The sequence below is a fragment of the Pseudopodoces humilis genome, chromosome 3 (assembly GCF_049639895.1).
Source record: "Pseudopodoces humilis isolate 2021_Gansu_Grassland_sample_001 chromosome 3, ASM4963989v1, whole genome shotgun sequence".
Taxonomy (NCBI): domain Eukaryota; kingdom Metazoa; phylum Chordata; class Aves; order Passeriformes; family Paridae; genus Pseudopodoces; species Pseudopodoces humilis.
In genome coordinates this window covers 57816231-57940271 of record NC_142202.1, presented here as the reverse complement: position 1 = coordinate 57940271, position 124041 = coordinate 57816231, and the positions used below count along the sequence as shown (strand labels likewise).

The following is a 124041-nucleotide window of genomic DNA, read 5'->3' as shown; positions in this document are numbered from 1 at the left end:
TCATCCATCCCTCCTGTGCTTTTTGGGCTCTCAGCCTGGCACTGGGGGCCAGGGAGAGCCCCAAGGCAGGTTCCCAGTGGTTTCCACAGGCAGGACCCGGGGCCAGGCGTGGGTGCCGGAGCAGGGGAAGGCTGTGGGAGCCTCTGCCTGTGCCAGAGAAAACCTTGTGCAAGATGTGAGGGCCCTGGGGGACTCAGTGGTGTACAGCATGGGAAGAGGGAAAGGCCTGCCTTGAGGCATGCCACACGGTTTAGGCAATGTGTTACAGCTCTTACAGAAAAAAAAGGAAAAAGAAACGCCAAGCTTACCACAGGACTTCAAGGCAAAACTCCTGCCTTGTACAGCTCCAGTGGTAACTTCACAGATCCTGGCTGAGTTTAAACAGACTATTATCCCAGAGCTGGGAGCCATGGAAGCTCAGCCTGCAGGTGCCCAGAAAAAGGAGTGGGCTTTTTTTTTCCCTTACACCCTCTGTTGCTTTAAAATCCATTTTAAACTCACATAACTATTACAATAATTGTCTTCTTGATGGGTGCGCTTACATCTAATACAGAGGAAAATGGTTATTGTCCCTGTTTCTCATTTCACTGAAAATGCAAAACACTCAGCAGATTCAGGCCAGTTTGTGTATGTTTCTGCATGCATGTTGTGCCCAGCATGGGTGAAGGAAGAGGCTTTCTTTGGATGCTAGAGCCAGGAAACTGATTATTTTCCCTCCACCAATAGTGGCTACACTTCCATCGCAGAAAAGTTCCACCTCCTGCACATCTTTCTCACACAAATACCCCGTGTGAACCCTGCTCTTCTCACTGTCTGAAATACACATCTTCCAGAGGCCCAAGAAGAGTCCCACATCTCTGGCAAATTCCATCTTGAGCCAATCAGGCAAGAGCTGTCCTGAGACGGGTCCGTGTGAATGGTTTGGTGACTGCTACCCGACCCAGCAGTGGCCCTTTGCACAGATGTGTGGCCATCCTGGGCCTGTTTAAACCTAGAGTAACCTACCAAAATGAAGGGAAAGCAGGTTCAGTCAAGTTCTCATTTAATGGAGAGTAGATATTTGGCTCAAATTCCTATTAACCTTTTTATCCTCTGTAATTACAACTTAATAAAGTTGTCAGCGGGAATTCTTTTGATTTCTGTGAAGAATTTAAATTATCGTTTCAGCATGTGCCACTAATTAAAAATGAAGAGGCAAAGGAGCCAGGGCAAAAAATAATGAAAAGTATCAGAATGTGAGGTGTTTCCCAGATAATTCCCTGTCATTCTTCAGCCTTCTATGCAGGCTGGGGGGTCAACTCTCACAGGTCTGACCCATGTGACAGCTAGAAGCCTAAACTGAAAAATGGCCAGAGTTTGAATTGGTTTGGGAGAAAATATTAGAGCTTGAATGAAAGAGGGCTTTGTAGTTAGGAGCCAAAATAAATCTGCTGAGGGTAAAGCAGAGAGCAAGCACATCATTGAATATTCCGTAGCATAGAGTGATTCTTCAAAAAAGCCAGAAGGTTTTTTTCCTCTGTATTTATCATCTTGATCCTTACCCGTGCCAGATAAATCAATGGCAATCAGCTCTCCCTCAAGCCCACACAGGCAGGCACATAGGCGAAGGATATTTCTGTAACATTGTGACAGGAGTATCATAATCATAACCTCCTCTTACTCCTGCCACATTTAATTGTATCTCTGCCTCATTCCTGATCTGAGACAGGTGTGATGGCAAAGCACAGAACAAAAGGCTTGTTCCTAGAAATCTATTTAAAATGTGTTGGGTTTTGTTTTTGTTTTGGATTTTTTGTTGGCTGTTGATTTGTTTTGTGTTGAAGGAGCGTGTTAAAAATATTTCTGTTCAGGAAAGAACGGTTCTGAGGCACTGGCCTGCATTTTGCCTGTGTCCTTGTTTCCTAGCATGGATGGAGTCTGTCATGAGAGCAGATGTTACTCAGGAGCAATAGTGGAGTTCTGCCTGGGTGGCCAAGGAAAGACACTGGTCACATCTTTCAATCTCCAGTCTAATGTCTTAATTTAAAAGGAAGTCATGTTTCCTGACCAAATGCACTTGTTCCCTTTGTTTGCCTCTTTGCTTTGAACTTGACTTTGATGTCTCAGCAGTTTTCACTGAAGACCCTGCTACCAGCATAAACTTGTTTGTGACTCTTTCGCTCTCAGTGACTGATGGAGGTGAGATAATGAAGATAGACCAGAGAGGTCCAAATTCTGCCTTCAGCTGTGTTTGCAAGTTGGCAGTGGTTAAACAGCTCATTGTTAAGGGCTGCAAAATGTATTCACTCTGCTATTATTTTTCCATAAATCACTGGTGATCAGGTTGTTGAGTTTGTTTTTGTTTTTTACAATCCCTCTTGATACATGACATTTCCAGAAGGCATTTTTCCAATCCATTTGAGTATCAGAATAGTTGCTGACTTTTTAATTGTTTTCTAAAACAGCCTGTACTTCTCAGACTGTGCAGATCCGCTTTTACAGCCTGGCTCCACTTACAGGCAAGGAAATTTCATTTTGGGGGAAGACAACTTTTACCCCTTGATTCAATCACTACTCATCACCACAGCTCCAGGACGCGCTCCGTGCACACACATCTGTCAGAGAAGCGAAGAAGACGAAGAAGAAAGTTTCAGGAAGCTCTTCCCAGACAGGTTTCTACACTAACCATAGAGACCATCTCTGCATCTCCAGGTTCCTGCCAGCCCAGCTGCAAGCCTGCCGTGGCCCTCCTGACACAGTGAGCCCCCAGAGAGCCTTCAAAGGGTGCCTGCAGGTGTGCCTTCCTGCCCGCTGCCTCTCATGTTTCATTAGCTCTCATCAGTGTACATCGGCACAGAAGTTATCTGAAGGTGCAGGCAGGCTATCACTATTTCAGTGATGGGGTTTTGATATCTGTGTTCCTACCAGCTCAAGGCAGAGACCTCTCAGGTGCTGGCTCAGCCTTCCTGTACAGATAAAAGTGCTGCTAGCCTGTGCTGCTGCTGGGAAATGGAAATCTGCAAGAGGTTAGAGCTCCTACCTGCTCAGCCAAGCCTTCTTGCACCAAAAAAATAAACTAAGAAACAGCTGGGGTTTGCTGTAGTCAAAGGCCTAAAATACAGTGAAATAATAAGGAAAAGAGAAGATACTTTGTTTTTGTTTTCTGCTCTGCTCATATTGGCCATCCCCTCTGCACCCCTACCCTCTTCATCTCTGTTTCACCAAGGCGCACACCCCTGATGGGGCTCAGGCCCAAACACTGCAGGTGAAGGATTGATAAGTCTCTGGTCTCCATAACAACAGTGAACCCAAGCCCATACTTGGCCAGGACTAAAAGACATGGAACATTTTCCTGTCCATGGCTCATGTCCTCCTGCCACTCCCACTCAGCAGAGGCCCCACACACTCACAGTGGTTCCCTTGGTATCCCCAGGCTCAGGATCATCTTCACTGAGCAGCGAGCTCTGATTGTATCTCGAGTAACATCCTCCAGTCAGGGAGGGACACAAGAGCCTTTCGCTGGAGGTGATATGCTCCTGGCTGGAAGGTCCACCGGGAGTAGGCAAGACAGCCCATGTTACACCCAGCTTTGGCACCTCTCAGCAGCTTCCCACCTGCCCAGGAAGGAGATGGGTTCTCCTGCTGCCCCATGAAGGTCCCACAGTGGCAGTCCAGGAGCAGCAACTCACAGGCTCCCCTCTGAGCTATCACCAGCACAGAAACACCCTGAACTTTCTTTAATCAAAGAGGTTAGAGTAATCCTTTTCTTGCCAACCTCTGATTTGTGGCCACATCCTTTAACAGAAAACCCATAACAAATACAAATGCAGCTTGCATGGTGATAAGCTACAGAACTGATGTCATCGAGTCACTCCTTCACCACTGCTCTGAAACCCAGGGCTTTCTAGTACAAACCCTCATTGCAGCCTGCTGGAGTAGCTACTCTTCGGGTCTCAGAGCCAGACCCAGCGTGATCAGGGAGGACTGAACCCAACACACACCTGCACCACAATTTTGCCACGCAAAAGCATGATGATTAAAATAAGATGCTGGATTAATTCAGCAGTCCCCCCTCATTTTTGTTACTACCAAGTTTTGCTGTGCTGTCTGTCTGACATCCAAAAAATACTTATTACCATCCTCTCTGGAAGTTGATCAATGGAGCAACTTGGTTTTTATGTGACAGATTGAACAGAGCGAGTGTGGAAATTTATTTGATTCCTTCATTTGCCTTGCTGTCAGTGATACAAGCTGTCCTTCTTTCCTCTTTAACATCCATAACTAACTTTTTCCAGATTACCAGTAACAGAAATCCACTTTTGTCTAGAGCACAGGAACTTTTCCAGAAGGCTCAATGTCCCAAAGGCAGCCCTGTACTCTCTTGAAGACCATGCTGAGGGTGCTACAGCTTCAGCCTTGCTCCACCAAAGCAGGTTTCCACACCCTAATCCAACCTTTCCAGTAAAACCAGGCTCTGTGAAAGAAGGAGAGCCCAGCTGCTACATGTGTAGGTTTGGACTGACCAGATTTCTCTTGACTGAAACACTCAGGCTGGCCAAGGACACCCTAGTTCTGGAGCAATGTTCAAGTGTTGCAGTGATGAGGATGTTTTGAGAAGTTGCATGTAGAATAGCACAACCAAGCAACAGAGTCTGCTGCCCTTGCAGTTTCCAAGTCCTTGAATCTGCTGAGGAAGTTTGTGTTTGTAAGACAGCTGCTGCAAGTCAGCAAAGGGCTTCCCTGAAAGGTGATGATTTTCCCTTACCTTTACTCATGTTAAGTAAGTGCATGCAAATCTCTCTCTCTCTGTTATATCTATTATATATATTTAGTGCATTTTGTTAGAAAAAAAGGTAGGATATTTTACTGAGCAGGCCCAAATCCCAACCAGCAGTCTGAATCTATTATAGGCTAGGTGTATCACATGCTTGCTTTATGGAGTCTCTTGTCCACCAGAACAAAAACTCACCGAGGACAGAACTCAGACAAACATCAGGCTCCGCACCCAGAAAAAGAGAAAACCATCCAAACAAGAGATTGCTGTGAGAACATCTTCTGTGATGAGAACTGAAACTGCAAGTCACTGGTTTTCATTGAAAGCAATGCAACCAAGAGTCTGAAATCAGTCATGTCCCCCAACTGATGAGTCGTCTGAAATCCGCCACCTTCCAGATCACACAGATCCTGAGATTTCTCAGCTTCCTCATTTGTGATCTTTTTTACCTGTAAAAGGGTATTTCATGATTAAAATCAAATTAATAATAATAAGCATAAAGTCACCATGGAAAAAAAACATACACAGAAGTTGTCTGACATATTTGGGGTTTTTTCCCCCGGAGGCATAATGTGTTAATTTTTCAATTCATGCTGCAAATGATTTAACACAAAACCTTTTATCTTAGAAGTAAGGTTGTCAGAGGTTGATTTCAGATACATCATGGTTTAGAGAGGACTGGACTTAATTTCACAACCATATTTTAACCTAATTCTTCCATGCCTGCTGCAAGAGTTTCCAGCCAAGTCAATGGGAGTAATCATGTGAATAACACACGCAGGTTTTGGCCTGAAAATCTCTACCACCCTCATTTGTGGGTCAAGGTTGGTCTGCTTGGGGGAAAGCACAATGCAGTGCCAACAGTGAATGGCCTTTACATGGTCCATTTCCAAGAGATACAATGATACCACCAAACCACCAGGACTGTATGCACATAATGAAAAGTGACAATGCACTCATTTGTGAAGGATATAAGACAGCCACGGTAGTTAGGGAAACATTTGCATAATCACATTAACTTTAAGGACCTACTTTAAAATTGACCTAACAATGGCTGTCATTGTTTAAAGCCACAGCTGTCCGTGCTGATCAGACAACATGCTTGGTCAACTTGTGTTGCAGCCATCTTCTTCAGGGGGACTTAGAAAGTTTGACTGAAAAAAATCAGAGGTTCCAGGACATCCTGTGAATGTCTGGCCTCCCACCGTGGTTCGAGTTTCAGAGAATCCACAGCTTTCAGGGCTGCACAACTGCTGCATTCTCATTGGGACTGGTGTAATCTGTGACACAGCTTTATTTTTCAGAATTGTTCATCTAGGTTGTGCGAAAAAAGACACACTGATTACTTATTGGCTGCTAAAAATATTGCAAAACATGAATAGTCTGAGCCCTGATTATTTTAGGCTTGTGCAAACCACTGCTTAAGATTTAAAAAAAAAATCATAACTTGGGCTGCAGACATGGCACTTCAGTCAGATGCTTCTCTTACACACAGGGAAGACTGAACCATCTGCATCTTCATACACCTTGCACAATCATCCCCCACCACAAAATTTCTGATATTCAGCCAAAAATGTACCTGGTGAATGTTCTTCAGTAGAAAAATATTTACATACACTATCACCATGTTTCAGGGTAGTTAGCCATGTACATGGCTCTGATGAAAATCCAAACTCTTCTTAGCTAAGATTTTTTTCTCTGATTTTAGTAATGCAGCCTTGTCCACTTTGAAAAACATGTTTATTTTTAACTATTTTCAGGATTCTCAGACAATCTAGGTGGTACAGGGCTAGCTGGAGGGAACTCAGAGTTTCAGTTACAGTGTGTCTTCTTTGAATAACACTAACCACAGGTAGGAGAATGACTAGAGCACACACTCTAGAATGGAAAACAAACAAAGAGAAATGTCGAAGGAAAAAAAAAAAAAAGTTATAGCAAAAACAGTTCAGCCCTTTCTGAGAATGAGGTTGAGGAAAACTCGTTTTTCCTTGCCCTGGTAGGCCTAGTTAGCATAGCATGAGTCTGTGAACTTTAACTGACTTTTTGTTTTGCATTGCATATACTGTGATTAAAAACCCATTTAGGCTCCCCACTGTCATTTGGTCCCAAACCACAATAACCAGATTAAATATTCATATATTGGCTTCAATTAAGAAACTCTCCTGGCTTTACGCTGTGGACTGGGGACTCCAAATTTTAGGCAGGAGTGTGATTTGTGACTCTTATTCCTATGAGGATTCATATAAACTTGACCAAGTCATGTCCTCTGCGCATTTCATTTGGCACAGGAGCACCAGGAGCTCTTCTCCTCTGTTTGTCAGATCCTCTCCTGGGCAGGAGACACCGCCCCTCTGAGGGGAAGGGGCTGCATCCACCACCCTGCTCTGGGCTGTCGGGCCGATGCCATGTCACACCGGTGCCTTGGTCCCTCCTGCTGCTCCACACCAAGCCTGCTGCAGGGCAAGGACGAGGTTACCCAACACCAATGCGGAGGGACGCGGGGCAAGGGGGGTGTAAAGGCAAGCTGGAAGCAAAGGGAATTCCTGGCTAGGAGCCAGGTGTAAATATGTGCATGAGTGTGTGCACACACATAAATGTGACTGTGTAATTAAGATTAGTATTGTAATGAATATACAGAAAAGTGGGGAGTGAGGGGAGGGAGAATTAATTGCATGTCAAACCTCAGTTCTGACTCCCTCAACTTTGAAGTACTGCACTCCCAAGCCTTAATGATCTTTTAATTTATACTTTAAATGATAACTTTTACCTTTTGATTATTCAAAAGATGGGCAACATTTGACACCAATAGTTTACATTTAAGAAAAGTAATTGAAAAGATGCAAATGCCTTTACTGAACAGATATGCAGAATGCCCTTCTGCATTAAGCACAGGTAAAGTGAGCAAGCATATTAATATAGGCAAAGCTTCACTAACCACACTTATTTATATTTCAGGCACTTAGTTCATCATGAAGATCAGCATTTATTCCTCGTATTCATATCTGATCATATTAAGGCAACTGCAACAGTTCAGTAGCATTAAAAGGGAGCTGCAACTAGAGCAAAGATAGGGATGAGGTCTCTGAAACCTCTTCAGAAACACCTCTGCTGTTTCAGCACTTCTGTACTGTTTCAGTGCTTCAGAAACCTCTGTACTTTGGGACTGAAAGATAATACAGCTTCTTATCACTTAGATATAACATATATCTAATATATCATGTCATATCATATCATTAATACTTTTCCCACGTGGAAGGAAGCCTCAGAGGTGAATACTGTTAAAGAAAATAAGTAATGGTTGTGCACTGCTGTCTTCTGATGGTCAAAACAAACCTTTGGCAGGGAAAGTGATTTGACACCTTCATTTGTTCTTATTTTAGGATTCAAAGAGCTATGGTAGCCCCTTTATGTTAAGTCATTATGTAATTTCTAATATTGCAAATCAGCATTGTGGCATTTGTACATTCCTATGGATTTGGTTATTACTGCTGAACACAGTTTCGTTGCAGTACGGTAACGAGGTATTTCATTACACAAAAAGTCTTGTGTAAGTTTCTGCAGGGATCCAAGACTGAACGATCAGGTTTCATTTTCAGTGTGTCAAGGATGACATTAGTAGCTCCAGGATTTCTGCCTAGAAAAAAACCTTAATATTTCATAGGAGAGACGAAAATGTGTAAAGCACAAAGGGCTAAACTAGGGAATCCATTAGTGTGCTCAGTAGGTGGAGTATCAAACCCCTCCTCATCATCGGACATGGCCAGTACCACTTGCATGCCAGGAACATTTCTGCATTCACACTACAAAACACACTTTTGATGCTATTCCCAGCCCATCCCCACATCCAAACCCAGTAAATGTGGATTAAACCCAAAGTTTTGCCAAGGGAAAAGCTAACAGCAAAACAACAGAGCCTCCAGCTTAGGCCTTCTCCACGAACTGGACCCATCCAGAGTTTGGCATCTAAAAAGCAAGAAAGAAGTTCTCCTCAGGAAATCACACTTGCCTTTCAGGCTCAGTCCATTTGAGGTAAAATCTTGCTCATTTGTTCAAGCAATGAGCATTCACTCTCCTGTTACCACTATTTGCTGACAGATTAGAGTATTTCAGGTTTCAGCTCCACCATTTTACACAGACTACAGCACTTATACTGAACACATGTCTGCCTTGGAGAACAACTTGAAATAACTTGAAAGTTATGTCAAGTATGAGCCCACAACAGTGTAAAATCGCCTATTTACAAATAGCACCTCTGGTTAAAAATGCAGACACTAAACATAACCTTAAATTCATCCTTTTTAAGACAAAATTAACTATTACTAATGCATCTGGATGGAAAACAAGGAGTATGAATAGGATACCAAGTGCTTTATGACCAAAGAGAAACAGTGAGCCATTTATCTTAATGATGCCAATATTCTTCCAAACACAAGATAAAACTTCACGGTGTGGATAGAAAGTTCAGAAACCCATTCAAGCACCAAGCAAATTGTCATCAGCTATCAGGAAAAGTAACTCATTTACTACAGAGTCAGACAAGGTTTACGAGGAGAGCAATATTTTTATTAGACTGCCTGATACAGCCTCTTAGATCAATGGTTTTGCTAATGCAAAGATATTACAGACTTTGATTCTCTCTGCAGCAGAAAGCATCACCTCACGTGCACCCTTGGGCAGTCCCAGGTAGGACTGCAGGATACACGTGAGACAAAGTGCTGTCCTGTGACTGCCTGTGGAAGTGGTGGTGCAAAGCGAGCACTGGCAAGACCTCCTGCAAAAAGGTGAGGGTGGCATTGGCTCTGCACGTCACAAAGGCCAAACAGCAGAGGCACAGGAGCACACTGTGTATGTACTACAGCAGGTAAGATCCTCCATCCAGCTCTTGTCCTATTTTGCCTCGCACACACACACCACAGGTAGTGGTACCTGCTGCTCTAGGGACAGGCAAGAACTACCTGCAAACCAGGTTAGTATTTTCTGCAGTGGTGGAGAAGAGACAAAAACCTTCTTTTGGGTACTGCATGCCCTGACACGTGAGATGTAGTTAATCTTTCTTAATACCAAGTGTTATTTTGTAGCCAGCTACCCATGTTACACACATAAATATGCACTGTTTAAAGGCAGATTAGCATTAGAAGGTCATAGGCAGCTCAAAATAAAATTACAGAAACCCAACCCAACTACCTCCTCCAAAGTCCCCACACACTTCATTGCAATATGCATGTGGGTTAATTTCAGCTGCTGTAACTCACTGATCTCCATTTAGCAACTTCTGGTTGGTTTTTTCTTTCTTTTTTTTTTTTTTTTTTTGAATGGCACTTTGAAGGCGTGGGCTTGTAGAGATGTGATGTACAAAAACAACCCAAGAAAACAACCTAAATTAAGCATCTGTTCATATCAGTGGAAAGAGAGGGGAAAAATCAGATGTCTTTTCCTTCTGATACCATTTTCAAAACCCACACAAAGAGTGCATTAACTCTCCCAGTGGATATTTTGGGGTTTTCTCCCTGCTGAAAGCCCTTTAGGGAGACTATTATTCTGGAAGTCTTATGTTTCACTCACATTTAAATATCTCAGATCTTACTACTGCTCTTTACCTGTTCATTTCTATCACAGCACCACTCAAAAATGTCAAAGAGAGACTGACTGTAAGGCACAGCATAACACAACCCCCAGAATTTCCTATTGTGACAAGCAAAATTTGCTGCTAGGAGAATTATTTAATAACAAAATATTGATGTAAGAATAGATCTGGCACCTTCAAAGAGTCCATGTGTTTTCTGCTGCTTGCAACAGGCAGTGAAAAAACCTTCATAGGTAGGTGGGACTACTCATTTTCATCATGCAAGAGCATATTTTGATATAAAGCTACACAGTTTCTGGGAGAACTTCTTTCATAGGCACACATCAAGACATACAGCCAGAGCTCCCAAGCAATCTTTTGCCTTTCTTTTGCTTATTGGAGGAGCTGCAATAGCTCCTCTACCGAGGATCTGCAGTAGTGATACTGCAGGGTGTGTACTATACAGTGATGCCTTGTTCCTTCAGTTATGGTCAACCAGTTTGGGATTCCTTCCATGCTTTCTCTGTCTCTTCTGGGGAAAAAAAAAATTAAAAAAATAAAAAATAAAAAGAGGGTGAGAAAGAAAGGAGGGAGGCAAAAAAGGAAAAATTTCTCAGCCTATTTCTTTCACATGGAGACCATGTGCAGCCTGCTTCCTGCTTTGCTGTGTTCTGTGGCAATCACTTTGATCCCTGGGGAGGTGAGATGGAAGTTGGTCTTCACCATTTAATTTTTTTATAGATAGCAAAGTCCATCCTTCCACCTGCATCCAAAGCACTGAGGCAGCTGGCAGAACAAAGCAGGAGAGAAAAATAGTTGACCAGAATCTATCTGGAATTGCCAGCATACAGGTGCAGTCTTGTTTTTCATCTCAGTTGCAGGAGCCTCCAGTGACTGTCAATGTTTTACTGAGGCTAATTAACCCTTTTTTTGCCTAAAAAGGAGCAGAGAAAAGAAAACAACCAATCAAAAAAAAAAAAACCAAACCAAAAAAAAAAACCCAAAAAAAAGCTAAACCAAAAGTTATGCAAACTAGGATAAAATTATATGAGTAGAGAAATGCAAGAATCCTATCTAGTTCAGAACTGTGCTGCAAGTAAAAAGTTTGTTATGCAAGTAAAAAAAACCAGCAAATCTGCGGGGAGAAATTTGCATCTTTGGATTGCTGAGACACCTCCAAGGTTAGCATGTTACTTCTAACACCTGAACAAGGTGGTAAAGATAAACAGAGAAATCACTCAAGAAGCACCGTCAAGAGTAAAGGAGCAATTGTTAAGCAAGGAATAGTAAAACTGAACAATAAACTTGGATAAGCGCTGTAGACGGGAAGTCAGCAAATCTAAATAACTGAAATAAAAGATAAGACTTTCAGGATAGATAAGAATTCCCAAAGCTGCAGTTTGGCTGAGCTGTCCACATTAAATATTCCTTCAGATCCTCAAGGAGAAGTGGTGGCAAAGGAGCCTTATGAGGAAATTCAAGTGCAAAAGACAGGACTGTTCCCTGCAACGTGGTGCCTCGTGCTCCTTCTCTGTCTGGTTCTTCAAGTCCTAAACTACACGCTTTCACTACTACCCTGGGGAGATGATCCCATAATCCCAATGTTATGATTTTTCCATTTACATGTAGCCCAAGTTTTGCTTCTCATTTTCATCTCATTCCCGCTATTTATACCTTCTTGCATTAAAAAGAAAATGTCCATTGTCACCATCTGAGTATTATATACATATTTGCTTCCTTTTCACTCTCTAGCTAAGCAGCTGCCATTAAAAAGGATGTATTTAGCTCTCTGACACCCTCTGTGGAATCCACCCATCAGTGAAGGGTCCCTCCAGCCTTTCAGGACCAGGCTCACCCCAGTGGCTGCAGAGAGGGAAAGGTCCCTGTTTCTTGCTTCCATCACCTGATGCCTCAAAATGCCCCTCTCAAAACGCACTTGGCTTTTTTTTCCTTTCTTCCATCACGTGCTGAGTGCATGTCTAACCTCACTAGCACTGCAGTTTCTTGCCCTGCAGAAAGTTTATTTGGTCCAGGTTACTTTTTCCCCCAACATCAGTTTTTCCATAGCAACTTGAATTAGAGCTAATTGCCCCTCTGATTTGTCACAAATTCTGACAGCTGCCTACCCACCACTGAAAGCTGAGTGATGGCTCACTCAGAAGAAGTCAAACACTCAGGCAACATCTGGGCTTGTTTTTACCTTCACCCTTTGGTGCCTCAGCTCTCGGGGTGGGGAGTTTGTAAGGATACTCTGCAGCTGCTCTTCAGCTGTGACAAAACCCAGACTTAGCTCTGCCCAAGCCTCTGTAAATAAGGCAGTTTTGAAAACCCAGACTTAGCTCTGCCCAAGCCTCTGTAAATAAGGCAGTTTTGATAAACAGAGAATAATGCATCGGCCTGGGAGGAAAAGGGGGAAAACAGGGGACAAATGCTCAGTTGTGCTGGTACAGCAGGAGTCCAGCACCGGTGCCAGAGCTACTGAGCCCTTCCTGATTCACCTCAAACAAGCCAGTTCAAAACACCTCACCAGCGCGGAGTTGGGGATCCTTGAGCTGCAGTCACATTCCTGGCCCTCAGCGAAACCGCCCACTCTGACCCTGAGGAGCAGCGCCAGGAAAGCGGTGCCTCCAGATCCAAGAGCTACAAGCCTGCCACGGGGCTGGAAGTGCTGGAAAGCCTGGCTGTGATGCAATCCTTTGGCAATCATCGGCTCCGCTGCAGCAACACTTGCCTGGCTGTGCCAGTTGTGCCTTCTATATCCTCGCTTTGAAGAATGCCATGTGCAGACTCAATGAAAGGGAAAACATTTTGCTTGCCAGGAGACTGCAACAGCAAGTCTTGGATATTCTGTTGGCTGCAAAAATAGAAAACACTGCTTGGTGGTGGAGATGCCCAGTTCCTTCAGACCTCTCAGTTCCTCACATAATGTTTTCTCAAAGTCTTACCTGAATCTTCCTCGTTGCAGTTCAAGCCTATTCCTTCTTTTTCAATCAGCAAAATCATGGAGATAGCTTGATGTTTTCCTCTTTGCAGTAATGTTAATATTATTAACAGATAATTACTCTCTAATGAAATGGAATGGCATTTAGAAATATCAGCCATTAGGAGACTTCAGCTGAAAGGGAGCTGAAGTATGACAAAACCTGCTCTCTTAAGTGTAATATTTCAGGATTCAACTGGATTCACACTGTTAAATGGAAATTCCACAGCAAATGGAATTCTAGGCTTGCAAAACAACTTCCTCCCATTTATAAATCGTATCACTTTGCATATATTTGAATGGTCAAACATCTATTTAGTCCCTGGAATTATTTGTTCTTTCATTAATGGAGACTAGATGAAAGCTGCAGATAACAGCTAATAGTGATTGAACATAAAGTAAAACCTCTTTTATTGTACAGGCTCTGCAGCCTGAGCACCATGGCAATAATCTAATGATGCCAAAACTTGGATGCCCTTCAAATGCTCCAGAACAATAGGTGCTGTCAGCATGACCTACACGAGGCACCAGTGGCTGAGGAGCCAGACTCCAAAGTTGTGCTTTGACTCTGCAGCCCTGGCAGCGCAAGGGCAGCGCCCCAGGGGCACCCTGCAAGGGCTGTGCCTGCACAGAGCTGGGCAAGGGGCCAGCGCTGCTCAGACCCAGCCTCTTGGGGCTCCTTCTGGTTTCGACCCTCCAAAGTCTCACCTCCCAGCTGCCAGAACCCAGGCAGAGGTAAAGTGGAGTCCTCGTTCAGGGTATTCCAGAGCAGGGGAGCCCAGCAGCTCACATGGACTCCAGCAAGGCTTGCCCAGCAGTGAAGCTCCAAAACAACTCTGCAGAACTTCTACATTTTGAAGTTGACAGGGGCTTGGTCTGGGTAAGGGGTGTGAGATGAAAGTTGCCCCTAAAACTACTCCAGCACTTTGTAGCCTTCTCAGGGACAAGCATGCAGCACGCTGTGGACAATTAAATGCACTGATTGTGTGCACTCAGCTGTGCATCAGCAACTCCTTTAGAAAAAATGTCCAGCTTCCGACATTTGACACCAAAACCAAATTATTTGAATGGTTGGTGGGATTATTCATTGTATGTGCCATAAAATCCACATGTACTCTATGCAGCATGAAACTAAAACACTGATGGAGAAAATACATTTTACTAGCAAGCAAAAAGTGATTTCTCAGACTAACACCCTGGAGTAGATTTGGTGCTTTCAGAGAGTTTGTGGGAACGGGAGAGGGTAGGGAAAATAACAAAACCAAAATATGGTAACATGGTGTAATTTCCTGGCTATTGTTTCCCTCCTGTTCACCAAATGGTTGTGTTCATGGACTACCTAATCTCCTGAAGAGAAACCTTCTTAATTCTGAATTGTGGAGAAAGAGTCCCCCACGAAGAAAAAATGTGAGCACCTAACAAACAATTCACCAACTGGAATCACAAAAGAAGAGAAATGGACAGGGAAAAGGCCAAGTTCTTCAATAGTGAGACATTTCCCTGTGGTAATAATGTACCACAGTATTATTTTCATTAAAACATATGGCTCAGTGAATTAATGAAATGAAGGTGCAGAGGTTAGGACCCACCAGAAATACCATCCTCTACCTGCTGTCATCATATAAGTCTGCATATTTTTCAGAAGTCTGTGTGGTCACAGCTTTTATTGGTCCTGTTTCGAAGTAAAGATACTTCCACTCCTTAATCAGAGAGTGCTTACAATTGAGATAAATACTGGATTTGCAGCATGACCCCCCTAGCTATGGATAGGACATTATTATCTCACATTCTGTAAAATAATCAGGGTCTCCTCAATGACTTCTTAACACATTTCTGTTCTGTTATCAAATTGAGACACCATCATATGCACTGAGCAGGTATTCCTGTTTGTAGAGGACAGAAACTTGGGTCCTTTTCTTGCCAGCTTATTCAGCATTTATCTTTTCTCTCTGTTTAGATGGTAATTATCACTTTTGGATGCAAGAAACCTTAGGGGATAAGTAACCTCTCTTTCCTTGCCATGGAACATACTTCAAGGCTTTCAGTTTTTCTGGCCAGACTCCCATTCCAAATTTTTTGAGCTCCAGTGGAGCTTGCTCTACTATTATAGCTGCCAGGAGAGTGAACTGTAATAAGTTATAGTGTCCAACTACAGCTGAGTAATCCACCTTTACAAACAAAGGCCTTTTCCAGAGCTTTTTCCTCTCATGCCTGGTAGTGCCAGCCCCAAAAATAAAATAATCAAAATTGCCTTTCCAAGCCATAAGACTGAAAAAAATGATTTTACAGAAATACTTTAAAAATCCCCAAACCCTCAAAACTTAGTCCCACCATAAATACAGACTACCTTTCAACTACTGAGTCATAGGTATGTGACAGCTAAACTTTTAAGATTCTGCTTGAGGACTGGACATTGTCAAGACAGTCTTACACAGATTAACTCTCAGGCTGTCCACAGGAGAAATATTGGTATCTTCAGCTAAAGACAGGGAAATTGAGGTGGAGGTTCAATTTACCCAAGGTCATGCCATAAATCACTGGAGAAGCACTACAAAAACTGAATAGCCATGGGCTCATGAGTTCTGGAGAAAGATTCAGGGTCAGGATTTTTGCTCCAGCTAGAGATTTATGACAGAGGAGATAATGAATAAAACATTTTCACTGCAATTTTCCTCTCAAAGAATGGTTGTTATGAACCAACACTGATCTACGTGAGTCTTACAAATGCTATTTTAGAGGAAGAAAAAGGCTTCTAATAATAGTACACGTAACAAAGAGAATGAAAGGAAATATATGATCATATAATTTAAATGAACCCAGAAATACATTTTTTTTGCTCCATGACACTGTTGTAAGATAAAACTGAACTTTTCCATGAGAGAGAAAAAATAATAGATAAGCTTTGTAATGAAATAACATGGGCATAGATTTTACTGAACAGAGCTGCCTTACTTCCTGCTTTTTGTAAAAACCTTAAGCATCCCCATTGTGTCTCCCAATCCTTTCCTCTTCTACACTAACAGTTCCAATCCCTTGCACATTTTTTGTAGGTTTCTGAATCTCTTGTCATGCCCACTGCTGTTCCCTGAACCATATTCAGCTTGTTTGCCAGCTCCAGTATGCAGTGCCCAAAATTAATGCAAAGTATTCCTGCTGAAGCTTCATCAGCATAACTTGGGAAGAAGTAATAATCTTCTGATCCTACACACTTCACCTCTGCTAATATCACTCAGGTGACCTTTTTTTCCAAACAGATATAGTGTGCTGATGATTCACTCAGTTTTCCTTTGAACCTGTCACCTTTCACATTTTTCTGCAATGAAACTGAAAAGTCACTTTACATTTTTGTCTTTGGTTCCTTCTTCCTCTAGCACAAATCTTACTGGCTCCTGTTTTATTGATTTGCACAATTACTTCCATTTTCCAACATAATTTTTAATTCTGTTCATGTCCTACAAACAGCCTGCAAACTCCTGGTGTCACGCACACATTTTATAAATACAACTACATCATCCAGCTCATTAATGGAAATAGTGAATAGAAGTGACAGAGAACTGACCTCAGGGACCTCACTTGCAATATCTCCCTGGTATGATAACTAAACTTGGATAACTCTTTTTTGAATACAGCTTTTCTTTCTTAATTAGTTATGCATCAACTCCTTGTGATAGTTGACCATATTTCTCCTCCTTTGGTAATAAAAAACATCATATAAGACTATGAAAAATCTTACTGAAATCAAAAGTCATGTCACTTATTTTGCACTCTTATTCACTTAGACCAGTTTTACTGCCAAATAAGTGAGTTCATTTGAATATCCAACATCAGTATTTGTTATAGGAAGATTTTTCCCCAAAATGGTCTTTAAATAAGCACAGAATTTCTTTGTGAAAAACTGTCAAAAATGTTTTCAGTATCTCCTATGACAATGTAATCCTATTCTTTTTAAAATTCATAAAATCACTGCTGGTATTTTTTAGTAAATACTGATAAAATATAGCTAATGAATTAGGTCATTGAGTATTTAGACACAAGTTTCAGATTAAAGTTAACTAATCTGATTTCAGTTGAAACTCACAAAACCAGCTGTAAATTAAACTCAGCAAAGTGGAAACAAATAATCATTTCGACATCTTTTGACAGAGCGTTTTCTTGGTTTTCAGACAGCACTAAGAACCTAGGCCACAACTTTAAATTTAACTTTCCAAAGCATTTCCAAATGTTTTTCTTCCTAGAGCAGATACTTGAGCACCTTAAGACAGAAGAAGCAAAAATTAATTCTACTCACACCTGTCTAGTCAAAAAAAGTTGTAATGATAGAGGCAAATCAGCAGCCAACCTGCCTACACAAAAAAAAGGCCAACCTTCAAAAGGGCTGAAAAACAAGGCAGTGATATCAATATTTGCACAGATTTTTCCAGGAGTGAGTTCTTTTAGCTACAGGAGGCACGAGCGCCTGAAGAAGCGAGTCACCCCGGGGATGGAGGGCAGGGCGCCCGTCAGAGAGATAAGCGGTGCTTGATGCCCGGGCAGCTGGCATGCTGCCACCCATCCCATCTCTCCATTTCAGCTGGAGTTTTACACAGGAGGCAGGAGGCCAGCAGGGAACTGAGGGCAGCTGGGAGGGAGAATGGGAGCAGCACCACAAATTGCATGTCCTTCCAGGAGTCCTTAATCCCGTGTGACATGTGCCACTGCTTACAAATCTGCATAGAGCCAGGCCTGTTTTCCACACTGCTGCACTGTGCAGAGAGACTGCCAGTGCCCTGCTCAAGCACTTCTCTGCTGGTACTGCACAGGTTCAAATGGCAGCAAATTCTCTTTTCCTCTCTCTGGCTGAGTTCTTAGTCAATTTACAGGATTCAGTCTGACCCTGTGAGACGTATTCATGACAAGAAACTCCACACCTGAACTCTGCAAATGAGGTTAACCAGCCTCCAGCTACTGTTGCAGGCACAAACACGTGCATCTTCAATTTGGAAGCTGTGCTGGTCCATTGCTGGGTCCTAAGAAAGCAAGTATCTAAATTTAGCTAATTCTAGCTCTAGGATAATATGGCAATGCTCTGGAAAAACATACCAACAGTTCAAATGAATGAGGAATAGATTTCATCAACTATACAAATTTCCAATGTTTTACCACACATCTAAAACAAAAAAAGAGGAACAAAACCACTAAAAAAAAAAGAAAAAAGAAAAAAACTAAACATTCACAGATGTTACAGCACTGATCTTAGTGTGGGAAACTGGTGGAGTTCAAATGACTCAATGAAGCAACCTCAGCCTACAAAAAGACCAAGGCTTGACAGTGTTTGACCAATATCAGCCCCAATGTGCTGAACTAGTCATTCTTTCCTCTCCTTGCAAAATGTGTCCTTAGAACAAGCAACCTGAGCTAAATATTAGGTTTATCACCTTTGGTGGCAGGCCTTGTATGTACATTTAGGCTGGAAGATATTTGAGTAGTACGGCTTTCTTCTCCTAGTCATCAAGGCTCAGGAGAAATCTTTGTTGATAGTGATGTTGGTAATGGCTGTCAACATTACTTGTTCTATATCGTCTTCTGTTTCACTGGCATGAAAAAACAAACAGAGCTAAGCATTGTTAAAAATATTCACTCTCCTGATGAAGCAAACTGAATCAAGCTGTTGCTAGATGATAGCCCAAAACCATCAGGAAATTGCATCTTAGACCACGTCTACACAGGTCTCTTTCTCCAACACAGAACTTGACTAACAATCAGAACCTCAGAATTATCAGACAATTTTCTTCCTTGTAAATTCAGGCTACTCAGGGATCTAATTGGAGGCAGCCAAGTCTCTAATTCTTGTCCCACAAACCTGATGTCAAAAACACTGCCTCAAGTAAGTCTCAGCAGAAGCCAGGTGCCCAGGTTCCCAAACATGACTTGAAAACCCATACTATTGTGTTGACAAAGAAAGGGCAAAATGCCAGACACTGAGGCTTTTCTCTGCTTTCAGAGAAAAATCTAACCCTGACTGAAAGAATAGCAAGAAAAAACAACTATAGCTGCCACTTCAACCGAGTGTGAGGCAAAAGCGCCGTCTAGAGCTTCACCCTCCTTCCCAGTGCTGGCTCTGTGACTGGCACTCATCCCTGGGGAGCAGGAAGCCTGAGCCATGGCCCTGCTCAGTGCCAGCCCCTGGGGTGGGTGCCCTGGGTGCCCTTGATGACCCTAAGGGCAGCCCATCCTTCTCATCCAAACCTTTGGATACAGGCAACAAATTAGGAGTTTTGGGGTCTAAACTGGGAGTCCTGACTCTGAGAAGTTTCTCATGGAAAACATCCTCCCAAGGAGAGAACAGGGCCTGCAAGGTCCAGTGACGCTGTACCCTTGGGAAGAAAGCCAGCGAAGGGTCATGTGTTGCTCCACACCTTCCGTGTGCCTGCGCACATCCACGGTGCCTGACTAAGGAAAGCCACCCCGGGATGTTCATGGCTCTGTAGCTCAGTCTCAGGTAAGAGAGGAGACATTTTCAGTCACCCTCCATTGCAACCTGGACCTGCTCACTCCTATTCACAGCTCTGCTCATGCCGTTGCTGAAGGAGGAGGGATGTCAGGAGCCCTTGGCCACACTGCAGAGCACATTTACTGCCCCTTCTGCCCTTCCCCTGATGTCACTTTTTTATTATGACATTATACCAAACCACAATGGGGATTAACCACCCCCGTATAAGCTTATTATAGGCTTATGCAGGCTGCTAGAGCTTGGCTTTGGATGGCATTTATTTTAATGAGCCTCAGGCTGATGTCACTATTACACCCATGATTGTATATCCCCATCAAGCGCTAAAATGAATGCGGAACATGACATGAAGTTGCTTTATACAGTGTCTATACAAAGGTGTCAAAATCCTGATGACATAAACTGAAAAAAAAAGTGGGTTGATGATGCAATGGCAAAATAAAAATGTTGGGGTGAAACTACAGGGAATAATTACGTGCCATAAAAAAACATCACCGCCAAGTGAATAGCACTTGGTGACGTTAACTACTTGCGTGTACTCTGCACTGCTCACTGCAGCAATGGATATGCAAAAGTTTAACTTGTGCAGATTATAACACACAGTGCAAGCAAGGGAGCAAACCAGTCTATTCTACTTATCAAAAATTTGGAAGGGGAGAAAGAGGATTTTCTTCAAATTATACAGTTGCACTGTGCTGAATTTGCTATGTTTAGCTGTGGATTAATGGCAGGATGTTCAACACTGAAGATAATCCCAAGAAAAAGATGAAATTCAGTATTTATTTTACTTGAGAATTGAGACAATGAACTTAGGATAAGCAGCTGAATGGAAGGACAACCTGTTCTAGTCACCTCCGTAAGAACTAGAGACATTAAAAAACTGCCTTATGAGAAATCTGCACTAATTCTCTTTGCCATCCACAGACAATTTCATTGGAACTGTTTCACTATCATTTAACGAAACCAAGAGTCTTAAACACGGGCAGAAAAACAAATATGGACTGACCAAGAAGAAAGTTAAACCAGCACTGAGTGTCTCGGCTCCACTTATTAACTTCATCACCAAAAGACATGGCTAGGCCTGCGCTGACTCAGAAAATGTACAAAAAGAGGCTCCTCAGTCAAACATGCCCACAGAACTTCATTAACTCTCCTTCTGATCCCAGAACAGTAGGATCTAAGCCAATATATTCTGCAACCATTTCCTTCCCAGCTAGTGCAGGCAGAGGTACTGACTTTGCCACATGCACTCCAGGATGCTGGTGAAAATCAGTCTGGTGAAAAATTTCTATATAACAGAGAAATGATGGTAATACTGCGCTACCTTTTTTCTTTTTCATTTAATACCTGCATTTTATGTGACTACAGAGTTTTCAAACAGCTATATCATAACAGTCTGTTGCAAGCGTATTGGGTGTTTCAGTTTGCCAGACCTGTCATAATAAATTAATTACAGGATGTTGCAGAAGTGGCTGAGTTCCAGCAGCATCTTGCACAGTTTAATATAGACCTATTTCCCCATTTCGATGTATTTGTGGTTAGATAAATCCTCAGAAAATTTACAGCTGCTACACACTAGTTTATTATATTCCCTGCCTTTGCAGGCAATATAAATGCAACAAAAATTTGAAGTCTGCTCAGAGCATAGATTTTACTGATATTGCTTTACTGGTGTGGAAACATTTTTTCCCCTAAAAGTGGCATCTGCAGTTTCTGCTGATTGTTTGCATTTGAGCATTACACAGGACCTGTAAACTTCCTTGACAGCCAAACACAGTGAAAATTCATTTGGCTTGACAAAGTCCTCACAATCAGGTGGACCAAGTTTTATGTGAAGTGCGGAGCTGACACCTTCATCTACAACTGCGAGAGAGAAAATGTTTTCCCAGCCTTTAAAGTCAGCATACACTTAATTGCAGCCATGATGTTGTGGCTCAAAGCCTGTTCCTTGCTGATTTTGCTGGAGCTTTGAGTATAGGGCTCCCTCTACTCCAAGCAGCTTGCAGGATGGGACTCTACATAAACATCCCAGTGCTGGTAAGCAAAACCTTCTGAAGGGGAGGGCAGCAAGCAACCTGCATACAACAGATGAACAAAAGACAAAACTCTTGTCAAAACCACTGTGAGCAGAACACAATTACACATAAGAAAGTGATCATATGACATTAAATGTTAGAAAGAGCAGCTTGATTCTTGAAGTTCCAATCTCTGCTGCAGCTGTTTTGCACCAGATGAAGTGGCTGGAGAGGACTGATTCAAGGCAGAGGTGCCTATAACAACAGACAACAACTCCAAAGTTGCCTCCTGCAAACCTGCACCAGAAATCAGGGAATGAAAGCTTCATCTCTCCTAACAGCTCTGCAAGTCATAGACTACACAGAACTTTGTTGGCTGTATCTCAGAGTTAGAACACCAGAGAGCTAAGAGTTACTGGAGAGACATAGAATGTTCATGGGTTCTGAGAGTTCATCCAGAAAGTTTCTGTAAATGGCACAAAACAAATGTTTTAAAAAGTGAAGTGGTTAAATATCTGAATTTCTAAAGTCTAAAAAACATGACTGAAGCAACCAAAGCTCTGCTATAACACACCTACACGCTATCTTCTGTTCCTTCTTCTTAAGTTCCAATTTCTAATTGCCACATTTTTGCAAGTGTCCCCCAAGCAGCAGCTTTCTTCTCAAGTTGCTTATTTCCCTCTCTCAGACCTCCTCTTGTTTCTATTCCCTACACGCAGTTTTGTTCCTAAAGCATGTCTGCTAAACTCCAAGCAATAAACCCCCTCGCACTAACAGAGTATATTTTCACAAGCCCAGGTGTACAGCTATAAGTTAATTTGTTTGAAATATGCTGTATGGACATTGGACAGAATGCTAAGGGAAAAACCCTGGAGTACCAACCTTTACATGAATCTTCCTGGCCCCCCTCCACTAGTCAGCAAATACTTCTATCCCCTCCCAATTTCCACATCCATAAAATAGGTTGCACTGCATACATACTAATTTCATACGTGCTGGAAAAGGATCATTAAAAAAACCCATCACTCTTTGTGTTTACCAAACAAGTGTTTTTGCTCTAGCCTGTTCCCGCCTTAAACGAAGTATTTCCTATTCACCTGAGTAATTAGAGCAGAAGGATGTAGTGAATGAAGTGCCTCATTATCAAGTTTGCATCCACGGTCCCCGCAGAATGACTACCATGCCGGCTATTTTTCATAGCTGTCTGCTTTTGCTTGCAATGGGCCATTGTTAACCCTAAATGATCCTGACATTCAATTCTCTGTCAGACAATTGCGTCCAGCCGGCAGATTTAGTTCACTAGTCAACAGAGACTTTCGGTTGTCATGTTCCTCTGTGTTCTCATTAGCCCTTGTTTGACTGTGATCCATCTCCTACTGCCTTCTGAATTAAGTGATGCTACAAATACACTTATTATGTTTTATGATGTCTGTTCCTCAAATTATTTTAAGGAAAAAACTAAATGCAATTTGATGGCTATTGGGAAGCACAGGAAAAACATGGCCACACATTTTCTTCTGCGTTGCTGATTTACACACAGTTCTTGATATCTCTGCCCTATCATAAAAACATAATAGCAACTCTATGGTGTAACCACACACACAAAACCTTACAAACACCAGAACAATGAAAGACCCACAATGCTGCTATCGCCAGGCAGCTATAAATATCTAATATTCCCACTTTTTAAAACATTTTGTCTGGTTTGTTCCAGCAATGAACTCGTGTATCCCTCTAAGGAAGTCTCACAGAGACTTTCATAACTCTTGCATTTTAATTCACACATCGTAGCTCAGGGAGCAATTTTGCCGGACAATCACAATGCTTCATTTAATAAAGAGGAAAAATTTTCAATAGGCAATCTGGATCCTTCTGGAATTCTTTTCTTCCACTGAAATTTAAGTCTTCTAAGTACTTAGAAAATATTCAGCAAAATGTACACGATATTCATCAGGATATTCACTGTAAAGTGATTTTAGAAAATATGTAGATTGCATCAACATAGAAACAAGATGCAATATATAAAGTTTTTAAATTAAAACCTTTTTAAACCATTACACTAATCTAAAGTGTTTAAAAGTTTTATCCTTTTTTGTAAATTTAAAACCCCAACAGCAATGCCTGAAGAATAGACTCTACTAATACCGAAATGCAGTTCTTCTAAAAATGAATGTATTAGCCGTATTTCTGAATAAAAGGTAAAAACCGTCTTTGACATTGTGCCACACTCATAATTTGTTAAAGAGATTCTAGGGTGAAGGCTCTAATTTTAATACTGAAGGATGATGGACTTTTTTAAATTTCAGATATTTTTGTTCCTTTTCTGTTCAGAAAACTAGCACCACAGTGACACTGTGCATAAAGGAAAAGAAGTCTCTAACCAACCTTGTGGTAGGGAAAAAAATTACAGAAGCAAAACAAAAGCTACTGCAATTACAAGAAAACATAATGAAAAGTTTATTTTCAACTCCTGCATTTTCATGTTTGGCTCTTATCTGATTCCTTCTGCTTAATTGTTATTTGGAACTGTGCCTTGGAAGACACTACTGCTGCCTCTCCTCTCAATTTGGAAAGTGTGGCAAAGCAGCTCTATTCAGCTTCAGAGCAGTGAACATAATTGGAGCCCTAGTTCGCAAGCATGAAAGGAGGTGCTGTGCCTTTGATTAGAACTTCCATCTCTCTGTGGTGTTTATCTGAAGTGTTATTTCTGTCTTCAGTGTCGACAATGGCAAATTAACATTTTACAATGCTTTCCAATGAGCTCCCAGATCTTGGCTACTGCTCAGCTCTCCCTGACGTGGAGCCTGATGTCACACTCTGCCCTTGTTTTAAATGTGACCCAGGACATTTTAAGAAATGTTAAGATGTTGAGATTTTTCCCCTTTATAAAATTTCTAAATGCCACATGTCACAGAGGATGATGAGCTGAAACACACTGCAGGGACATTAGAGGTGGGGAGTATTGACAGAATCAGGCAGCCCCAGGACTGAGATAATTTTACACCACCTCTGACTGGGGAAAGAGACATTACTAAATTTCCAGTACACATATGCAAGCCCCATTTAGGGCAGGGCTCCATGCACACACTCCAGGCAGAGCAAAGTTAGGACTGCTGGCGAATAACAGCTACCAGTGGGGTGAAAAGAGATGATTTGCTGCTGTGCTTTACTTGAAAGAAAAAAGTTTACAGATTTTTCTGGCTTCAAAACATGTGAAAGGAAGATATTACAATATACAGCAACTAGTCTTCTGCATCTGGGTGCATTTCACACATCAGTGCCCACCATTGTTATTTTCACTTCTTTTTTTAATGGAATCAAGTGTCCTGTCTACTAAATAAGGGCTTTCTAATTTTATGTTATTTATTGCTTCAGAGGGGGAGGAGAAAGAATTTCCTAGCAGAGTAAAAATAAACTGGACATCATCAGCCAAAAAAAGTACCAATACTAACTGATAGAAAGTGTTTTGTTTAATATAAAATATAAATTATTTAACACCATAGATAATTAGTGAAGTCATTAGTAAAAGTTCACAGAATAATACTCCAGTAAAAAACTAGATTAATGACGCTTACAAGTGAATAAGGACTACAAGTAAAACAAACAGCACGGCTGGACATGAAATATTTCATTCAGACAAAAGAAAGTATATTTGGCAAGACTGCTGCCAAAGCAGCCAGGAACTCTGACAAAACTGCAATGAATCTTTACTATGTGCAATACACCTCATTTGAAAAATACAACTGCCTGGAATTTGCAACACTAATTTATTTTGATAAGAACAAGTAGTCCTACTGAAGACATAGTTGCATAGGTAGTTACTCCACAGTTCCCTTCAGAGCTGCAAAATGCAGTCCAAACAGATATTTGATGTCAGGAAAATATTTTTTGAAAGCTTGTGTTTTCAGGTAGACCTTAATGTCAGCACTCCTTTGGTATTTCATCATTCTGAATACTCTTCTATTTTACTTACAGCACACTTTAAAATGCAAATTTAATAACTTACATAGTTGTTTGGCTTGTTTTGCTCTAGATCACACTTTTTCACTTGATTCTTTGCTCCCAATGGATTGATCTACAGCCTGCATAAATGCCTAAGAGACGGTTTAGTCAGATACCAAATTAGGAAACATTGTATTTGACAGTTTCAGGTTTTTTTCCAGTCCAGTGAGGAGCTGAACCTCCACCTTCTGTTGATTTCAAGGAACCCAGGGCAAAAGTCATCCAAAACAGGTTTGCACCATTGATAAGTCACAACTGGTACCATTTTGCATATTAAAGTATTTTAATTTCTTTGTTTGTTGTTAATCCTAGAAGAGAGATCATAATTGCAGCCTTCAATGCATGTAATGAATATTGCCCCAGTATTCAGAAATAAATTATGCCTCTGCGTCATGGCACTCGGGCTCAAAGGCAATATTTGTCCTTCCATTTGTGCTTAAGTTTGAGCCTCTCACTGCCTTTTTCTTCTTCTTCCTCAATTCCACCCCACGGGATGTAGGTTCGTTTTCAACACCATTAGTTGTAACTGATGACAGAGGAGTATCGACACTCATTAAGTTGTGCTGATTTTCTCTCTCATTCCTTTGTATTCTTTTCTTCTTTTTCTTTGTACCTCTAGAGGAAGGTGGATATAAAAAGAGTAAAAGAAACACAAAGTTAGCCCAAATTTAGAGCTTTTTCCACCTACAGCTGATGTGTTAGAGCAATTGTCTGCCTGTCCTCTTGAGCACAATGCTGAAACAACTACAAAAACTACTGTTCCACAGCAGAACAAAGACAGAAAAACCATGAAGACAAAATATGAGACCACTCCACTAGTCTACTTTTTATCATAGCATTGCTTTGAAAAGAACAGCTCATGATCTTAAAAATCAGTTTGTCTTGATCAATAGACAACAGATGTAATTAAAAATTACAAATTTCCAGTCTCCTCCTCTCATAAAAGCAATTGCACTTGTTTTTTTTTTTCACTTTCCTAAGCTCAGACACCAAAATGCTTACAATTAAGGAGAGATTCCTGGTTTATTTATGCAACAAGAATGAGACAGGCAGTCAAAGTACATAAGATTAGTTTTTCCATTTTAATTTACCTGAATGAGGACAGAGTCAGAAATCACTTTAATGTCTATTTATGCTTACAGTGCCAAAAGGACTAGCCAAGCTCCTTTATCCCAGCTGATGCTTCTAACTGGTCTTGCACATAATGGCAGAGATTTTGCAGATGTTACACCACGTCTACCATGAATTCCCACTCTTGGCAGAAAATGTAACTTTATTTAATTATAAATACGTAACAATACTTCAACTCTAACCTTTCAAAGGAAGGTATTGCCTTGGCTCAAAATTTGCTTTGTGCCTAGCACAAAAGGGTCTTGGCTTATGACCTGAACTGTTTAATGCTGCTGAAACACATAAGCAAATGGATGAATCAAGACTGAAGAATGTAATGTGTGTCTTTTCCACAAAAATGGTGTTACAAGTTACACTGCTGATGACACTGTCCTAATTTAATCAGATTTTATAGATGAAAATGCTTACACATTAGCCTTGCTAATGAACTGATGAATATCTGCCTGTAGCTGGAACTGTTTTTTAAGTTAAACTGTATACTTATGAATATGGGGATTGCTGCAGCTCTAGTACTGGAACATCCTAAGGAAAAGGTTTGGGAGTCTAAGACTCTCTGTGTTAGGATTCCTAGAACAATTTGAGGAGTATTGCTGCATGAGGAAATTAGGGTACAAAGTCATAATTATTCAGTGTTATAAGTACCAATGTACCAAACCCAGTGTTCAGCTGGGTCTTGTAAAAATTTATGCAGAGCACTACCTAGTGCAGCTCAAGGAAACCATAAAATGGGAACATACCTAAGGACATATTGGCTGTGCTGACAAGTAGCAGCTGATCGTTAATATTCGAAGGGTAAGATTACTACACAATTTCCAACATAAAGCTACTCTAATTTTGAGTTTTCATCTTTTTATTATTTGAACATCAGATGTGATGATGTATCAAAACTTAGATTAAAATCAGTCAACATAATTTCTCTGTTTCTTCTAGAATCTGAAGAAGACACGTCAACTGCTTGGCTAAGATAAAAGTCTACTACCATCTTGTATAAAATTTGTTTTCCTATTGCAAAACTGTATTTTCCACCCAGAAGTTCTCAAAAAACAGACATTTCATAAGGAACTTGCCATTCATGTTCTTTTACAGCAGGTATTGTGGCTGTAGCTCTAATTAGTAAACCGGCAATCATTCATTTGGCTTAGTGAGTTGTGCAGGTGTTAAAGTTTCACTTCTCCATACTGGAAGTGTGTACTTGGCAAACTCTTAATTCTTAGGAATAATGCAGTAAATAAATTTCATGTCATATACATCAATGTGACATGAACATTCAGTGCATTTTCATAGAAAACAGGAAAGTAACAGCATGTTTTAGGTCGAGCAACTGTAAGTACAGATTGGACTGGATCTCAAGTCATGTTGATATTGCTGTTAGATACTGAAATACAAACCTTTTCAGTTAAGACGGCAACACTTGCATGTATGTAAATTTTTAAGGATATTTCAAGACACATTGACTGCAGTGAGCAAGAAAACCAGAGTTCTGGCAAGTCATGTTTTCGGTAAAGTAAAGTGAGAGTTTTCAGGAAAAAAAGGCAGCCCTGTTTCTCAGCTGTTTTATTATCTGATGTGTGCTGTATAAATACCTATAAACAGAAATACTGACAGTTTTTCAAACTAGTGGCATCAGCAGTGTCAGAGGATTCTTTCCTAGCTCTCAAAATAAGGCAACAGCTTGTAGTCTTTTCTGAAAAAACACCTGGTACATTTGGTCACTGCTGAAGAACTATGACACGAAGCATGAATGAATGCAGGCTGGAACGTCCATGATGCTCCTGCTCCCTACACCTCAGGATGAGGGAGCACATTCCAGTGACTGCATGTAGATGTCTTCTCTTACCTTTTTAAAATGTAACTGAAGTGATTTTTGGGCTCTGTTCCTCCAGTGTGACATTTTCTCAGGATAGCCCTAATTTCCATTAAAATGAACATGTGTATTTGGTATGAATCAAAATTCTTGAATTTTCTTAAATTATTTGTGATTTCACATTTTAAATCTGTGGTCCCACATTTTTCAGTGGATGCCCCGGAAAGATCACTCAAAAGAATTGTTTCCTGAAGTCCTACCAATGGGAGTTGAGTCATCCCAAATTTTTGATACTGACTTCTAACAGACTGTGTCAACCGTCACAGCAACTGTGCTTTCAAGGCATTTCCTTCCTTAATCTGTACATATATAATATGCATATATATATATGCATATATATACATATACACATATATAATATGTACAGCTAGAATAGTTGGGTCCAAAATTCAACACTGAATTTTGACAATGCGTAGTTGTACAGCTCACTCCTCATCATACTTGAGGGTTAAACTTTCCACTCACAATTTATTTTCAAATCTAGATACAGCTGGAGACACAAAATTTCAGATTTAAAGGCAGGTTAAAATGAGGTAATCTGCATCTACAGCGTAATGTACAAACTATTTATATGAGGAGGGAACCAGTCTGGAAAATGATCAGTGAAATAACTTTGGTTAGGTGACAGATACAATGGCAAACATGGGAAGTATTTTCAGATATCAATTTTTGAAGCAAAAATGGTTGCAAAAGTTAAAGATATTGTGGGAGCTCCTGTTCAAAATGCTGATATCTTGTCTGATTACAACTTTCATGCATCAGAGCGCTATGATTTTTAAGAAATGCAAGTACCACTACCAAAGGTGCTGCTGGCATCTTCTTAGAATGTGAAAACCTTTTGGAATTTACATTTATTAACTTTCAGAAGGTGCAAAAACAGTTTTTAGTCAGCAGCAATAAATCCTAATACATAACTAAGGAATGCCACTGAGCAACCACATACCCCTGAGTTTTGACTGTCATGTACATTGTAGTCCTTGCTCTTCTGGGGATGTGCATATGTATATGAACAGTTACTTTCACATTTTGGGTGTGAAGCAGTCTCTCACTGAACACCCTAAAGCTAACTTCTTGTTTTACTTGAAAAAAAAATAACCCTTCCAACATTTCTCACAGTTTTCAAACAGCAGTTGCAGGAGTAACACTGCAAATTGTTTCAAGCATTGCTTGCTTACTGTGTTGCAGGTGAGTCACTATCTGTGTCATGTTTGGAAATAAATTTCAGGTCCCCTGACTTACTGGTGACTGGTGACATCTGTAAAAGAAACAAAAAAAGCAGGAAGGTAAAAAGATGACAGACAACAGGGCCAACACATGTGCATAGAAAACCCACCAGCTTCCTGAATAAGGAGAGAATATACCTCGTTTGAAAAAGAATGTCTATCAGCCATAAAATGTTAACTCCTATGTGGTTACAAACAAGGAAACAGTGCCCTGCTTTTAAAAAAAAAAAAAAGCTACTTGCAAATAAAAGACAGTTTTCAGGTATGTGTAGAAACAAGAGGTTACGAATCTGCTTGAAGACAGCTTAAAACATACATTATTTTTAAAGAATTGCTATTTGTGCTACTACAACTGAAAAAGCAGAACGCTATAAATGCCTTCTTATTGCATAGTTTTCACAAGAAAAACCTGTCTTTTTTAAGCCTGCAAGTGTCATTCAAGAGCAGTTCAAAACACTCCAGGTTACTTTGTAAATCAGAGCTAAAAGGATTTCCCAAATCTGGAAAAGTAAATTCTCTCATTTCCATAGTAATTAGAGGGTCTCTGTACAACTTGCTCCCTCTACAAACAAACCTAATTCTAACAGGTCTCAAACTTGATGAAAGAATTCCCATAAGGAAATGTGAATGTCCTTCCTGACTCTTCAGGGACAGGTTATTTTATTAGTTTAACATTATTTTTCTGCTGACTTAGAATAAACAAGATCAAGCTCCCACTGACTTACAGAATTCATACATTTACACTGCCCACAACAACTATGTTCAAATATTAGTCATTAGAATTAGTCTGCTGTAAAAACACAAGATTGCTGGATTAGTTTAGACAAAAGTCAGCCTATTAGAATACAATAATGTAGCACTGGCAGGGCTAGGAAGAAAAATCATCTACTTCGCACAGAAAATCCTTGTTAATATAGTAATAAACTTGAGACTAAGTCAATGGTAAAAGTAAACACAAAAAAAGGAAATACAATACCACTGATATGAAAATACAAGGGAGTGTTGTAAAGGGAATGCCTCCAAGTAATTAATACTTCCTTCAGCACTTATAACCTTGTGGTTCCTTGCCATACACAATCATGAATTCACTCTGCTTGCAGTCAAAACAAAATCTTTTTCAGAAAATCCTGTGTGAATGATGTTGAACCATTTTTACCCACCTTTTTGAGTAAATATTACAGAATCTTCTCACTGTAATAATACTATAATCAAATATGAATCATCTCAAAGAATGGTAGAGTAGAATTCACTAAAGTGCTACTACAGAAGACCGACCTCATAAAAAATAGACAAGATTTTTTACACTTTCAGACACCTAAACACAGAAAATTATCCTTGTTTTACAGATAAAAGATTAAAGTATCCACTAAATTAAGCTGCTTAACTGAAAGTTCTTACGATATTTTAAAAAGAATTCATCACATAGCCTTTCATATATTAAAGCACAGCTTTTTAGTATGAGTACCAAGGAAAGCAGAACACATAATCGGTGACATTTGAATAGCTGTTCATCTCACATGGCAACTCATGAGAATTTCTAGGTCTGTGGAGACAGACTCCCAACACTCACAATATTGTTTATAACAGCTTTCTTACTTCATTCCTACAAACTTTCAAGCACTTTACAAAGAAGGACCTAGATACTAGATCTTTTTGAAGCAGACTAGGTAGGAACTGCCACCACCTCCTTTTGTCTGTCCTACACACTTTTCTATCCCTCAGTCTATTCCTTTACCTTTTCCCAACCCAGTGATGTAAGAAGTAGCAGTACTGAAGAAACGAGGGACCAGTGGCAAATGCAAGTAGGCAGTGCAGGAGCTGGTGAAGCAAGGGGATGAAGCATCAGGAGGAAGAAGTGGAGGCTGGCAAAACATGCAGGAGATATTTGGCAAAGGAGGTGTGGTAATACATATTGGGAACTCACTAAGGACACATCAATGTAAGGAGCAAGCCAGGGAAGGCTGCAGTATGGGGGAACTGAGGAGGCTGTTGATCTCATCTTTGTTCATTCCTAAACTTCTCGACCACTTGTTATGCATGGGCAGATCTCCCAGGAAGCTCCGAACAGCTCTGCACTATCATCACTGCCTGTGTACTAAGATGCAGTAAAGCTGGTGCTGGAACAGGCATGGTGTGAGCCATGACACTCCTCCAGATTGCAGAGCCCAAATATTCATATAGCATTATTAGGGCAGTGTTTGCTTTAAAGAAAAACACTCTAACATTTCAGATACTTATGTATATTTTTCTGTTCACAAGAACAAATACTGAATACAGTACAAAAAATTAGCTCATTTGTACAGCGCCACTAATGGGTGCTCAATTTTGTTGCCATGTTCTAATTTTCTCCCAGTTTGTGAAATATTGCCCACCAGAATAAGAGAACATTAGTCCATGTCAACTGTAGAAGCTTGGATTTTTCTCAAGGTTTTCTAAAGGTTTTTGCTTTATGATCATATAAATGAAAGCTGTAATAAAGTACATATTCTCCTTTTCTAAATGGCTTGCTTGCTTTACAGCTCTTTTGTTTTATATTTAACATTCTCTTTTGCTGCCACGTAATAAGCAACCAAGGCAATATAAATAAAGGCAAAATACACAAAAGCATATCAAGTTCCTGATTCCTGCTGTAGAATCCACAGCAGTAAATCAAGCACTAAACCCTTCCTGTGCAACTAGTGGGTGCAATCAGGTATTTCAAAACACACTTTCTAAAAGAACCTGGAGGAGAGGGCATCTAAAGGAAATACTGAGGACATTGTCTCATCCCAAATCTATGTTTTTGGTAGTACTTTCCTCTAGGCTGTGCAGAGTTGTCCTTAACACTGATGGTCTGCAGAGGTTCTCTGGTACACTAGTAGGTAGATGGACAGAATGGAGTGCTGCAGGAAATCTATTCAGATGATTCAAGCCATGACAGTAAATGAGTTTGCTCTATAACCTACAGAGGAACTCTCATAGAAGCTGTTTCTACAGAACTTCATCTAATTAAAAACTCATTGGATCACGGATGGCAAGAATGAACATGTCTCTGTGCCTTTTCAGACTCGTCTTTAGGACACTACACTCAGTACTAAGTCTGTATTTTGTTTTCTATTACGCAGTCCATGGATAAAAGATTCACAGCCATGTATTTAACTACCCAAAACTATGCCAATGCCTGCTGTCAAAACTGTTCTAACAAGTCAAGTTTGGGAGAAATGCAACACCACACCTCACTCATCATTTTCTTCCCTGCTATTCTGCACCCATCCACACATTTCCCCATTAAATGAACAACTGGCAGAGACCTTCACTAGCAGAATTGCATTTATTTATTTTGCCATGATATTCCTATTTAAAATGCAATTAACTTACAATTGTTTTTTCTGCTCTTTAGGGTTTTTAAAGAACAAGCCTATCTAAATCAGACTGACCATATTCTGGCTCTTATATCTAGCAATATTAGATTAGTTGTGAGAATCTAGCAGAACCGTGGCTCTGTATACAAGACAGACATTGGCATGAATTTCTCTCTTTTGCATAAAAGGGTAAAAACTGTAGTCATGGCTGAACACCAGCAAATACTGCATCTCAGAAATCAAATCCACTATGTGCGTTTTTAAGGCTTAACAAAAGGAGGAGGAGTGGAGACAAGATACTTTAGATTGAAGCAGTATGGCTTAGAACACCTGTTTTCAGTCTTGACAATTTGGCCTCTGGGAATTTATATGGGATCACAGCTTTGCATTAACATTTGCATAAAAAAAGTTCAATTCTCTTCAGAAAGAGGCTATGAGGACCCAAGGAGAAAAATGGGGAAGGGAGAAGTTAGCTGGCTCCTGAGATAATATGTGTTAGTCAACAGCATTTTTGGCTCTGCTTGACCAACTCAGTGGCTCAGCCTGATTATTCCTATGTTTAAACAGACTGGTCACCTACAGTAAATGTCTATGCATGAAATTTCAATAAAACAGGTATCAATTTGCTTATAAACCAGATATCTTCTCTTTCAATGACTCAAGTAATACTATAGACATGGGTGTAAATATTTTTTGAGACAGAACATGTAGGTACCAGCTTACAAATAAAGTAGCACCACAAATGCTTGAGAGAGAGTAATTCAACTTGCACGTGCAGCTGACACACTGGAGGGAAGGGATGCCAGAGGGACCTCGAGAAGCTTGAGAGCTGGGTCTATGCGAACCTCATGAAGTTCAATGAAGTAAAGTACAAAGCCCTATACCTGGGTTGTGGCAATCCCAGACACACCTACGGGCTGGGCAGAGAAGTGATTGAGCGAAGCCTTGTGGAGAAGGATTTGGGGGTAATGGCTGATGACAAACTCAACATGAGCCAGCCATGTGTGCTCACAGCCCAGAAGGCCAAACAAATCCTAGGCTGTATCCAAAGGAGTGTGGCCAGCAGGTCATAGGAGGTGATTCAGCCCCTCTACTCTGCTCCTGTGAGACCCCACCTGCAGTGCTGTGCCCAGTTCTGGACATGGAACTGTTAGAGCAAGTCCAGAGGAGGGTCGTGAAGTTGATTAGAGGACTGGAGCACCATCCCTACAAAGACAGGCTAAGAAAGTTTGGGCTGTTCAGCCTGGAGAAGAGAAGGTTGTATGGAGACCTCACAACCTTTCAGTATCTGACGGGGGCCTACAGAGAAGCTGGAAAGGGACTCTTTTTCAGTGTCCTGATTTCAGCCCAGGCAGGGTTAAATTTTGTCCAATAGCTGGGAGGGGCACAGCCAGGATCCAGATGTGATACATCACATCATTGCCAGGGGTGGGGGAAAAAGGATTCTCTTGGAGAAGGATTTCTTCCAGTCAGAAACTTGATGGGGGGAAGCCATCAAGTTATTAATTTATTGCAGCAGGTTCCACAGAGAGCATCTTTGGAGTGATTCACATCGCTGATGTTACTGTTAATTTCCTTATCTCATTGATGTTTACAGTAAATTTTTCTTATCACAGCCCAGGATCTTCACCTTTTGTGCCTCCAATTCTCAACCTCATCCTAGCTCAGTGGAAAGAAGGTAGGAAGCAGGAGCAAGTGAATGATGTGTGGATTGGGAGAGCCTCGGTGGGGGCATTGAATTGGTGAGTACCATTCCTACAACAGCCTGTAATGACAGGACAAGGAACAATGGTACAAACAGAGAGAGGGGAAATTTAGGTTACGTATTAAGAGGAAATTTTTTACTGTGAAGGAGGAGAAACACTGAAACAGGTTGCCCAAGGAAGCTGTGGATGCCCCAACCCTGCCAGTGTTCAAAGCCAGGTCAGATAAAGCCTTGAGCAACCTGGTCAAGTGGGAGGTATCTCTGCCCATGACAGAGGGAGTTGGGACTAGATGAACTTTAAGGTCCATTCCAACCCCTTCACATGCTATGATTTTATCTTGAGCAGTACAAACTGCATTTTAAAGGAAAAACAGAGTACCAAGAAATAGGAAACTAAAGAACTCAAAAGCTAAAATACATTAATGTTGGGTAAAGATTAAGAAAAATGGCCCATTCCTCATAAATGGTGCCATAGTAACACTTCCTTTAGATGAATGATTTCTTAAAGAATAATCAAAGTCATTACTACTTCAAAAGTAGAATTTTTAAAGATATATCTATTTTATAATGCTATTTAACAATTTATGTGGAAGACTACACAGTAGCTTTGCAGATTGACTCTAGAAAAGCATTGTTTCTTTCAGCCCAGATGTCAATACCTTCAGAAAGAGAGACCTGTAATCATATTAGCTAGGAATGAAGCCCAGAATTATGAACTAAACTATAATACATTCTACTTCAATTGAAAAACACTTTTTTCGTATGTGCTATCTCTCTGAACCTTGAAAATGAACACACTTCATGATGTGTCAAAAATCTTCAGCTCTATTCACTGCAAGGGTTTTATTGTACTAATTCTTAGTGTTTCCCTCATCAGCATAATAACATCTTCCTATTTCCCCCTCCTCCTCCTAAAAGATAATCAGTCTCTGAAGTGTCCCCCAGTAACCCGACGAAAGGTTGGAGAATGGAAAAAATAGAAACAGTACAAACAATAAAATAAAAGCTTTTGATGAAACTAATAGAAAAATTTCTAGCTTATTTTTGAAATATGGAACAAGCTATCCATGCTTTCTAAATTTTTAGATTCAATAAATAAGTTTTAAGCCCACAAAATCACCCACATGTAAATAGCTCAAGCCCAGGGAAAAAGCATCAATTGCTTGGCAGGTTAGTTTCAGACACACTGGGCTAAGTATTCACGAAGTCTGACAACAACCTCCTCTAGGGGAAGAAGAGTGAGACCATGAATTATTTATGTGAACAGTGATAATCCCTAACTTTGTTTAAATATACATGGAATCAAGTTTTGATGACCTTTGGGTAGATTATTCAAATTGTGCAATAATAATGTGGTTCTTGCCAGTAAGCCTTTTCTTTTTTTCTATTTTACATCTTGGCATCATTTTCCAAAGATAAATATACCAGAAAGAATACCTTCCTACACTTTTAATGGAAGTTTTAAATGTATTGTTTTGTCTATTACTACTTCCTAGTATTCTCATGTAACATGGCATTGCATATTTAATATTCAGAATCCAGTTACATGTATTTCATATGGTGAGTGGCAGGCCACTGAATTATAAAAAATGTCCACCAGATCCTATAGCCAGTAGAAAATTTCTGGAAAAAAGAAAAAAAGACACTCTATTGACTTTGAAACATTTCTGATTGGCCAAAATTTTGCAAAACCCACATTCTGGTTTCTAGTAGAACCCTATCTGAATTCCCGTCCCTTCCACCTTCATCTTATGGAACCTGAAAACGACACATCAACTGCAGTAGCCAGATGATAAATCCATCTCTATTTCTTGGAATTCTTCACCAGTGCAGTGAGAACTTCACTCCATGAAATTTCTATTGGCAGTTTACATGCATGTTGTAATTTAAGATGATTATGACCTAATTTTGTGGCTCAGGAGTTAAGTAACTCATAAGGCAGGAAAACAAGGTTTGCATAAAATTACTATGTTATGAATGCAAAACTGATGGCAGAAAGTATTTTGAAAGAAAGTTCTTTGAACTAAAGCTTTTCAAAAAATTATTTGCAAAGATTAATATTGGATCTTAAGTATTACATCCTCTTCTAATGTTAATAATTCCATTTTATTCACTCATAAAGCTCTGACAATTAGCTAGATATGCATGTGTAATATCTGCAGTTGGAAAGCAATTCTTAATTAGACTATCTGGTATTCTCAGTAATTAAGACCATAGTCAGCATTTAAAGTGCCTTTTTTAGTCTTGAACAGTAGCAAAATCTCACAAGTAATTACTAGGATGACTTTCACAGCAACAGTTTTGAAGTCTCAACAATGCTAAACATTTGACTAATCCTCAAAAAACCCCAGAAAGAATAACAGATATAGCAGACCTAGGTATAACTAAATATTTGGGAAAATATGCTTGCATCCAAAAAACAAACAACTAAAATATTCATTTATATTTTCCTGCTCATGTCAACTAAAGTAACAACTTATTTATTTACTCAATAAATATTTTTGGATTAAAAAATAAAAGCTTTTCTTCCAAAGCAAAAAAAAAACCAAACAACCAAAAAACCCAAAAAAACACAGGGTTTTACAAAGTAATAGTTTTACTTATTTCCCATATAAAGGAAATTGGCATTTCCCTTCATCAGGTTTTGTACTGAAAAAAAATGAAAGGGATAGGAAGAAAAAGTTGCTGTGTCACTGCTGCAAGACAGGAACTGCCATAACCGATGAGCCCCTTCAGTGGTCATCTTAGCAGTTTTGTCTCCGAAGTCTCTAGTATTGCCTAAAGCCAAAACCCTGTACAGCTTTCATTCATTCTAGTAAACAGCTGAATGACAAATTGTTTCTTCTACATAGAACTCTGCAGCTTTTGTAAACCTATTATACTTCTATGCATCCTAAGTCTTACAGAGATTTGATTCATCATTTGGTTCAACTCGCTCTCTTCTTGATGGTTTATACGGTGCTGATGTGACTTGAAATTAAAAATAATCCTCCACATTGTGTTTCCCAGTCATTCTGATGCTTTTGAAATCTCAGCCATTGCCTCAGCCTAGAACGTGTTATTAAAGCAATTAATCCCTAAGTACACACATTGAAGAGTGTCTTGTAGTAGCTGAGTTCACCAAGGTAACTAAGCATGGCATAAACAAAAAATTGCCTTCTACTGATAGTAGGTGTGTTCCATTCCAGCTTAATGCTCACGGATCTTGTTTAACAGCAGAAGGAAAGAAAAGTAAAAGAAAGAAGAGTGCATTGACTTCACACCAGGTACTACTTTGTATGCTCTCTCCAGTGCTCATTCTTTGCTCATTTAATCTCATATATCTCCTTATACAATTTTTTTCCAGGACCTGTTTCATAACTTTCCTCTAGACTCTGTACAATTTTGTACTGCCCTTGGCTGCTGTGCAAGATGATAAGCAATGTATTTGCTTGGTTTTGGACTGTTACTGTACATTTGATTCATTATGTCTTTCTTATGTCTGTAGGTACTACAGTAGTACTACTACTGTAGACTGCTACAAAACTCCAACTAGTTATTAAATATGTAGTTAATTTAACTCAAGGTACAAGCAGAATTCAAGTAAAGAACATTTTAATTACATATTATTAAAACTGAGTGTTACTAAAACAAGTACTACTAGTAATACAAAAACTAGTGTTAGAAAAATATGTCAACCATAGACACTTGAGAAATTCTAAGCAATCAAAATGAATCAAATGTTGCTTCTCACAAAGCTCAATAAAACATATGGGTTGCAAAGGTTAGTAACAATAGTTGGTGAACATGAAAGCATTGTGATATAGTAAATTGACTAGATTCCTACCAGATTAAAACACTAAAAAATATATGGGTAACAATAACCAAGTCTAATAACAATAGGTATTCTCAGTGCTTCTCTCTCTTCTAATCCCAGGTATGAGTGAAACTGGGTGATTACAACAACATCCTCCTTGCCCCTAGCCATGTAGACAATAAATTAAACCAATCTTCAGTAATGTAATTTTTCCTATATTTATTCTAGTCTGTCTTTACAGAAGTATCTGGAAGTAGTGCACCCTTGTCTTTCCTGGACAATGGTTTGGCTAGGATATTCTCAGCTACAAAGAGGTAAAGGATACTTCAGATTAACTACTACTACTCAGTGTAGTGATTAATTCCATTTTTTAAGTATAGTTAGGAACAAAACACTTAGTAATTCCATTTATAGCAGTTGGCTTCAAGAAGACAGCTGGCTTCAACAAGATTACCAAATGAGTAATCTGTACTCAGTAATTTATTAAATGCTACCTCTCTATATTCACCTACTAAAAACAGAAGCAGCACAAAAAATGTCAATAGAAATAGTCTTGAATGTTTTTACCTTGAACACTGCAATGTCTTTTCCAGCCTAAATAATTCTATGATGGTATACACTATGGAGCAAAGATTAGATGAATCACCTGAGAAGAATCCCCGAAAAGTTGTAACTAAGCAACACAGGGTTACTATGCTTAGAGTCTTCCAAATCAGACACAAAATGTTAGATTCAATTTTAGAAAAGTACATGGAAAAGTCAAATAATCTGAAAGAAATTTGAACAACATTTTTAAAGTAGTTGTCTTAGTACAATTTCAGTAAATGAACAGTTGTGGAAAGTACATTTATTAAGGATACAAACATTCTGAAATAAAAATTTCTTAAATTCTAACAGTTGTTGAACTAATTTTTATTACTTTTTTTTTTTTTTCTAGAAGAGATCCCATATTTTAAGACAATCATCAATCTTACTTCACAGAAGGGGAACACAAACATGTAAAGTTTCTAGTCCCCTGGAGAAGTGAGAATCAATTGGCCTGCTTTGCATATAGCGGAATCTCTAAAATTCAGGGGAAAAAAACCCCAGTCCATAAAAATCAAATGTCTGTTTTTTCTTTGACTAAAAACAGAGCCTTGTTTCTTTGTTCTTCTCTACATACTGTATATTCTGACTAACAAAAATCACAGAAACAGGAATGCTTACACACACATAACTTGTGTAAACTTGGAGTCAATGGGGGATTTGCCACTCATTACAATGGTGGAAGTAAGCAGGATATTTAATTGCCACATCATGGAGCAACCAATTCTGCAAAAGATAAATATTAAACTTCTGTTGAAAATACACCTGCTTGCCTGGAATGAGATCTACACATAAGAATTTTTTACATAAAAATCAAAAATTAACACAGTCCATGTGGCACACAAAAGACAACCTACCACTACTTACAGAATCCTTCCTTCTCAAATTATTACCTTAGCTAGTGTCAGAGAACCTTCCTCTGTTTCTGTTGGTCCTTCTGGTAGGAGAGGAGCAGAATCTGGTACTAATCCTGAAGATTGTTCTTCATATTCTTCTGAAAAGAGGAACCATAATTCGCCATTATTAGACTACGAAAGAATTTGTGAACCACCATGATATTACAATCTAGTCAAAAACAGGATATGAACAAAAACAGGTGAAAAACGTTTGAAGGCAAATGTTGTTTGAGAATTTATGAAAATTTCTCATTTAACCTTTATTTATACTAGCAAGTTTAGATTTAAATGTGATTTATATATTGGTTATTGTACAAAAGCATTCAAACATTTACCTAAGAACAAAGTCCATACATTAGGAAGCAGCTGATACTTAACAAATCTTACACATTGTTTTTGATTCAATAAAATTATCATCAACTGCAATAGTAAATTATTTAACAGAGATTTTTTTTTCACAGTTGGTCAACTGCCTCAGAAAGTTTATTTAGGTTTTTTTTGTTGTTGTTTTTCAGAACATTTCTTTAAGGATCTCACTGAAGACTCCTCCTTCAGACTTCTCTCGGGGTTAGCTTGCAAGGAGGAAAGGCAGGGCAAAATGCACAGGATGTACAAGGAGAGGACAATAGGGAAGGGCATAGTAAATCTAACTTTAATTAACCTCATCAAGTGAGCACACTGTTATGTGGAAGTGTTTTTTAGGAAAGAGGCTTAAATACTAGATTTCCCTTCAAAGAAATAGGGAGGAACTAAAAAATGGGAGAAACCATCTTGAGAAATGTTGGGTTAAAATATTTCTAAATACCAGTATAACTTATAGTTTGATAGTTTAGGAAGGCAAATGAATTTCTTGTAGTGTGCAGCCACATGCTGTGTCCACAAGCTTGAGTATTTACAACTGCCAGGACACCGAGCATCTTTACAGCAGTGGATTAAATAGGATGATTCCTATATTATTTATTCAAATTCATCTAGGCTTGTCTGTATCAGTTTAATCAAAACTGTTTTAATGAAAAGGACCTGGTATCAAGTTCAATGCTTGCTTGCAGATTTAACCATTACTGTTCTTTTAAAACTTCATACTGAAATCCAGATATTTGGGAACTGAACATTCTTCATTAGAGCAGGCGAAAAATTAAGAGTTTATACAGAAGCTAGATTTAATGGAAATTGCCTAAGAAAAACCCCAAGATGTTTGCAAAATGCTCTGATGTGTCCTAAAACACTGCCAAGCTGGGACCTGAATTAGGTGGCTTTGCGTTAGAAGAGACAAGGGACCAACCCAGCTGACAGATAATCAAGTCAGTAATAAGCTGACTTATTCCATAAGCTGAAATGCTTAACCAAGTGCAATGGTTAGCTAACTTTATACAGTTTTTGCACCACAATAAGTCATCATTATGCCACGTGTGTACTACATAAATTCCTATCTTCAGAACAATAAGCAGAACAGCATGGTAAAATCTTGGTGCATCAGTTAAACCCACACCGGTATACCAGGAAGACAGCAGTAAACTTACTTTCACCAGCCACATAATTAGCTGGAAAATAGCCTTGCTGTCCATTTGCTAGGCTGCCAAACCACCAGTTATCATTATCTTTGTATAACACTTGGATAATGTCACTGCGATGGATGGTTAGCTCATCTGATCGATGCGCTGTGTAGTCATAAAGAGCCACTACCTAAAAGAGAGATAAGAACACCACAGCTTTATCACAACCATGCCACAGAGAAAAAAGCGCAACATTCACTTCCTCTTGCAGAAAAGCAGCTGAAACCAAAGCTGCACTTTGGTAAAAGCTGAGGCTGCCTCAAGTTTTGCTAATGGGATCAGGGGTGGTGGGAAAGCAGCAGGAGAGGCAAGATAAAGGACTGTGGGATTGCAGAAATGGTTAAGAACATTCAATTCACTAAGATTAGCTTCAAAACAGCAGCTGTTAGTTTTATAAGCAATTTGCTTGTGAAGCAAAAGGGAAAAAAAACTTCATACAGTCACTTTCTCAGAATTGTTATACCACCTTCAGATCCCATTCTCTGTGTGCTCATGAAGCATATGTGTTTGAATAAATACTTCAACAGTATGACAGCTTTATCCAAGAAAAAATTTAATACAAAAAGACATTGCAAAGTTTTGCTTTGATCTCTCTGTTTTTTCTTTTTTTCTTTTCTTTTTTTTCATTTATTTTGTTTTTTTTAGCAATAAGCATTTGGATATAAAATCTTATGAATATCTGCAAAAATACTTTTATATTCCATTTCACATAATAAATCTATTTTGACGGTGAAATTCAGTGCAGCTATAGTTTTATGAAAAAGAGTACTAACAGTCATCAGGAGCATGTATACTACATATAATAAACTACCAGAAGCCTGCTTTCTATCCTGAATACAAAAATAACAATTTCTTATTTATTTTCTATGCTCTATGAACAAAAATCTGTCCTAGGGAACTCTGAGCAGAAACACATGAAAGGAAAACAAATGAACTGAAAGAATAAGGGAATTACTCACTTCCCTCATCATAAGTGAAGAGCAAAATTATGACCTATTTTACACACAGAATGCTGCTTCCCTACCTACAATTTTCACCTCATATTCCTCTACAAAATTGTAAGTAGAGGTCAGAAACAGGGACCATTAGGAGCAATAGGATGGTTAACGGGATTGAAGGAGACAACAAAGTTATCATGATACAGATAGGAAAAAAAAACCTTGTTTTTTATTACTCATGCATGCATTTAAATTTTAAGACTGCTGAATTCTACAGTGTTTTTTATATTTGCATTTCTGCTCTGAGCAAGATCACCTGCGAGTTTTGTCTATAAAAATATAGCAAATGACACTTGTATTTTCATAGTTCCATGTCACCAATTAAACAGATTAAATCTGCTATGAATGGGAAAAAATGGAAGTGATTCTACCACTGTAAATTTTATGTGGCAATTTGTGAGCTGGTCAGCACCAAAGAATTAGTATCAGCATAGTTTTCAGTAGACAGGAAATTTACCTAAATATGCATAAAGTAGTGCTGAATTTACATAGAGAATTTAAACCATGAAATGTGTTTTATCATAACTCTCCTCCCTGCATTAGGAAAACTAACAGTAATTACAGGTGATGTTGAGAGTACAGAAATATGAACTGTAGAACAGAACAAAATTAAACCACACTATTGGGAACCATGAACATGTCCACTAAGATGTGTTCTAACAGTGCCCATTTCAGTTAAGTGACAATCTCATGAAAACTGTGAGGTCACTTAAGGTAAAAAAAGTCCAAAACCCAAAAAGGAATATAGGAATGCAACACTAATTACTTGGCAGAATGAAAAACAATGAAAGGCAGAGTAACAACTACTTGGTTTTGCAGTGTCTTTTGCAAGATACTTCTGGTGCAAATGTGTTTTTTTGAAAAAAATTACAAAAATTCAGTCACATGGAAACTGCCACAAACAGTTCAAACCAATCAAGCAAGTCCCACCATCTGTCTCTCAGAAAAAAGAAATTAATATACCAATGCATTCTGTAATACAACTGGTTTAGTAAGCATGACAATTTAAATAAAATGTGGAAATTGCCATTATATTCTCTGCAAACATATGATCAGGAAAATGACCAAAACAGGATATAAGAAATGCACCTCAGAACCAAAGAAGAATGTAAACCACTCACAATTACACCTAAAGCAATGGACTTCTTTTCTGGTTTGAAATTCAGAGATTTGTCAAGTTCAATTTGGCTTAAAGTTCAAGCAAAAAATAAAAAACCTATATTCAAGAAAATGTTGCGAAATTGTTTTTCAATACTGATATAAATCCAGAAGTGTAGTTTTACAGTTATGAACCTCTTTGTAAGAACTACAAAATCTACAGTTGAAAAAAAAATTTCCTTGGGATTGTGCTAAAAAAAAGGGCATGCTTTCAAAAGCAGATACAGTATAACAGGTACAGAAGATATTGCAAAAAAAATTACATAACACTTACTGTCTCTTGCCTGGATGGACAACTGTTTCCTCCTCCCACTCCCAATGCAGTCAGGCTGTCCTCATTCTAGAAGAGTAAGTTGTTTCAAGTTTTAATATGAAGCATTTTGCTAAACTATGATTGTATTTTCATTTCTCCTGTAAGACAATATGAATTATCTGCAACAAAATGCTTTTTTCAAAAAAGAAAAAGCAGAAGTGATGTTAAGCAACACTGAGTAATATTGGCTATTGGCTGGTAGATGTTTAGAAAAAGATACTAAATTTTTCAAGTATGTACACCACACTAAAGACACAACTGGACTGATGAGTATGCAGTCCAAGCTTGTTTGCATTGCAAACACTACAGCAGATATTTAAGAAGTTGTTGGAGTGAACTTTACTTCTGAACCACTACACAAAAGATGTCACTTCCATATAATAGAGAATTTTAGGTTGGTCTTAATCACCAGTACTTTAATTCTGAATGTTCTGTCCTTACCACTTGCTCTACAGACTTTCAATGAATTCAAAAGAATAGTAGGTATATCTTGTAATAATCAGGATAAGCCTGTACCTTAAAAAATTGTATTTCTGTAAAATAATCAAATGCTTAAGCTGAAAGAAGATTTAGAATAGAAAAATTATTAAAAAATAGCAGAGGAACAACAAACTAGGGAAAAGAAAGGAAGAGCTGGAAGGCCTTTCTTGGTATTACTTTATTTTTTTTTCAATGGTCTATCTTCACAAAAGGGAAACCAATTTCCCCTTGATTTTGTGTGCATCAAAGGATACACAGGATACACACTACCATACAGAATAGAAATATTACACAATTACACACAGCAATCATAATATTTTAGAAGCATCAAATGTGTGCTTTGTGAAGTAAACATTTCCACCTCTAACAGATATACTGCATTATAACCATTCAAATCTGAAAATTTTAATCCAACATATTTAATCTCTCTCATATTTTACAGCCACTCCTTTATATATCTTTTACACTAACTTTTTCCTCTTCTGCTTTTAAAAAATATATCTAAAGTGTATTGTTCTTTTTATTTTCGATGTTTTAGGATTCTTTTACTTTTTATTATGGTGGTCCAAGGAACATCATTACAAATTACAGAGAAAATCCTTACAAATCCTCAGAAGAATAAATGCCATTCTTGAGAACAGGGATTCTTGCCCTCAGTGTTCTTTTCATAATTTAGCTGCGCTTATCCCATGTGGGAAAGAAATCACTGACTATCTGGACTCTATCCAGTCTCCAGATTGTTTTGGTACTGCCACAGTAGTTACAGACACACACAGCAGTTAGAGACGAACTCAGTGTAAAAGCGAACACTTGCACTCAGTTCTTATCATCTACCAGAACATCTAAGCCTACCACCTAAAGAGTTCTGAATAATTATGTACATGCACAAAAGGAAAAAAAAAAAAAAAGTGTAACTGCCTGATTTGACAAACAAATTTTGAACAAAGACTGGTGGAGCTGCAGTTCAGAGTACGCTGCTTGTTCAGTGGTCTACTGGTAGTCAGTACTGCTGTTCAGGTTTCAGCTAATTGTCATTTTCCATTCTCAAGGTTAAGAGAACTGTGCAGGCAATGTGCTTAGCCTGTGGGATGGGAGTGCCTCCTGTTGCTCAAAAATGATTCATCAGAATTATTAGCAGTATTATTTAGGTATCTAGTTCAGGTACTCATATTGCCCCATTATTGTGTCTCAATCTGTCTGTCTCTCTTTTTTTAATAAGGTATTTATGTGGCTCTCAAACACTCAAGAACAGCTCAAAGAGAGCAAGCTGTGTGGAAATAACAAGCTAACATCTATGAGTCACCCTGAGACTATGCTGAATTTTCTCAGACTCTGCCTTAAACTTTTACAGCAACAACAATCCAAAGAGGTGCCTCTTAAAGAGGTACTCTGAGTACGTCATCAGCTGCACACACCTCCACCCCCAGCTGTCCAGGGCAATTGCCATGGCTGCCTACCACACACACAGCAACTCCAGGCTGCCTCCGGTGTGCTGTGCCATCCCTCAGGTAGTGCTGAGCCATTCCTCAAATAGTTCCAAGTACCAGTTACACCACAAGAAACACCCAACGAAAACTAGCTTAGGAAGGCCGTTCATCAGTTTTTTAAATGCCATGTCACAAGATTAAGGCATGTTTTCAGGATTTAAAAAAAGCATCAGGCATGCTGAATGGTATGAATACATCATTCTTAATACAATATTAATGTCTCATTTTTTTCATGCAGGATGGAAACTAGCTAATCCTTTTCTTGCACTGGAACAGATGTGAAGCTATAGCTATATTCTGAGGAGTTGGTCTTTTTGGGAGGCAGACCATCTGTGAGGAACAGAAACAAAATGCTTGCTGAAAAAGCTTGCCATGTCACACTGATTGTGGTTGAACAAAGCTGTTAGGAGCTTTCAGCTTTAAGGACCATCCTCAAAGAAAGATAAATAAATCCATCAGCTGATGCAGCCTTCTAGACCATGGTTTATCACACTGGTTATCCATGACTAACCCACTTAGATACCCTTGACATTTCAAACTCAAAGCCAAACAAAAATGTTTCAAGATGCTGATACAAAAGAGAACATTGCACCTGAGAGTAACTCGATACATTGTTATATCAAGTTTTATGGATTCCTGATAGTAGCCCTAATTAAAATGTTCATGTCTTCTTTTCAGCAGGTCAATTTCAGTGACTGCTCAAATGGAGGTTTTGTTTTTTTGATGCAGACATAGTGGCCAACAGGGTTTGGGCATTATATAGCGCTCATTCCCTTAGGAGAAGAAGTGCTGAGAAAGAACAAGTGGTATCTTATTGCTGCCTTTTCTGTAAAAATCTCAGGAATTTAACTCCTACTATTGAACCAATACACTTCAGTTACCACAATATCAAAATTTAAAGAAAAAAAAAAGTCTAAGATTCATATAGTTTCATATACTTCTTCCTTATATGTAAACATATTCATTGTAACAGAATAAACATACAGATTAAGTCCCACTTCTAATTAGCCATTAACTCTTAATAATAACTCTTGGAAAATAAGCTTTTCTAACATTCATTTTAGGCAAACCCTACACATACCAGGGTGAACCCCATTGTGTATGCACACGGGGCCAAAGTCCCCCTCCCTCCTTTTCCCTTCAGTGACAGACTCAGGGACATGAAGAAGAATATCTATTTCCTGGATGTTTCACAGTAGCACTGCTTCCCTCCACTCCACCCTGCTATACCTGCTATTTGATGCAGTGTAAGAGAAACTGGGAGTATTGCCTATGCAAACACCCCAGAAAAGACACAAGGAACGTGTGTTACAGATTCTCTTGTCTGTCCAGTAAATCTGTGCCTAAGTGTGTAATAGCCAATATTCTGAGGCTGCTTTCATAGACTTCTTTTGTTGCTGCTTTTGGGTTTCTTGATTAGTTTTTTTTAAAGAAGAAAGAATAAGAAATTAACTTAAAGAGCCTGACTGAAAACCCTTGGTTGGCTTAAAAGATACGCAAAACATTTAAAAATTCTACAGAATAAATCTGAGATTTTACTGTTGCTCCATTGTCTTTCCTCTTCCTTAAGAGCCTAAAGGTTAGAGATTTACTTACTTGTCTCTTCCCTAAGAAGAAGTTTTAAATTAAATGCTATGTAAGATGAGACTTAGAAGTAAACAGCTGGATACTGTTAGCACGTTTTTATCGTTCTCTGATCCTAGCTCAGAACAACTAACTACAAATTTAGTATATGGGAGAAAGAACTACAAATACTAGTATTAATAGCTAAATTAAAATTATGCTAAAAGTATCAATTGGCAAGAATGATAAACTCTCCTTCAGTCAATTAATCTGTCTGTAGACACTGTAAAGTTACTTCCTTAGGCTTCAGATGACTACAATCCTGATTTGATTAAAGCCCTTCAATATTTAATAAGCACAGGAATCTATAATTTGCCTAGAGGAAGAAAGGACCAAAACTGTACCAGGCTGCACTTTATTGAAACCTGCAATGTACAAACAGAAATCAGAAATGCAAACACAGCTGCTCCAGTAAAACCTACAAGGATTTAAAAAAAAAAAAAGAGAAAAGAAAAAAAGGAAAAGGATCAATTCAAAAGCATGTGAAATACTCCAACTCCTTCAATGATTCAAAACCTCTTCAACCATTTTGCCATTTCTAAAAATGCTGGTTTTTGATATTAATTACTCGGTTAACCTGCACTTATATATATTAATATGCTTATAACAGAAGTAAAAATTATATTCAAAAACTTAATTCAGCCCTCTCAGAAAAAACTATTTTAAATTAGCTGTTACCTAGCAGAGGTACTACTTCTAAGAGATTCTATTTTGCAAAATAGTTGGTCCTGCAAATGTTTATCAGGCTTGCTGTGGTGGAGAACACAACAGTACTGGTTGAACAATATGTATTTTTCCCTAAAAAATTACGTATTGATGGCTAAAAATTTGAAAACATGAAAACAGGAATCATCTAGCAACTAACACAAAATCAACATAAAATCACGCTTCAAAATTTCTTAGTAAATCCTGTTTATCTTACAAGACTTCCACAACTAACAGATTCTGTTAAAAAATGTAGGTCAAAAAAATCCTAAAGCAATCCAAACAAAACCCCAAACTGAAACTGTAAAACAGATATAAATGACTCATGTTAATTTATGTCCATTTATAACATTTCTGTCAATAATCAAAATTAGTGCAATTACAACAGAATATTCAACCATGGCATTCTGTCCATGGGAGCAGGAGGATTAACATCTCCAGTACAACAGGCCCAGCTTGGAGACACAAACACGTTCAGTATTCAGAAGCACCACTTGCTCTTCACTAGTTTCTCCACACATTTTGTGAATACAGGTTCATCAAATGTATAGTTGCAATTAATGGCATTTACAGATTTTGTTGGATTTTTATTAAGGTGATCAGGAAACCAGAAATCAAGAAAAGGATGAATATAATTAGGAGAAGCTTACAATCAATATTTAATAGATAAGCAAATAAGTAAACAGAGGATAGCTGTGATTTAACTTGTTACAAAAAGATGAAGTATGAGTAAACAATGAAAACATGGTGCTGCAATGAGAGTTTCATTCCAAGTTACTGTCTTAGCTTTTCTCTCAGCTACTCATCAATGCCTGTTTTCTTAGTAAAAACAAAAAAACATGTGAGTGTGATTTTATTTTATTTCTAAACAACAAAAATTAAAGCATGAAAAAATATAAAGCTTTTGATTTGCAGATAACTGATCTCACTACCAGCTGGTCACAGCATAAGCTAATTTGGCCCTGTAGACAATTGGTTTGAAGATACCTCTTTTTTGAATAAAGACAGGATAAAAAAAACACCTCTCTACAATGAGAACTTGTGAATAATGACATTTTATAGTTAAACATCAATTTAAAAAAAATGCAAAGAGAGAATCCCTTACCTTCTGTAGTCTACCCAATAGTGTTTGACTAAGAGGATTTCCTACTGGGCTGAAGCACCCTGTGAAAAGAAAAGGCTGTGAATTTTTTGCTTGTTATCCTTTTCCATCGAATAAACCATTTTATTTTAAAATCATTATGTTAGCAGGGTATGTTTGACAAAATTCTAATGAAAAGCAGCAGCATCTTTCGGTCTCAACTATGCATCCTTCAGTCAGGAACAGTTGGAGGGTTTATTTAACTAACAGACCTGACACAAGGTTAACTAATCCAATATTTCCATTCAAATGATTTGGAGAAGTAGCTCAAGCTATGTCCACATGCCACCTCGTGCTCAAAGCTGACACTATTATCTAGGCTGTATTGCTTTTCTCTTCATTGAATTTCCAAGTAATGCATACAAAGTTTTCCAACAGAAATGATCACAAAAACTCACAAAGGAATTACTTCCTTATTTTATCTGAAAGAATAACTATTCCTATTCAGTAGTCCCCTTTGATCATCTGAGTTCCTATCACAACACATCTTGCTGTTTATTTTATTCACTCTCTACACAGCACACTTGAACAAGTACTTGTAAATTCTTTTCTTTTCAGACTATTATGTTAACTACTAAGCTCAGGAAAATCCTTTTATCATCTATGGATTTATCTTTTTGTTATTGGTCTCCTCAGCTGTATACTTAAGAAAACATCTTAAAAAGAAAAGATAGAAAAAATTGGAAAATCGTTGAACATGACAGTGAAAAATACTACCGCTTCACTGGAGAACAGTTTCTCAAGTACAGAAATGCCAGGCAACACAGAGTTAAGCTCACTGGATTTTCTCTGTGAGACACTAGCTTTGAAACAAGTTTTGTTTTTAAAGAAAAATGAGTTCAGAAAACTCATTTTCATTTGCTACACAAAAAACCTGCTTTTGAGGAGTCCAGTATCTGAATAAAGAGGACTTTTCAGATTCAGATTCCCGTGTACTGGCAGAGCTCCATAAGGAAACTTGCACAACTCCACCTACAGTATACTTTCTAAAGCCTAGTAGTTTAGACTTTCACAGATTTACTCATAAATGTTCAATCATGAAGATATTTTGGTATTTCTAACTAGAATAAAAGTTTCAAGCTAAAAAAACTGTAGTTAAACCATGCTCCTGAAAATTTGTATGTAACTAATCTCTTGCTTGTGAGAAATCCTAAAAACATGCAATAATGGATCATTCTGCTTCATGTATGAATTTAAAGATTTTGATCTTAACAGTTTCAAAAAATCTTGTATAAATTCTGAAAGACTTTATTTTGAAAGGCTTACTTTGCTTTTATTAATTTTTTTCCACCTCTTTTAAGAAGAAGGAAGAGATGAGAATGTAAACCATTTTCTGAATTCAACCCATACTTAAAGACAGTAGTCCTGAAGGCAATCTTTTTTCAAATAAGCTATTTGCTAAGACACTGTTCAGCACTAACCAAAAGCCAGTGGGGATGTTACTTCTATCAATATTGTTATCTACACACTTATAAAGTCAGAAAACCAGATGCTACAGAGATGATACTACATATAGATATACTGTCACATACACATGTTGTATCAAGTCTTTGAATATAAAATGAACAAACTGAAAACCAATAAAATGTCTGCATGATTTTTTTTTTTTTTTAGACAGCCAATTTGGGCATGGGAGTATTGTGCCAACTCACACAAACCCATACTAAGATAAAAGATATATAAAATATTTGAGAAATACAATTGTTTGTCTGGAAAAATATTCAAGTTTTAATTAAAAACAACATTGATCTGCATTTTTATCAGTAACATCATTGACCTTCATATTTTTTTAATGAAAACACGCATTACTTCCAAGTGCTCCTGGACTGAACATTTATGCACATCAGTATTCCTGTGCAGCCTCTATATTCAGCTGCTTATCAGGTGAAAACTGTATGGTTGGACCAATATTCCCAATTAAGCCCCAATAAAAGACACTGCAGACCTGCTATGCTGCAAGCACAGGACAGACAGATGTGTAACTCAAAGATATAAGGAGTGCTGTATGGAATTCTTGAAGCTGTCACTGGTTCAGACTCAGGGTTTTCCATGAGTAGAGACAAAACAAACAGAAAATTGCTATTACTCTGCTTGAGGTGTAAACAGACCACAGCATACCTGGGCACAAATACTCTGTGATCATGCCTATTTGTTACCATAGACTTCAGCATCATCAGTTACTTGTTTATAGTTATCAAGCATTCCTTTAGTAGCCCCTACATTCAAATTGATCATATTAAAAAATGCCAAGCTTACAAAACAAAAAAACTTGTTCAAATCTTCCTCATTCATAAAACAAGCTCCATTCAGCAAGCAAGTGAATATCCATCCGTTCTTCCCCAAACGAAGCAGTGGAATTTTAAAGCAATGTTCCACAGCTATGGGCTTGATATGGTTCCATGCTTGATGAAGCATGTAAATGACATCAAGCAGGTGTGACTAACAGCCTCAGCAGTGCTTGCTTTGGTTCTCTCTCATCCAGGCTGTACACGCTTTTCAACTACTATATTGAAACTGAGGTCTGGATTCCAGAAGGACATTTCCAGTTGATCTAAAAATCACGTCTACATGACACCGTGACCTGCTGTGACTCTCGCTTAGTCTGAGCTTATAGAAAGGTCATTAAATCCCTTGTAAGGTCAAGCCCGAAACACCCCCAACACCCAGGGTAATCTAGACTGTCCTATCTTAACGTTGCTTCAGAACCTCTAATGGAGAAGCATTTTTACTGATGCAGATGTTTTATTTGTGCTCTCTAAAAATCTTCTTTCTTATCTGCTGCCTTCACCTTCAAAATCATATACATCTCGAGAAGCTAATCTTCCCTATGAAAGTACCAACATTTGAATTACTACATTTCCTATTACTCTGCATTGATTCTTCAGTAGTTTGCTTTACATGGAATTTTACATGAAAACATACTACTTCTAGGAGAAATTACTGCTAAAGTCTAGCTGCAAATCAGTCATCTCAAAACAACAGATGCTAATCCTTTACCTCAAATTACCAGAATTTTCACATCAACACAATTTAACAGCAGGACAGCTCTTCTTTAGGGTCCATGTAATCCTACTGTTACAATTATGCCCCGAGTTTATCAAAGAACTGGTCTGAAAAACAGTATATCTGCCTGCCTTGAGAGAGTCTGAAACTGTGGTAGTTTCCTGTACAATCCCAACAGCGAACTGAAAGGGCACCCTCAGTTCCCCTTGGTCACTTCTGGCAATTTATTCTTTGCCAGTATAACTGTAACCTAAGAGGAAAGAAGCCAGAAGCCAAGCAGTTGCCCTGTCCAAAATGTGGCTGTAATACCAAGTCCCCACTTTTATTGCGTGCTTTCACTGAAAAGCTACCCTCTGCTCTAGACATACAGATCAGTGTGAGGTGATCAAATTCTAAGTAGTCGGACTGAAATGCACTAAGTAGATGAGTTAACTATCAAATAGACTTGACTTATATAGAAATTTATATGACAGCAGCAACAGTGCCCCAGAATAGTACTTGTAATAATTAAGAACAGTTAATTTTAAATAATAGCATCTTTAGTGATTTTGTTTTAAATTAATAGCATAAGAGGCAGAATTGGGAAAGACGTCTTTCTAGGGAGTCACATAATTCCACTCTTATCCTACTGGACTGTCTATAACCACCCTATGTGAAATGTTTCTGTGAAAAAATGCTCTTTTAAAAAAGGGCAAGAGAACATTCATTACAGAAAGAACTCCTGTTTTAAAGAACTTTTCAGAAGAAGGCTTTTTCTCGCTTTCTGAAAAGATCTTGATAAATTAATTTTTTAACTACTAAAAGTATTTAAGCATAATGAATCTTTAAAGATTCCAGTCACATAGAATCTACAGCTAATGAAAGCATTCAAAGTTTATCCTGGAAAATTCTCAGAAAATCACAGCGCAAAGGACAAATATATACCTATGAAAACTGGAATATTTTAATATTCACACATTTCTGTGGCAAACACCTCTAAAGCATGCAGAGAGAAAAAATCTTACCTACTGTAGCTACACATTATTCTATTTTTAACTGAGTTTTACTTTAGGTTTACATAAATTGCTAATGTCCCAAAACCCACAAAAAATCCTGGAAGACATGAAAATAAACAATGCCTCTAGGAAATGGTGTTTCTTACTGCAGACATTCTTATGAATTATATCATGGTCTCTTACAACACAGTGTAGTTAAAATACACCCAATTAAATAAACACTGGAAAAAAAGTCAAGTCAGATATGAGATGAATGTGTACATGTGTACATCAGCTCATTCCTCTTCCTTCTCATCTTCTCATAAAACTGTTTCCAGTAAAGAGAACCATGTTTTCAGCACAGTCACCTAGCGTAGTATGCCTAAAAGTATAACCTTTGTGACCAAAGGATGTTTTAGAATGCCATATAATCTCTACTTGAGGTTACAAAGGTTTCAAAGGAAAGTTTTGAGGTTTTTAAAGCAAAAGCTTTTAGCTATTTCTGCAATTTCATTTTTCAAACTATATATAATATAAGGGAATGAAGATAATTTTGTAATTATCTAAATATATATTAATCTTCCCTCAAAGGCTTTATCCTCAAACCAATTATGCTCTAATAGATCAAACAGAATTCATTACATAAAAAGACTGTTTATATATTGGGTAAGAACCTGTTTTCCTTTATTTAAAACACAGGATCACAAATACATTTAAAACCCACCACAAACATTTTCAGATGCAGTTAACACAAAATGAAAGGAGTAGATGCACCTACCTAACACAAGCGTACCTTTTTGTTTCACCAGCAAAGCAGATGTTTCGCTAATATCCATTGCTTTAGGTGAAAATCCACTTCCAACTCTGTTCTACATAACTTAGTCTAGCACCTATGATTTTGAAGATACTCCAGACTGAATGGGAGAATTGATAGGACCAAAGTGTACTGAAAACTTTTAGTGAATTTAATTTGTCATAGTTAATCATAGTGACAGGACAAGAAGAAACAGTCTCTAACTGCATTAGGGGAGATTCCAGCTGGACATCAGGAAGAACATCATGGAAGAGGCTGTTAAGCGTTGAAATGGGCTGCCCAGGGAAGCGGTAGTCATCATCCCTGGAAGCGTTCAACGAACGACTGGATCTGACATTTATTGCCATGGTCTAGTTGGCAAGGTTATTCTGGTAAAGCTTGAGATCAGTGATCTTGTAGGCGTTTTCCAACCTAAACAATGCTGTGATTTTGTAATCTTGCAAACCACTTAAAATGTATGTGCTTAAAACAGGCAGTTCTCACATGCTGTATATACAAAGGCGCTGTGATGGCAACATTACTGAATGCAAAGGTCTTCTACAAACACCCATTAGATTCTTGCAGTGTATTCTGCACTGACAGAAGTCTACTCAGTGTCATGCCATTCCTAGCACTCTCCTTGTCTCTTCCCCACCTTTTTCTTCTATCAAAGCATCCGGAAAAGGCTGAACTATCTCCTCAATGTCATTCTCATTTTCTAAGTGAGGCTGCAATTTATTAACCTAAATCTATCCACTTAAAACCAAACTCAAAATCTACAGGACAAACAGAATCCCTCTTTGTTTACTGTCTCACTTTTTATAAGTTATATAGAGAAATATCTGCTAATTTATTTTGCCCATTTAGTATGAGAGCTGTTTACATGCTATATATCCTTCAGTAAAGTAAGAGACAAAAAGCTCTGGCAGCTCTACTGCTGCCAAACATCACTCCTCCAGTTAGTGGAGACTGAGCTAGACAGCAGGCATAAAAAACCCCAAATCCACCCCTCCTTAGCCTCTCCAAGTTCAGCTGAAACAGCTATGCCGATAGGTGGAAAAGCATAACTTATTTTTGTTTTCCTTTCCCATCCCTATAACTACAATGAAAACTCGTAAACTAACAAAATCATCTTAGGAAATTATGTCAATAGATCAAGCTTTGTTTGCCATTGAAAATACTACACTATATAGAAACGTCTGTACAGAAGTATAAGCTTTCAATGAAAGAGTAAATAATGTTTACCTTATCAAACAACTGTTTATGGAACACTGGTATGAAAAAGAGTTATCTAGGAAAAACCTCTAGGGAGTTACACAATTCAGGACCATGCAGTTCCATACATCGCACTGCAGCTTCTTTAACACAGCATGTGGTTTCCCAGTGGATGTCCCAACTGCAGCTACAATGAGAACCCTGGGTTCCCAAACCATGAGCAAGTCACAGTTTTCCTGAAGTGAGAGACACATCTGCTCCAGTGTGCTTTAACACAGTAACTTCCTTACCCAAGGACTGATGCAGTTACCTCTAGCTAATGCATCTGGCTGTCTGATTCCACAGCTCAAGTGACCAGGTAGTTTGTCCTTGCAGCAGAGTTAAATGAACACTGGAGAAGTGGAACAGAGCAAAGCTTAAATTCACACCTGTAGATCCACAGAGAGATACCTTTGCTGTAACATCAACCAATTCCAATCCTCATATAAGAGACCTCAGAATCAGACAGCACCAACATGAAAACTGCTGCTGGCAGTGCCAGATCCCACAACATAATTATATCTCCCATCAGCCAAAAGAATGCATAGAGATATTCATTCAAGGTTAGCCATAATTTTCATTCCTGGTTCAAGGTATACAAGGGCACATACATGTGTTTGCTCTGAGAATAATCCTCCATGAGGAGAACTATAGAAATAGTCTGTTTGTCACTGGCTTTGGGTTTAATTTGAAAACATTTATTCTGTATTTAGGCACAATGAAGAGGCAGAATTTGGCCCCTATTTACAAAAAGCATAATGAAGTAAAAACTATTGCATCACAAAAACAATTAAAAAATCCAACTTTTTAATTAGAGATTAAAATCAAATACATTTAGCAGCCTACACACCCACCTAATTATTTCTGAGTAATCTTATCAAACCATCATCTTACATTTTTCTTGCAAATGTTAAGTTTCTACAGTACCATATATAAACAATGCAAGTAGTAGCACATGTCCCAAGCATTCTTTTGAAGTAAAGAACATTTATTGAATTCATGCTAATCAGGAACGTGCTAATTTACAACAACTTCTAACATTACATCACAATGGCTGTAGATATCACTGAAAATGAGCAGAGGTTATAGTACCCAGTTGTTTCTTTCTACAGCTTGGAGAACAGAAAGTGATTCTACAGCAAACATCAATAAGCCTGCACAGATAGCATCAGCTTTCTGCAATCAGATTGGCAGCATTATTTACAATTTTAAACAGCAGATAAAAAAAGATGTAAGGAAAACACAGACTGTGACGCATTCTATGTACTAATAAGTTATTTTTCTTCTAGTGCTCCAGATATCCTGAGAAAGCCATTATTAGTTTTGCTAAGCTCACCTGGACTATTTAAAAGCAAACAAACTAAAATAAAACATAAAATAAACTTATTTTGTATTTTATTACATGTAGTTTGTGGTGCTCCCTATTAAAAAATACTTCATGAAATATAAAAACTGCAGTCCCATGGAGCTGTAGATGCCCAGCACTGAAGTAGCAACCTTCACTTTTGGATTTAGTAATACTTTTGCTTCTACATTAACTTACCCTCCCTGAATCAGAGGAAACGGAGCTCTTAAGCAGGATTTATGATTATCTGTTTTCTAAAAATATGTATAACAGTTACATTTTATTTATTAATATAGGTAATTCCTATGTAATATGATCAAACAGAATTTAACTCTATCCACAACTCTCAAAGTTAAGTATCTTATGACCTCATGAGAGACTCATGTCTTTAAGAAAACACACTTAACTACAGATAAAAGACAAAGAATGAGAATTATGCAAGAAAGGAAAACAAATTTTTTGCATGGTTCTTTCCACAATGGGAATTCAGCAATGCCTAGTTACTCACAGTTACTTAAATCAAATTAGCTTGCCATTCTGCAAGTGGAAAGCTGTAAGAAAATATGCTTAGAATACCACAAATATCTTTTAAAATCAGCCATTAACACATTTTTGAAATGCAAAGTCTTGTCAGCTAAATAAAAACAACTAGTTACTACATAAACTACTGAATTTCTAGTTACCCAGTAAGCCTCACAATGCCAAATCATATCCTGACTGGAAAAAAAAGTCTAAAAAAATACTCAAATCTTGTAACTATTTGAAGAATTTAAGTATAATTTTCCAAACATTTACATTCAAGGGAAAATAGTATCGCCAACATCATATGCGACATGCCGGAAAAAATGAGTCAGCTTGATATTTCAGGTCTTTATAATGACCAAAATAGCCACTACTTTCTCTATGCCATTAGGACTTTCAGCCAGTGCTGAATATTAATTTTGACAAAGTATTACCAGAAAATTCCACAAAATAGCCAGATGATTCATACATTATCAAACCTGAAAAATGCAGGACCATTGGCAGATACTGTATCAGGAAACCATTATATAAGATTTTTAAATCGGTCTCAAATCAAGAGAGTAAGAAAAAAGTTCAGGGCAAACATACTTCTATATTCAGAAATTGAAGATTTAAAATACACCCCCCAAGTTTACTTTCCATTTTGTAGTTCAGAAATTAAGACTGATCGGATATTTCATGGAAATATGTGTGTGGTGACACACCAAACTATTCCGTGAGAGTTTTCCCACATGCACACTTTTTGAGTTTTCAGAAAATTTATGAACATACTTTTAGAAAGAGTTTTTCTACATATCAGTGATTGGAACATGTATGAATAAGTAAGCCCTTTCTAATTAGTATCCAATTATATAGGAAAATAAAATAATGGCTGCAACCACTTTGGAAACAGAAATCTAAATATACTTCCTTGTAAATAACATATGAAAAATCACTTGAGACTAATACTGGTATCATCTATTACAGAGGAAAATATACTGAAATGTTATGTCCAACATTAAAGCAACACACTGGAGATCCAGCTGGGCACAGATTTCAATGATGTTGATTTTTCAGTTTCCTATACCTACAAGGTCTGCAAAATTTTTTTTAGAATGCAACAGCAATCGGTTCCTGCTTTACAGCAGTGGATTTTTGGGTCTTAGGTGAGGGATGTGCAAAAAAAATAAATATGGAAAATGTTTGCAATGAACATAATTAGGAGGCTATACTCCTTTAATTCACAACAGCGGTACCTGATCTAAGGAGAGGTAAAAGAAGGCAAATCAAGACAGACAGATTCATAAAGAGTGACCATGCCCAGCTTTAGGCTAAGACCACATTTCTAAAACTCTGGATTATCCTGGAGGGAACAGAATTCTCTCCAAGGCTGAATCAGGAACACAAAATGCTACACCTGGGATTAGAAGACAGTAACACTTTTCCCTATCTCAGTGGCAAGGCAGAAAGTAGAACAATCCTATCCAGTGAAGTAGTATCTTGTTTACATAGGAATTCTGCAAGCAAAACTATTTGCACAGCAAATCTAAAGATGTAAACAAAAATAATAATGAAAATTAAGTTCTGAATGAAGAAATACCTTTTGACTAAGTATTTTTTATAGTAACATGAAATACAATTTAAGTACTTTATAGAATACCATACATAACTTTTTTCACATCATCAAACATCAAAAAATTTGGTAGTGCCAAACTGTTAAAAACTACAGTACTTTAACATGTAAGCCTGCATATGACCCATCCTCTCTGGTTTTAATACCAGTTGCAGCTAAAATCACTACTGACTATGCTCATAAGGCATCTCCAATAAGCCAAAACCTAGACAAAAGCAGCAAGTGCTAAGTTTTCATAATCTTAAAAGGAAGGTGATTAAGGTCTGAATATTCAAGGACATGAAATTCCTCTCCATAGCCTTTTCTAAAAGGAACCACCCACTTTATGCATTATGAATTATATTTGTGTTTCTTCAAAATTGATTTCATTACCAACTGCTAAGAACATTTGCTTCTTCAAAAGGACCAAACAACTGAAAAATCACAGAAAATTATCTAGTAACACTCTTGAGTCTGGAAGTCTCAAAGCATATGTTTAAATAGCCTTATTCAGTAAACCTTCCTAGATGGTTTTTGCACATCTGCACTTACATGCCAATTATTAATTCAAGAACTGGTGATACAGACAATCCTGGACACACCTTGTTCTCTTTGAGTGATTCCTGGAACTTACTTCGAAAACTGTTTTGGTAAGAAAAGCTGATTTGCAGGAAGAGTCTTAGTTGAAACCACAGTTTTAACTGCTGAAGATCCTTTATGTGTCTGAGTAGCAAACAAAGATGGAAGTTTCCTTTATGTTCAGTACCAGAAGTAAAACAAATTTCCAATGAAGTACTGTTATCAAGGTACACATAATATGGTATATTATAGATGTGCATTAGGTGGGCATTACACTCCAAATCTTGTAAATAACAGTAGAATAATTATATTTCTTCTCGTCTTGTTGCTGTTTTTTATGCAGAAGTAGCCAAATCTGAAGCAAATATAATTTGGCAGAACACGCATTATATTAGATTGAACTGCTGGACACAAAAGGTGAAAAGTTGTCACTAATTAATCAACATATATATATTCCAGAACTTGTGTATAAATTATTTTGAAAAGGAAAAATTCCAAGAACATGCTTGGAGTCTTTATAGGAAAGAAACACCACCTTGGTTTTAGCTAGGACCTGGCTCACAACAGAAGTTCTTTGATTAGCAACACGCATAACTCTGTTACAACATTCTCCCGAACAAGTGGAAGAGGTGAGATACCTCATGGGTACCACCTCTGTATTGAGACAGTCACAAAAAAAAAAAAACAAACACTTTAAGGACAGGATCACCCCTTTTTACTACAGAGGTGAACTCTGCTTAAATATGACTATCCATTAATGAAAACCCAAAGATGGAAGGAATAGGAAAATTAACATATTCAAGGTCTTCATCTGAAAATACAACACCTCAAAAAGTGAATCTTATTATGCTCTGCATGAGCATAGTGATAACCAGAAGTTTGGCAAATGAATTCTCATGACATTTCATATTGCTACTAGGAAATTTGTCACACCAAAAGATGCTCAACCCATATTTTGAAAGAAGCTCCAATTTTCTGTATTTTATTATTTGGTATACCAGGTGCAGCGGTCTGCTTCCTTTGACCAGTCAGGCCTGAAAGGATTCCAGAAAGACTTGTATCAACATATGTCACGGCAACACCCTTCAGCTAATCTGCAAAAAAACCCAATCAATGAGGCACCAGAAGCTCTAGCATAGATAGCTGTAGTAGAGACAAAAAAAATAGGAAAGGGGGATGTGCTATCTAGAATCATATGGTGATGCAGTCTGCTGGAATCAATCTTTAGATGAGATGCAGAGTATCGTATATTTTCTGTTACACAGCGGCGTAAGAGCCTTCTGCAAAGTGACTGTCCAGCAAGCCAAAACAAAGCCCAGGGTCAAGTGAGAAGGGAAGACACTAACAAGAGCTTTTTTGAATTTGCCTGTTTGTCACTTCAATTTTTATTCTTTGCCTGAGGAAGAAACTGGAGAAACTGAGCCTTAATTGTGAGAAGAAAACATGAGAAAGGAACCTCCACAATCTCTTCCTTCACTGCATGCCATAAGGTTGCAGAAAGCACCCAAATACAAGTTTGCAGAAGCAGAGTTTTAAGAGATTCTAGTGCTTCATATGAGGCCAACAAACAATGAGTCACTGCTCCTTACAACCTCCAGTGAACAAGAAAGCAAGCTAGCGATGAGCACACAGACTCCAGTGAAACTCTCATTTCATCTGGATCAAGGCAGCACATTGAGGCCAGATCTGTATATAATGACAAACTACTGTGTGACAACAGCAATGTCTGAGTTATAACCCCAAAGAAGCCCTCACTTCTCTGTATCTGCCTTCTGCTTTCGTAATGCTCTTCCAAGCCACCATCTTCTATCATTAGTTTTTACAGGACCAACATGATCCATATCAAACTACAATGACCAAACTGCATCAGTACCACAACCTACTACAGAGCATAGTACAGACCACATACACCCAAGTTAACTTTAAAGGTGTTATATTAATAGAATTAATCATGTCAGGAAAGTTTGCTCTCACCAAAATTGGTGCTTCAGGAACGAGAGTAACAAGGTGCATATGAATCCATGGAAGTTTAATTTCTTCACACATAAAAATCCATCAGCAAAATTAGCAAAGACTTTTTAAGCAGCTGAAAAAGTATGCATGGTATCAGAATGGGATGGATAATGTATGTTTAAAACATAGATCCTTTTTATTTTTTGATGCACTTAGGTTTTGCTAACTTGTCAAAATCAGTGATGAAGTCAAAGTACTTTGGTCTCCTCTGGGAGATGTCTCCCTCCTGTGCACCGTGGCTGCTACCAGGAACAGAAGGATTGGAGCAACACAAGCAGGGATCAATTTCCTCATTTTATTCACTCATGTTTATTGCTGTACAGACAGCATCTTTGCTGATGTGGGTCTTCTGTTGGATGAGAGAAGTGATACTTTATGGCACAGTCCTTAGCAGAAGGACTGTTTCCCCCTCTGTGACCAGCTGAAATTCCAATCAAGCATGTTGTCTCATGACTCAGTAGCTCAAATTTACAGACAAGCTCAGAGTGAAAACAGTTAACAGGACCTCTCTACTTAGGAATTAATTAGATTTAGTTGTTTTAGGATCCACATAACTGAGAAAGTAAGGGCACACTTAGGCCAAATCACTTTTGGCAGAGACTTTCCACAGTACTACGTCACACCCTGATTTTGCAATCTATATCCACTGCTGCCAAACAGAGAGTAATGCTTCATTTAATCCACACCCTTGTATAATTTGGCTGAGAGTACTTCCTTTAGCCTGAAGGCTCAGCAGTAATTACCCTAACATACACCAATTTCAAGTAAATATAAATGGTGTTCTTTAGATAAAGTTTTTGGAATCTTCAAAGATTGCTGTTATTGTGCTCTGTATTTAGTGTAATTTTTAGAGAAATATTTTAATTAACTTACCTAGAAGAAACATGAAAAAGAACGTATAATAAAGGAACACGTGTATCTTTGATCTCAGTATAAACAATTCTAGCAAGTTTAACTAAAAATACAAACTCTTCTGACATTTATAACATCTTATCAATCAGATAGAAGAAACTGGATAAGCAACCTTTTACAATAGAAGAACTAGATTGTCATTAATGTTAATGGTTATGTCTCTGTGTCTTTACTATTCTGTTGGAACACATTTGTGGTTAGATGAATCTATTTAAACAACTTATGTTTTCAAATTAAAAATAATTTTTACTATTCATTTGTAAATGTAAACAACCAGGTTGTCTCCCTTAAAACAAGGTCCTGTATTTGTGCCTTGAGCCAGAATTCTGACATTGTCCAGTGATGGGGCAGTACAGCAGGGTTACAGAGCTCTGAGAAGTTCCTTCCCCTGCAGAATGGTCTGAGCTTCCTGTAAGTCATGATGAAGGCACAAAGATCAGGTGTGTCCCGATACTCTTAATTTTTATTTACTGCCTAAGTCAGCTGTAAGCTGGAACATCATGAGCCCTTGTAATCTATTTGCACTGAAGAAACCGAGTCACAGCTACTTCAAAATGTAAATGGTATAGCCAAATAGGTTATAAAAGGAGGTATAAAAAATAACAAAAAACATCTTATGATAGATGTTCCTATTGTTTTAAAAGAAAACTAACTTTGAGAAAAATATCTGTAAGCTGTATTTTTCAGTTCTTCAGTTGTGTTATAAGCAAATAATAATAACAAAAAAAAAGTTTTCTTTCTTTCTTTCTTTCTCCTTCCCTTCTCTTACACATTTCCCTTAAGTCAAAGTGAGAGAAATGAATATCTTAAAATGAATGATCATTTTCCCCAGGGGAGTTCCCATTCAAATTAACAGACATAAATATAAAGTACTTTAGACTTAATGCTATTTTGCTTATGGTAAAAATACTTACAGAAAACATAAGTGTAATTACGTCAGTTGACACTTGCTGAGAGCTGATCTGTGGTGTGGAGCTGGTGATTTCTTTCTACTAAGTTCTCCTACCAACTTTTGAAAAATAAAGTGAAAATCTGCTAACTGGATATAAACCTTAATTAATTATAATAAATTCTCAGTGGCTATGCAGTAATCCTTAGTTAAAACAAAGGCTTGTAATGACTGTAAAGGTATCTTTAACTTTGGTTAATAGGAGGAAAAAAAATCCCACAATAAAATAATATACTCAAAAACCAAGAGAATAAATTAATTCAAATTTACTCATTTAAAAAGTGCTAGTGTTCTGCATTATTGTTACCCAGACCAAGTGGTGTTGAGGATGTTTAAGTAATTCAATTTCCAAAAGAAAGAAAACATATATATTTGATCCAGCCACAGAGTTAAAATCAATTACATCCTAAAAATTGCAGAAAACGTGAGAACTCTGCAAATTTGCAATAAGTTATTTTGTGTAATAACAGAAAGAAACTCATGCTTCTACATTTAGGAATGTAGAAGAAAATACTAAGCAAAATTTTTAATTTTTTGCCATCAGTGTCCCACTAGAATAATGAAATGAAAAGGATAACATTTAAAAAAAACCAAAAAATATCCCCATAAAGATATTAGAACAATTCTCTTGAAAGTTTTTTAAAGTTTCAATTGCTGAAAAGTATGTCAGGCAGAATTAGTTCTTCAGATATGTGACAGAGCAGGAAGAGAGCAAACTGCATAAGAACATAGAAAAATAACTGAAAAGTGACAAAGAAGTACTAGGCACTTAATTCTTTCATCTAGATGCACATTCCCCCTTTTCAAGCACATGACATAATCTACTAGCAGCAGATTGTAGCTTGCAGGAAGCTAACCACTCTGCAAGCATTTATTCTCATGTATCACTTCCTGTCTTGGCAGCACCTCTACAGGACAAACTAAGTGTTCTGCATTTTTGTCCAGTTCCAGACTTAATGGGTTACAGACTGCTAATCAAAACATATTTCGGCCACTGGACTGCCTCTTCACATTGAGGCCATTGAGGACTTGCATTTCTCCCTCTGAGAAGGAGGGAGTAGGAGCAGTAAGAATAAATAGAAAAGATAAACAGAGCAGGCAACCAATACAAAGACTACAAAACCATTTTGCACAGGCCTCATAACATCACTTCATTATATTCTCAATCAGTAACACAAAAAAAAGGCCAGCAGACTCACCAATGCTAATGAAATTGAGAAACTTTGTGAAATTATTATACATTACCTACTTCCCTTTTTTAAGTTTTGTCATAAATAAAATGAAGTAAAATTAGTTTCCTATCATTAGCTATTCCTCCTAGCAGATTATACTACACTCAAACCACTTGCAACTAATAGTGTGGGTTCTGAACCACTTTTAGGTGTGTATTTGGTTCTCTTCACCATAGTATGCTCCTGGCCCAATTTTAAGAAGATGTGGGGATAAAAAGAAAAATGTCAATGGGACTTAGGCATTATGGCAAATTGCTACACCATTTCCATAGCTCTGATCTGTGCAGCCCTGGAGGCTTAATTGCTTTCATCATCACAGCAAATCTAAATGAAGCTGCTGGGTGAGCTAATGAGGTAGCATACATTACAATTCAATAGGGAACAGATATACCAAGATTCTTTCAAAACAAAATTGAGTTATTTTCTTATGTTTATATTCTCGGCAAGAAGTCTTTTACACACACTCAAGATATTTCTCTTAAAAAGTAAATAGCAAGATATTTCACTCCCATGTTAAAATTTGATGTGTTAAAATACAGTATTAACACAAATATGCTAGGATTAAAAAAAAAAGTATGTGTTCGGTGATCTATGTGACATTCCATTTGTTGGCATGGATTGGATCCCTGTAACAGATTTCACCAATGGGCACTCCCACTGACACTCCCTTTGAATAAAAATGTTCACCCCCAAGGTCAAAACTACACATTTTCAACACAGTAGCACAGGGAAGATGACAATGCTGCCACCTGTCCCATGTGCCTTCTTTTAATCATCTTATGTCATTCAATCATTTCTTTCAAGAGTTACTACAAATACGGTATTTCATCTTATACTTGGACTGTGTAGTACACATACACTCACCCTTCAATTAATATATATTCTGTTGTGTTTTTTAGTATCTCTTTGGAATATCTTGTTGATGATTATTCTCAAATTAGAAAAAGATAAGCTGTTAGAATTATGAAATTGAATTCAATTGTTCATTTGATACATTTTCATTTACAGTTTGTCTAAGTTTTCTATCCCCTAAAAAGAGACAAAAAGAATGAGGCCACACTGAACAAGCTTTCTGCAGATATTCTTCCTTGAGTGGCACAAATTATGTGAAAGGCATAAATATACCCGCCAAAAAACATAAACAAGCCCATCCAATTCCTCCAGGGCTGTTGCAGTACCGAAGGATGGATGCTACAGAGTTCGGGAGAAAGTATGAAATACTGGGGGGGGTGGGGGGCTGGAAATCAATGATTTAACAAACATATGAGACTGCAACTTTTGCCATGTGTTTCTGCAGCATCTCTGCACAATGTGAATTTTGCTACTTGGTGTACCTCCTTTTTCTGATTCTAAAAAAAAATCCCAAGAATAAAAATGGTATTTTAAGAACATTTAACTGATATCTTTGATGTAGAAATCTATTTCACCATCTGCTTGAGACCTAAAGAAGAAGTTTTAAATAGCAGACTAAATGTAACAGAGGACTTAAATATGAAGTCAGTTTTGTTAATCTTTAGACAGCAATAAAGAGTGCTTTGAAGCTTTCCCTTTATATAGGTGGAAAACACCTTTGACTGTCAGTTGTGTTAATGGAGAGAAAATTTCCAATTATTCTCAACCCTGCCAAAATGTTGTGTTTTCTGTTTCTGAGATTTTCTTTAAAGATACAAGAACCATCACGTTTCTAGCACATATGTAATTAATTTTTAAGAGCAAGTTTAATTAACTGGTTTTATTGAAGTCCAACTTTCAGTGAACAGATCTGTGTAGTATTTATAGCCGAGCTTCAATCTCCCACATAATTAACAATTAGGGTCACTGTTAATTACGATGACTTGAAACCTAAAACTTATTTTAGAAAGCACGTCCTGAACATAGTGGTAGTTACTGAACAATCACTGTTGAATAAAGCCCAAAGATGCCGGATATTTCTTTCATGGCATGCCACAGACTGGCAAAACAGTGTCTCATAGGAAGGTGATTTCACTGTCCAAAGATGCTCACAGTCTTAAGGAGGAAAGGCAAACAAAACCAGAGGCGATTTTAATGTCTGTCAGATAGAATGAGAAATTGAAAATCTGGAGCTTTTGCTATTTCCCTATTTGTTTAAAAAATAACAACTAGGAAATGGGTCATCCTGGAAGAAGTTATGAAAGAGGAGTGTATGAGAAGAAAGAGACAGGAATGTTTAAAACAAAGTCCTGGATAATGCTACAGTGCAGTGCTGCAGAACAGCACTATGGGCCAGGTATGATAAAACCATCACTAAGCAGGAGCATAGCCAGAGCTATACAGCACAGGCAAGGTAAAACCTCAGTTCTCACTATCAAAGACACATCTTAATCAAACTGTATTACCAAGAAAAAAAAATTGGATACGAAGAGGAAAAGAAGTTCAGCAACCTTAAATGTAACAAACCTTGAGGAACAGATTCCTTTCAGTACTGAACACCCATAAGAATTCATGAATCTAAATTACAGCTTTAAAACTCAAAGAGGATGACTTTCTCTAAAGACAAACATCTAGCAAACTTTTCAAATTATTGAAACAGCTAGGAGCGCAGCTACAACTATATTGAAGCAGACACAAAAATTATCCCGATGTGGTAAAATGAGTCAGACTCTTGATGAAAAATTTCAGCTAATAGGCTATCATGACAGACAGCAAGAAAACCTAAGTTCCATGCCTTTCCCTCAAATTTAAAACAATCTTTGTGAGAGGATTGGAAGGCACACAACACACATCTTCATTAATTAATTATGCTAAATCTGAAAATCTGATTAAATGTCTCTGCTGAAGTGCTTTATACACAGTACATAAAAATAAGTGTATCCATGTTTTCTACCTGCTTTGTGGCACTTCTTTTGCTAATTACTGTTTGAAAAAAAAGTCATGTTTTTCTGTCTTGCTCTTGACAGAACTATCTCTTGAAGAGCATTGCATAGAATCAAAGGGAAAGCAGTAGATGTTGTTAACCTTGAATTTGGCAAGATTTCTACACTGTCCCCCATAACATTCTCACAAAAAAACAGCTCAGGTGTGCACTATGTAAAACAGACAGTGCAGCAGACTGGAAGTTGGCTGAGCTGGAGAGTTTAGAGTTTTGTAACTACTCACAAGAAATCTAACTGGAGACTTTAGACCAGTGGTGCACTCCACAGGTTGATATTGGAGTCCACACTTGAACTTCTCCATTAATGATCTGGATGATAGGACTGAGTACGCCCTCAAACAATTTGAAGATGATAAAAATCTGGGAGGAGAGGCTGATAAAGCAGAGGGACATGCTGCCATTCAGAGGTGCCTTGACAAGCCATGCAAATGGGCCAAAAAGAACCTCTTGAAGTTCAACAAGGGGAAATACCAAGTCCTGAACTAAGGGAGAAATAATCCCACACACCAATGCAGACTGAAATACACACAATACAATTTAAAGGTAATTAAAAATCCTTTCCTGTGAGAATAGTCAAATATTGTAATAGGTTGTCCAGAGATGTTTTGGAATCTCCATCCTTAGAGATACTCAAAACCCAAATGGACACAGTCCTGAGCTCTATACCAATCCACTTTAAGGAGGAAGGTTAGGCTCCATGGTCAATAATATCATGATCTTGTCTTTACTCATCTCACAAAAAGAATTTTCTGTCATTGAGGAAGATACTGAAGCTATCCGATGATTAAACAATTAATTACTTAATTTAGAGCAAACCGGTTGGAAACAAAGGCAGTCTTGCCTCAGCATCCATATGCTAACTGATCTTGAGGGAAGTGGGGAAACAGCAGAATAAACAGCAGAATAAATAGCAGAATAAGACTGGGGCTTCATTAAAGCCTACAAACCTGTGAAATTATGCACTTGAAGAAAAGCCAAAACACACGATATGTCAGGGTAAGAACCCATTTGTCAAAATGAACACATATTTAAAAGCCATAGCAGTGAAAATTACTTTTATTTGAAGTATTATATTACAAAGTCACATACAGCTAATTCTGCAAATGTATCTGGATATGAAAAGAATTACTGCTACTGCCCATATAGCACATAGATGGAAACACTGTTTTCCTACTGTTTCCTACTTCAGGCAAGACCGAGACAATTAAACTGTCTTTTAAAAAGAAAGGGCTGCATATATTCAGGCTACTACACTGCACATACTACAAGATATCAGCTCCCAACTTACCAAACTACTAGAGCATTCACATACACCAGTTATATGTTTAAATATATTGCTAACAGAGGTTTACGCCTCTAAATGGGAATTCTGTATTTTGCCCCAAGAAGCACTGAATACACAGCAAAAGGTGACAGAACTGAACTGCCAACATAACCTTCAGGAATATGCAACCACCTGTTGGATCTCTAGTACAGACAATTATTAAAAATTCAACATCCCAATTAACTTAAGTACAAAATGAAAATATATTTTGTATATAAAACCAACACAGAAAATAAAGGTTCTGTCCTTCCAGAACAATCAATAAATCAAGAGATGTGCTTAAGTACAGACTTTCTATTATTCAAAAGCAAAATATAACTGGCAGTTCGGCACTATGAACACGAGCACTTATCTTCACAGTTTATAACCAATGGGGAATGATGAAACAGATGAGTAAATGTTTTTCATGTTTCACTAAACACAAATCTACCACAGTAGAACAACTTGAAGGCCCAAAAAATGACAGAGAAGTAATTCACAATTTTAAAAGACTTTCTTACAGTAAAATTGATTTCAATTGTAGCCCACTAGTATTTTTATGGTTGTCTTCCCTTAAATATCTTCCTGTTCTCATGGCTTCTTCTTTACTGTATTTCCTTTTATACTATGCTTCCCTTGTATAAATGCTATGCTGTACCTGTGAATCATCTTGGAAGTACAGGCCAGTTTTGGAAACAAAACCACTGAGAGTGTTCATCAACAACTGTAACCTACACCTATGTTCGTTTGCTCATGCTATTTAGGAAGTCTCCATCAACACTTCTATCTGTGCTTCCACATAAAGTAAAATTCAAGAAAATAAAATTCCTTGGTTTGAGCAATACTAGCAATAGCTATGTAGAACAACTTAAAAGTATTTGTTAATGCTCTTTAAGGGGTTAGTCCACTTATTTTAAGTAGTCACACTATGTAAGCATATGTGTTCTGCCTCTGTAAGATTTACACACTGTGGAAATAACATGCATCTGTTGAGCAACAGAGGAATATTATTATGGCTCCAAGCTGTTTTGTTTAGGTAGAAAATAAAAATACTTAAGTTAATTGGTGTATGGCCATTTGCATTGTGAATTAGTGACTAAGAGTGATTCTGAGACCAGTGGTCAATGTTTTAGACCATGCTAAGGACTATTTCCCCAGCTGCTCAGAAAAAGTAATCATAACTTCATTTGCGAAAAAAATTGTCTGCCTTTAGGAGATAATTCTATATAATTATAGAGATTATTCCTATCTTTACTATCTACATTTTAAATCTCTATTACCTGTTTTTATATCATTATATATTCCACCCTCCCTCTGGAATTCTTTTTACTCTTCTCAAGGATACAAAATAAAAACACTTTGAAATTAAGGTGCCAATATTCTGTCTTATTTTACAGGTGCCCAGAAAAAAAGAAAATGGCATGAAATTATACATTTTATTATTAAATACTGTGATTAGAAATGAAACTTATATTATTAGCAAAGTAAGCATCACAAATGTACATGATTGCGTTGCTTAACTTTTTCTCAAAATCTTTCAATAAAAAATATCTTTAGAAAAAAAAAATCTAAAAATAGATTAAAAACAACTGCAAACAAACTATCAAGCACTATGGTTCTATAGTAGTATATATGCTTCTAAATTTATTCTTTTTGAGTGACCATGTTTAAGATACTTTAGTAAGCATTAAAATATTATCCAAATATTAAATTAAGAAAAGCTGGCAATGTCATCCTCTTACAGAACTAATAAATAGGTGTACAGCTTAAAGAAAAAAAAAAAAAGTATTACAAAGAAATATGCATCAGCATTGGACTGTATCACACTGCTCTTAATAAACAATATCACTTATAACAAAAGTGCGTTAGTCTCTGAAAGAGCTTCATAGTAAAATTTTAAAAGGCAGAAAACAAAATAATCCTCATAGAAGTTATCACCCTTTCCCTACAAAGAGTGAAGAAGTAAAGAAACTTACCACTTTCAGCAGTGAAAGAATACAGAGGATTCAGTGGAACACTCAGAGCACCTGGCAGTCTTAGCTTGGAGTGTGGTGACAGAGATGATGCTGGAAGCAAGAGATTTGAGTTTGCCTGTAATAGGAAGACAAATCAGAAAGTAAAGTGTAATTTCCTGGGTAACTTACTGATGCAATAGTTAGTACAGAAGTATTTGCTTACTGTAAATAACTATTAAATTCCAGGAAAAAAATAAAACTCAAGTTGATGATGACTAACAACTTCAATATTTATTTTTTCTTAATATTTGGAGATACAGACTTGGAAAAATTACTAGCACAGCTATAAACTGAATTGTGTGTTCATATGTGGACACTAACTCTCAAGCAGTGCAAACAGAATGAAACAGAATTGCTTGAACCATTCTGTTTATACATCTTCGTGTATAAAAGTAAGAAGACGTACATATGCTCATAAACTTATAAATGTAAAAGAATTTCTCATTTTTGAGTACTCAAACTACACTACATCCATGAAGAGATACTCATCATTATAGAAAAAAAAAACTCAAACCAATTCTAGTACAGAACTGATTCCTGCAAAGCAATAAACACCAAAATCCCAGGCACTTCCTACATGTAAATGATACATAATATAATTCCAGTCCTAATTTCCATAGCAACAAAGATAAAGTAGATAAAATCAGTTTTCCTATGGACTTTCTTGAGATACATATGACTATAACAAAGCAAAAGCCCTTCCCAAATTCTACTCTTGTCATATTATCCAGTACAGTCTATGAAAAAAGATTTAATGATCTTAAGTTTTTGGTTGATTCAATTGAGAATTTTACTCTTTGTTAAATATATTTTCACTGCCTTAATACACCAAAGCCAAAGCAGAAGAAAAATAGGACTTAAATAAAATATTTGTAGCTTTCTTCAAGCAAGATATTCATATGATAAAATTCTTGAGAGTTATTTACATAAGACAACATAATCCTTGATCCTTTCAAAAGTCAAGCCTATTTCATCATATAGAATAAAAGCATATGGTCACTTAATCCAACTAAAAGCTCCCAATCAGTGGAGCACTACCTTTGGCCTCAGTAAACTCAGATCAGAACCTTAAACTTCAGTTGTGGGCCAGAGATATTTTGTAAATTTTCCAACTACTGGCTTGTAACTTCTATTTGAAGAAAAGAGATAATCACTGATTTACTTCGGTTTAACTACATAAAAATTATATATTTTACATAACTATTATTTCTGTAATTAAATAAATATGATTCAATTCAATAATGAATATCTGGGCATTGGCAGGTCTACTGGACTGCAGGTAATACAGAACTAAAAATGCATGTTGAATACTTGACTGGGCCAGAGGGTATCTGCCACCATCTGCTCTTCACCACTACACCTGACCTTCATCTTAATGTGTCTGTTTTTCGTGCAGGAATATGGATTTAATTCTAATGAGGAAAGTTTATAGTAAAAACTATCTTTGACTAACAAGGAATCTTGCAGAAAAAGTGCAAAATTGTAATGACTATACTGCAAAGCTGGCAGAAAAAAAAGACAGAAAATCAGATTAGTCATTGAACATGATTTTTAAAAAGCATTAAATCTGCTAGATTTTACTGCAGTGTACAAATTTAAATGAATGCTAGTAAACACTAGCTGGGAATTGTTATCAGAATGGAGGCCTGTTTTTCTGAACAAGTGCAACAACAAAATCCATTTGTTTTTCCTACATTTACATATGCAATCAAGTAAGCTTCATTAATATAAAGTTTTCTCTGATATAAAAAAATGGTGGAAAGCCATGAGCTTACAAATTTACTCAAACACAGAAAAAAAATAATCTGTTCTGCAAATGTTTTGAGCTTAGCTTCCCAGCTTCTCCTGTAAACTCTAGGGAAAGCCTTTCTCCCCAGATAAACGAGATCTCCCCTTTGCATGAATTTCTTGTTAAGTGCACACTACACCATAAGACAAATGGAAGTCTCTTTCAAATCTGCTATCAAAAATTAGGTTTCAGATAATACCAGGAAATGAAGACAAGTTGAATATACTGGCCTTTGGAAATCAAACTAAAAACAGGATAGCAAAAACTATTGAAAACTAATACTTAATAAACGCCTCCCAAGTTTATCCTGGAAGGAAGAATTAGGAAGCTAAGCTTGTCTTGATTCTAGTCCTTGAACAAATTATGTAAGAGATATGGAACTCTATGTAAATTATTCCTGTACAACAATTCATTTCTCTTTATTTTCCTGCTGTATTATGCAAACACTCTTACTATACATGCCAAATAGCACGCTTTGAAATCAAATGCAAGACACACACACACGAGAAGACTGAATGTGCAGTCCTGAGGATTTAAGAAAATCACTCATTCTAAAATGCAGCCTAAGTTCTCTTAGAATACTTCCTTCCTGTCCAAGGCCTTAAAAAGAAGATAAAAACTTTTAATAAAAGAGATATTAAAAATTAAGTTTTAAGTCTAAGCAGTCTTACAGGAAGTGATTAATTCCTCCCATTGATGGCAGTGAACCTGAATTCAGGTGAGCTATAAAAGACTGCCCATCCAAAGTAGAGACAAAACCAGAGCCTTAATGACCTTTGTGCCACTGGCTCTTAAGCATTATTTAAATCTCTAAGAGGCCCAAGGAGGAAACAACAGCACAACATTGTAACAGAAATGGGAAGCACTCAGCTAGTAAGTGAGGAATAGTGTTTCAAGCACAACTGCTACCAGGTGAAGATCACTGTTCTACCAAAAACAATCAATTCTCCTACAACAGGCAGACATAAGACTACTCACAGAACAAAATGAAGCAATCCTTTTTTTTTTTTTTTTTTTTAATGCATGCTGTAGGAAATCATTGCTAAATATATTTACAACAATGATCGAAGTTGGCTAAGATAGCCAACCATGAATTTACTTATTTTTCACAACAGGCTCTGCTTTCTTCATGCATAAACCACAGCTTTATCAAAGACACAGTTTACTACTATTGCGAATTGAACAAAACTAAGAGTTAAAACATTATTGTTTCTGTCACAATAAAGATACCTATGTAATTTTTGCCAGGCTTAAACAAAGATGATTTGCATTTTCTTTTTCGTGTTAGGGCAGCACTATGCAAATTATGCAAATACACATTTTTAGTGAAACTAGTTTTCACATTAAAAGTGAATTCCATGACACAAAACATAGAATGCTTTAAGACTTGACAAGGTGGCAAAAGCAGTTTATTTTTTTCCTAAGAACACAATTCTATGACCTTTGCAATCAATACAGCCAACATTTCCAAATATACTTGCAAACCAAATCAAGTTGGTCAGCTCTATATTACTTCTGAATCTTTTAGTTTTAGGTTTCTCTTCTGAAAGCTTATGACTCTAGGCCACTGCTTTTAAAGACAGTTTAAAAGCATTATTAAGACATTATTCTTTAGATTTAAAAGCTGAATCTGAAACAAAAACCGCTCACAATACAATCTGATATTTTTCTCAATGTAAGAAGAAAATACTGCTTAAAGTAGGAATACAAAACTACAGCTTTTAAATTTGAAATGTGAGTTTGAATCAAATTTACATCTATGTAAAAGTACAATAATTTCTTTGACAGTAGCACTAGAAGGACTCAAACGAAAGCTGGCATTCTATTGTGGGTTCTGCAATCTTAGACTTAATCTATTCTGCTTTTACATAGCTCTATACTAAGGAGAAAAGCCAAGCACAGCTAAAATGAGGTATTATCCACACACACAGGCAAAACTGAAACAGATTTACTTTGCTTGTCTGAACCAAGTATGTTCCTCTAACACTTCCTACATTCCTCTTACCTGTCTACCTGGCAATATGGTTTCCTTGTAACTTGAGTGCTTAACTGTTTTTTCCTATAGAGGCCCAGAAGTGACCAGGATATACAAATGAAAATTGACACTAACAGGGGCTTGATCCTACAGATCAGTCACTGTCTACAGATGCTGCCTCACTACAAAGTAATTATGTATATTCAGTTTCTTAGTTCTGCCAGGGTCCTGGAATTTCAATTATACATTACTTCAAATGATTTCTTCCTTTTTTGTTTTTTTTTGGTCTTTAAAAAATGTTGAGGAGAAACACTTGCAATAGTAAGCTTATTTCATTTAGCTACAAGGAACACTAAGTTCTTTGCACAAGACACAAAACAGTTAAATAAAGGCTCAGTTTTACACAGGACTTAGTCATTACACACAAAGAGAACAACCTTTCCTGGATTGGATGAAACTGGCATTTCAGCTTAGGAACATGCCTAGATATACACATCCTAGCAGAAATGGGCAATGCCACTACCAATAACAGTAAAAAGTAGATCTGTCTTATTTAGTATGAGCCAAGTAGATTACTATATATAAATTGTGACCTCATGTTACAATTAGTGCTATCAAAAAACATATGACCAGGGGGAAAAAAATCCATTACTTCAGTAGTTAATTTTAAAATGTCTTTTTTTTTTGTGCAAATGAAAGATGGATGTAACCCCAATAAAAAAAAACACCCAAAGATACTTTTTCTTTTATTTCTCTGTTACAAAAAATAAGACACCAGAAAATCTTCTATCTCACATTTTGTCAAATACATATAGAAACCTATTCCTTTCTACCTGCTGGTAAAGGACATTAAAAACAGTATAGAGCTTCAGGTAATCATGTAACCACTCATATGTTTTTAACCCCACCCCACCTGCCACACACTGCTCCCAATCCCCTTGTATTTGGTTATACTCTATGCTTAATCTTCTTTATCATTCTTTAACTCTCATCTATAGTCTCTTGGTATTTGAGCCATGATCCTTTTCCTTTCTGCACCCAACACAGAATCATTGAGTTGGCAAGGACCTCCCAGATTATCAAGTCCTACCTTTGAACAAACACCAACTTGTCAGTTAAACTACAGCACTAAGTGCCAAATCCAGACATTTCTTGAACATTTCAAGGAATGGTGACTCCACCACCTCCCTGGACAGGCGGTTCTAATGCTTAACCACCCTTTCAGTGGAAGAAATCCTTTCTGATGTCCAACCTGAACCTCCTCAGATCCATCTTGTGGCCACTTCCTCTTGTCCTGTCACTCCTTGCCAGGGAGAAAAGGCCAACCCCCACCTTGCCACAACCTCCTTTCAGGCAGGAAGAATGTTCATGTTGCAAGAAACTCTATCACAGCCCCAATAACTATTAACAAAGCTGTCAACAATGTCATTAATTGACTCAGTGCCCATTTACGCTCTTATTAAAAGTTTCTAATAAAAGCTGCTTTCTCAACGTCTTGGTTGTTGAGACCCAAGCCAGCTGGCAGAAAGAAAAGAAATTTGCTGGGTTTTAACATGAATGAATCCAGCTTTCTCTGCTTTAAAATACTATTTGAATAAACACAGCAGTACTCAGAAAGCCCTGTTTAACTTTATTGAGCAGGGACAAAATAAACATTGAGTTATTAAAATTTAGAACTTTACCAACATTTATGACAAGACAGGTAATAGGGTAAGACTGGAAACAAAATTAAAGGATCAATCAGTAAAACCCATACACAGTAAAAATGCTTTACTAGTGAGTAACTTCTTAACTGTATAAACTTTCATGGCAAGAAAGCTAATATGGTAAAACCAAAAACAAAATTCAAGAACCAACCCAACCAGTAAAATCCTCACACAGTGAAAATTCTTAACACCATCTTATTTTGCCCTCTGATATAATTATTATAGTGGTATATTTTTGTGCTTAAAATAAATGCAATTCATTTTCTGGCTGGCATACCATTTATATAAATCATAAACCACTGGGAGACATACTGTGCTGAAAGAGGTCATGTTTTGACCCTAAGCCAGGCAAAACCAGAACACACATCTATTTTAACTGTGTTGTGTCACCTGGTGGTTGCTAAAAATGAGGAATGTATTAAAAAAGAATCAAAAGAAAAATTTAACAGATTTTAAGAACCTGACCTGATTTGTAAGCTTTTCAGAGGGCAGGAGAGAGGGAATCAAGCAACAACAACAACAAAAAAACAGAGAAAAATCAGCTATTTGCTCACCTTTTTCTAACACAGGGAACATTATTAAACCTAGAAAATTTAATGAATTGACAAGAAAAATCCATCACAATTTTTAAAACCTTACTGTATAATAAAATATTTCTGAAAGACATACAAAATAAAATTCAGGCAAAACTTTTATATGCTATTAATTATTTTACCTGTATAAAGCTTCCAGTACTGATTCAACCACTTCATATCAACAATCAGTTTACAAAATCACAATGATTCAACAGTATCCTCTTGGCAAATAGAAAAGAGCTTTATAAAAATTATTTTTACATAGTAAATGAAATATGTTTACAGAGGATCAGATGTGTCATGGCATATAAAATACATGCTTAGAAGTCTGCAGCTGGGAGTAGATTTGTGCAAAGTAATAATTGCAATAAAATTTCTTAGAGCATTTCCTAGCATTCTAAAGAGGAATACAGGAACAGGAGAAAGCCTAAGTCACTATTAAAAAACCCACCTATTTAATTTAAAAGCTCTCATCCAGTGAGATGCACTGTCCAGGTCATACAGAAAATGACTGCCTGTCTTACAGGATCATTACAGGAGCTCTACCAGTATGATAAAAAAGTAAAAAAAGACGTTTTAAAAAATCTTCCCATTTCTTATACATATGATAAGATTATAGAATACCAGGACCTTCCCTGACAGTTTGTAGATAAAAATTTGTATTGCAGGCATGATCAAGTGAAACAATTGTTTCAGCCTGCAGAGGCACTGCAGCATTATCTTGTACTAGGCCAAGAACATTCACAGAATAGACAATGTTTTTGAAGAGTCCTCAGTACTTCATGTATTATGATGTCTGGTTTTCCATCTCCAGATAGAAGTTGTAGTAAGTTACTTTAGAACTTTGACCTTCCAGATCTGCACTAAACCCCAGAGGTCAAGCATGGTATTTCAGAATTTACCAAAACTAAGATGAACCAGAGGAAAGATTCTTCCGAGACTGAAAATGGTAGCATAAAAACATACACACCACTTGGGCATCCAGCTCTGCCTCTAGGTCTTTGTTGCAGACAAAAGCACAAGTTTGTCTTCTTCCACTTGATAGCTCAGTATCATGTTTATGTGTTCCCCAAAAGGTTTGCACATTTTTTTCTTAAAAGTGGTGGCTTTAAATTCCATCCTGTTTTAACATCAAAAGATGTATTTTGCATGTCCACTAAATTCTAAAAGGAATCTGAAAGGACTAAACAGTATAGTATTTAATGTATACTACACCAAAGTATCATTTATGAATGTATTTTATAAACATACAACTCAATGATAGAAGTTAAGTACATCTCATGAAATCCAAGATATAGGCTTCTGGATTCTCCTCACAGTACATACTTCTTTATGAATTATGCCACAATAATAAATACACTCAAAGACCAAAAACCAAATAGGTGTAAATGTTCCTGTACACAGGAAAGAGTATTTTACATTCTACTTGTCTAACACCATATTTGATATGCTCAGAGTATCAGAATTTTGGTAACCACTTTGATAATCTTTTAACAACACTTTTCAGAAATAGATCATGAAGTAATGGCTGGAAAAGCTAATCATACTTTAACTTAGAAGCATTCATATGTTGAGAGATAAAGCAGCCAACATGTAATTGATTCTAAGACTAGTACTACACAGTATATATAGATGGTATTCGTAAGTGCTACAAAGGGATCAGACAACTAAAAGCCCAATTTCAGAGCTAGAATACTACATCTTCAAAGAAAGCCCCTCTCTCCATACCTACAAAATGTATATCATTCCCTTGTTATGGATAGTTATGAACAGGTTTTTTCACTGCTAAATGGAAGTGAAATTTAAAAGCCATAAATAGTAACATTGAATGAAAACATTTATTAGCACTTCCAAGAGCCAGAGATGAGTTAAATGCTTTCCTATCAAAAACTTCCATGAATCACACATTAGTATTAGTTCCTTGAGGTAGAGATAAATAAAAACTGCTGCTAAGATTCACTAGTCTGTAATTTCTCTGTGTGGTGCAGAAACTAAGTCTGCATTCTGGTTTCATACAGAAATTAATTTTTATCTTTTGTATCAAAAGGTCTTAGCTTTTGTGAATTGCTAAAGCTTTAGCACAATAGTCAACTCTTGGTCCTAATTTCTGGGCTAATAAGAATGGCAATAGTGCAGAAGAGAAGAAAAGAAACTTTGTCTATCTATCATTCATTAAAGTTCATGTTTAGGTAAAAAGAAGAAAAACAGAAAAATAAAAAAAATATTGGTTCTAATGGGACCTGGAAAGGGGGCATGGGTTATAAGACAAAGAATTTATACAGCATCAGAGTATTCTCTCTATCTAGCTTAACCCAAACTTTATGTATTGACATCACATTTTTCAGTCCTGTCTCTAAATCACAGAACTCCAAACTCCACACTTTAAAATTAGTTTTAAATCCAGCAGCTATGCTGTTGACACACATTAAAAGCAGAGACCCTCGTGTTGGCAGATTGCTGTTTGTATGCTCCAGCACCTTTGTCTCATAAAACATGACTCCAGGTGTGACCTTAGGCCGGGTCTCCAAGGTATGCTGCCACCATGCTTGTCCCAACATGGTATTGACTACATGTCTGTGACAAGGGCATGCAAACATGACCCAAAGACCAGGACTACTCTGCCCTGGGGCAGACTCACCTCGAGTGCTGTGTGCAGTTTCAGGTGCCACAATGTAAGACGTTAAACTATTAGAGAGTGTCCAAATGACAGAAACAAAGATGGTGAAGGGCCTGGAAGGGAAGCTGTACAAGGAGTGGCTGAGGTCACTTGGTCTGTTCAGCCTGAGGGGAGACCTCATTGCAGTTACAACTTCCTCATGCATGAGGGGAAGAGGGGCAGGCACTGATCTCTTCTCTGTAGTGACCAGTGACAGGGCCCAAAGGAATGGCCTGAAGTTGTGTCAGGGGAGGTTTAGGTTGAATATCAAGGAAAGTTTTCTCACCCAGAGGGTGTTTGGGAACTTGAACAGGCTCCCCAGGACAGTGGTCACAGCACCAAGCCTGAACCAAGAGTTCAAAAAGCGTTTGGACAGTGCTCTTGAGCACATGGTGTGACTCTTGGGGATGGTGCTGTGCAGGGCCAGGAGCTCTACTTGATCTTTAGGGGTTCCTTCCAATTCAACATATTCTATGATTCTGTGAAGTACATACAAGCTAACATCTGTGTTCTCATCTGGATTTTTAATGTTCCAACTTGACCACAGGGCAGCAAACCACCCTATGCGTGGTTTCCTAAAGCCATCTTTCTCCATTTTCACTTGTCTGTTCCAAGAAATATTAGCAAATTCTCACACATGTGGCTGAGTGGCAACTTTTAAGAGTTCTACTTTGACAAACACTTTAGCAAACCATTCATGTGAGTGTGCATTCTAATAAGCCTTCCAGTAAAGCCTGCACTTACATACATACATAATTTTTCATATGAGAAAGAGAATTGCACACACATTAAAAACTAATTCCCAGTTACAAATTAGTAGAAATTTTGAGTTTTAATGTACATTTTACTCTGGGGCTGTCCAAAACATTGTAAATCAGGCAGGCAATACTGCAGCCACATGCAAAAAATGATCCTATGCCTGCTTGTAAAGTATCTACCACTGTCCCCTGGTCTCATGTTGGATCACTAAAAAGATTAGCATCAAGACTCCTTTTGAAGAAATCTCCTCTCCAATATCTCAGTGGTTCATAAAGCTGTGCAAGGAAGCACTCTCGGTATTTACAATCACTACTGCTATGTGACAGATATCAAACTGGATGTGGATTCTTTCAACCACCATCCTGTACTGTTTGGAAACTCACACAGTGAGAAGACTCAGATGAACTTTTTGACATCTCCCACATGGGTAGAGGGCTTGGAGGATGCTGTCAAAAAGACTGATCATTACTCTGCTCACAGTGGACCTCCTCATCCCAAACTAGTCATTAGAAATCTAGGGTTACAAAACTCCAGTGGCTGAAAGTTATTCTCTCAAACACAGTTGTAGGCTTATCTATTTCATCTACTCACACAGTAACACAAAACTTCTACACGCTTTTGCTAAACCAGATTTGTCTTCCACAGTCCAGAACCACTGGTTAATCTGCGAGTAAACAGTTGCAGTGATGAAGACTCAAATTCTCTAACCCTGTCTTTTTCTTCATATGACCAGATATCCAGAACAGTAAAAATTTATCTTGGAGTACCTTTCTGGAGTACTTGTCCCAGACACAAGGCTACATGTTCCATTCTGTCCATGTTGTGCCATTCTCTGATAAACAACTTGAGGGTACCAGTGCTCCCTTTGTAGGTGAGCAAGAACAAAATGAGCAGAAAGCAGAAACAAGGTTTGCTTCCTTGTGTCAGGCCACATGTAATTGAAAGGTAGAAGGAGCATGTTACTGCTATCCATGAGAGCTAACATGTGGTGTTTCATGAAGGGGTTCACTCGGAGTTCACAGTTCAGAAATCTGTGGTCTGTGTGAAGGTCTGTGGGATAGCTTTCTTCCAGACAGTTTCAAAGTTCAGGCCTAATGGGGATGCCAAAGCCAAGGAACCAGACTAAATCTAATCCAAAGTAAAACCCCTAAAGCATGATGACAGTAGTTACAGCAACCTCAGCAACAACTTCTTTCATCTACTCATCTGTTTCTTTTGTGATTCACTACTCATTAATGTAGACAAAACCTAAAACCTTAATTTAATACCTTAAAAAAAAATCTACACGTACTAAAGTACTTCAAAATGAAAAACAGTAAATGCAAACCCAAATGCGGTTCATGTCATTGTGAAAAATAATTATAACTTCTCAGTACTAGTCAGAAACATTCTGCATCCTTGTTGCATGCAAAATTGTCTCAAGTTGGGGAATTTAACTTAATTAAATTTATTGCCAATTACAAAAGTTTTAATTAGTGATTTGGGTAGTGAGAAACGAGACAAATAATAAAACATCCAACCAAAGAAAATACTTTTCATCCCTCTTTGTCTGTCTCCACTTCAGACACCTCTTTTTACTCCTTTCTAATCCTCAGTCTCCTTGATTTTGACATTATATTACACTCAATCCCTTTGGAAAGGCAGTGGAAGGGTGGGGCAGTAGAGTGAGGTTAGCACATAGTGACCTGCTCTTTTTGACTCTTCTATTTTATTGCTCTTTTCAACTGCTTTAGTATGTATCCTCCACCAAACATCCCTTTGGGTATTGTACCAGCATGGTACTGTCCAGCATGGATTCTTCCATTGTTTGCAACCCATTCAGAGGTGTGCCATTATCTGTGCTTTCTTTTGCGTGTTCTCATGTATTTCTTGTATACAAGAAATACCCTTCAAGCCTACTCCGTTATTTCCCCTGTATTTCCATTTCTGCATTGTTTTGTGTTTTGCATCACCTTTGTACCTCCTTCTGTGTCTTCTTTCACATCTCCTCATTTCACATGACTCCTCACACCCCTCCTCCTGTATCTTCATTTGTGCCCCCTGACACATTTTCCTTTGCATTTCTGCTCTGCTGTGGTGTTTCCTGTCTCAAGTAGGTTCCAATCAAGTCTGTTTTCTCAAATGTGCCATATTCTGTCTGGTTCCAGTTTAGATTTTGCAGTGGATCCATACTGCCCTTCACTGAGCTGGCTTGAAGCAGCTGTGCCCAGCACAGGGCATGCTCTCCTCTCAACCCTGCAGCTCACTAAAACCCCTACCATTTATGCCACATACAATTTTTAAGGTGGATAGGAATCTTGGCCATAATGATCTATGGATCCCTGATTTCACATAAATGGACAAACAGCAATGGGCACTAGCACAAAAAAATCCCTTGTCATTAGTACTTGAAAAACAAAATTAAGCTTTTTATGATTGCTCTTTTCTTAAGAGCTACTTACCCCTACATTAGTATAAGTGAGAGATGTATTAATTTCTAAAGACCAGATGCCATGACAACACATATGGGTTTTTTTAAGTATACCAGTTCCAGAATATGGGAAGACTGTACACTTCTGAAATTAATTAAATTTTTCTTACCATAACAGAATCAAGCTTTTGTTTCACTTTCTGCATTCTCCTTGATGCTCTTGCAACACTGACAAACTGATCTGCTGGAGACATCACTGAGTTTTTTTGTACAGGAATTTCAGGAAAACTGCTAAGGAAGTGTGGCCCTCTTGGTACAGTTGTGGTAAGTGATGAACTGAGATCTCTTACAAGTACAGCTTCCTGTTGTGCAACTGTAGAAATAACCAATGTTAATGTCTCAGGTGAAACCTTACATTGCCATGGGGAAAAAAATTGAAGTATCACAGTCATTTTGTCAGCCATGTCTTCAGTGAAACACCATCAGAAAGTATACCAATAGTGCTATAGGGAAAACCTGAAATTGACATGAAATTTTCCCCTTACTACCCCATTTTCCCCCTAACTCTTCTGATCACAATATCTCACTTCAGTTATCTGTGTTCAGTAATCTCTCATACAGAACTGGTATTTTTGTATTGCTTATAAACAATAGTGTCCCTCATGCAGAAATATTTGCATTGGGTAGGGGGAAAGAGTAGAAGAAAAAGGAATTTTTCCAAGGCAATAAAGTTATAAAGCCTGCACTGAGTTCAAGTCGGTGACATTTCACATTTTTTTCCAGCCTAGTTCAAGTGAGTTTATGATGCCTGAGAGCTTTATTACATTATACATGCATAGCATACATATATTATACAGGCACAGGACACACTGCCTGACAAGTTGACTTTCACAATTCTTTGTCTCAAGATAACAAAGGTTAAAAGAATTCTTCATGGAAGTTCTGCCCAGGATATTAATAAAACTGTTGGTGTATCTAAAACACATGCTGTCAGAGCCTTAAAAATTGTGTCAGTGACTAAAATTAGTATTACTATATGTTTAACTATTTCAACACTATGGCAGTATGACTATTTTCTGAAACCAAAGAAGGTGCTTTTAACCAAAAAAGGAACATAAAGATAGTAACCAATGATACAAAAAAAGACCACAACCTATGCAAAATCTTACAGCCAGCAGTTAAGCAGTCAGAAGACACAAATAACTACCACTGTACTGTGTGATCTCTAAATGCCTGTGCACATGCATATATTTTTCAAACTAATGTGTTAAGTTTTTTAAGACTCGCTGACTTCTCAACAATCAAAAAATTCAGGAGAAACCCTTCACCCCCCAAATATTTAATTGTTTTTTAAAATACCGATATCCTACTTAATTGAAGTACAGCACTACATATTGACTGCAAAGTCATTCCACTTAGTGCTCCTGCAAAAGTCAACCAATTCAACAAAAACCAACACTGAGATTTTATAGGAGTAATCCTATTAGTACATGTTACTTAAAAAGCCAGTGTATAAAGACAGGATTAGCTTTCCACATCTATGTCACCTGCAAATGTAATTCATACCAAAAATTACTGCATAATTCACATTAACACATTAACTCTCTAGATGCAAATGTCCTTAACTGAACACAACTATCAAAAAATCCTGCAAAGGACAATCTGAATTTTATTTTGTATACCATAATTTCAAAGTTAGCATTTATTACTATCTTCTTTTCAATGTAACATGGGGAATAAGCATATCTCTGACATAATCACATCACAACTATAACAGCTATTTATAAGAAGTCTACACACTCTCATTCATTTCTATACAGCTCCTCTACATTATTTTGTAACATAGCTGGCACAAACTACTCAGATTCCAATTTAGCTACTAATTAGTTTTCCAAATAATTGTATTTTCTGGCCCCATAATCCACCTTGATATTGCAAAAAGGCTTCTGTAGGATGCTGCCTATATATGATAAAATGCTGCAAAAATCACACAGTATGAAATATAAGAAACTTGAGGGACCTCTGGTGATTTTGGCACAGCCAAAACCCTTGATTAAAGCAGCATCACATAGAACAGGTTGTGCAGGATCATGCTCAATTCAGTTTTGGTATCTCCCAGAAAAAAGATACGCATTATCATCAAATTACTTTTTCTCTCAAAAGAAGTACAAATACTAACAGATGGCTTCTAAAAATAAAATACTAATAGTAAGTATCAAGAAAATTTGTACTGTACCTTTATAATCATAAATGTATACAAGTATTGGATGGTTTTGACCAAAGGCACAAAAAGACACCATATGTTCGTGTGGATGAAAAGCAACATCACGAAGTGGAGATGTGAAGGAGAGTTCAGAATATACGGCCACTTGATCTCCTGCCGAAGTGAAATGAATTTATAAATGCCATGGAAAAACACTTGAAACATTCAATACAGCAAAATAACAGTGGGTTAAATTTTGTATTATTGCAATGTTTGCCACTGTAAATAAATGTTCTTCAATTTCCTGACTGAAAAGTAGTATTTTGGCATAAGACAAAGGAAATATTGCATGCTTTTAAGTTTTTCAATAAGTCAGAAAAGTTAGTGCTGTTGCAATAGCTGCAGGAAATGCCAGAGGAGGATGCACCAGGTTAGATGAGTTCTCTTGTTCTGATAAGCACATTCTGGAAAAGTGGCGTTCCACAGTATTTGTTTGCGCTTGCATTGTACAAAGATAGCCATCTTACTTGCGGATTCAGCTATATAATTCTGATAACAGGAGTAAAAGTTGAGCAGAGAATTATTAAAAATATAAATAAAATTAGCTCTTCAGCTGATAGCACTATAAATGCAAATACAGTGTGCAAACAAAAGTCAAAATCCAATAAAAACATACTACTAACAAAGTTCCTCCTTCCTTTAATTTTTTTTTTTTAAGTTTTCAGGCAAATTTTGTAGCTGCAGAGATGCAAGCTAACATAGTTGGAAACATGGAAAGAAATTCCAAACAGAACTGTTAGTTATCTGCCAGTTACTTTTTTATTTCAAAACTATATATATTACAATTACAATCAATATAACATCATCAAATCCAAAATGGTATTCTGCTACTTTCTTCTCTTATTTTTGTCTCTTTTACCTCCTGTACAAGAAAATCTACTCTGCATTTTTGTCACATTTTTTCAGAATGGTTTTGGTAGCCATTTTAAAACTCCTTGGCGACTAATTCACAGAGAAATCTTATATACCATACACCAAAAATATTCAGTCTCTGACCACCCACCAGAGAGATGAAGTGGTTTTGAACAAGAGCCTGATTCTCAAATCTAAACAACACAACAGAAAAACTAACCTGACCTAAAACATTTTTTGTGCATTCCATCTTAGGATCCTCACCACAAGTAAAGAGTTGCAGTATACAAAAATCTGAGCCTCAGGTGCTCCAGTCATGCTGGATATTACAAATGTTACCTCTAATTTCCTCTAGAGAATTAAATCTCAGATATTAATAACAGCTACTTAAAAGGTGGAGCTAAAGCTCTAGGATTTAAGAATGTCTTACTGAAGTTTTATTCCATATCAAAAGTGCTTCAATAAACCTTAAAATATCTTTTCTCCTTCAGCTTTGATAATTTGGCTTAAACTCATAAAATAATTAGTTACCTGTTTCTGGATTCCAAACATAAGCCTTTCCATCTTCACTTCCTGAAAACAGGAACGTACCACATGGTGTTACGGTGCTGTGAATTTTTTCTCTGTAATTTGTGGCACCTACATATTTCTTTGTTGCCAAGCTAAAGATAAAGAAAGTTTGTAAATATTGAAGATACATTCAGAATAGACAATGTAACTTAAGTTTCAGTTCCCCCTCTATTCCTCAGAAAAATCAGTACACCTTGCATCCCAAATAGATATGCAAGCACACTTTCTGCAGAGTGCGGTATTTATTTACCCTTTCTTTTCCCTAACCTTCATAATGCACCTGACAGTATAGATGAAAATGTACATCCTTGTCTTTCGGCAGAAAAAGGAAATCCTCAGATCTAGAGAATAGATAGAGATGCAGTAATTTGCACTATCTTGGTCCTGGGTTTTGCATAAAACAGGGAAATTGGCACTATTACTCCAAGTTCTGTCAGAAAAGTTTTCATAATGCTTCTTGAGTTTGAATGATTAAACTTATTCTCTTCAGCTCTTCAGACTAATGTCTCCTTGATAGAAAACTAGCAGTAGAATCAACAAATTTCAGACCTAAGTGTTGATTTACTATTAATATGTTTAATGTTATTTTGCAACTTAGGCTTCCTATCTTTCTTCAGTGAAACACAGTCAGCACAGTAATAATGATCTACTGTCAAACAGTCTGTAGGCATCAAGTAGGAAAGAATCCACAAAAGGATGGAAAGAAGCATAAATCAGTTTGAGTGAGGGTATTTTAAACATGAGGAACAGCCTGGAAAAAGATATCAAAGTTCAACATGGAGACTAACCCAGCAGGAGTATTACAATGCAGAATTTGAGGCAAGAGTAACAGCAATAGGCCACCATAGCCCTCAAGGACAGAAGACAGTATTATTTCACATTTGTTACTGCAAAAACAGTGTAGGTATGCAGGGAGAAGTACAGTATATTTAATAGGAGAAGAAAATTATTTTAAACAATATTCCAAATAAAAATACCGTAGATGAAATTCTATTTGGCTACTAAGAGAAAAGGAAGCTTTAATGATCCCAGTGCAAGACCATATTAGCCCAAATAAGAATTATAGCTGTATGAATAAGAAAGATAGTATCTCTGAGATGTCAGTAGAAGAGCCCTGCAAGATGTAAAACTAACCTTCATATGAAACCCTAAGGAGAGGACTGAACCAAAACGAAATCCCTGATCACATACCTAAATGACAGGACAGCAGCATTATCCAAAAAGATCAAAAAAGCAAGTTGAAAGAGGAAAGTTAAGAGCAACTAGCTGTCAATCAAAGTGAATTGTGCTCATCTGTGACCTCCACCCCCTCTTTTCTCATGCAGGGAATGAACAGTTAATGCTGACGTGGAAAATTATCACTGCTGGTTATCTGACCCTGTGGTTTATTGATAGACTTAAGTCAATGTAACTGTGGGCTGTGGTCAAAGTAGCAGTCCTGGTGGTGTCCTCTCCACCCTTATTTTCCCAGGCTCTCCCTCATTTCTTCTAGTGTTTGGGCAGCGATCAGATGAGTTTGATCAGATAGTTGATTAAAATGAAAATTAATCATTTGTATTTGTAGGCTAATTTTAAGTTGGATCAGCTCACTGATCTTACTTAGCCCGCATCAAAAGATCCCTATAGATGATGAAAAAGGAATGCTAGGAATACACGGCCAAAGGTGTGGGAGATTGCAGGAGATGGTACGTCTTATGGATAAATTTGCTTAAAATAATTGTGAAATTGCACCCCATATTAAACCGTTTCTTAGAGATTAATATGCATGCTCATCTTTCCTTCTCAAACTAAAACTCTCTGAATGTTTTAGAAAGAGGAGCAACAGAAGAACACTGCCTCAAAAACTACAGGTTCCCTCTCTTAATCCAGTAATTTCATGCTTTGATTAAGTGGACAGTTTAGCTTCTAGCATGGCATTATAATTTATCACTTGCAGTAAAAGAGAAAAGTGCACCATAAACCAGTAGAGTCCTCAGCTAGTTCAATCCACTACAATAACAGAATTGCTAAGTTTGGAAAAGAGCTTCAAGATCATTAAGTCCAACTGTTAACAGAGCATTGTCCTGTCCATACTATGCCATGTACCTAAGGGCCACATCTACACATCTTTTAAATGCCTCCAAAGATTTTCTGTGTGGTGAGGGGAAGAAACAAACCTATGAAATTAAGGATGAAACATTTTAGGAAAGTTATTTATATCTTTAATGTGACTTTACAGAACAGAATGTTCAAGTGCATCTTATCAACGTATGTGATTGGTGAGACACTCTGCTCACTCCCACCCAATGGAAAGACAAGAGGTAAAGGACCTAAACTGAAATATAGCTAATTTTGTTTAAAATAAGAAAAAAGTCTTTTATTTTGAGGGTGAATGAACACTAGAATATGTTGCTCACAGAAGTTGTAAAATGTTCATCCTTCAAGATATTAAAAATCCAATTGTATAAAGCTTTGAGTAGCATGCTGTTGTGATTTGATTATTGGGTTGAACTGGTCATTCTCCAATATCAAACTCAAGTGACTCTATAATCTCTCTGCTTTTTATTTTTGTTTGTCATTAAAAAATCATGCTTATGCCAATTCAGAATAAGATCACCAAAAATTGCAAAACTATCCACAGCCTGCTTAATAAACCACAGTATGTACATCACTGCATTTTTTAGTATTTATGATGACAACCATCTTCCATTTCATCATCAAAATATCCTTCCCAGAGTCATAAAAATGCAAAACTAACACACAAATGTTACCACTTCCAAGTCCTTTTCCTACTCGGATTGCATTTTGAAAGGCATTTCAATCTTTAGAACACTAACATTGCATTCTTCATGCCACTTTAGGCTTCCAAGTAATCTAGTAATTTTTAGATATTCTATTCTAAAAGACCCAATATCACCCAAAAGGTCTGCAACACAGCAGTGTTTTGAAATAATTTCCTAATGCTAACATTTCTATCCTTCATTATTAGGACATCTTTTTTTTCTCCCCAGCTACACAACTAATACCTTTATGGTATTTTATTTCCCCACGTAAATTTTAAAACATAAAGGAGATACACATTTGTCACCAAAATTACGAACATTCTGAGATCCATAATTCTCAGGGTACTGTCTTTGGCATGGATTAATAAATGCCTTCCGTTCGGATGCACTTCCAAATGATTTATTGGTGTTCCTTTAATGTCATTTTCTTTTATTTCCTACAGAAGGATGGAAAATAAAGAAAATTATATAACTTTGTGTTTTAAAACTCATGTTTTTACACATTATTGCCCATTTTTCTCTTGCAATACTCTTTCTGCTCAATTCATTTTATTTGGTTAAGGAAAAACTTTGTTCCTATATTAAAGCATTACACCTAAACATCAACTTTTTACAACCATAAGGCAGATTCTGTTGTGACTAAATTTTAAAAAAGTTAAGCTGACTTAATTAAAAAGTCAGCAGAAATACTGATTGAACATTAGGGCTCTAAGGTAAGAACAAAGGTGTTTTTTAAAGTCTATTTAATTTTTGTCTCTAGAGAACAAAGCATTTACCTGTTAAAACTGTGCTATCAAACCTCAAGTATTTTAATGTTTTATATAGAAAAATGTTACAGAATCACAGAATCCTATAATATCTTTAGTTGCAAGGGCCCTACTAGGAACACCAAAGACCGACTCCTGACCCTACACAGCACAGCCCCAAGAATCACACCATGAGCCTTGAGAGTCCAAATATGTCTTGAATTTTCTCAGGCTTGGTGGTGTGATCACTTCCCTGGGGAGTCTGTTCCAGTGCCTAACCCAATTAAGTTGCAAAAGAATTTAAAAAAAATGAAGTCAGTGCATCACTGCACATTGTATCAGTTCTTCTATACCAATTTTTAAAGAAAATACAACTCTACAGTTAAACAAAACGTAAAGTATTAAAAAAATTTAATTCAAATCTACTTACTCAATTTGGAACAGTTCCCATAAAAATTACAATGCTAGTTTAAGAAACCTGTTTACCTTATTGATCTTCCAGTGTTGAAAAAGGTGTGGAGAACTTTCTTTGATAGGTGTATCCCAAACCATTATCAGTCCTGAACTATCTCCAGAGAACATGTGGTGTCCTGAGAAATAATATCTTATAAGTAAAATACCACCCACAAAACCGTAATACAGAAAACAAGAAACAGCCTTTTGTTCTCTCATTTTTTTGAATAGGCAAATACCAATTCTTCCATCTCTTTTGCTATAATACACTCATTGCAAATGCATTTTGCTCATATTTCATTACATAAACCAACACCATAAATCTGGATGTAGCATATACATTGAATACTGAGATGCAGAACATATTTTTTAATGTTATAAATTTTTATTCATATTCTAAAACCATCAAAAAGTGAACATTTACAGCTCAACAAGCTTCACATGATAGCTCAATACTTACTTATACATTCAGTAAGACAATTTTGAATGAGAACAAATAGTTTCCCAACACTTGTTCTTTAAGCAAAAATATTTATTCTTTATAAAAATACAGCTTTCCTCTTTGTAGTACCTGCTCCAGTGACTGAAATGGACCATTAATGATGTCACTAATACTAGAAAAACTCAAACTTTAATTTTCACCCATCTTCAACTCTCCCTCCACTAGTACATGTCAGTACAACAATCACTTTCAGCTGTTAATCTGCCAGTTAAGAGACATCACTCACAATGGTCAAACCTCTGTCCTTTTCTCTCCATGCTTCCTATTCTCTGTCAAAATTGAAGAGTTCATCACCTTCCCACTTCTCCAGTCTAGTGCTAAAATTCTCACAATCTAATTACTACTACCTCATTTTCTTTATCAAAGAGTCATAGATTGATTTGTGTTCAAAGGGACCTTAAAAATCATCTAGTTCTGACTTCCCTGAAATAAGGAGGAACACCTTCCACTAGAACAAAACCCAGACCAACATGGCCTTGAACACATTCAGGCATGGGGCACCCACAATTTCTCTGGGCAACCTGTCTCAATGTCTCAGCACCCTCCCAGTACATAATTTCTTCCTAAGAAGAATACACTGCCTCCATGAAATAAAGAAAACTAATAGCACTCAAGTTGATCTTCAGTTTGAAAGACAGCTATTTGCAAAAGCAATATTAGCAACATACCTTCTGCATCAAAACAAAGTGTGTTGATGAAACTTTTATGGCCACCGAGCTCCTGTAGCAGTTGCCCATGGATTTCTTTCACATTTGCATTCCAGATTCTAATCACTGAGTCGTAACATCCTGTCACAACCAGTGAGTCAGTAACTGGGTGGTATTTGGCCGTGTACACAAATGAAGGATGAGGGAAAACTCTCACTGCAGATGCTGCCTTCATTTCTATTTTCCACATTCTGAAAGGAAACAAAGTTAGAATTTCTACTGTATAAAGCAGTCACACACACACAGGTGTAACTGATGCCATGTTTTGTGCTACCGGTTCTAGAGGCAAATGCTTGCAAATACTTAACAATACCTGTTTATCCCACCAATTTGTTCCACCTCTAATCCTTTAATACGGTACTTTCTAACAAGAATTAAGAAAAATTTACTACTTTACACAGTATTTGGTCTTCAAAGCAAATGAATGACTACTTACTCACTTAATGGATATATTTCTCATTTTAAAATACTCATAAAGAATTCCATGGAATGAATTTGTTTCCTTCTTTCAGGAATTACAACCAAATAAAGCTTTTCTGGGGTATCATTCATTTAAAACAATATTAGAATGAGGAAAGCCAAAAAGGAACATTTAGACCCACTAAATATAAATAAAATCCCAGAAAATTTTAGAATAATAATTCTCAGCCACACAGTGATCATGATCACAAGGATGTTTGCATCACATAAATTCACTTCTTACTATTTATCTATTTTCTATACTTTGCTACCCATAGCTCTAAGATCAGATTTTTCTAAGTGTTTCCCATTTGATGGTATGCATTTTATTAGTGAGCCTTCCCCAAATATGAGTTCAAAAAGAATAAAACAGTAACTGGGTCACTAAATACAGGTGGGCAGCACATTACACACAGTATTTGGTTAAAAAATGTTATTGAATTGTTTTAGTGGCACCCTTCCAGGTGAGGCAACCACTTCTGGTGGCTATTGAAGAATTCTAAGCTTACTCAGAGGTGACTTAATTACAAAATTGCAACCCTTTAGAACACAGCAATTAATTTGCAATTTGATGTGGAAAGGCCACAAGGAGTTTACCTATCTTTTAGAATGGTTTTAATCAAACAAAATAAAATTAATTTATTGCTCACAAATAATGTGGGACTGAACCCTGAAGGCCTGAGGATAACAGGGAACACTATATAAAGAATTCACCTAAGTTTATGAATTTACCTTCACATTGCCTTAGAACTCAGTATGAGATAATCCAAATAATAAACTGATAATGACTTTAAAGCAGTAGGGTGCCAAGACATTTTAAGGAGCTGAAGGCAACTCACAACAAATACAGGAACTAATAACTCGTACACTGACTGCACATAGTACACAGAAAAGGCGGCAGACCACTGCAGTTTCAACTTGCTGCCATGAAAGTTCAAGAATTCAAGAACTGAGGAACAGCTAGGCCTTCTTATAGGCAACATAAATTACTGAAATTGATATTTATCTCAATATAAAAAAATCTTACTTAATCCACTCCCAAATTAAAAAAAAAGTGCTGAACTCTCAACACATTCTTTTTAAGCCTACATACAAGCAGCAAAAAAACCCTAAAACAGTTCCACATGTACAATATATCATTTAACAATTCTTCTGGCATTTCAATTATGCAACTGCCTGTAGCATTACTGAGTTACATGACAGAAATAATAGATAGGGATCTGAAGGTCTAAAAAACCCCAAAAAGCTCTACAAAAACCAATGAAGTTGCTCACAATAAAACTGTACAGTGTTCCAGCAATATTTCCATGTGTATCTACAGCTTTGAGGGTTTTGGATTTTAAATCTGAACAGACCACACTAACATTAACACTGAAGGGAAGTACATTTTAATTGTAGAGGATTCGATTTAAGAAATAACAGTATCAAAATTAATTTTTATCAATTTAATCCGAATTACTTTACTAAGTGTAAAAAACCAAAAGAACATCATCAATATACATATATGCAGTGTAGTAAATTTACACACATAACTTGAATCTTAAATTTTCGATTTCCTGCCTAGTGCTCAAATCTGCTAACTTAATACTGCATTCAGAGTATGGCAATTTCTCCAGGAAAAGAATATTATGGCTGTCTCAGCATCTTCTTGAAATACAAACTCTTTTAGTTTTTTACTGCAGTGTAGATTTAGACACTAGAGCTTTTGGAAAAGCTTTGGTTTCAAATACAAACACATTAGAAATACTAAATATAGCCTAAGTGCTTAAGGCAATCACAATTTTTATATTATTTTAGTCACACAGTAACTAAATCTTTATTTATAACATTATAGAATAATTTGTAGTAAAACACTGAATTGGACCACTTTCTTTTCAACTTCTGATGGTATCTGCCAGAATATGTCATCATACTGACCTGACAGTGCCGTCAGAGGAAGCAGTAAGAAGGTACTGATTGTCTTTTGACCAACAAAGATCATACACTATGTTAAGGTGACCATAAAATTCTCTCAGGAACTGTCCAGAAGGAATTTCATACACTAGGGAAGTTGGAATAGAAAAATAAAAGTTTTTTAATTATTTACAGTCAAACAGATGTAGCTACTAGAGCCAAAGTTTAGACTAATCTCAGGTTGATTTTCTGCTAGCATAAATCAACTCATTTTCTTCTCATTTTGAGGCGACAGTATAAAATAATTACTAGATATGAACAGACAGCAAGCATCTACTTCCATCTAGTGGTTCATGGATGTCACAAATGTCTTACCCCTTAAGAAACACCTTGTCTGCATTAAATTATTAAAACCAGATTAGGATTATGACATGTTTTTTAAATTTTGCAACTAATTGACCAATCTTAGAAATATTTTAACACTGAGATAATTTTCTGAGGCTGTGTAATAAAGGAATCAAGATTTACTGTTTCTTGCATTTAAACACTTACTTTGTGTAGTCTTAAAACACTGCTCTCTCTAAATCTCAAAACTTTTATGCAAGGTTTAAGAACTATATGCAGTTGAAGCTACCATGATGAAGCAGTCAAAAACTTGAGTTATAAGGAATGTTTATACTTTGAACTGGACCACGGAAGACAGCAGCTTCCAGTACTCTGTCTGGAGATAGTAACATTCTGGTATCTAACTTTCAAGGCAGGTTAGGAGAAAAACTTACATGAAAAGTGTGTGAGGTGGAGGCTTAAAGTGTTATTTCCCTTAAAACATTATCATCAGAAACTACGTTCCTTCTGCAAACTGATTTAGTATTTCCATTAGGCCTCTGGGAAGATATGGTGTCATTTCATACCATTAAACTGAGTATATGTACCCATGTAGGAAAAGCTAGTTCCAGCCCTATCAACACAGAAAGAGCATTTTTCTCAATGCTCTTTAAAGCACAGAACCATCTTGTAATCACAGCTACAAACCAGAAACTCTAAAAAAAGCACAATTTAAAAATTAACTTCCCTTAATCTTTCATTTCCAAATAAATGGATTATAAGCAAAAAGACAAAATGTATATAAACTTACAAGCAATGGGATAGCCATTCCTTCCTGCACATGCCGCTGCCAGTGTTCTCCCGTCGTGAGAGAAGCGGATACAGAAGCAGCCCATATCTCCACCTCGCAGGGAAAACAGGTGCTTGTTGGGTATGCGGCAAGCCTGGCTTTTCAGGGAACAGTTGGTAGGAATATTAACTATCCAATGTGTGGAACACACCCCTAGCTCCTGACATGCCAAAGTTCTAAAAGGCTAATAACTTAATAATCTTAATGGCATTCCAAAGTAAAATTCAACGTATTATAAACAATCAGTTTTGCAGCACATCCTAGGCCCCATGAATGTAAATCTCTTTCTTCCCCATTATTACAAACAACGAGCAAGTTTAAAAAACCTAAAATAAATTTAAATTGAAATAAATTCCTTAATCTTAAGAAATGTTTAATAATGCCTACCATCAATGATGTAAGCTGTGGAGTTAGACTGTAAGTGAAGCTTGTTTAAGGAGTCTAAGCACAACTTTTAGTAATCTAATGACTGCAGTGTGAACTCAGAAACCCAACTACAGGCACTCAAACTTTTGGTCTTCTACCAAATCATTTTAACATTCTTTATCTGTATTTAAATATCTGACTTTTAAAGACAGAACCAGGGATGAAACATTTCAAAAAAACTGAACTGGTGTTTTAGACCCGTTTCCCTTCTCCCAACATATTACCTCTTTTTGAATGGCTTTTTCTACAAAACTAAATTCAAGTTTAAGGTGAAGGGCAACATCAACTAGCTAAGTGCTAATGCTCCTTCAATGTAAGCTCTTTCTGTCATAGTTTAAAAATGTCTTCAACAAACAAAAAGAAAAGTCAAGCTGAAATCAAGCTAATCAAGCTGAAATCTGCCAACTGGCTTCCTCTCTTACTTCCATTACCCAAATTAGCCTACTTTCTCAAACTCTTAGAGAATACTTCAGATAAAAATCCCTGGCTGTTCTGGTGAAAAAATGGTTCAATCAACCCTATTTGCTAAAGTTAAACCTCCTCTATGATCTACGAGAGTTTTTTATCTTTTGTTTAATATCTTTGCTAAATATTTTAATTAATTACTTGCTTCATAATACTTATAAAAATATAGTAAAAATTTAAAATATTTTCATTTAAATTTCAAAGAAAAATGCTTCACCTGTCCAGGCAATCTTGACCATTTAAATGGTTCTTTTTTCTCCTCTGAAGGTTCACAGCCTTCTCTCTGGAGCTGAGACAGTGCTGTATTACTTTGTTCCTGCTGAACAGCTGCCATAGAGTGAAAAGGACCGACCTTAAGGCAAACAAAACTAAATATCAGGAAAAAATATTTTTGAAGTGAACAATGTGATTTCTAAAATGGTTAAAAGGTACTTTTAATTTAAATGTCTTGCATTTTTATATCTGGAACAGAGACTGGAAAAGCTTAATACATGAAAACTGCATTGTAAAATGTCATTTAAAGTAACCAGGAAACCAGAACTCAATCAAATGGTATCACAATTTTTTTAAATAATCAATAATCTCCTATTTTTAGTAACTCTCAAGGTCAATGAAAATTAGAATTACTCCACTATTGTACTGTACTACTGAGAAGGTTCACATCTCACCAGGCCTTCATAGTAAAAAAGTGACAGGAAGAAAGTATTATTACAGCTCTAAATACAAATGGGAAATTATATAATAGAACAATATGTACTTGCATTGGAGAAAATGCCATATTTATCTTGAATGCCCATCCCAGCACATACCAGTGTAAGGCTATTTTTAAAGAAGCTTTCATTTGTGAAAAAAAAATACAGCTCAATACAGCTAGAGGGTGCAGGGAAGCAAAGTTAACTAACTTGAATCTTTTCTCAAAGACTTTATACACCTGCATGAGTTCAGTGACTTAAAAATGGCATTTCTGCTAATAAGAAGGGACATTAATCTCCAAGAAAGTACTCTGAAAGTTTTCTGACTGTCAGTGACAAAATATTCCAAGTTGCAGGTAGAAAAGTAAGCCTATTTTTCAAAGATACCTATGAAGGGCTGAGTTTGAAACACCTATCTTGAGATGTAACATTCTTATTGCGTATTTTATATAATGCATATAAGCACAGCTTTTATATACATGCATATAAAAACAGACTCACATGCTCTATCTAGGTACTAGTTCCTACAGAAAAGCCTGCATATTTGCAAATATATTTATATTTTATATGTTTTACTTACATGATCTGGCAGTTTTAGGCCTTTTACAGTTACATACAAAGTTGATGGGTAACGATTTCTAGGACATTTTGCCCACCAGTCATAAACTTCAACAACTTTTGAATGTGACTTGGTCCTTGAAGGTGGGTAATATAATTGCAGACGAAGTTTTCCACCAATGTTTAGAACTCCATTTGCACCTACAAGCTGGAAGGGTGATTAAAAAAAAGAAAGAAAGATGAATACAAAAGTAATTGATAGTTTCTAATATCTTAGCTACCAGTATAAACTCTTGAAATCCACTTCCCACTGCAGAAATATACTAACTCTAAAAGTGATAATGAACTAAGCATGTATTTAATCCTCCCAGGATCAAATCATGAAGATTAAATTTTAGATGGCAACTTAGTTTCAAAAGATGCTTCACAGTAGCAATTATCTTGAAAGCGGGGAGACCTCTGCAGTACCTTTTTTCTTTTTTTATCTACTACTTGCTAAAATCAACCAAATCGCAAAGGACTGCTAATCCATGAACAGTTTCTTCCAAATCTGTCATCTTTGAATGCTGTAATGAAGGACATTGGTAAGGCTTTGGTTCAGAGCAGAAGATGCAGGAATGTAGTGACCTCTCCAACTTCAGAGGAGACAGAGTTATTTCTACTGAACTGAAAAATAGCAGAAGTACCTACTGCCATTAACACTGATCACTGTGGAATCAGGACATTTCTACATCAATTGATACCAATGAAAGGATAATGCAGGCAGGTGCAGTAAAAATGAAGAACAGGCAACAATTTTATTCATATTTATGAGCTGAAAATTTGTTCTTTCCTCTGTTCAGGAGTAGGCTGTACTGAATGCCTGGATGCTCAGTTCCTACAGCTCTCCTAACAGACACAGGACAGCAGACCCCTGATTGTGGTAGATTTCTCCTGGGCAGAGCTAAGGAGAATCTCTGTATTGAATTGCTATGGAGGCTCCCATTCCTTCACTTATAGCGGCAATCCATTATCTTCTCCTGTATTTTTCACATTTCCTCCATGTTGTGGACTGCTCAATGATTGTCAATGATTATCACACACAGGGGTAGGTGTAAATAAACAATCCTCAGGGAAATTGCAGTTTGTGTCAATTAGTTCTCAAAGAACTAATTGATACATGCAAGTCTCTCTTAAAAGGGTAGAAAGAATGTGCTGGCTAAATTACCCATATCTCACATTTGGCACGTTTGTATCTCAATTGCCACAGCATTTAAAACTCTCCTACTGAAAATGAGCAGCATTCTATAATTAAGTTAGAGAGTCTTTTCAAAGACTGGACAACTGAAAATGCCAACAGAATACAAAACAGCAGAGGTACAGAAATTTGTCATTTTCTTCGCAATCACATAAACACAAAGAAAACCTTAAAAGGAAACAATCTTCTGTACTTTACGAAGAAACAAAAAATCTTACAAATTCTATACTTCCTTGAAAAACACATATTATTTAATGTCAAGCCTGTTACTATATTGATTCAATGGAGTGGAAGAAGAGGAAATGGAGAGAAGAAGCAAACAATGATTTTTTTTCCATCTCTGTTGCTGAAAATATTTTAAAATTCTTTCCTACTTGGTACAGTTAGAGATTTTCATCTAAAAGGATTTATGAATTTTGTTTCTTTATTTAAATATTTACAGTACCTTTAGAAATGCCCAACAAATTTTTCGGTAACGACCTTCCTGAATTTTTACATCAGAGCTGGCTCTCACTTCATGCATACTTGAAGAATCAAGGACCTAAAGTATCAGCAGAAATATAAATGTATTTCTAATGAATGTATAATTCATGGTAATTTAAAAAAAAAAACTGCTAAAAATATGCTTGGTCAAATTCATTAAATTAACAGATTTGAAAAAAACTGTTTTTTCCACACAAGTATGAAATTAGAAATAACAGTTCCTTATGCATTTATCTGATGATTATTTATGACCTCCATTAAAAAAGAACAGAAGTCTAGTCTTAAAAAAACTTATTCTTGCTCCCCTTACGTCTCAATAAAAGAGAAAAAACAATAATGTGTAATTTTCTTAATAATTCAGAAATCATTTAGATCACAAATCTGACAGCTAAAACCAGCTGCATATTAATCCAGATGGAAAATTGCAGTCAAAAATTTAGTTTTCCTTTCCTAGCTTTATCAGTTTTGTCATTGAATCAGTCATAGAACACTTTGGGTTGGAAGGAACCTTCAAAGATCACAGAGTTTTGAGCCATGGGCTTGGACAACTTTCACTAGATCAGGCTGCTCAAAGCACTATCCAACCTGGCCTTGAACACTTCCAGGGATGCCTACGAGTCTTCACTTTTCTGTCAGGGGCCTCAGTTTTCCCGTATTTCACTACTCCTGGAAGTTTACCTGGTATACGAAAACCTCTTAGAATAACACTTTTTTCAAACTCATATTTCATAAACCATACTGAAGTCAAACAGCCTTTTTTCATACTTTTGGTTCCAACATTATTTCCATGAAGAATCTTTACATAAAAACACAATTAGTTTTCTGTTAAGCAATTAATGATTCTTAATTCTATGACTATGTTAATTTACAAGCATCACAAAACATTAAGAAACATACAGCAATAATTTATATTCAATCTATTTGAAATAGGAAAAAAAAAGGAACAAAACATATTTATTGTATTAGGTTTCCATTTTTATGTTAATCTACAGAATCTCTGTACAAATATTGAAATGCCTAAGCTAAAAATTACATTGAATATATAACCTAAAATTTTTCCTTTAAACATAATTGTATTAGAGGACAAATTAATAATTTCTTTATGAAGACTAGGACAGGAGAGATAGATGTATAAAATGTTAACAGAAACAATGCAATTGCAGTTTGCTCATTGGTACAATGAGGTGCTGCTACATGCTGAGAATTCTACCTTTGAGTTTCTTGTACTTAAACCTCTATTCAGATTTCAAGAATGTGAAAAGAATTATATCCACCATATCTTACCAGCCTTCCTCAGAAGTTTGAGAGCTGATTTTAAAAGAAAAATACTTCTTGTTACTTCATACTTCTTGTTACCATAAAAACAGGATCCTTTTCTATAAAAAACCCCAGTTTTTGGTATCTCAACTTGACCTTGTACCATAAAGCTATGCTATGAACCCAATTTAACTGAAACAAAACACTTGATTCAGTCAAATATATACTGCTGAAGAAACAAACCAAAAAACAGAACGTGCATAAATCGGATGCAAAATATTTCATCTTACCTCAAAAAACAGGATAACGTGAGGGTTTTCCTCAGTGTTTTGAATAAAATAAGTAAAACGCTCATTAAATATTACTTGTTCTTCCCACTCTGGAATTGTTGATTTAGACTTTCTAAAGTCACATGGTTGTGTCATTACAGGAAGAATGTGCTCTATTTCTTCTTGTTCATAAGATGAATCTTCCTTCTTGCTGTTTGAAGATTTCCAAAGAATTACAATTGTTAGAGCATTTAAAAAATAACCTTGAACAAAACAATATTTTTAGTTACTGAAAGCTAAGAAACATGTAAGATACTATTTATCTGATTCTAGAAAAAATTTTCTAAATTCACCGAAAACTTAAGACAATTGGCAATGTATACAGAAAAACTACAGGCTGAGGTTGAAAATCCTAATGATTAAGTTACTGTTAGTAAATTAATGCATAACGATCATGGTGGAGTCTACTGCTTAAGCCCCATTAAAATTTGGTTTCAGGAAAATAATGGATAATGACAGTAGAAACAAGCAACTGAAGCAGCTAGAAATAAAAAGAACTAAACTTCATTTAAGGATTTTAAAAGTTCTTAATATAAAAGACAGACACTATTTATACTACAAGAATTTAGCTTACGTGTTCTTGGCTTTTATACATTTTTGACACTTAAGAAATTTTGCCTCTGGGAAGAATACAGAATTAACTGTGTTGGAAATGTCACAGATTCACAGAATAAGCTGAATTGGAAGGGGCCCACAAGGATCATCAAGTCCAACTCCTGGCCTTGCAAAGCACCATCCCCAAGAATCACACAATGTGCATGGGAGCACTGTCCAAACGCTGCTTGAAAACGCTGCTTGAACTCTTGTCAGACTCTGTGCTGTGACCACTGCCCTGGGGAGCCTCAAGAGCAATATAGCAGTGCAGAGCATTTAGAAGTGCCAAAAGTGCCACCCTCATTTATTGTATGTATATATATATATATATATATACACGTATATATACAGTATCATAGATGTAAAAACTAACGAACAACTACATAAGCTTATTTTTTCACACAAGCCATTATTGTAATCAGTGATAATAGAAACAGTTTATTAAAAGTCACCTATAATCCTTCTTCACATATAAGCCACTTCTCTGATCAACAATATGGATTTTAACCACAGGATGAGATACCAAGTGATCAATTTTAAGTCTATCCGATCGATGGATATAAACTCCCAAAACAAGATCATCGCCAAAACCAAATTTAGACTGAGTTGAAATTTCTGAATTCTTCATTTCCTCATCATTTTCTGCAGCAACTTCCATGGTTTCTTCTAGAAATTGGAGCAAAGTAAACAAGCTGTCACTAATGGGACATAAGTAACTTCTGTCTCAACTCAAAAATACTTACAGTAAATGTATTTCCAAGATTTTAGATTGATTTATCAAATAAACATCCTCACATAAAAGCTTCAGAATTGGAAGAACAGAGGTACAATTGAGTAACTTAAGAAATAAAAGTAACTCAAACAGCTCAATCAATTCCATGTTACTACTATGGACAAATATATCTGTAGCAGCACCCAAAAAAAAGGGCAGCAAAGTAGTACAATATTATAATAGTATAATAGTACAGTATTATAAATATTTGTTGGCAGACCTTTTCTGGTTTTCTTCTTAACCTTCTTGGCTTTAGATTTCTGTTTATCCATGCTTTCCTCCAGTTTCTGTCCTTCTGAGGTAAATAGCCTTTCAGGTGACTGATTTTCATTGCCACCTTCTTTTGGATGATGCTGCAGCTCAGAAAGGGACATTGCACTGCAAGGTAATGGATCACTGTCAGCAACTGCAGACTACTGCACATATTGATACAATTACTCATTGCCATTGTTAATCCACTTGAAATTTTGCAATTCATCATCTATGTATCTTGAAAACATAACAGCCCCCAGCCCTATTAGTGTCTTGCCTTTTTCAGTGCTCTCCCCTCTTCCTTTCTCCCTAATTTCCAGACAATTGCCCATAAAGAACCATTTATGTGAAGAGTTAAACAAATACTCTTTTGCTGGATCAGGGCTATCACTTATTATTAAAAAAAATCATGCACAAAATGATCTTAAGTTAGTTAAGAGTGAGTTCCACAGTAAAAAAACATCAAATAGCAATGAAGACTATTAAAAAAAATATTAAAAAGAATCCATGAGCTAAATATTAATCATGACAGCCTTTTGAGAAAGGATTTAGTACTATTTTTTTCATAACAGAATCAGCCAGTTCACTTAGAAAATATGAACAATTTATCAGAAAGCTGCTGCCTATCTTAAAATGAAACATTTTGTTTAAGATTCACAGACACAATGTGTACAGTTTGTCATGTTACCTTGTTTCAGCTTCACTTAAAACTGCTCGCTCTTTCTTCTTTTTCTTCTTTTTGCCCACTTCATTATTCAACGCAACTTCATGCCTTTGAACAGTGGAGGTAGATTCAGACATCTGTTCTTTAAGTTTCTTTCTCATTTTCTTTTTAATTGCATTTGCTTCCTCCTCAGCCACATGCAGTTGATAAGCTTGAATTAGCTGCTCTTCCTCTTCTAATTCAGTTATATTTCTCACTTCAGTCAAGGAATTTTTGATCTTTCTATCACCTTCTTGATGAGGTACATCTGTTTGTGATTTACTTTTTGTTTTCTTCTTTGGAAAATCATTAATCTTTTCTTCAAAACTCCCCAATTTAGTTTCATATAAATATTCCTCCTCATTAAATTGTTCCTGTAACAGTGATTTCTTCTTCCTGATTGACTTTGGCTGCTCATTCTCTTCTCCACTAACAACATCGTTGTTTATTTTCTTTGCAATTGACGTTTTCTCTCTCAATTTATTTTTTGTAAATCTTGGGCTCTCTTCTTCAGGATTATATGTGTTGTTTATAATTGCTTCATCATTCACACTTTCCTTAGATAGATCAATATTATTTCTAAAGGTATCAAGCTACAAAAATAAAGAACATAAAACATATTTGTACTAAAAACCATATTCCAAGGATAAACACTGCACTTCATGTTATTCTTTCAGCAACATTACTCAATCTTAAATTAAATCAAAGATCTAGTTATTTTGTTGTTTCAATTTGACAAGTGAGAGATTAAAAGTCAACAGAAAATTCACACTCAAAAAAACCATTTGGTGTTTGGGCATCTCATCCTCAATGTTACACTGTTTTCATATGACTTTTACATACATCCACTAAAAAAAGGAAATCAACAAGTCTACTCCATAAATAAATGCCAGTGTTTTGCACTATGGAGGATGAGACTTCATGTACCACAAAAACAGATACTTTCATCTACTGAAAATCCAAGTTAGAGACAGATTTCAGGCTCAATTGTTTGTAGTCTCTTATACCGAAAGCTGCTTGTCAGAACTAAATTTCAGCTAGTGTATTTGTTTAAGCACTTCTCAATGGTTTTACAGAAAACACATCGTAAACTTTCCTGTCCTTCAAGTTTCTATTTCTGATTACTAAAGATTATAATGCCACTTCCCTGCCTCCTTGGATATGTTCAAGGTCAGGTTGGAAGGGGCTCTGAGCATCCTGATCTAGTTTATCATCATCAAGATGTTCCTGATCATGGCAGACTGCTTGGGTTAGATCACCTCTAAAGTTCCTTTCAATCCAAACTAAGATCCTATGATAATGGCAAAGAACACAGCAAATAACTGAAGTCTGATTCTATAAGGTCAACACAGAATGATTTATCTTCATTGATGTAACTTCCATAAAGTTACTGAGGTTCATTTATGCTGTTGTCTTACAGAACTCTCTTAGAACCTCAATATGAAGCATTAGAAAGGGCTTTAAAACACAGAAAAAGCAAATTTAAAAGTTTGGAGAAAATATACATATCTGCCTACAAAGTTTTATTTCCCAAGACCTTCTTCCTCAATAAACACAGACATTGTTCCCTTCTAGTCAGGATACATCTCTCAGTTAAAGAATCATGTTTGTTTCAAAGATTTGTAAAAAGGGACAATATGTATAATAAGTATGAAAAAATTGTCCTTGTATTTTCATCTTATACTTGCTTAAAGAAACCACTATCATATTTATTTGTAAGTCAATGATTCAAGATGATATGGAAAATTTCATATGAATAACTTGAAATACAAAACAGAGTAAGGAAAATAAAATAATTAAAGAGCAAGCTTTGTATAAACTAAGAAAAAAAACTCAAACAGAATAATGTTCCTAACAAATTGGTCACTTCCTTATCTTTATTTCTGTGAATAACTTTAACTGTAGAGTATTAGAAATGAAGATTAAAACACACTGACAATTAAAACCCAACAGTGGCTGAGGTAATGCTGATTTTTGTTTTTGATAAAACATCAATCCACTAAGTGCAAGTAGTAGAATTATTTGAGAAATCCTAAACAAAAAGCCCTCTTCTATGACTTGGTCAAGAGTTTCTAAAATAACTCTGATATTCAAGAATAATCTCCTTAAAGGAATCTACCTGTTGCAAAAACTGGCTTGAAATACTTACTAGAACTTGTTATTTACTATTGCCTAAAAACAAACAAACAAACAAAAAAATCATAGATTCATAGAATCACTCAGGTTGGAAAAGACCTCTAAAATCATTGAGTCCAACCATTAACCCAGCACCACTAAACCATATCCCCAAGTGCTACATCCATATGCCTTTTGAACAGTTCTAGGGATGGTAACTCCATCATTTCCTTGGGCAGCCAATGTCTGACTCTCAATGGAAAAGTTTTTCCTAATATCTAAGCCTCCTCTGGTACAACTTGAGGCCATTTCCTTATAATGAAAACAAACCACAGTCTCAAACTACAGCAAATTTCAGGAACATTAATAGATAGATACTGCAGGCAGCACAAAGCTGCTTCAGCAGTTCAAACAAAAATTCCTCAGATAAACAGCCTGTGTGATCTCAATTCCGGCCACCTTTCCCACATGCTGTAATTACATGACAATTAAACAGAGAAGAAAGATGTAGAGAAGTTACAAAACAATGAAGTAAAAGCCAAGGGGTTCAAAAAAACCTTAAGATTAGGATTCTGGCAGAGGTGGGAATATTGGTATAGATTCTCTGAAATAGAGTACTGAGAGATATCAACTAAGAGCAATCATCAATACATAAACACTGAACTGAATTAAAGAAAGGATTTAGGCTGGAAAAGCAGCTCAGTAAGACAGGTCTGTCTCCGGAGTAACTTCAGAGGGTTGCTGACCTGAACCTGACTTTCTCAAAATACAGAACAAATAAAGCTGTTTCAAAACAGCTCTGTGGCCACATTACACCAGGGCAGAGGAAGCACTCCTCCCTGAAAACAGCCTTGCTTGCACTACTGGCTTTAGAGGAGCAGGGGATGGGCACCAGCTGGGATGCACACACATGGGCTGACACTCAAGGCTCACACCACAATAAGTCAATCACAGGTCACACCACTGCCATTAATGCCCCAGAGCTGATAGCAGGGACAACGCCCAAGGATCTCACACCTTTTCAAAAGGACTTCTCAAATACGCATGAGTGGAAGCTGGCAACGTATAGAGCGAGTTTGTCATGGGTATCTGGAAACTTGTGTAACCTGATTTACGGAGGTACCTGAATTTCCACCCATAATAATACAGGCACTCCTTGAAAAATTAGGGATGGACACTGCCAACCCACTGAAGCGCTGATATGTACTGGTTGTAAAAGACCATTAACCTACAGCTGAATTGCTAATGAATGTACTTGTGATGATGGCTTGTTGGGTGGGATGTTTAAGAAAGTCTTAATGTACTAGGAAACCAGTTTTACTGCCATTGCTTGTGTATGGCTATAAAATATAGACACTCAAAGCTAGAAGAACTTTAATTTACGGATAAAATGGTGGGCTTGGAATTTTTCCACCAAATCTAACAGAAAACAGTGAGAAAATGTGTGGATCAATTATATAGTCAACTATTATCAAATCTCCTATTTCATGCACAAGAAACAAAGGTGTAAAATCCAATGGAAATCTCAACAATTATTCAGTGCCTTTCAGCCTACAAGACAGATAAATCTATTGCTGTTCTGCCTTGAAGTTACCAATGCCTGTCCATGCCAATATTGTAATCTGATCACACTACAGTCTAAGAAAGAAATTTTTGCCTCCATAGAGGGATCTAATCTTTTCATCTGGTAGAAAATTTTTAAACATCCTCTTTTCAACTACAGAATTTAGATTGAACCAAATCAATCATTTTCATGATGAATTTAGACAGATCCATGTACCTAGACATTGCCTGATTTGCAGTTTGCTTCATTCTAAGTTGTAATAAGAGGCACAATTGGTAAAAAATAAATATGATGACAGTCCTAGAAGGGATATTGGCAAATTCATGTTCTGTCTTGATTGCTTGTTTTTTCCACTATGCCTCTAGGCCTCAGACCCACTGCCCCAGTGGCTATTTGCTGAACAGCAAAGCAGAGCTTTCACTGGCCACAGCTGATGTGTATTTCCATCTCCATTACAAGCTCTTCATTCCTATCAGCTGTGGCTCCAAACTCATCCTGCCCTACAGACATCAACCTTTCCTCTTCCAAGCAAACTCTTTCCCTGCTGTCAAGGCAGGCTCCCCAAGCAATAGGCACAGAGAGCAGAACAGGCAAGCAGGCAGGCACTCCTCTTATCCTCACTTCTGTCATTTAAGACCACAGCAACCCCCTGTAGCTCCAGAACTCAGGTTTCAAAGAAACAGTGGACTATAAGGGAAAAAGTCTTATTAATCTTTAAGAAAGGCTACAGTAAAGACAAAGGAAGGAAATAGACTGGAACATTTCAAGTGGAAATAGGCTCTGAACCGTGACCTGGTTTTGACCAAAGCTGGGAGACCATTTATGGGAAGTGTTTGACACGAAGCCAACCATCACTGACAAATTTCACGTTATTTCAAGATATGTGAAACTCTGTACAGTTAAATCATATGACCTGAAGAAAATGGGAACAAAACCAGCCAACCTCCTCCATCTACCTACTCTTCTACTCCCACACACACTAATTTTTTTTTCAGAGAAATGACTGTTTATTTGCTGAAGCTTTTACAGAAACTGTTATTTGAATGCAACCAGCATAGAAAATACCAACCTGAGCTCCTCCAACTTTGCCATGCTTTAAGGAAATACTCCTAATGGTCAGTAATAGGTTTCAATACAAGCTCTCCTCAAGTCCTTAATTTTTAAGTGGTTTAATTTGTAGTATTTATACCTTCAACAAAGCTAGAAATCTGGCTTCCACATTGATCCTAAAAACGCATCTTAATTTTGTGTACCACTGAGTTTTGATTCAGGTCACTGTGATATTAAGTGTTTCTACATAACTCCAAAACAAGAGTGTTTTGCATCACAGACCTCTGGAATGGAAACCAATTCTAAAACCAAAGCAAGTTTAAAATATTTATGAGAAATATGTAGTCGCATGTGAACATACAATTATGTGTTCAAAAATACTTATATATTACAGAATTAAAAATTCACAATTCATAAAAAGTGAACTTAACTGAGGAAGAATTTAGGTTCTTATTTACATATGTGCCAGTAAATAAGGAAAAAAAATACCTTCTAACTCTCTGTACTATTTTTAGACATCAAGTAGATTCTTTGTATAAACTATTGACTAAATAAAATATACATCAAGGAAAATAAATTTTTAAAAAGTCCATACAAAATCCAACTTCAAATTGTCAATCTAAAACCAAATATTTAGCAATACTAAGTTTAATGTATCTATTCTGAATATACTTAATATATACAACTACATGCAACATTTATGATATTACATGAAATACCACTCGTTTGTCTTAAATGAGTATTAATGAAGGAACATTCATTTCCAGGATCTAATATAGACACATTTCTAAGAAAAAAGACTGAAAATATAAAACCTATCAGGAGGAAAATAAAAAACCATTGTCTTCTAAACAATTTACTTTCTTTCCAAATTCCAAATCTTCTAAGTCAATAATCAGGTATTACAGAATAAGTTCATGTTGAATTCTTATTCTCCTCTTCAGGAAAAAGACTACAATGTGAACCATAACTCAGAGGGATTTCTGAGGATCCTTTAGTGATAGATATGCCACAAAAAAAATGTCATCTAACTATAAAGTGTGGGTGATAGAGTCCTTCCTAAGCTGCAAATCACAAGCTAAGGTCAAAATCTTAAAAAAATTGACATGGAACCTCTCAAGACACAAAGCTCAGCACATGCAGAAACTCACTGATTACTGAGATTAAAAAAAAAAAAGTAGAAAATTGAATCATTAATTATTATGTCTAATATTATTATACTTTCTCATCAGTTCTCAATTCACAGCTGTATTAGACAGACATACCTGTATTACACAGATGTAGTACTCTCAAAATTAAATACTTTCACAGCTGTAATTCTACTAGCCCTCAAACATCTAATTAACTCCCAGTAAAGTCAGTACTGAATTTGAAAAATTTAATGAAAAAATGGTATGGAAAAACATGGTGGACATTAAGGAGTGTACACCCACATGTGCCACTTTCTTTTCACCAGTTGATACAATTTTTGCATACCTCCAAGTTAGAAGGATGCTTTTGCAGGTACACAAAAAAGAAAATAAAACCCACACCAAAACCAAGGGGCACATGCAGAAACATACTCTACACTTAATTTTTTTTTAAATGCTTACATCTCCTTTCTGCAATACATTTTCCTGATCTCTTTTCTGCTAAGGAAGGCAACCAAACAAAGCCTGAATATGTTGAAACTCACCACAATGCTCTCTTGAGAGTCAAACTTCTTTTTCTTTGATTTCTTTGTGTCTGCTAAGTCAGCATGGCGTCTGAAGATCTCCTCAAAGCGGACTTTGGTTTTTGCCTTTGCCTCACTTTCAACTGCAAAAAGAAATTGAGAGTATTATTTGCTATCTCAGTAATCACCATTGCTAAAAAGTGCATAATCATGCTTTAAAATCGCAAAGAATGAGAATTATTTATCAGGGAAAATTTACCAAGAAATTCACTTCGTATTGAGTTAAGAATTTCTACTGGTAATATAACCCATACAAAGTTAACTCAGCACACACCAGTCTTTGTCTTGTTGCTAAAGTCAGCACCATCTACTCTGTCTCCTGAAGAAAGCACATTTGGAAAAGAACATGAAATTTATGGGCATGTTTTCATGGTGTTACATGAAAACAACTGTTAAAGTTAGATAGAAAAGCTAAAAGTGTAAGTGTGTAGATCAGAGAGTTTTCTTAAGTCACTGGGTGAAAAAGTTAGAGTTTAAACTAGTTTAGAAAGCAGAAGACAAAATGGAGGATTTAGAGTGTTGTCTCTCCTCCTTTCTTCTTCATGTTCTTCTAGAGGTTTTTGAGTAATAGTAAGTGATTGGATAGAAAAATTCCGCAGTGCAGTACACAGGTGTTGTGTCATTGGGTCATTAATAAAGATAATATATGTGTATATTGTTAATTGGATAAGAATAAGTATAAAGATAAAAAGGCTGCACAGTTTGAGTCCATTCTGTGCCATCAGAGCTGAAATGTGCCAGGTTGCAGTGAATTAAACATGTGCAGAAAATCTGGAGAGACCTGCCAAGTTTTGTGATAACATCCTAATAAACACGAGAAAGAAGATCCTAACAGGCTTTGGAGTTTTCTTCCTGACCCAGAAACTGAGATAAATGGAACTCCCCATGAGGGAGTATTCCAAAAGAGCTCAGCTCAGAAGAGACTGAGAAACCCAGGAGTGAAAAGAAGCACAGCAGAATCAAGAGAGAAAAACAGATTAAAAAAAGGTTATAAAGATCAGCATAAAACTTGGGCTAGCCAAAGCAGAGGACAGACTACTGCCCTCCCTGCTTTGAGGAGGTGACACAGTCTTCCAGGAGAAGCAGCAGCTCTGGGTTCTTACTGGGTCTGGAAACCAGAGCAGCACCATCCTGAGACAGATCTGTAAGAGCCAGAAGCTGGCACTCTTGCCTTTCTATAAACCACAATACTGCCTTCAGCAGCATTTCAACCCTTGAAGTAAGTGTTCTAGTTCCCCTCAGGTAATGCTTAATTTGTAACTAAGAATTCAAAATGCAACCTGGCACAACACTGAAAACTTCTGTTGAATCCTCAGCTACAACATAATTACCACTGTCATGACAACTTTTATAAATTTAAATTATTGAATAATAATATTGAATTATATATATTATTCAATATATATAATATTGAATAATAATACTGAATTTAAATTTTAAAAATAACACCATTTGGAAAATCAGCTATAGTCATGAACTCAAAAAGGAGCCAATGGAGCATTAACAATTTATATAGGACAGAAATAGCTTCTATCATTTGCACCTAGTTCTAACTATAAAATATGTACTGGAAATCAAACAAAATATCCTTACCTGCTCGCATTTTCAGTCCTCAGTTAGAAGTGGCTCAACACAACAGCTGCTTCTTCCTCAAAATTCAACATTCTATTTAAAGTATTTAATAACTGTCATTAACATAAGTGGTCCATAGACTTCAAGTTAATTAAATCTATGCTAATTAGAATTAGGAATGAGTACATTTTATTTAGAAATAAGTATTTCCCTATTTGACTAAAGTATTAGAAATTTTCTGCTATCAAATCCCAGCTCTGATACTTATTATTTGACGGGTAAATAAAAAACATTACAGCAATTTAATTAGTTATATTTCTGCGTAGTAGCCAAATAATTCAGGACTGTAGTCCTCCAATCTTCCAAAAATTCCTCCAAATCAAATCCTCCAAAACAGTTTATTTAAATAATAATGACCCATAAAACCATTTATGTTGAAGCCTTTCAAATCAGATTCCTCTCCTGAAAGCATCATTGAGGAAGCCAGATGATAGTTTTCAATGCAAAGGTTAGTATCTGCCAGCAAATCTAACTTTATTACAAATCTCTAAATATTTATGTTTATATAAAGCATTTGTATTTGTTATAAAGCAGACAAGCAACTACATGAAACTAATTTCTCTCAAGAAAAAAATTGTTAGGCCCTCCTGGTCGTGGAGAAAAGCCTGCAAACGCAATCCAAACAAAGCTTGAAGGCAAATAAAAATATTACACAGGTTTATCTTTTCATCAAGAAAATTCAGGATGTTCTACAAAAAACTTTAATACAAAGAGATGTTTTATAAACAGTGGAACTAATGAAGTTCCTATGAAGATGTGATGTTCCCCTTAGCCTTCCATGCAAGGAGCTCTGGTACCTACGTCCTCCACAGCCCACCAGGTATCAGCTCCAAGTTCTCCCCAGGTTACACCTCCTGTTAGACACCAGTAACTCAAATTCACCGCACACCCAGACTACACTGATCCTAACAAATTAAGACATAGCATTAAGCACTGCCAGGATGTGTGGCTGCATTATTCTCACACCATTTTGGTCCAAGCCACCTAACACTCACCCAAACTATGCCTGCATACAGTTTAGGAGTTATTATGGATTACTATAAATAAGCAGTTTGCATGCAGCTACTCTGATTTGAGGCTGAGAGAGCTGATTAGCAGTGAAGTGAGCCAAACACAGCGCTTGGCCTCAGCACCAGAATTCTCTCCTGAGCACGCACATTTCACCAGCACAGGAAGGAGCTGAGGCTATACTTGGGTCCCCCAGTATCTGCATCACCCTACTCTCTCATCTCTTGCACAGCGTTACTTGCACAGGCCTGTTACTTTCAGGTCCTTTCACGCTCATTACTTACAGTGCTTTGGTCTGCTGGCTATCAGAACTAAACCAAATGAAGGAAAAAAAGGCAAAGTGTCCAGGTTGGTTTGGGATTGTAGACGAGCCGATTAGTCAGATGACCAGAGGAATTAGTTTGCTTCCTTCATGTATATGCCTTTAGCATTTATACTAAGTATCCAACAACCTAAGGATGTTTCAAAAGAGCAAGGGCGGCCAAATGGACCTCACTGGCAGTAAGAAGATGTTTAGTTTTGTGATATGCTTGAAATGACACTGATGAGGTTGCAATATTTTCACTACCTAAACATGTTCTTACTCCTACAGCAAAGTTTCACTGTCACAACTAAACCAGCAACTGTTAAAAATAGCACTTCTTACTATAAATTAAAAGAGCAAATACCATTGAAAAATAAAACTGCTTTTGCAATTTATACTTGGCTAAACCAAGCGGGCATTTTAAAAGTACTACAGTTATTAAGTGCTGCTTTGCAAGTGGCCAATTCACAATTGACTAGAAAACACATAATTTAGAAGACTAGAAAAATAAATAAATTCAAAAAATACAGCAGATTCTATCACTTTAATAATTGACTGAGGATCACAGAAACATGGAAAAGTACCTTATAATAAGCTGATAATTTCAACAAGCCCTCAAATACTAATTAGAAACAAGAAACAAAATACTGAAGGGCTCTTAAATTTAAAGCAAAAAATATGAGAGACAATATAGTACACAAAAGCAAGATTAAATAAGTGCATACCCATTCTAAGAATGGAAATAAGTTTCTGGTCAAAGGATAAATAAATTAGTACACCAAAAAAAAAACCAAAAAAACAACCAACCTATAGGTTGATTAAAATATCAATTTTGCAGATAGGCTTTGATTTTAATGGAACCAAACATCTTACCAAAGGCTAGGCTCGCTTTGCGTCTACAAGCACTCTCTGTAAAATGAAGTATTAGCAAAGTTCACCAATGAGTGCATCACTGTTTGTTTATTTATTCAGTGTTTACCCTGTTGTGGCAATAAAACTAAGATAAATGCCTCTAAAGACAGTGCAATTGTTTAATAGGCATTTCCAATTTAGAACTTCGTGGTCTTTGACATGGTGCATTAAAGCAGCTATCATGCTTGTGTAAATATAGATCATTAATCAACAAGGATAAGAACAAGGCTGTTTACTTAGTGTAATCTCACCTTAGGAGAGAATTAATCATAAATCAAAGTTGAGCAACCACCATGCCCCAATCTGAGCAAGCTCAGTTATCATTAATTTTGTAAAACGTGGTTTTTGCCTGATCAGATTGGATCTCTTCCGTGTTAGTAAATATAAGAAAATCCAAGACTGACAAAAGCACGTACTTGTAACAGTGACATAGTCCAGCCACCAGGAATAAACAGCAAAACAAATTCATAAAGCTCAAACTTCCAATTACTATACTTCCCTGAAAATAATCTAGTTTGCTCTTTTCTGAGTATTTTACAATACTCATTGAGGTGCTATATTCTACATCTGTAACACAGGGATTCTCTATGCTAAACATGCCACAATGGTCACTTTTACTGACCACTAATAAAAGATAAATCAAACCCATACTACAATGAGCAGAACATACAGAATTTGCACTATGCAATGTGAAGTGAAAAATTTCCTACCTAAAACTAGGTAAAAACTTCCTACCTGGGAAACTGACCTGACAAAATAGTTGAACACTTAGGATTTTTCTGAACTAAATTCCTCTTTTTTATTGTTTTTCGCAATAAGCGAGCATAAACTTCTGTGGCTGAAAACAAGTAGAACATCAGGCCTTGTTTATTTCTCATCTTCTATTTCATATCTTGGGTTTTACTAGTATGTTTCTAACTGAGCTACATGTAGGGATCATTACCCTGAGGTGTGAAAGAGCTTTAGCTCAGAATTATACAACAAAATTACACTGAGATGAATCTGTTCCTCTTCACTATTGACAAATCTGATATCAAAAAACAATGTAGTTTTATTAATGAAAATTCAGTATTTAAGACCAGAAAACTAACAGACCAGGTAAATTATGTAAAAACTAATAGAAGTGCAGTAGTTTTCTACCAGTTCAGTTCAGGTGCTACCCTCAGTTTTCCAGTAGTAACATATCAGAAAGTTTTTGCTTCATAGGAATTGTCAGGTTGGGGTTTTTAACCCAGAAATTTGTCACCTTTCATCAAAAGAAACTTGCAGACTCTGATGGCAAAATTACAGACTTCAGTTCTATGGAAGGAAATATAGAAGACTTTTATTGTTTATTAAGTTTTATGTTTTTGCTTTATCTTAGATGCTAATTATGAAAATGTGTTCCCAGCAGAAGTATTTCCATACAAATAGCACGGATATTTCGACGCCCTAAGTATTTCCATTTCCAATGTGACATTCTGCTTTGCCTGGAAGAACAGTGGTAGATTTAAAAGGTATAAAGGGACATTCCGACCACATACCAAAACTGGACTAACCGATGGAATTATACAAGGAGGATGTGAAGCGCATACAGATGCCCATCCCCGGTTTGGAGCTCAGGGTGCCAGGAATGGAGAAGTACTGTATGTTCACTACAGCTGCCCACACATGTCACCCCGGTGAGCTACAAAGCTCGTGAGGAGCCGGGGCGGGGGGGAACCAACACCGATCTGGGGATTATGGCTTCCCGCAGCTCTGCCCCGTGCCGCCGCGCCGGGACCAGACCGCGGCTCGCCCTAGGCCGTCTGTTCCGCCCGCCCGGCAGAGTCACCGCGGGGCTACTCCTGGCGGCCCCGCCGGCTGCGCCCCCCGCTCCCGCTGCCTGCCGGAGCCCGCCCGCGCACCCCGGCCCGCGCTGGCCGCAGCCCAGCCCGCTCCCGCTCCCCAGTCCCGCTCCCCAGTCCCGCTCCCCAGACCCGCTCCCCAGTCCCGCTCCCGTTCCCGCTCCCGTTCCCCAGCCCAGTCCCGCTCCCGATCCCGCCCCCACTCCCCGCCGGCGCGCGCCAAGGCCCGCGGTCCCGGCGCGGCCCCCGAGCTGCTGCGGCCGTGCCCACCGCCAGGCTGAGCCCCCCGCCCCGGGGCGGGAAGGGGAGCCGGGGGAGGGAACAGCGGCGGGGAGGCGTTACCCAGCCCTACCCGCCCCCGGAGCCGCGCACCGGGACGAGCGGCGGCAGAGGCCCGAAGGGGCCCGGCCCGGGGCGCGGCCTCGCTCCCCGCCGAGGGCATCACTCACGTCGGCCCCGTCCGCTCCCGTGGCTGCTGCTGCTGCGGCCGCCCCGCCTCCCCCGCTGCCCTCCGCCAGTGGGCTCTTCCTTGGCCCCGCTCCCCCCTCCGCAGCGCCGCGTGGGTGGTTCCGCCCAAAACAATCCCGGCTCCCAAGGAAACGGCGCGCGCCGCGCAGGCGCGGGGGGCAGCGCGGGAGGGGGAAAAACAAACAAACAAAACCCCCAAACGAACAAAAAACAAACAAAAAAATAAAAAGGCGATGAAACGCATTAGAAACAGGAGCCCTTCCGACTTCGTGGTGCATTGGAGAAGAAAAGTGTGGAAAGTACGTATTAGCTCTCTGAGTTCAGACTAACAAAAGTTGCTTGCGGAGGAGTAAAGTCTCTGGGTAATGGGCTCTGTTGGGCTCAGGAGGAAAAGTGATGACAGGGGTCTGGGATGCAAGTGACACGTGTTTGGAATGCACACAAGGTTTCTGCAAATAGCAGCACAAATGGATGTCCTCGAGCTATGCAGATACTGGAGAAACTTTTATTTGTTGCCTGATTGAGTAGTTGATTTAAGCAGTGTTTTGGGGGATTTTATTTTCCCTCTCTTAGGGATAATTACCTAATAAGCACATTTGTCATTGAAAAACTGTATATTCATTTCATCTGTCTAAAAAAATTGATTAAAACTGTAGATGTCGAAGATCCATCGTGCTCTAGAAGGTTTGAGAAATCAGTGCAAGGTTTTCAATGAACATAGCTAGTTTTTTCAGAAGTGAGGTAAAATCAGCCTTCAGATGTCAGCAATTTGCACAAGCTAGAGGTGAGCAAATGTTTGTGATCCTGAGTTCGTGACATAGTTCCCAAGCATTGCATCCCTCAAAATCTGCCAATGAATTACACTGGCTTCCAAAAGAATGTACCTTCTGAAACCTGACTTCCCTGTTCCTCATATGTTATTAGTGACAGAACTCTCTTTGTACTTTCCTCTGCTTTCTCAAATGTTTATGTGCAATCAACTGATAGGCAGGGATATTTCTTTTTTTCATAAGGCAAGTGTCTCGGGTTGCCTTGGCATAATACAAACAAAAACCAATTCCTCAGCATTCTTGTGCTTCTCTTTATCCTTAGTGTATCTCCATTCTTTTATCTCTTTGTCCTTCATAGTACCCCAAACTCCATGAAATAATGGCCTTGAACAACCTTGTCTCACTTTCAGGTTGGCACCTTGCATTGAACAAGAGATTGGACCAGAAATCCAGATATTAATTCCTAACTAACTTCCTGGCAGCTGAGAGGCTCTGTTATGGCAAACTCAAAACCATTCATTTTTAATCATTAACATAGAAAGCAGATTTGATATTGTCTAATTTAACCAGAAGTAACAGGCTATAAAGCCTTCTAAATAAGCCTTAGGTTTTCTATTACTACTAAAAGCTTGTATCAAATTTCCAGGAACACTTGTTTTGAAAGAATGTCTTCAAGATTTCTGTGACCGTTACAGCTTTGACAAACACGAGGTATTTGTGCCATCTGAGATCTATAAGCAAGTAGTGGTCAGGCCCATTTTCCATGTCAGGGGAGAATAAATTTGACCTCTTTAGCTGACTTGTTTAGTTGGGTTTTTAGGGAGTAGAGACAGATGACAATACTGCAGTTCTTATTAATAATAGATAAAACAAGTAAGTCTGTGTTAAATTTGTTACTTTCATCCTGGACTAGTTAAAAATCATTATTCTGGAGTTAAGAATGTTTCATATAGAAAGCTACTGTAAGCCAAACTAAGGTGATGTGCTGATGTAAAAAAGACTTCTTTGCCTCGTGTTACCTCTTACAAGGTCCTATGTCTTACAGTTCTGATGTACGTCGCGTAGTGCAAAACATGACCTGCTGATATTAAGCAGTTCTTGAGGCTTCTAATCACACTTTTATTAGAACTAAAGATGTCGCAATGTGTGTTCCTGTATCAGTGTCATGAATATTTTTTTTTCCATTTCCTGACAGTGAATTTTTTTAAAAAATATTTGGACTTTATTCATTATTGCAAAAGCAATGCAAGTCAGGAGCAGTACCTAAAGAATGCAGGGGAACTTGTACAGCCCCCAAAATGACAGGATGAGTTTTGTCTGTACTTTGATGGCCTGTGGAACAGAACAAAGAAAAGAAAGCATACTCCAAACACAGAACATCCTATTCCTAAGCAGAGGTAAGTGTGCAATTCCTATTCTGATAGAAGGAGAAAAGCAAGACTTTTGAAAACGAACATGTATGCATGGAGTTCTTCAATGGCTTCAAAAGCATATGCTCACTTTGTTCACCTGATTTTTCAGATGCAGGGACTTGTACAGAGAAAGCTTTCCATTATTTTACATTTGGGATGTGTGGGAAGTAGAAAGGGACACAGACTAAGGGGGCATATTGTAGACTACAGGTAAATAGTTTGTAGATGCCATACGCATTCTGAAAATCTCGCAGGAATTCCAGGATGATGAAGAATGGATCAAGGTTCTTGTCTGAGCCTAACTTTCAACAAAAGGTAAAATCTGTCACAAGCAGGGACAGCCTCGAGGTGTCACTCAAGTGCACAAAATAGAAACAAGATCTGGGGTTGGATAACTCAGAGAGCACTAAAAATGCAGTGATATTTTGGCAGAAGTTAATTGTTTAACTGATCAGTGGGCTATTTTCTCTTGATAGCAAAATATAATCAGGTTTCTGGTATTTGGCATTCTGAGCAAATGATTATTTGACATAAGTTGAAGCTTTAGTTGGGGCAAGTGAAAGAAGAATTTTACATATATTGATAAGAAAAAGAAGTGTCAAAAAGTTAAAGTCAATAATTAATATCTTTAATAATTAGAGAAAAATTGTACAAGATATTCTGCATCCTGAGATTATTGCATCTTGCATGCTAAATTTCTACTGCTTTGAAAGCAAGTCATAAGGACTAACTACAGTGCAAAGCTGGTGTGCCCCAAATATGTGGATATTGGTAGTAGAAATGCCTATATGTGCTTATTTGGCAGTCTAAATTTCTGTGGCTGCTTCTCAGAGATCTGAAAGTCTTTAAACTCAAAGATTTCCCTGGCAGCTTAGTCCTTGACTTGCCTCCTAGTCCTGAAGCGAGTGCCCTTATGGGGCAAGTAAGCAGTCCTTTCTCAGAAGAGAGTTTAAGAATGTTCTTTATCCTCATTGACTTTGTTGAGCCCCATTTACCTTCTCAAAGTTCTCTCCAGAGTAGGTACAAGAGCAATTGTGACCACAGATTTTATTTTTGTTGTGTATTATCAACTTTTTGTGGGTGGCAGTTCTCCCAAAGCTAAAATTCTGTATTAAAAAAAGCGGTTTTTCCACCATCTACTACAGTTTTCACTTGTAGGCCAAAACCAAAAAAAAATCTTACATTGAAATTCAGCAAAACATTTAAAGAAACCTAGTTTATTTTTTCTTTTTTGAACAAAGGTATGTATTCTATCACCATCTGTTAAAACCAGGTGGGGCAGTGTTCTTTATCTCTTCCATGACCCATCCCTCATAACTCCAGAGGGATATCTTCTGTTAATGGGCCATTGAGTCTCACTGCATGACTGATTAAATTACATCATCCCATTGTGATTAAATTATATCATCCCATCAACCCATCCCTGCTCCACCTCGTGGGAGGAGCCAAGCATTCCTACCTGGATGTAATCTGAGAGTTGGAACACCGCAGGGGGCCTTTCTCCACTGGATTCCCAGAGGAAAACCGGACCCATCTAGACCACCAATGGACCTTCAGAAGAAAACTACACCCTTCTGTAGGATCATTGCTTCAATAGATCCACATCTGTCACTGCAGGAGGACTGCAGTCGTCATTTAATTGGACTGCTGTCAACACCCTGACCAACAGGGTGTCAAATTATATTCTGATTCTGTCAGTGATTTGGTTTTCTGGGGTTTTTGTTTTTTGTTTGTGTTTTATGTTGTTTTTTGGGTTTTTTTGTGCTACTACATTTTTATTTAAATTTTCCTAGTAAAGAACTGTTATTCCTATTCCCATTTCTTTGCCTGAGAGCCCCTTGATTTCAGGAGGGGGGGAGTTTACATTTTTCCATTTCAAAAGAAATTCCTGCCTTCCTTAGTAGACACCTGTCTTTGCAAACCAAGACAAGGACTTTAAAATGTTTTAAGGAAATCAACTCTTGATCATCATATTAATGGAGAGACTTGAAGCAAGTCTGGAATTATAAAGTGGCACAATCCTAGGCATCTGGTATTAACAGGGAATGTAAGACTCCTAAATTTTTAATAAGTAATTTTATTTTTCATTTTAAATTGGATGAAGTTATTAGGAGAGTTACATGAACAATCCCTCATATTTCAATATGTTCACCATACTAGAATGTCTATTTATTTTGCAACATGAAGAAAAGAAGGTAAACACGTTGTATTTCACTGCCAGAAAACTATGTTTCAGAAGCCACAGGTTCAAATTGTGTCCAGACAATGAGATCATGAGCCCTCTGAAGAAAAAATTTATTGTGTTTTCAGTATTAGTGTTTCTTGAGCAACATCTCCTGAGATATAGCTAAATCTCTACTGATGTTTTCCTGTCCTCAGAACAACAATATTAAGTCTTTCTGAAAGCAGGTTATCATTTGGGAAACACTTGTGTTCTCAGAAAACTTCGGGTACTTTGCCACAGGATGGCAGTGTAACTACACACGACATTAAGTCTAGTTTTTGTGAAGTCTTCTGGAAGCGTTGGATATTTGAGCTAGAATTTGTCTGTAACTAAGTGCAGCGTTGTTGCTTTTTAACTTTTCAAAATACAGTTGTTTGCCTTGTATGGTTAGTGCATCTTTGCATATGTTTTAATTAAATAATTTTCTTTTTGTGCTGTTTATTAGCTATGCAATAAATTTTAATTGAGTAACAGATTGCCTGAATATCCCTATTGTATCCCATGGTTAAACTATTTTATTTGTAGGCTAATTCCCACAATATTTTTTTCAGAAAAATATTTATTCTTTGAAATGTACTTGTTTTGTTTTTAGAATGTAATTGTTGATGTGGTTAATCAGATTTCTTTCTTCTAAAGGGCTGATTTTTTAATCAAGTCAGTTTGGAGACTTTAGTTTGCAGTCCTTCCACATGTTCTTATATCTCTTTTTTTTCAAAGTCTTCAAGCCTATCTTTTTAAACATTTTTGTTTATCTCTCTGGGATCTTTTATTTTTCAGTATTTTATTAAAGTTCATTTCTTTCCCTGCTTCCACTGACTTATTCAATAAGTATTGCTATTGTCAGCAAACAAGTGGCCATTTTTTAACTTGGGAAATACTTTAATAGTTCTATTGCAAATATGGGGTTCACACATTTTGTTCACAGTCTAGCATTAAAAATCAACCCTGTGGTGCCCTGCTGCCCAGCTTTACTCCACCTGTGCTGAGGGTTGAGAATACACAGTTGTCTTTGAATGGCTTTTGCTGCAGCAGGAGGCAATTCCTCATTCCTGCAGCTTCCAGCAGTGATGCTGTTATCTGTCCTCATTCAGTCCTAACTCCCACAAGCACACTTGGCCTTGCTGAGCTATATGCAAGGGATGCCATTCCCACCCCTTTTGCCAGGCCCGCCTTTTTAATATTCCACTGTAAAAGTGAACGATTCTTCTTTGTTTGTGCATCCATAGAATACGGAAAAAAAAGAGAACAAAACCTGTTCCTAACTCTGAGTTTCACCATAGAGCTTCCAGAGGTTGATGTACTTTCTTCCCCTTCTTGTGTCATTTAGAGACAAAATTGATGTTCTGAAAATAAACATAAGAATAGTCACTCTAATGTTTGTGCAAATATCAGCATTATTAAGAAGTGCTTTTCTCTAGCATACACAGTAATTATTTGCTTTCCTCTCACCTTTTTCTTCTCTCTTGCCTTGCAATTTTTCCTTTTTTTTTTTTGTTCAGCTTGTCACATGGTGGCAGCTACTTCCTATCATCTGGTGATCACAGCAAAAAAAAAAATATTACAGGCTAGATTTCTTCTGAAGTCTATTAGGATGGGAAAATCAACACACCATTTTTGTATTTAAGCAGTGGGAAAGAGTCCTGCTATGTCATGCAGCTTGGTCACAAAATCAGCATGGGAGAAGGAGCAGAGACAGAATCCCACATCTAAATAAACTATATTTTGGGAAAATTTAAGCTTGGTTTCGCAAAATCTTGCTTGTCTGGAAAACATCTTATGTTTGAAAGAGTTCAAATCAATGTAAATCTAGTCTAACTCTCCTGCAGGGAAATGGAGAAAGAAGCACCCATAGGTTAGTCAAGCCTCCCAGAGCCATGGAATCAGGCTTGGATGCCTCCCAGAGCCATGGAAAAGAGCTGTCACTGGAGGTGTCAGGAAATTCTGGGTTAGTCCTTCAAGCAGTACTGCAACGACCAAAGGAAATTGAGTGGGGCATATTCCAGCAGCAACAAAAAATCAACAGAAACACACCTGGCCCCTAGACTCCCAGTCAGTAACCAAAGCTAATTCCAGAATTTTTAGCTGTTGTTCTAGTTTTCAGTCTATCACTTAAAAACATACCACTTCCAAACAAAATACGTGTTGACCTACATATGAAAGAAATGTACACCTGCCCAATAGAAATGGACCTCTAAATCTGAACAAGGATATCCATATTTTTAATATAGATATATATATTGATATAAAGTATATTATAAATCTATATCTATTATTTAGGTATTTTATTATTGCTATAATGAACCCAATGGAGATCAGGCTCTGCAAAAACTCATTTTGGGATTTTTAAAAGAGCTACAACTAAAAACAATAAAATATCTGCAGACTCTCTGCTTACTCCTTAATAATCTTCATCAATGATTTATGGCTTCCATTCTGACACATTCATCAATTTCTTTTGTTTGAATAGCACTTCTATAACGTTCTTTCTAGACAGCACCTTTTTCTTGGATTCCTTCCAAGTCCTGAATATTGTTCCTGTCTCCAAGCTCCTGCTCTCCTATTCAGTCTATATTTAGTTCCGTATCCCCACCAGAGCCATAAGAAGAAGCTACTTTTTCAAAGCATGTGGCCTTTAGTGTGGAGTTTCTCCCACTACCACAGACCCCTGTACTCTCACCCAGGGATGCTGGAAATGGTGGTGGCTCTCCTCCACTTTTTCCTATGTGATCTTTTGAACAGGCTGTTACAGGGGACTGTGCTTCAGCCTACAGCCACAACAACTACAGCCTGCTGTTACCATTTCCCTCACTAATCAACCAGTGGGATAAGGTCAGAGAAAAACCTGAAATGTGAACTCGAAACCAGCCCCCATTGCTCAGGTGTAGTGCTCAGTATGTCTCTCCCTACTTGTCCTGTTGTGCTACAGCCCCAAAGGCTTTTCTTGAGCTTCATGCTCAGTAAATTTGGACGCTTTCAGAACCTGTTGAGCACATTTCCCAGAGCACACAAAAGTGCTCTTACTGCCATCTGGCACTTGCTTTCTATCCCCCACATACTGTTGGCTTTGAAAGTTCTGCCAATAGCGCTGTTCTTTAAAAAAACATTGGCACCAATTCTCTCTAATAACTGGCCAGACTCAAAAATTGTTACTGTTCATTTTGGTTCCTATGAGACATTCTGCAGGTCCTGCGGGCACCATGTAATGGAAATTTCTGGTATTTGATACTGTCTTTTGCTAGCAGATGCTGAACTGTGCCTGCTGGGGACCTGCCCCCCTAGGTGATGCTGTTGCCTGTAGAGGCCTTGCACAGTGTGCCTGGAAGGCACAGATCACAGCAGGACAGATGTGCAGCGTACTCCCCAGGGAACCCAACAACCCCCTGCCTTTGTCGCTGAAATGCTGCTGCTGCTTCATGTAAACCAAAGGCTATTGCTCTTGATTTTAAAGTTTAAAAAAGGCTACTCTTCTCAGACACTTCTGTCACTGTAACTCTCAGTTACCAAATCTAACCAAATCTCTTTGGTTAGATTTGGGGTGACTTCTCAGAATAACACTTTTCATGTTATTTCTTTTCCAGAAATCTGTCTGACTCATTAACAGCCCATGCTCTTGCTGTAGGATGTTCTCAGGAGCTAAAGACTGTCATGCCTTCATTTTGCCATATTCTGTGAATCTTCTTTGACTCAATTCCACAGTTATTTGAGCCTTTTCTATGTGTGTTTTTTTGACTTGGGATATTTTTTTGGCTTTTGTGAGAATACAGTCCAGATATCTTGCATTATTTTTTCATCTGAGAAAACAGTTACAGTTTTATCTGTTCTCTAGCAGCATGGGAATTCTTGATT

The 124041-nt window shown here is 37.3% G+C and overlaps 1 protein-coding gene across 6 annotated transcripts; it reads right to left on the bottom strand.

Moving 5' to 3' along the window:
* Positions 1 to 25250: 25250 nt before the first annotated feature.
* Positions 25251 to 115812, bottom strand: AHI1 (Abelson helper integration site 1). Of its 6 annotated transcripts, none has more exons than XM_014248345.2 (25): positions 115771 to 115812; positions 111233 to 111304; positions 109601 to 109722; positions 103182 to 103789; positions 102462 to 102619; positions 101922 to 102135; positions 100837 to 101026; positions 99252 to 99347; positions 97592 to 97777; positions 96537 to 96671; positions 95390 to 95522; positions 94279 to 94402; positions 91864 to 92093; positions 90727 to 90830; positions 89813 to 89931; positions 86694 to 86824; positions 85284 to 85424; positions 83218 to 83420; positions 71139 to 71253; positions 49764 to 49822; positions 44325 to 44390; positions 41862 to 42024; positions 40339 to 40439; positions 29971 to 30050; positions 25251 to 26415 (listed from the first exon to the last, which is right to left on the bottom strand). In XM_014248345.2, the coding sequence occupies exons 2-25, from the start codon at positions 111240 to 111242 to the stop codon at positions 26178 to 26180; spliced, it is 3726 nt and encodes a 1241-aa protein (XP_014103820.2). In that variant the 5' UTR covers positions 111243 to 111304; positions 115771 to 115812; the 3' UTR covers positions 25251 to 26177. The 6 variants fall into 6 exon arrangements, with proteins under 6 accessions (XP_014103820.2, XP_005518435.2, XP_087909752.1 ...); XM_005518378.3 differs by having other exon boundaries at positions 115694 to 115780; XM_088053626.1 differs by lacking the exon at positions 115771 to 115812 and adding an exon at positions 115674 to 115733.
* Between the last annotated feature and the right edge of the window lie 8229 nt (positions 115813 to 124041).

Coding starts and splice junctions, on each gene's coding strand:
- AHI1 (XM_014248345.2), bottom strand. Junction 89,932..90,726: donor AACACTGGAAGATCAATAAG/GTAAACAGGTTT, acceptor ATCCTTCTGTAG/GAAATAAAAGAAAATGACAT. Junction 26,416..29,970: donor AGTGACTCACCTGCAACACA/GTAAGCAAGCAA, acceptor ACCTTCCTCTAG/AGGTACAAAGAAAAAGAAGA.